General features: G+C 37.4%; 1 protein-coding gene across 1 annotated transcript; it reads right to left on the reverse strand.

Annotated features, from left to right (window-relative positions):
* Positions 1 to 23,320: 23,320 nt before the first annotated feature.
* DNTT (DNA nucleotidylexotransferase) lies at positions 23,321 to 116,805 on the reverse strand (the record flags this gene model as incomplete). The annotated part of the gene is made up of 11 exons (XM_082486148.1): positions 23,321 to 23,407; positions 47,861 to 47,944; positions 49,369 to 49,632; positions 58,737 to 58,839; positions 89,272 to 89,404; positions 90,744 to 90,867; positions 94,112 to 94,183; positions 95,463 to 95,633; positions 106,187 to 106,312; positions 112,731 to 112,905; positions 116,603 to 116,805. The coding sequence occupies 11 exons, from the start codon at positions 116,803 to 116,805 to the stop codon at positions 23,321 to 23,323; spliced, it is 1,542 nt and encodes a 513-aa protein (XP_082342274.1).
* Between the last annotated feature and the right edge of the window lie 23,219 nt (positions 116,806 to 140,024).

The following is a 140,024-nucleotide window of genomic DNA, read 5'->3' on the forward strand; positions in this document are numbered from 1 at the left end:
CTCCAATCCTAAGGCTCTAATCTTGCTATTTACAATCTGTGCTGGGACCTGCCGTCTCCTTGCATGTGTCCTGGGACAGCCCTGTGAAGTAAACGAGACTTTGTGTACGTCCATACATTTCAAGATGAAGTATCACTGCCTAATTTATGGGGTCTATTGATTTGTATTGGTGCTGAGGTTGACACCTGCCTGTTTTGTCTGCTCTTCTGAGCAATACATCATTGCAGATTATGGCTGTGTTATGTACTCACCTAGGGATTTAGCAGGGGTTTTAAGCTTCCCTACATTTCATGGCTGCTTTTTAATGCTCCATCATACATTTATTTTACCTCCAAGCTGTGGTGGGTTTACTGTGGCTGGATGCCAGGTGCCCACCAAAGCTGCTTTGTCACTCTCCCTCCTCAGATGGGCAAGGGAAAGAAAACATAACGAAAGGCTCATGGGTTGAGATAAGGACAGGGAGAGATCATTCACCAATTACCATCATGAGCAAAACAGACTCAACTTGGGGAAAATTAATTTAATTCATTACCAATCAAATCAGAGAAATGAGAAAATAAAACCTAAATCTTAAAACACCTTCCCCCCACCCCTCCCTTCTTCCCAGGCTTAACTTTACTCCTAATTTTCTCTACCTCTTTCCCCCCAGCGGTGCAGGGGGATGGGGAATGGGGCTTGTGGTCACTTCATCACACGTTCTTTCTTCTGCCCCTTCCTCCTCAGGGGGAGGACTCCTCACACTCTTCTTCCCCTGTCCCAGCATGGGATCCCACCCACAGGAGACAGTTCTCCACGAACTTCTCCAACATGGGTCCTTCCCACAGGCTACAGTTCTTCACAAATTGCTCCAGCATGAGTCCCTTCCATGGGGTGCAGTCCTTCAGGAACAAACTGCTCTGGTGTGGGTCCTCCACAGGGCCACAGGTGCTGCCAGGAGCCTGCTCCAGCACAGGCTTCCCACGGGGTCACAGCCTCCTTTGGGCATCCACCTGTTCCAGCGTGGGGTCCTCCATGTCTGCAGGTGGATATCTGCTCCACTATTCTCCTCCATGGGCTGTAGGGGGACAACCTGCTTCACCATGGTCTTCACGATGGCCTGTAGGGGAATCTCTGCTCTGGTGCCTGGGGCATCTCCTCCCCCTCCAACCTTGGTGTCTGCAGAGTTGTTGCTCTCACATATTCTCACTGCTCTCTCCAGCTGCTGCTGCTGTTGCCCGGCAACTTTTTTCCCTTTCTTAAATACGTTATCCCAGACTGTCACTGATAGGCTGGGCCTTGGCTAGCGGCAGGTCCATCTTGGAGCCAGCTGGCATGGGCTCTATCAGACATAGGGGAAGCTTCTAGCAGCTTCTCACAGAAACCATCCCTATAGCCCCTTCACTACGAAAACCTTGCCAGACAAACCCAATACACAAGCAAACATATGTTAAGCTTAAATTTCTTTTTTACATAATAACACAAGAGGAAAATATTATTTATTGATATTAAAAAAAACTCTCTTCAGGAAATAACTGCATGTTATTTCCTGGTAAAATCATGGTAGTGCCCTGTCTGGACTGCATTGCTAATACTCAGGAAATCCTTGTGAAGTCAATACAAATATTTTAAAATATTTATTAAAATACTCAAACATGCTGCAGATCGTTTTGTTTCACTACATTTCAACTTTAAATCCATTCGTATCTAGTTGAATCAGATGCCAGGAAGATATGTGGCAGGCTTTCTAAATTACCTGTCAGAATGAGGGAATGAGATATTAGAGGAAGAGCAAAAGACATGACAAGACATGACTGGGGTGTGTACTACAGTCCTTGGAAGAAGATTGAGGACAAACTACCAAAGTAATGATCTGGATTAAATATACATTAATGTCACAAAGAATTCTCCTTATCTCCTTAAATTGGGGGACAAAGGTAAAAATAGAGAAGAGCTGTTTGGAAGGAAGTTGGCTTAAACCTATTGGGAAACACAAAAGTTACAGCATAAATGGATAGACTGCTAAATGGACAGTGGACAGAATGCTAAAAATTTAAGAATGATATTTTCTTCTGCTTAATTTTAAGCATCTTACAAAACAGATTTCATAATGACTGTTTTCTTTCATCCATTCAGACAAATGCATTCTTGTGCAATGTGTTTTATATGCACACTTAGGACACAGCACGAGTAGCAAAATGTACATAAAGTATATTACTGTAGAAAAGTTACTGCAGAAACACTGAAAATGAAATGGAAGTGCAGTTAGTACTAAGTACATGTTCAAACAGAAGAATCTAAAGGGATTCTACAATTTTACTAGAGCTTTGTAGAAGACACTTGAAATTTCTACTTCATCTTGCCTAAGCAAGCTCTCATCAAAACAGACCTTATGTTAGGGTATCAGTTCCCAACAGGAGTTTTCTGTGGATTCACTAAAATCTGCTAGTTTTGAGGAAATTATGTATTGTAAAGGCTACACTATTCTTCAGGTTTTACTGTTATTTGAAATCTATAAATTTAGTTAATTTCCTTTTTGTGTTAACAAATTACAAGTAGTTTTTCTTTATACTTATTGTGGCTCGGCCTTTCTTCCTAGCTGTTTGAACATACAGGCTTTTTTTTCCTCCCTACGGCCCTAGACAAGTTGAAGTTCATCTTAGCATGTAATAGAAATGGAATTCATTGTAGTATTTTTGAAAGTAATATAGTCACCTGGATGACTTCACAAAAGAAAGCTGCAAGATTTCCATTCATAACAATGCACAGATACTGTAATGTCATGCAAAAGGTTACATGCAGACTGTCAGATGCCATTTAAACAAGTAATTTCTTCCTTGCTCTTTATGTAATGTAAGACAGTTGCTGAGTAGGTCCTCATGTTCTGAAGTACTGCAAGAGAGTAGGTTGGTCCAACTCTTTCAAAGAACTGGAGCGTGCACACTCGATGTTTGACAGTATTTGTACCTCTCTGGTATTCTCTTTCCATCCATCATTATCATCAGTTCATTGCCTCCCCTCAAATGTGAGAGAGTACATCTCTTTGTCTGTTTGCCAAGAAAAAGTCACTGTTGATGTATTCAGAGTGATTTATGAGCTAAAAAGCAAAACAGAGGCTCTGAATAACCAAACACACATCCACGCAGCAATATCATTTAATCAATTACATTATCCCCTTTTATGATACACTTGTGAATTATGTTCCTTTTGCATGTATAATTAGTAGGTAGAACAGATGGTGAAAGCTTAGTTTAAAGGCCTTAGATAAAGTTTTAAAATAACCACTGCTGCCAGGTGATCATTCACTGTAACAGGATGTATTTTTCATTAAGCCATGTTTTTGCCATGGTCTAATACACTAGATAGTAATGAGACTGTAAAAACATTACTCTCCAGGGTCTTACTCTACCAGAGTTCATTGTAATGGAATATGAACATGGAGTGGAAGATTGGGGGTGACTCTAAAGTACATTGTCATCTCTCATTTAAGCGTACTCTGAGGAATCATCACTCTGAACAATCAAGAGGATCAGCTCTGAGAAGTCACCGTTGCTTTCAGAGAAAGGAAAATGATATCCTAATATGTAAGTATTAATAGTTTAGGCATGTTCCATGCTCACATGTGGACATTTATCAGAATGGAGCAAAAGGAAAGTACTAAAAAAGGGATAAATATGCCCAGTTAATTAGGGACTGGAATAACAAAGGGCAGAGCATACTGCCAGCCCATCTTACTATAACCCTGCTCATATTTACTTCTCTCATCACTGTACAGCACATCCTACGTCTGGTGTGAAACATGAGTCCCAAGATATAACATACATTCTTAAAGCAAAACAATATTCTGGCACTTCTTTATGTGGGTTTTTTTTCCTGCTTTATACATTTTTGGTAAAACAGAACTGAATCATTTATATCCTCTTATCAGCTGTTCTTCACTAGTTTATATCACATTCATGCTCCCTGAAAGCTTTAGTTTTAGTACTTGTTTATATCAGAAAGCATTTGCAAAACAAGTTTGGTGGTAGTTTAAATTATAACAGCTTTTTCTCACTGGCTTCATTTGAAAGCAAACCTATGCTTCTGTATTTTTGCCTTTTTGTGTTTGAGTGTAATCCACTTCCAAAGCAGGTTAAAGAAAGATAAATTCTTTATAGGGAATAAGTAGGTCCAAAAATGAACCCATGTAAAATAGATGTATGGGATATTTCCTCATGTACAGAATGCCTAGGACAACTCCTGGCTATTTGGCACAGTCTAGCAGTATCACGGAGGAGGCACAGTCTCTGCACAACTTTTCTGTTCCCATAGCAGTGCAACATTGATGGGCACACATCATATCTTGCTGGAGCAGAAAAAAGGTAGTAAACCGTGATTTAGTCATTGGCTTGGTTCTAGGGCAGCATGGTGGTATGTGACCTTGGCAAAGAAGCAACCACACCCTTGGAAAGTTCAGCCATCGTTGCAGATGCTGACTACCTATGTAGTCTGATCAATGTGTGAGTCCAAGAGAATGGTGGCAGGGAGTGGGGGTATGAAATGTTTTGATTTTCAGGAAGAATTATTAGCTATCAAGCCAAAAAATGGACAAAAAATTTTTGGACGCTTACATAAATCCCAGTGGCACCTCTGCAAAAAATGATACTTCCTTTCAAATGCTTTAGAAAGCATCCAACTGATATCTTACAAAACCATGAAAACAAAGACAATACACTTGGGTGAATCCTTTTTTAAAATAAAGCCCATTATTTCTTTGCATTGATTACAGAACTGAGAAAGCAGCACATTTGGAACCATAATTCTTGCCAGCTTGCACTACTTATCGTATAAAACTGGGAAGGTTATTATAACAATTATTTAAATATTTACAAAGATATGTCTTATACATTCATACAGTTGGTAGTGGATTTGCTTTTCCTGTGTTTTGTACTATAGCAAAGAAAAACAAACAAAAACAATCTCCAAAACCGAGCAGATGCTGATTCTGTACTTTTGTTATTTTTAGGATTATACTGATGACATATTTATTTAAATGGTGCTCAATATATCTAAGCACAGACTATGAGAATCCCGCCTGGACGCGTTCCTGTGCAACCTGCTCTAAGGTGGCCCTGCTCTGGCAGGGGGTTTGGACTAGATGATCTCCAGAGGTCCCTTCCAACCCTATGATTCTATGATAAATAACTAGTCCTACTATTTATTAATTTCAGTGAAACTACATGTAGTGGTTGTTCATTAACAGCCCAGAAGCTTCATAGCCTATAATAAACCAAGATCTTTCCAGCCTGTAACTTTTCCCGTACCTCTTATACAACCTGCCTAGTGAACAGTCTAGCATATATCTTGATGCTACACCCCCAAGATGTTTCTCACAGTCATATTTCTCGTATCATAGGACAGGTGAAATGACAGATGTACCAGGTATTCTTGAAAAACAATGTTGTTTTTATAAAGGTTTTAAACACTAGCAATTGTTAAGTAAAAGATTCTTGTTGCCAGTTATCGTCTTGTTGGGCATGTTGTATATTCAAGGCACTCATGCAGCTGGTAGCTATTCTATATTGTATTATCTAAATATCATGCAAAGAAAGTTGTACGCTAATGGATGAAAAAACAATTCCTGATCTCATTACTAGAAAACTAGCTAGTTACTTTCACAAAACAATTACAAACCCTTTGAAATTGCTGAACAAAATTATCTCCAGCAATAGGAAAACTTGCTTCAGGAAGCCCATATAGAAATTGCAGGAGTAGATAAATTTCCGTCTGGGGCAAATATGCAGAGGATGAACAAAGGCTGCAGGAAATCAGAGAATTATTCAAGAATTCTTCAAGAATTCTTCAAACTTGATAGGATCCTTCCTGTTCCTTTTACCCTTACTGTGTACATAACTTATTTGTATCCTTTGTATTCCCGATTCAAGCAAGAATTAGAGCAGTGGATCATCTACATGCCAAGAAGTCAACTAAAAATACCATTTTTCAATATTATGTGGGAAACTCCAAACTTGTGGGATTTAAAATTGATAGAATTTGTGATAAACATAACAATAACTGAGCTAACAGACTTCTGGAGCAAAAAGTTCTAGACCTGCAGAACAGGTAATTCATAAATTTGGAATAATCAAACGTGGACATTTATTGGGAATAAACTGTTCTTAGAACTGTTGCATGAATTTTTGAAAACTATTTTTTAAACCATTGTTCAAAGGTTCATTCATTGTTTTTCCCAATCCCTTCACCTGCAAAAGTTATGTTCTGTTTATTCTGCAAGTCTGAACATAGAAGCCTCATGAATAAAAATGTTAAATAATATGTTAAAGATCACAACATCCTTTAATCTATCTGAGATCATTTTCATGTTTTATTCAAAACCTTGCTGTGGATCAGAGAAAGAAACAAAAGCTGGTTACCAGTCTTAATGGGGCATTCCCAGGAGTCTTACAGTCATCCATTTCTAACACTGGTAGTCGACAAGTTTTTAGCTTTCAAAGCTGTCTTTGACTGTAAAACCAATTAAAGTCTGAATATTCACCATTCCTTCAGTGAACAAGCATGTTTTTCTGTAGGAGGAGGCAAGGGAGGAACATTATAGTGGAATGTTTTAAGGGACATTGTGTCAGTTGTTTGAAGCTTCTTAGATTTTGCGTAAATCAGTAGTCATCGCGGTAGATATGGATTCAAGAGTTAAGAACACACAGTGTGGCAGAAGTCGTCTTCGCTGCTTGGGTATCTTTCTTGTCTGGGTGTCAAAAGTATTTTTGAGAGGGAAAACTAGAATCTCTTTCTCACAGAAAACTTCAGTGTAGGTTTTAATTCATGGTAATTGAGATGTCTGACACATTAGGCTCTGAGACCTCCCAGGCTTCTAGAATAATTTGTTAGCATTCTCCATGTGTGATGATCATACTAAATCCCAGATGGAGTTCCATCCTGCCTTCCATAAGTGGAGGCCAGTTACCTCTCAGAAGGCCTTTCTACAAGAACAAGACAGATACTGCACGATTGAAAAAAACAAAACAAAACAAAACAAAAAACCACTAGTGCTTGCTCAGAACTTTGATCTTTTAACCCAATAAAAACTTTAGGGAAGAAATCCCTTAACCTTACAGTAAAAGGATCAGTGAATTTGGAACTTTTTACAAGGGCAACCCTTGGCTTTTTGTTCCTGCAACAGTTGTTATGGAGCACTGATAGAAAATTCCTTTGAAACAGCAAATATGATGGATTTTAAACGGTGCAACAGAGGTTGCTCTGGGGACCAAATGCTCTACTACTGACCTTAGTAGAATTCGTTTAACAGAGAAACTGGCTCTACATTCTTTAAGTTTTAATTTGTACTTGTATCGTCAGTGACAAAGAGTAACTTTTCCTAACAAGAGAAAAGGCAGACTGACAGAACAACCCCAAAAACTTAGAGTGAACAAACTTTTTTGCAGACCTTTTGAAACATTTTTTTTTTTAATTTGGAGAGGGAGAGGGAGACAGAAAGGGTTAGCATGTAGAAATCTTCTGATACCTTTTGAGTCCTTAGATGCACCTACACTACTGTTTTAGTACAGCTCCAGAATGACTTTTTGGAGCAAATTTCCTGATTATTCCTACTCACCACACTTCTGCTTGCAGGAGATGCACTCCAGAAAGGTACCTAATACATCCCACCTATTAAGGCACGTTGAGTCAAAGGGAGCCAAGCTGGCATATAGTTTCTAGGAAAGATTCTTTCAGGAAAAATTTTCAAGTATGTAACAGAAGAGCACAAACAGGGAGTTATTAGGTTATTAGCACAATGTCAAACTTCTCAGTATGATTCTATTCAGGATTTCTTCCCACAAGGAAATAGTAATAATTTTCTTCATTATTTCAAACATTTTCAAAATAGTTGCTATCCTGACAAAGCCTTAGTAAAATTTTCCAGATAAAAAAGACAGTCCAGTCAGAACGACTGTTTTCACAGTGTGGGCTAGTGTGTCAAAGACAGGACTAAGCTTCAAGATCTTTTCCCTGCTTTGCTGCTAGGTACCTTGAACAACTGATTATGTACTGTGTGTCTCAGTTCCTTAATCTATGTAATGACAATAATTATTCCAATCTACACTGTAAAGAGGTTTTAAGTATTAGTGAGCTCTTAAATGTCATCTGTTATCTTACAATGCCCTGGAAAATAGTCCACGTGCTTAATCAGTTGAGTTTTGACAACTCAAATGTCATTTAAATTTTCAGGCATTAGTACAAATGAATAGAAGCACACAACATTATTAGGATTAGTATAGAGAAGATAAACAGGTGTGGAGAAACACAGCACATTTTGCAACCTCTCTTTCAGCTTCCTATTTTAATCTCCCCACATTTTAAAATCCCTCATTCCTTTTTCCAGACCTGTACTTCGGCTGTTTCCAGGCATGCTCTTTCATCTCATTGTGAAGTGCCTTGTGTCGCCATCACAGTATCCAGATCTCCTCCCTGCATTAGACCCACCCTCGGACCATCAGTGTATCTGGAACCAGAAAATAGTTTGTAGATCCCCGAGGTACTGTGGGGGACTATAACCAGAATCTAATCCATGAGCCGGCTGCCACTGAGTTCTAGCAATAAGGAAACCAAACAGATGTTTCACATTACACGTTATACATTCATATGGCATTCAAATTTCATTGCTTCTTTGTAAATGACAAACGTTTAAAAAAAATTAAATAAGACTGACCCCAAAATGTCTATAATTGATAGATGAGTAGAAAGAAGTAGAACATAAGCAGAGAGCAGACATGTAAGTTATAGCAGGGCTAAACCCATATCTTGTGGACGCCATCTGAATATTACAGTTTACCATACTGCAAGATCTCTCTTTATTAGAAACACGATCAATTTAACTGTTAAAGCCAGAACATTATTATCCATGCCTCATAATATAGCTCATAATGTAAATTTAACTACTGTGTATAATAAATGCACAGTTTGAATATATACATAATATTCTCACCACAGTAGCACAGTTTCTCCAAAATATCTTGGTAAACAGGAACTGATGTTCAGAGTTAACTGCTGTTCTGTTTCTTCACCAGTTGAAAATAACTTACTGTATTATTTATGTTACATTCTTAGCTTTAAAAGTTGTACAAACAAAAACTAATCAACCTGTCATCTTTCAACAGTCTATTAGAACCATGATCGTCTGAAAAAAAATTAATGTAAATTTTAAATATACTCTTGATATAAATCAAGGAAGATGGCAGCACTCATGACTAGTGTTTGCTGTTGGTGTGATACCAAGAAACAGAATACGCTGCCACTTCTTTTTAATAAAAAAGCTGTTCATAGACCTTAGAGAATCAAGTTTTATGCATACAATAAATAATGCAGCATTTTCAAGTGAAGAATGTAACTAACATGAAAGCTATAGAAAAACCTCCTCCATAACTAGAAGTAAATTGCATGATGCTTATTAATTTCTTTGATCCCATTTTAACCACCAAGTCTTGTATTTGCAATGGAGGCTTCCTAGGAGCCTTACATCTACTTTGACTTTGCAATGTGTCATTTTTATCTTAAAACAGATTAAAAAAAGATAAGGATTTTTGTGATCACATAGGAGGAGACATGGCAATCTGCACCATAACTAAATATCATCCTATACTAGAAGAGAACTCCCCCACTGTCCTGTCTGTCACGGCTCAGCAAAAAAGACAGGCTGACTGCTTGGTGAACTGAGATCTGGGGAATCACAGCCATTGCTTTTATTCCCTATAAGACTTTCATTTCCTTCACGCTTTTATTTGTATTTAGCTTTATAAGAACTTGCTCTCTTCAGGCCTGATTTACTAGAGTATTACTTTAAAAAATTTTTATTCCTCCAGCTCTTCTATGTCCATTTTCCACTGTTGTCAGGCATATAAGACAGCCCTTCATCTTGGCCTGTCAACTGCCAGCACCCCAGCTCTCTCCCAGGAGAGGGCAGCTTCATCCACATCCCCTTTGCTTCTTGGATTTCACTCCCTTGTCTGTTTCCTCAGACTTTCCTCCTTCATTTTAAAGGCTGTCAAACAAGATTTCTGACATATTGTACAGATTTACAATGATCGAGTTGTATTTTGCATCTCCACAGCAGTTACCAGCACCTACTATTCAACACACACTTCCACGTTTCCTGCCAAATATAAACACCTGTTGAAGAAGGTCCCCAGATTCACAGAGTGCAACTTAATTTAAGTAGTATAAAAAACACTGATCGTATAGCTATAGGGTTTTTTTGTTTGTTTCCTCAAGCATAAATATTGCAGTAGTAATTTATAAACTTTACTGCCGATAATTTTTTTTATACCTACTAAATTTTTGTCAAATATTTTTAACTGCCATTTTACTTTGATTTGCCATTAGGACAATCACTCAACTTAGAAGTCTCCTATTTTGTGTAAGCTTTTGATTAGTTGCCTTTTGCATCCAAAGCCTTTAAACCTGCTATGAATTATTTCAGAATTACATGACTGAGCAGATATAAAAATGTTAATTTTTTTTTTTTTTAATGCACTTCTTTGTGTTCTTTCAGTCATCACTGCACCATAGGACTCTAATGAGGAGATTTAAAGTACTATCTTTTTCCTGCACTGCCTATATTAGTCTTGTCTAGCTGTAATTTGCAGACCAGTGGTCAGTTTCTGACCTTGAGCTGCTGTGGGATTTTTAATTTCCTACAGAGCATAAGCTGGGCTCTGATGTCCCTCAGAGCATTCCATTCTTGGCCCAGCACTGTTCTTAATTTATATGCTGGCACTTAGAGGCCAAATTCTTTGGCAATGTTTGCGTGCCCCTGCATGGATGCTGATACTCAGCTATATCTTTCTTCAACACCTTCTGTCCCTCAGGCATTTTTATTGTTCTGACATCATTTGTCTGATCTCCGCTACTGGATGTGCTGTAACATTTTCCGTCTAAACTCAACAACAACAAGAAAAGCAGGTTATTCTTAGTGGCAAAGGTTGTTTAGCTGCTATTTTTCTCTTTAGTACATAGCCATTCCTGTGTCCAACATTCAGTCCAAATATGAAAACCAAAAGAGAGCTGCTAGTCCGGTGATTGATATTTAATGCTGATGTCCATTCTATTAACTTACCTTTATTTCAACAAAGAAAAATAGACCATTCTTATTTGGGTATTGATAACTTGGGCTGTGCTTTTATTTCTTACAGCAAGATAGCTGTGAACCTGTCCATATTTCCAAATTTATTTTTTGACAAATTGGAGCTTATCAAAAACACTGTTGCCTGCGTCTTCTGTGGAATTTTCTAAACCATTTATGTTTAACAGTAGAGTTTATCTCTGTTTGTACAGAGGAGACCCGAAAAACATATCTGTATCCCAATTTTTAAAAGGGAGTAGAGAATAAACCACAAGTCACAGGAAAGATTGACAGAAGGAAAAATTTAAACTAGGTCTACTAAGATGGCTCAGTTACATCACAGATAATGAGTTAAAAGTAAGTACTCTTACTAAAGCACCGGTAGTACAGCTGGGGAAACCATATGTAGCAGAGTTTAGTCCACACATTGAATATCAAGCCATAGAATATACTTCTTACAACATAGCAATATTAAAAAAAAAAATTTAACATAGTTTTTTAAGAACTGCTATGTCTACCCTTTTTTAGTGTTTATTTTTTAAAAGATTTTTCATTGTGTATTTGGTCAGTCAGCTCTATTGCAGGTCACTAAGTGTACTAACTAACACTAGTACAAACATTTGTGGGATTTGCTTCCGTTGACATCTTTAAGGATAAAAAGCTCTCTCAGATAATGGATACATGGAGTCAAGAGTATCACAGGTATTAGCAGCACCATGAAGAACAGTAGACTGATGAGTTTGATCCAAACAAATAGTTTAAACATAGTTTGTCTGCAGCATTCTTCCATTGCTATGCATGGCCTGAAAACGAATATGAACGTGCGGGAAAACTGAAGAAGAAAAACAATGACATGGAAGAACACCACCAGAGTAAAAAGCTTAAGAGTTGTTCAAAAGCAATGGAGATACTGACTATGAAAGCGTCCTAAGGGTTCTTGCAGAGAAGAATTATAGAAGCCCAAATCTCCTTCTTGAGCAAGGATTCCCAACACTTGGATTACTCCACAATGGAGTAACACCAGCATTGTGCATACCCCAGAATGGCTTTTATTCCCTGGCAAATAAACATTAGCATTTTAAGATGCTTAAATAAGCAGAACCTGCAAACTATCACTAGCACAAACATTAGTTTGACTTTAACAACAGATAATGAGAAATTCCTTCTCACAATGTGAAGAACAAAAAAAGGTTTAAACTGAAGCAAAAATCCTGACATTTTTATCGCTTTTTTGGATACATGTTCAAATATGCATTTCTGCATCCTTAACAGTTGGTTAAATATGTTAAAAGCTCTTTGTGCTTTCCATGAGCTGATAACAAATGGATGGAGAGAGGTCAAGGAAATTTCTGAAGTTGGTGCTACCCTTTTCTACGACTGCATATGGATGCAAGACTTTCATCTCTGCCTCAGCTGTTCTACTCAGTTGTAAAAGGAAGAATTTCTTTGTCTAAGCACCTAAAATCAATTGAACAAATGAATCTGAAAACAGGATACCCTAAATCAGAAAAGGAAAAAAAGCATTAGATTTTACAAGGGCTAGATTTTAGATTTTAAGCTTAGATTTTATAAGCCCTTAGAATTCTAAAACTACTGCTTATTTTCTATTTTTATATTTGTGCAGCACATTGAAAATATACAGTTATATTAATGTGTTGATGCATTATTAAAGATGCAAGTCTTCTTTATCATTCATACATATGAATAAACATGTTTCATGATCATGATTTCCATCCTATAAGCCAGAAAATACAGCCAATTCCAACAATATCACAAATTGCAGTCTCATCACCACCATGAAAATTCAAGCACAGAAACTTCTACTGTAGAGGAGCACATTCATCTATGTCCATGCTATGTTAAAGCATCTTATAACTTCAGCTGATGATTGCAGCAGCCTGTCAGTGACTGGCTTCAGCAAAGGCCATCTGGATGGGACACGGCAATAATTTCCTTCACCATCTCAAAAATACATGCAACTGAGCTCTTCCTCTTTTCAACATAAGAAAGTAGTTGAATGCTTCTAACACAATAGATTGTCAGTGTCCAATTTATTTATTCCATACAGTATCTGAACATATTGCATACCACATAAGCTCCACAGTTTACATTTACCAACAGATGTTTTTTCTTTCTGAAGCAGATGGTGTATTGAATGTACTGTGACATAATTCACATTTGCATTATCAGTCAAGAATGCTAATGCATTCCATAAACTGAGTTTTCTGTTTTGATAAGATATTTTTAATAGCATAGCATCTTTGTAAAAATCAATTTGTTTGATAATACAGTCAGGGAACCAAATTTTCTTCCTCCACTTCAGAGAAAAGTAAGTTTTATCTTACCTAAAGGTAAGATTTATCAAAAAACTAGAATTAAAAAAAGGGGCAAGAAAGATAACATTTTGTTATTACCTTTGTTTGGTCCGTGCATACTTATTCTGTTTGTGGTCGTTAAATATTCAACTTCAAAGATGAAATTACTTTTTTAAGAATTCCTAAGCTATGAGCTAATTCTAAGTAATACATTCTCAGAAAGAAAACTTAGTGCAGTAAGTTTATCAAGTCCTCACCGTTATAAATAACATGAAATAACTGCAAGTTGAACAATACCTTGCCAGATAAAATTAGTAACTTCACTGTTCTTGGGCATGAGGATAGTCCTGCTAAAAAAAAAAAAAATTCCAAATGGTTTTGGATTTCATTCTCAGTTTACATTATTTTTTCGCATTATTTGGGGATCCTGGAATTAAAATGCCACTAAGAAGTGTCTGGAATACCCTGTAAAGTAACTTTCTAAAAGGGATGTATCAAATAATATATGCAGGTCCCAACAGTATTCCGCTTTTTATACTATCCAAGGTATATTTTCACATAAATGAACTCTGCTTACTTTCTGGCTGCAATTACAGATTTGTCTTGATTCAGACTTCCTAGTGTCAGATGACTTTTTTCTTCCAGAAGTTTCATCCCACACAATGTGAGCATAATCCAGTTCTGCTGTCATAATGAGCCCAGCCCTCTTTAAAGACAACAGACCTTTTATCAGTTTAAAATCATCACAATGTGAGCTGAAACAGGTCTCCTGATTCAGAAGCCTAGAGTCTGGTTTGTGCTGAGTGAGAGCAAACATCTTCTCATACGTGTAAGTCATCCGTTGCCCAACACTATGCTGCTGTTAGGTGTCCTAATATTTGGTTTTACACAGAAGTGACTGGCATGTTTAATTAAGCACTAAGGAGTTAAGGAAGTGTTATACGATTGCAAAAGAACCCAGATCAAAGAAATGATACAGCGGTGGAAAGACCATTGGTCTGATGTGGAACTGCAATTCATAATAATACGTTCTTGATAAGCTTTGTATAAGACCAAAAGCTAAAAATATTACTTTTGCTTTTTACAATAAGAATTTGATACAATGGCAGGAATACGAATCACACATATAGAAAGTGAAGAATTTGAGGTTTAAACTTCTGTTCCCTTAAAGAACTGTGTGGCATCCTATAATTGATATATCAGCATAATCATTTGAGATGATGTTATCTCTTCTCTGTCTGCTTTTAGATAAAATATTTGCAGTGAAATTCAACTAGTACTCAACATTATATGGCTGTTAGGGTGATCTTTTTGAAGACATAAAAGGGAAAATCAACAGTTTTCCCCATCTACATAAGCAAAAAGTTTGCAGAAAAAGTAGAGAAGAATTTTGCACGAAAAAAAAAAGTAGTCACAGGTGGGTAATTGAAAATGGCGATGTAATTTTATTCTTCATCCAGCCTGAATCACGTTTAACATGGTCTTGCATACAAACTGTTGAATACCTTTCTCTGTTAATACAGATCCAGTGTCTTCTAAATTAAGTTGACGATTTTCTGGCTGTGTTATTTCAGTCAAAATCTCTCTAGACCTAATAGTTTTCAATAACTCCTAGCTCTTGCCAATACTGTAATTTAGATTTTAGTATCAATACACTAGTTAGTCTGGGGGGATTCTGGTAGAGAACAGAAGGTCTTGTTACAAGAAAGAGTTACCCATGACTGTATTCCTTTTCATATGGTAAACCTCTGCCTGTTGAAAATTATTTTTGCTGCTATTTTCTAACAAAATTATTTTTAACATTATTTACTTCTTAAAATAAACATTCTCCAGCTGACTTCTCCTGTTGCAATAACTGTCAATACCATTTGCTTCTTTTATAAGGAATTGCTGAGATTATAGAATCTGGAAGCTGGATACTTGTGAAGATACTATTCCCCTTTGCCACCAGTAAAAAATAATTACCCATAGTAGCGGTTTGTCACAACTAGCCCATTGAGATAGATATTATCATACTATGAGTTTTTATGTAATTTGTATTTCTTGAACTCTATTAATTTAATGGGATTTACTTCAGCTCTCAAGTGGGCCTCTGTTATAGTTTTACAAATATTACAATCTTATATTAAAATTTCTAACTCATAATAGCTCATCATTACTCATTTTCATTATTCCTGCCCATTTGTCTGTGGCTAATTTGTCCTAACTTATACAACAAAGTTTGATTTTGCAGGATTTATTCTGTACCCATGCTATTGGGCATGAGAAGTACCTACTTCTAGGGGGATTTACCACATCTCATTGAGGTTCTTCTGTTGATTTCTCGGGGACTGGAATATTTGTAATATTAAGTTCATCACTGACATCTCTCCTTAGTCTTTATACCTGTCCATCACTCCCTTACATTAGAAGAATGTTTATTCTATGTTCAAGCCTTTCTTCTTTTTAACATCTTTTACTTCTTGATTTACTAGTAATTTTGTATGATCATTAAACTTCAGTTCAAATGTTTCTTGGAGGCATTTCTAGTGTTTATTTGTGGTTTGTAGGCTTTAATGTATAGTCATTTAACATCTTGTGTGGTTTGTCTTAGCAGCCATCTGTCACTAAAATTCACAGTGAAGTGGCCCACTCATCTACACTTTCTTTCTCACTTGGGTTCTTTTGAAAATCTTTGCCTGTATACACACATCTATAGCAAAGTGGCTTCACCTTCGTTTCTTAAATATATGGTTCATTAGGCCCCATTTATTTGCATCTGACAGAAATTCGCGTAAAGATATTCAATATCCCACTTTCTCGTCATATGCAGTCACAGGAAACCTCTGGGTCCTTCAGGCAAGTAGATAAAGAAAGCCCCTTCAACAAGGAGAGCACTTATTCTGTAGTTGACAGTGGAGTTCCTCAGCTATACGTCCTCTTCCCCTAATGATGTCAGATCTAACTGGGGCAAGGGGCGAGACAGAATGGGAGAGAAATACCCATAGTCTCTCTTAATTCTGACATCTTGTCCAAACAGATACTCATATTTGTGGTATTTGGCTTCTTTTTTAGTGTCGGTATCATGAAGGATTCGAATTACATCATTCATCATTTGTCAAGTGCCCTGAAACAGCTACAGCCCTGCAACTAGTCTGGAAGGGTTCCCAGAACCACCACTTCCCACTCACACACCACCAATGTAAAAAATACTTTCTAGCATCCTTTAACACACTTAAAAGTGTAGTGCAGAAGGCCAAAAGGCACAGAATTATATCTCTGATACCACAGTTTAGTTTAAAACCTAGAAAACCAGCTCATATACCATAGTATAGTTTAAACCATAACACAAGGATTTCAGGATCCCCAGAAGCTGTAGATCCTAGCCATCCTGCTCAACATTGTTTCTTTGATCTTGTACGTTTCAGAGAAGTGCAAAAGCAAAATTTCCAAGCCATTGCATATTGAAGTGTGGGATTCATAGAGTACAGTTATGGAGGCCACAAGACCATATGGTCTTTCAACTCATCCTTCAGCTACCAAAAACTGAACACTTTCAGACTTTTCAGGGAGAGTTTTCAACTGCAGAAACACTCCTACTTAGTCACACAATTACATAACCTCGTCAAGATCCGTTTTTGAAGCTATATAAACTCCTCAGCCTCTCCACCCAGCTGTGAAGACAATTCCAAATCATCTCTCTTTTAGTGGTTAGAAATACACAGAGATTACTATTTTATCTTCTAAGTGGTGGGATAAGGTTTTTATTATTTGCTCTTATTTCCCCAGTGTTGCAACCACCAATTTCTGGAATATAATTTATATTTCCCCTGGCAAAGAAATCACCTAGTCTTTAAAAATGGAGACTTTTCTTGCTATTTTCAATTATATCTTAATGCATAGCTCCCTGAAGAAAAAAAGACACTGAAGCTGACGGAAAACTTAGAATAATTTGGATATAGTGTGTGTATACATAGCAACAAACACATGAAATAATGCTACTCCTGCTAGAAAGGCTTGCTTCATTTAATAGAAATGATTCTGAGTTGGATTCATATAAATGTTTTTTTCCTTAGAACTTCAAAAATAATGGCAAATGAATTGGGAAGCTTTGCCGTTTCCAAAAGTCCCTTTGAATTAATGTGCTGATTTTGGAGAGAATGCAACACAAAAGGCAATATACCATGTAGCAGTAACTTTTGCTGCACAGTAACAAAGGATCTAGAATCAAACACCTGCAACAATAAAAAAAAAGGATCTTGTTTTTCAGATAAGAGTGTTTACTTACTAAAAACCAGCAAACTAGCAGTCTTCTTACTTACCCAGAGCCTCTACCCCCATAGTCAGTCACCAGCTGCACATATGATTGATCCTCATCAACTGAGTGATAGAACATTTAACTGAAGCACTTAGGATTCTGGGATATGTAGTTCGGTAGCCCCCACAGTGCAACTCCTATAGATTGTATTTCCAGTAGTATATGAGAATACCATTTATTTAGAGGCATTAGTTGAAAAATAATGTTGGATTTTATGGGTTGCCTATAATACACATTTATCAAAGAAGTCACAAAATATATCTTTAAATTAAGTATTCTGAAGGGGTTCGAACAGCATTCATGGAGGAAAGCCTTTCCTAGTTATGATTTGACATTGTATGAGGTGATACTGGAACAGAGAATATTTGCTTCAACAAAGCACTTTAGGCCAGGGTGGCACAAAATACATTTTCACTGTATTCCACACAACCTTCAAACAAGGAAATGACCATGCAAACTGAAGGAAGCAAAGACCAGGGAGAAGATGAGGCATAAATAGAAGTTGATGAATACTGTTTGTGAGGTTTGGATTTTTAATGTTCAGTATTTAAGCTGCCATTTAGTTTGGCCACCACAGAATCACATTCTAGCTACAAATCACTCTAACATTGAATACAGGAAAGAGAAACTGAAATCAAAATGTGGAATAAATGATCCAGGTAGACAGATTTGGGATTCTAAGTATCAAGAGCAGGCACTTCTAGAGCAATCCACTTTGTAGACACCTGAATAAGATGTGAGGCTACACATGCACAGTAGAATTATAGCAGAGATATAGGACACCTGAAGACACTTCATTTCCCCATTCAAAGATCCAATTTTTTAGTTAAAAATAAATAGATCAAATCCAGAGTTAGAATTTGACAGACCTGGCGTATAATACCACCAATCACACAAAAGAAGCTGTAAACAGGCACAAGAGGATTCATCCCAAGTAAATTAGATCCTAAAGGGGAGAATACTAGCCATGACTGTGAACTGATCTTTTTTCCTAAGAACCATCATCAGCTAAAATCAGCTACATCTGGTGCAACCTGATTAAAATAAAAAGCACTTAGTATATCTACACAGCAGGGGCAAAGATTGCTTGGTCCTCTTTGTAAAATGAAACATTAAAAAAAAAAAAAAAAAGGAGGCTTGATGTCTGCACAGAGATCAGCTAATTAGCTGAATTTAGAAGTGGAAAGCTCTGAAGGTCTGACTCACCTATAACTATACACATGATATTTTTATGGATATGGCCCCTATTGGGCCCTTGAAGGCAAAGCCAGCAGCGTTGCCTCCTAGCTAGAGGATTGACAGCCATGCCAGCACAAGCTTGACCCCTACGGAAGGTTTTCAGAGCTCCCTGTCTCCATTTGTTTATGTGACTTCTTCAATTAACCTCTTAGACCTAGGACTTGATTATTTTAACTGCAGTTGCTGAAGGAAACTGCATCATAGAAAGAAACAGTTGTTCAACAAGTGAAAGGATACTTTTCATACTAAGGTGTAAGATGGCCTTACCTGAGAAATCCAAACAATTCTGGCCATAAGCTGTAGAAAACACACTTCATTTGGGGATTATAATGTAGGAGGATCTTTGGGTTTGGTTTTTGTTTTGTGTTTGGTTTGTTTGTTTATTTTTTAAAGTTCTGGACTTATTTATGTAAAATAGCAGTAGTTCTCAGATTTCCAGTAATTTCCAGAAAGTCTGTGTGCCTTCAAGTTTATAATGCCATCTGTATGAATATTTAGGTTGCCTGGATTTTCAATTTTGTAGAATTGTGTAGATACATTAAGCTCTTCCTTTAGTATATTATGCCACCTAGATTCACTGATGACATTAACTACATTATTACCCACAATCTAAACACATCTCATTGCTTTTGCCTTAAGAGATTTGTAGCAAAACATTTGTATAATTGTGCATTTGGATTTCTTTGTTTGTTTTTTAATGACTGCACTATGTTGCCTATACAATGTATGTTATACCATGTTTGTCACTGGAAGGAATTATCTGGGGTATTCAACAAATCACAAATTACTACAAACCATGAAAGAAATACGGTGGTTTTCTTTTTAAGTTTCACCTGTTTTCCCAGAGATAGAGTCATTGAAGACTTTTTAGAGAGTTAGTGTGTAGATGCTTGTAAAACCAATGATCCTTCTCCTCTTACTACTTTCCAAATTGCCTTGGCGTAGAAGTAGGGAAGGAGGGACAGACGTTTTAAAAATCAGCCTCCAGGGACTTTACAACTGAATTAGTTTGATATGATTTGTTTCTGATGAACAAGTAACCAATAACTTCTCACTTTATTTTCCTCTAGGTGCTTTAAAAAGAAAGTCTATTAATCATTCCAGCAATTTAGTAGATATTAAGTGCACTGATCTGAACTTCTCTCTTTTCTCTTCTCTTCTCTTCTCTTCTCTTCTCTTCTCTTCTCTTCTCTTCTCTTCTCTTCTCTTCTCTTCTCTTCTCTTCTCTTCTCTTCTCTTCTCTTCTCTTCTCTTCTCTTCTCTTCTCTTCTCTTCTCCTCCTCCTATTATAAATATTGGTCTGTTCTTTTTACAAGAGTTTGCCCTTTTCCTGGCTCCCAGGCCTCACCTGTCCTTCTTGAGTTCGGACGCATCACTACCATTGACTGCAACAGTTCCACCACACTGTAGGGAGTTTTCAGTACTCTCATGGATCCAGATATGCTCAACTGATAGAAGTTTTCTTTCCTTTAACCTGTTCCATCCCATTTCTCTTGTATGACTTCTGTCTTTTCTAGTTATAGTCTCAGTTGACTAGCACCGTCAATAACAACAACAATCATTACAGGGCTGAGACTGTTCAGAATTGTAGGACTAGATTTAACTGATGCAAGAAGCATCATGCTATGATACAGAGTTTGTTTACTAAAAACTGAGTTTATGCTTTTCTGGCTCTGCCATTGCATGCACAATGAATTTGACTACTGCTATCAGGGGTGATCCTGCATACAGTAACAGTGACTGGGGTACCAGCTTCTTCGTGGAGGTGTTCATAACAGAAACTATCTTCTTCATAGTCAAGCCATCCTGGTCATCTAATCTGACCTTCTGTTTAATCTAACCTCTCATTTAACAATTCTGTAATTCTTTATAATACTTGATCCAGTGATTAATCCCGTTTTTCACTCTCTGTAAAATACATTCTAAAAAAACACTCAGAAAAATTGAGGGAAAGAAAAGAATAAAGTGATATGCTGTTTTCTTCCAATCTTGAAGGAGCTGACAGAACTTGTGTTTGGTATCTTCTCCCCCACAGGTGGTATAATTATAAGTGATGCATAGGCAGGCAAGACGGGAGTTATGAAACATTCTGATTTCCACATGAAGAAATGTTTGAAATTCATATTTCCTCTGTGGCTTGAAGTATGCAGAAACAGCAGAACCGGAATGTATAATTTCTGATAAATGTTGGCCAAGTAGTAAATATATTTAGATAAGATACTGTTGTCTTCCACTAGGACTGAAAAATGTCATTGCTACTTAAACGTCAGCATCCTGATGCAAAACACAGAGAAGGTGCTTCATACATCAGCACAACAAAGCAGGAAGCAATGCCAGCACTTTCTAGTTAGAGCAATTTAGAAAGTAGCATTATATTTTCAGCTCAGTTAGCAAAACTGCACTTAAAAAGGATGGTTTTATTGGCACAGGCAAGAATAAAACTCTATGCTGTTATCACATTTTTCTACACCTCTGACTGAACTTTTAGAATAGTTTGCAATGCAGTCCTCTTAAAAGTACATTCCTCAGTTGAATGGAACGAGTAAACAAAATCAGCATACTTTTTCTTAGTATCAAAACTGTCATGTCATCTATATCTGTAAAAAAAAAGTCTTGCCTACATCTACTAATGGCATCAAATTATGTTTAAATTACAGAATTTAAATTGCTTGTACCATAAAATTAGGATTATCATGAATTATAGTATGGATTCATGGTATAGCACGCATTTCTTACAGTAAGACTAATAAAGCCATTCCTGTTCAGCTTTTGTTTCAGGTTGTTTGCTAAAGCTTAGGAAATCTCCCTACTACCTGTGAGCCAGATGAGTGTATTTATTAAATTAGATCCTTGTAGCAAAACCTGGTCCTTTGTTCAGAAATCAGGCTTAATTTTCCTAGTTACTTTTGGGCCTGATCCTGTAACATTTTACCCTGGCAAACAAATGCCTAAAACTGAATGAGAGTATTTTTCATTAATACAGTAGAGGAGATAGAAGCTGAGATGCATAAACTGTATCCTAAAAAATCTGGGCAGCAAATAGTTATAATTTAATGTGAAGTGATATTTTCAAAGTGGTTTTATAGTACTGAGTCTAACCACAATAATGAATGAATACATTTCACAAAAATACAGTTACTATCTATTTTAACAACCAGAAAGAGGTGGTCACATATGAAACTCAGCCTTAACGGGGAAAAAATGTTCAGACTTCTAAGAAAGAAAATTATTTGACCAGCCTTGGTGTTCTTAATCAGCTTTATTCTACAAATGACAAATGAATAGTCAGTACATAACTACATGTACTAAAGCACTAAATGCCCTTGTTCGTTAAAGGATAAATGTATTATAAATTCTTCATTATCATTACAGTCAGAAGACCTACCTGGAAATTTTCTGAAACTGAAATATCTCATAGGATTACTTTTATCAGAAAGTCTCTCACAGCTAAGATTCATTTCTGACCAAAAAGAGAGAGTACCAACAGCCAAACAGCTCAGATCCAATCCAATGCATATATATCTACTAATAAATAATTTCCAGCTATCTAAATTGAACACAGTTAAAAGGTCTCACCCCAGAGCAGCCACCAGCCTGGCAGTTAAAGCAGTTGTTTTCATGCAGGTTATAATTCAAATTCCTGATTGAGGACCATCACATCACCACTTGAATCTTCTTTAGTCCAAATCAGTACTCCAAATTTATAGTGTTTTTTCCTCACAATTGAAGATTGCTACTGAGTTATTCCACTCTTACTTTCGAAAATCCCTTCCTGTGAAACGTTTTTAACTACCACTGAATTCTCAGCTTGTTTATGGCTTTTGTGGAGTGGTGTCCCACCTGGAAAAATGCTAGAGCTGAAGCTTCAACTTGGTGAGACTGCCACAATAATTACCGATTATGTCATTAAGCCTTATATACAGCAGCATTTTTATATATAGATTCAGCAAAATACTTAAGAAATTCAGTTGAAGATAAGCATGCATTTCAGTAATTTTTGGACTCAGCTCAAGTATTTTGTGTTATTTAGGTATTGTCATAGCTGGCAGTATACTAACAAGCAAGTAGTATTCACAGGAATGTTAAATTCCTATCACAAGCAAAAATCTCACCAGTTTAATTTTCCCCCCAAAACAAGCTCTATCTTGTCACTTCCATGTAGAAACTTCAAAAACTAAACCAGAAAAGACCAAAAAGGTTTCAGAAGAACTCAAAATCTTCTTTTCTAGGAACATCAGCATGTATAATGGCTTCTAACTAATGTATTTTTGAATTTTTTGAGTTGTCATAGAGACACATATTATATATATCTAAATCAGACTGCAAGATAGGCAGAAAGACCATTGCTGTTAACTGATGAATGTACAGTGGCAAATCATTTTAAGCATTCCTTTCCCATGGTTCAACATAATCCAAGCCAAGATGTGCAAAGATTTCTTCCTCACTTCCAGCTTTGAGAAAGATCCTCTGTGAAAGAATTAAACAAAAAAGGAAGTCAATAAGGGTGTCAGAGGGAAATTTCAATTGATGTTTTTTGCTGTTTAAAAGGAGTTAATTTTTGACAGTTCTACCCATTGTATCCTCTACAGAATACACTGTCTTCATCAGTGTGCTGACCTTGAAATGTCAAAGCAAGTTAAAAAGTAATTCTAATGCTGCTTGATGCTTTCAGTTCTAAAGACTGGTTTACAATCTCTGTTTTGATTTACTTTTTCAAGACTGTGCATAAGTATTAGGAGTAGAACTCAAATAAGACCTACATTTCCCTTCCATGGTGGTCAGTAGCTTGACATTCTTAATAGAATCATCAATGTTTTTTAAATTAATATAGTACTGTTCTCCATAAACCCATTCAAGCTGATTCAGTGGTTACACTAATTATGTATAACCAAGCATTAAAAGCATCAATGCTTTCCAAATTTCTAATGCTTACCAAAGGCTTATCTGAAGAGAAAATATTCCATCTGGAAAAGCAAGCTGAAAATGAGGGATCAACAATTGCACCTTTTTTTTTTTTGTTTTACAGTAAAAACCAGTTTTGTTTTTTCATATCTGTACTTCTGATAATACAAGATGGTATTCTTGCACAGGAACTACCCACAAGCCTACCTCCCCTAAGATGACTGATACAGTAAAGAATATAGCCTTATGCATTTCTTTCATCACTGGAGTAGAATATTAATTAAAAAAGCTGCTAAGGTAGATGAATATTAGAACAGTGAACCTCACAATTTAGAGGAATTTGGAAGCAAGAATGAAGTCATTTCTGTTGAAAAAGAACACTTAGTATTTCAGCAATTCCTGAATCATATGAAGTTAAGTCTTAATCGGTATTCAGCTCTGAACAATCTCAAACTCCAGTGTCATGAAAACTTCAGGGTTAAGGTTTCATAATCTTCTAGATTTACTTTCTACTGTGCAAGAGGAGACACTGCCTAAAGAACTACCCATTGATGAATTCCACTTAGTCGGGAAAATCTCTGACTACCATAAAGTTTAGGCAGATTTGTACCAGCATTTCTGCTCTCTCAGCTGCCGAGTGCTGCTTCCAGGAGGGTTATGCTGTCCAGCATACCCACGGGAATGTGTCAGGAAGAGTCCATAATAAGATCAGAGCAGGCCCATGTTATGGTGGAACAACTTCTGGCACCAGAGATTCACCAGTTTTTCTTCTTTTTCCTCTGTGTTCTCCCCTTCTTGCTCTCCTTCACTCCCTGACCTGGATGGTGCTTCCCTGTCTCTTACTCCCATTGAGATCACATAACTCAAGGGACTTCGAAAGCAGCAGGCAGGCAGATTACTCGAACAGGTAGATCCTGCTTCTGGTACTGACCACTCTTTCTCCTTTCAACCCCCATTACTTATCAGTCACCAGAGAAGATCAACACTGGTAGGAAAGGCTTGGGAATGCAGCCTAGCCAAAGTCTATGGCACCAGAGCATGGGAAAGCTAGGTCACTCTGTCTAAGCTGCTGCGTCAATGGATGGAAAGCAGAAAGAACAGTGAGCCAGAAAGACTAAGCAAAACCACTGAGCCCAGGGCAGCCTCATGCTGCCCCTGAAATATGTTTGGGCATCATCAGTAAAATTCATCTCATCACCTGGTACCCACTGTCTTATCGACATTCTCCGTCTCCATTCTTTACAGTGTCCGATCCATATCCCAGTGCTGTCAGGAGCCACAATTTTGCCAAGGCATAATCAAGAATTAAACCCCTAAAGTGAAATGTAACATTAATTGTCATCTGAACTCAAACTTTATCAGGGATTCAACCAAATCAGAAACCTGTTTCCATTTCATTGTAGGGGTATTTGCAGTTTGGAGTTCTAAGTCCAACTCTACAGAAAAGCCCATCTTTCATTGACTGTTGAGCTCCAACAGCCAGAGTAGTCAAGCTGGCAGCATTCCTAACGGCTATTTTTCAATGACACAAAGTAGAATGAAAGCCAGTTTAACTGTGCTAGAAATGTTATGAAGACTAAATTGAACGGTAGAGGTTAGATGCTCCTGAGTGAAGAGAGCCAGAGGCCATCAGTGTTCCTTTGAGCTTGGGAGGACAGAAAGGACAGAATGCAAGGTTCCGATTCTGCTTTTGCAGAGTTTCCATCAAGCAAAGTAGGTAGTTAAGAGCTGTTCTGGCTGATAGTCTCTTGAATCCATCCAAAGTTACTAAGTCATTTCTCTTTCTTAGCAAATTATTGCTATACAATGAAGTAATACGAATATTTTCACTATTTTATTTGGAGATAGTTCATCTTTAATTAGGGAAATAATTAAAGCCAATGGAAATTATGGCAACATGAAGTTATATAAGTATTCTGTTTTACTAATAAAGACCAGAAAGTAACTTTTAAAATTCTATCTGTTTCTCTACTGTCCTGTATCGATACATACAGTGCGACCTTCACAAATAGTGCCTTGCCATGCTTGCTTATCACATTAACACTCTGGCATTTATATTCCCCAGATTTGCATTTACAGAACCATTGTGTATCAATTGCACTTTATCCAAACCAAACCCACTGAAATAAAGTCTTTCCCACTGAGGTGAGGGGACATTGTATTAAGCTCTACTATAAATGCATCGATTTCAGGCAGTGATACATTCCATATGGATCAGAGATTTGTTAGTAGAGTGCACAGTAAAAGTAATTAATAAGGTATATGATTTTTTTTTCACTTTTCCATCATGAATTTTGCTTATATGAGATAATTTTCTTATTCAAACATACCATATCAGAAATTTGAGGGAATAATTTTGTCCATTGCCTCAGGGATTTTATTATTTCTTTTTTAAATCAAAACAGGATAAACATGGTATGCTTTTTGCTTTGACACCTGTGTAAAGTGTAAAAACAGTCTCCTGTTTTCTAAGCTATTTTATCCTCCACCATGAAGTCCTCAGCATATGAATATTTAGACTCTGGGACAGTACCCCAGACAACTACAGAATACTACAGGAGCATGAAAAGCTGAAAACAATCCCATATCCACAATGAATCGACAGTTCAAAGCTGTGTCTGCAATAACAAAGATCACTTAGAAAGCACAGACAAATAATGTTCTTTTTTTCCAGGAAGTTCAAATGTCAGATTCTGGAATAAAAAGAACCTGTGAAAAACACTGACCGGGCAAAATTGATCCTCTTTCATATAGAGAGGACTACAAAAAATGGTGAAAAACAAGATATTGAACAGAATAAAATAAAAGGAGATAAGAGATGGAATATTGCCCATCAGGTAACAATACTGGGGATATTTCTTTCCTAGAGCATGTCCTGGGAGGACAGGATTTTAGGGCTTTTGTTTTGATTTTTTTTCTTTTACTATCATTAAGTACAAGAGAGGGCAATCCATACACGTACATTACTGCAAAGAAAAACCCAAAAAACCCAAAACAAGAACAAAAGATCTTAGACTTGTAGACAGATGTTATAGACACCCTTTAATAGAAGCTCTTCATATCTCTGGGACCCCAAATTGCATCCCATTTCTTTTGTTCTGTCACTTTATGTTTTTCTGCAAGCAAAACTCATTTCATTTGCTTGACAGGGAAAATTTCTAATATAAAGTATCTGATGCTGAATACCATTCTCAGTAGCTACAAACCATGTTTCTAAATGAATCTCTAGCTGATATCTGCCAACTGCTTTAGCAATGTAAGTGTTATTAATGTTAATCATAACCTATGATTTTGCTTCTTTGTCAATCTATGCAGAGCTTATACAGTGATGCAAATTTGATTATTACATTCACTACTGTTCTTTTCTTTTTGCTCAAGAGAAGTAATGAACTGCTTGCGTAATTGTGATTTTTTTTTCAGCTTCTTACTAATATTCAGCGTATACAAGACATGCTCAATCAACATCAATCAAACTTGCAAAAAACAATGCTCTGGAGCAGCTGGTATCACTCTGCTCTTATCCCATTTAATCAATTCTGTTATTTCAATGGATGTAAATATTACATTTGTGGTTGCAAACATGACCATTAACTACACCTAATGTAGAACAGCTGCCATCCAAATGTTTTCTTATGTGAACTGCTACCTCTTATTTTTCATTTTGGCAGTAATGATCAATAACACTTTTGATGAAAGAGCAGCAGAGAATGAAGGCACAGAGCTAGAACTGCTTGATGATATCCTAACTAGCACTGCCAAAGTTCAAACAGCTGTTACACGACTATCGTCACTTGATTTCATCTCACATTTTAATACGATGAAGCCAGCAAAACAAAACCATTACTCAATAAAGTGGAATTCTAGTTTTAGGTATATAAATCAGTATTGGCCAACAGCACGTTTCTTTTGGGGGGCAAATACTGATTTTACTGATTTTACTGTATATATGTCATTTAAATAACTGGGAAAAATTGCATGCACTGGAAAGTACCTCAGACCCCCTTTTCTCTTCTTTTTTCGGATTACCTTCATGTGTCTCTTTAACCTGTTTCTTGAATAGTTCAATGTAAGTGGGTTGACCCTACGCATCAAGATAGGAAACTTTAAAATATGGTTAGCAATTTGTACAGTAAAGATGAAAAGTAGAAGAAAAGATCCCAAGAAATTAGAGTTTAGTAGAAATTACTGTGCACAAATTCTTGATTTCCATAACACAAAAGATCTTGCTATTATATGAAAATTCAGGCCCCTGGATACGTACTGTTCGTGTATTAAGCAACCTGTAGTTTCAGTGAGCCTAGATCAGTTCTTTAGGCTATGAAACTATACTGCTTAGACACCCAGCCCACACTTGCCTCTACTGTGCCCATCCATCTTCCTTTCCGCTGTTTGGTTAGGAAGGAAAAATACTGCGGTGACAGCAACCTCCTGACACTGCACTGAACAAAACAATACTTTCTTGAGGTCACTCACTCAGGACACATCGAAGCTGGTGCTCTGCCTGCAACTGCTCTGCCAGCTTTGTGTACACACGTATCCGGAAACCAAGTCTACTCGTGCTTTCCATCAATATTAACTCAGCCTTCTTGAAAGGCACACATTTAATCAGATTCCAAGTAGACTGGTATCCTACTGTTCATTACCAAACAGCTTGGTAATAATAGTGTGTTGCAAAATACCAAATTGGGTTATGTATTATAATTGAGTAATACTATAAATAACTCTCAGTCTGTTACCATGGCATTTCATTACTATTTTCCCCATCTCAAGATGAACTTAGGAAGTTAGTTTGAATGCAACTACCCCAAAATAAAAGACAGTAGGACCACGTAGACAGTATCATTGATGAAATGGGATTTAATGGCTCTGAACCAGCAGAATCGGCTGGAAAGCAAAGTACTCCAAGTTTGTATGTACGGCGTATGTACACACACAACCCATTGTTCTGAAGGTGAGACACACGGTGCAAAGTTGATTCATTTCGTTCTTTAAATCCTTATCATGCTTGGTATTAACTGAGAAACTGGAATTAACTATGAAGTTTCCTAGTTCATTACTGGCCCAGCTCTACTTTATATATTATTTGAGCATTTATTCTTGAATAAGTCGTAGCAAAATCATGCCCTTTCAAAGACCAAAGAATTTCCTTCCATATCCCATTTTTCTTACTCTTTTCATAGTGCTGACTTTTATTTGCTCTACAGCTGTAATTCAGAAAGAAGCAGTCATAGTCCAGTGGATTTCATTATCCTTTGGAAAACTATGACATTGTGTAGGAGGCTCACTCCCTCCTTTTGCAAAAGACCCTGAAGGGCCATAATCATTAAGTTCTGTCTGGACTCCTGCTGACATACCGTTTCATCAAATAAATTGGGCGGGGAGGGACACAGACGGATGACAGGGGGACGACACACAACATGACACAGAATACTGCCAACAATATCTTAACAAATTACAAAACTGTTTGATACAACTTTGCTTCTAGACAAGTATCTGGGAATGTCTTTAACATATACATTTATTCTAATGTGTTCTTTGTATCCTGATGATGTTGCATGCTTTGAAATGGCAAACTCTTACATAGGATAGTTAGGGATTTTCTCATTTAATTTTGGTCTTTTCTCACTAATTTTTATATGCTGTTTCATGTGTGACATCTACTCACATCAGTTTAATTACCTTAATCTTTGCTTTCCTTTTTATAATTATTAAAAGGAAGATATAATGGAAATATGATCATATCTAACTTTGTAGTATTTCCAGTACACTGAATGATAAATACCAAGCAGACTAAACTCCCATCACTTTACATGTCTGGAATTATTACAGTGGCAGTAAGTATGACAATGATAAATGAACAACAGAAAAGAAGAGGACAGACTGTCATTTGTAAACTTGGAACTTAACTGTTCGTTGTGCTTAGACAGGGTCCATCCTAAAAATACATTTTGTGGGTAAAGTCAATTGTAAATGAATGATGGTAACAACAGAACTTGCTTAATCAACCATAGTAAAAGATACCATAATGCACCCTAACTTTATCTTATGTATGTATCTGTCACTTCAGTGACATCTTCACATGTCATCGCTTATGCCAAGTCAATTGAAGATTTTTAATTAAAGATACTTGGGACTAATGCAGAGATGATGCTACTTACATTGCTTGCCATAGCTTGCAAGATGTGAAAGCACTTGTCTAGATATGAAAGGCCACTGCATTCAGTGAGGCAGTGCACCGTAACACGGAAGACCTACAATTCACAGAATATGTTAAGATGGTTTATTAGATTAAAGGAGCAAAGTTATTAAACTGCTCCCACTCCCTTTTTCTTGGATTCCATTTACCCAAATAACATTTATAACCTGTAAAATATATAAGTAGCTGTTAATTAAATGAATAAGATGAGCTTACACAAAGAATTGTGAAGGCAGAAACATAAGTAACCCATCAAATAGCAAATACTTTCCACACGATTAGCAGTGGGACCTGAGCGTTACCCTATCTGTTCTCTGCCACTGGGCCATTTTTGCTTGAGCAAGAGTTGATGCACCAACGCTGGACAGAGATAACACCAGTACTGCAGAAACTTTTAGGAAGATGTTACTTTTAATAAATCAGCCTTTTATAATCTATAACTTACAATGTAGGTATATATTTCATTATTTTATGACTTTCAGATTATATTGACCTAAACTCCTGCATGCTGTGCCAAAAATATTCAGCTGACGAGGGAGTCTGATTGTTGCATCAAAAATGCCTGCACAATTGTGTGTCCACAAAACAATACAGAGAAATATTTTTGTTGTAATGTTTCCTGCAATTCTTAGACTGACTGCAGCTATCTTCTGTATTTGATGATCATATTTTATTGAGTTCAGAGCAAGATTCTGACAATAAATGGGCATAGCATTAAATTATTTCTCATCTGGGAAAATGTTAGAAATAAAAATAATTAGAAATAAAACAAAGAAGTTGGAGTAAGTGCAAACAACCATCATGTTTATGGGAGAATTTCTATGAATGCTAAAACAACCATTGCTGAATTTTTTCTGAAAAGGTAGCTGTAGTACGTAAAATTGTTTCTTGATGTATGATTATTAAATGTAATATGTGACAATAGCCGCAAGCAGCTTCTTCTAACCCACAACAGGATGAGGAGAAAAGAAATAAACAGACATTTGAAAGCTTAATCTGGCCATATTTTCATTTATTGTACAATCAGAATTGCAAGGAAAAGAGTTTTGGGACTTGCACTACAAAATTCTTTAAAAAACAGAAATAAGATCTGCCTGACAGGTAAGGGGAGAAAAAAGGAACAAAGAGGTCAGAAAGCAATCAATATGTTACCTTAACTGTTAAAATTTTGCTAAAAAATTACATTAGAAAAGCATGCGTCTTTCTGGCTTAATTTTATATGAAGAAATTCATATGATTCAATAATTCAGTTCTGCTGCACAGATTTTGTCAACTACAAGTTTAAAGTCCTTAGGCACACATCTAATGGTTTATATCAATATAATTCCAGTTGTTTCTTGTTTTCAAGAGTTAAATGTTAGTTCCTGTGGCTGACAGTACACAGATTCAATAAGAGGAGAAGAGTAAGTTCTCAGTGCAAAATTAAACACAGTTCAATGCTACAGCCTTTTTCATTTGACTACAGTGAGCTGCACAGATTTCTGGTGAACCTTAGCAAACAAGCCTTATGAAATCATGCAAGTTCACTGCTGCTTTTCACCTGGGAAGCCTGCTCTGCCTCACTAGCCTGAATATCTCCATTAGCTCACAACCAAAAGAAAACTTGAAAACACTGAGGTTACAGAAAAGTCAACCTCTGGCTAGGAAAGCATATTTTTCAAACAAAAAGTTGAGTTCCAAGGCCAACCACTGAATGCAGATGTCTAGGAATTCTTGGAAGTGACAAGTACATGGACCACTGTCAAAGAAGCTGAGTCAGGAAAGCCGAGGGAAAAGAAGACAGACAGTGAGAACATATGTTCTGTTTCAGCTACGCGCTCACATCTTCTCTCAGAAAGGTCATTCAGAAGAGAGGTAATCAGATTATACAGACTGATTGATGAAAAATTATCCAAACTCACTCCATGGCACAACTAGTTGGACATTTTATTTATTGACAATTAAGTTATTGCAAGTCCCAAAATAAACACTTTGAGTTGATTATATTCTTGATCCCCATCAACTTCAATTAGGTTTATCCTGGAATCATAAGCATGGAGAAGCTAGTAACATTCTCTAAAAATAGGCTAAAAATAAAAGAGGAGAGGAGGACGAAAGGGAGAATGTCAGTAACTGACTGGCGAAAGACAAAAAAAGAGCGTGGAGGAGAGTGTTACTGAATGATTGACTTGACATGACCTCTTAATGGTGCCTCTTGTGCTAACACTTCTTACAGTACCGAACACATTGATGAGCCTCTGCCGTTCAGCACTTTCATATGGAGAACGTGTGCAACACAAATAACAAGTCAGGGAGGTAAAACTGAAGAAAATAGTGCAAAGAAATATTCAGTGGAATATTAATTCAGGCATTTATGACTTGTTCTTTCAGGTAGATGTTAACCCAGACTAAAATCTCTAATAAAATGACTCGGAACATTTTACCTCAAACACCAGCCAGCCAAAAAGCAAGAATGAAAGGGCGCCTAGAATAGAAAGTAATGGAAAGAGAAGGTGCGGGGAAAGCAATAGGCTAGATAAACTTCTTTGGGTTTTAATAAAGCCCTGCAGCAGATTGAATAAAAAACATTAACCTGTTTTTGTTTTATCTTCATGGATTTCTGAGAAAGTGGGTTTAGGAGAGGAAGGTGTCCGCAAAGTGACTCAGCAAAAACAGCTGCGAGGGAGGGCGAGGAAGGCTGCTGCAAACTTTAAGTGTTTCAATCACTTCCTCTTCTAAACTTGTTTACTCACAAAAAGATATTTCCACCCTCCCCATTATCAAAAGCAATCACTTTCTGGAGTGGTTTCTTGCAGACAGAGCTTGTGCATTAACTGGGCCAGCGAATAGGTATGAGCCACAAGGTTTGAAGAAGCGTATGAGAAAATGCATGATAACTTGCCATAGCAGTAGAAAGGAACAAATTTCAAAGAAAAGAAGCATTTTGCTGATGTTATTACCATGTGCTTGAATCTATATTTGAACTAACTAACCTAAAGACAAGCAATATTACTTGATTAGCATGATTCATAATAGTACAAGAGCTATGAGTGAAAGCCTCAACCATATTTCTTTAAAATCTTCCCTGAATATCTGGCTCCTTGCTATCTTCTACCCTTACCATGTAGAATTTGAGTCATTGAGCATCACCCTAACCAAGACCACGGGCTGTGATTTTATTTTATATGCTATATGACAAAAAGGAATACACGTGGGAGTATATAGATATTTTTACTAGAATAACAGGAGGCCAATGCTGCCATCAACATGTAAAAATTATTGACTTCAGCAGCAGAAATTGGTGATATCAATGTTTACCCGCAGGGACCATGATCCTATTTTCTTTCAACAGCTGCACGCGTGCCTCCTCAATCCATGTATTTATGGCCATCGATAAATGGGTGCAGCCCCTGCACCAGGATTTCCATCTGTCATTCAGGTCCATCATGTTCTGCCATGCAGCATACCTTCAGTGTTGCAATGAGCTCCGTTCCCTCTTTACTGACTTGTGATGACCAAGATGAAGGCATACTTTGCAAATACTGATCAGGAACCCAGCTATTTTCTCTTCCTTCTCTATGCTACTGTTAACTTTACAAGAATGAACGTTGTACATCTTTGGTGGAAAACATAAATCTGCTCAGAGCTTCAGTGTGGCAAATAGCTTCGCAATTTTACACCAGTTACAGACCCAGAACTGTGTAAAGCAACTCTGGAGAAAGTGTTACAGAAGTTCCATAAATTCCTGCAGTACACTGAACGATATGAGGTTGAGTGCCTTCAATCTACAATGAAAGTATGGCAATACAGTGTAACATCAACCCATAAAATGGTGTCTACTTCTCTGAAATCATTAGGTGACTCATTAGGGCAGACAAAGTGCTAACAAGAACCACTGTAATCAGTAACTTTCACAGCGAGCTAAATGATTTTACGGAGAGGGAGAGGAGGGAATAGAGGAAGGGGGGGGAGGAGGGAAGACTAAGTAAAGCGATTTCCAGATAAAAATGCATACAATCCTGTCATTAAAAAAGAGATTTCAAGTAATTGTATTCAGTGATTATCTTGTGTGGTATGAATGCTGTCAGAAAGTAACATGGAAAAATGAAACTTCTCCATGGTCCTGAGAGCCGCACTGCCAGCCAGCCTGAGAGGGAGAGCAGCTTGTTCCACCATTAGCAGTGAGACAACATTCTCAGAATAAGACAGTGCTTGATGAAAAAACATGACAAGCCCTAAGGAACCATGTAGTAATTACCCATTAGTACGTTTGACTCTCAGTAGTATTTATCTTCATTATGGTCAACACACATTTTTTACGTTTTGTGGATTTCTATAATATCCGAGCATCTATCTTCTAGTACTTTCCAAAAGAATACAACTAACAGCTTTCAGGTGTTTTTCCTTCCTTGTTTTTCCCAATCTTTTCTTGCTTGGGTTTTTTTGGGAGAGGTCTCCTTTTACGACTGGGTGTTGGTGATTTTTGCTTTGCTTGTAATTAGACATTTTGCTAAATATTTACACTATGTTTATGAATGAGACTATCAACAGTACAATTTCATGATTATTATAGAACGTACATGCTGAAGTACTAATTGTGCTGAGATGTGAAGTATTTCATCAAGTTCAATAATTATATTCCACAGCACTGTGTAGACACTGTGCATTTTCCCTTTGATGGTGTCATAACGGTTTTCAGTAGCAAATAACCTGAAGTGCCTCTGACATTATATTATCTCCAAATGTAATTTTCATGTTTAACCGGTATTTTTTGTAGTAATATTCACATCACCCTGCCTGCTTTAAAATAAAAACTAATCTGTTCCTAATCCAGCGACAAATAAGATGATAAATAAATCAGAGAGAAAAAAATTACTCTTTGAAATGACATTATAACAAACCAAGATTGAAAAAGCAGTATTACAAGCATTACCCATTGACTCAATACCCTCAGGCAAAATCATGTGTAATGGTATTGATGCAAAATAGCACAGTAGAATTTATTCTAATAATTCTGGGCATGAATAATTTTTGAAGGTAATAGAAGCTGGAATCATAAATTCTCATTTCATTTTACCACTGGACATGTCCTGTGCTTTTAATCAGAAATACCATATTTGAATACTTCTTTTACAACTATTCTCTAAGTCTAGTTACAGGTTTATTCATATTAAGTTTCTGAACAATAAAAAATAGATTCACTGAGTGAAATAGAATAATCAGGCTAATGTTAGGATATTCTAGGCAGTTAACCTATTAACTATTTCATAACATGTAGAAAGCTTGAAGACATTTTGTTACTCCACCCAAAGTACTTATTCCAAGTAACTTTGATGAAAGAGAAAGAAAAAGAGCAGTGCTGAAGAGCTGACACCGTGAAAAATGAAGTATTAAAAACCATTAATATTATCTATTGAATTACCTGAATGAGCACTTTTTTATTTGCTAAAATTTAGTTTGCAAACAAGACCATGCTGTGCATAAAATGGAAATATTCTCTGTTTAAAATCACAGATGTGTAGTTACTTTGTTGCAAAATACTACATAGTTATGCATCCAATCTCCCATTAAAATTGTAATAATTAAAAACATTCCACAATAAATAAAGAGCATAATACATGACTATCCATACTACAAGAATATGTTTGGGGCACACAAAGCGAAGGGAAACTTGGAACGTCCTATCTGACAACCCAGGCAAAAATGTTAACACGTTAAATAGCACATTGTTGTAAAGAAAAACAGAACAAAACCTTATTGCCCACTGTAGTTCCGTGTCCTGTCACAAAGTCACTAAAAAGATTAACAGGGATTACTTCCTTTTCCCCTTTAGCTATATTTCTGTTTTGCTTTAAGTCTATGTTATTTACAGTAGCTTTAGCTTGTCAAATACCGTTAAGTTGGTGTATTGTGTTTTTCTCTATAAAGCTTCATATAAATGAATGAAACAAGAAAAATGCAGAATCCTGGAGTTTATGAAACACAGCTGAGTGTAATTCATATGGGGTTATTATAAACAAACCACTTCAAAAGAACATTAGTGAGATTGCAAAATCAAAGACTTGCAATTCAAGAAATCCCAGAATGTGGTTGATTGTATTTTAACCTTAATTCAGTTTTCCTATCTATATGCATAGAGACTTCTCTTTCTTCAAAGAAATACTACTTCCTTCAATTCCTGTAACATCCCCAGGCTTCTCTCACTAGGCAGGAAATATACTGTGCCACAGGGCTACCAAGTATTTGCTGACAGCACTGGCAACAATCTCGGTGCAGGCCGATGTGGGAATAATCAGTCTTAGCAAGTTCAGCTTTTAAAATCTGTATCTGTTCCAGCTCTCTCTCTTCCCTTCTTCCCTATACTAAGTTGTAGCCTTGTTCTCTCACCTCAGATTTTTAATGTAACTTCAGGCTCCACTCATGCTGTATCCAGAGCAAAGCGAGATAAACACAGTTTACTCATTATTTGGGGCAATTGAAAGCTTACCCTTTTCTTGTTGCCAGCTTAAAGCATTAGCCTGATTAATTTACTTTATTTTTTAGTCCATCAAACTTCCTCTCGGATTTCTCCCCAGTCATTCTTTTTTCCTGCCCCTTTTCAGCTCAGTCTCTTTAACCAACCCAGATTCTTTTCCACAATGCAGCTGCTAATCAAATACACCCTTTCCATTCCTCATCGCTTTGTCCGGCCATTTCCTTATCAAATCTCTACATCCACCACAGACTTCCCATTCCCACTCCCACTCCATACCCCACTTTCCTCTCTGGCTCTTGGCTCTTTCCTTTTCCAGCTTCCTCTCTACCTAGCTTCTTCTCGATCGATTTCTTTTTTCTTTTGACAGAAAATCTGAGACTATGTTAGCTGCCCTACATTCAATAGCTTACCCAAGCATACTGATTGAATAATTGAGTTAAAACATTTGAAAGTGTACTGCCTTAGAAATTAAAATGAATAAAAACGTATAATCAAAATATTTTGGATATGCACCTACTTATACATTTTGAGAGCTCTCTCTTTTCATTAGCAATACAGGTTTCACTGAACTGTTTAGAAAACACACTGAGCAAAGGAAACAACAATTAGGTACTTTCATGTTTGTGTTAGATGTACAGCTTGCTACTGCAAAGGGATTAAATTTAGGTAAACGTATACATGAACTATATGCAGACTTTGTAAAACTGAACTATCATATGCTGTATGTGAAACATTTAAACAGCTAAGAGAACACTGGGGAAAAGCACACTTTGGAAGAAAATGCATAATCATTTTTTAATTTACCAAGAGGTAAGAAAAGTAGATTATTTTCATTCTTAATTTTAAAAAAAGGGCCAGGTGCAAAAAGAACAAATCCCCCAAATCACATATGCAATTTCCACTTTCCTCTGAGAGAGAACTGGAACATAAATGAAAGTATGTGCATCTGTTTACAGCGACTCAGTGTTTAATTGCAGTAATGATTGTGTGAACAACTGATCACATTGGAAATCAATATTACAAACTTTGGATCTTTATGTTTATTTTAGCTTTAATCCAATCATTACTGCAGACATCTAAAGCGAACTCTGCAGCTGCAGCATGTTTAATTCATCAAGATGCTCTCAAGGCTGACTGTCTCACTCTTATAACTTCATAGTTTTAGAGCAGCATCTGCCAAAGACTGTGACATCCAGTTTTTAAAGAATCATAAAAAATGTCTCTTTAACTGTGCAAATAAACTTCTGAGGCATCTTTTTTTCAGTGAAAGGTAGTGTGGATTAAATGTTCTCAGGTGACACAAGAAAACTGATTTTGGGACTATAAGTATTGAATACAGAGTTAAACACGTGTGAATATTATACATATTTATGCAATAAAACGAGGGTATAGAATCATAGCCAGCTCTTCTTCCCAGTGACACATGCTTTTGAGAAGTAACGTATTGGGTAGTGACAGAAAAGAATCAATGTTTGGAAAACAAAGCTGGCTTTTTATGAGGAGATCTGTTTACAAAGTTCTGGAAGTGCAAGTAACGGCCCGACGATCTGCAATCAGTCTGGCATCCTCTGAGCTGTTACCAGACTCTAAGCCAAGCCAACATAACTTTTCCCACCAACTTGGTCACTGTCAGGTAAGACTTATTCCAAAATAAATGTTACTGGCTAAGCGGCATGCCAGCAACGCCCACTTAGACTGACGCAGAGGAAAAAATTTAATATCATGGGGGAGGCTAGAAGCTCAAATATGTTGCCAGGCATGACTGGACGGGCTACCTGCTCCATCACCGTGGTTGTCTGTCAAGCAACTACTGGGCAAAAGTTGAGTAGGACCAGAACTCAGCAAACTTACATACACCCTTGAGCCAGATCATCAAAGCATTACAGTCGTATAACAGTCACTTACTTGGGCTGTAATCACACCTTCATTTGGCTTTACAGATATGTGCAGAGACAGACAGGGTGAGCCCTGCCTGAAGAGTCAGTTAAGGATTTTCCCAAATAGAAATGCTTTCTGCAGGCAAGTGATTAAAGACTGGGCAATAGCGATCTTCACAGCGTGGAAGAAATCCCATGATAAAATTCCCCTTTCATGCTTATACTCGTTTCCCAAGGAAAACTAAATATTCTCTTTAAAAAAGTTAGGAGCATAGAGTTTCACTATTTTCATTGTAACTGTACACCATTTAATGTTTTGCAAAGCTGGGTCCTGTTATGAAGTTTTCAGAGCATCTTGTGAATTTACTATTCAGAGCAGTTACATAAACCGCCTCTCCTGCTATTCAACAACTAAATAATGATTAATGCCATTCAAATTCACACAATGGTTTTTAAATGCAAAATTGTCATCAATCATATACAGTCTTCTGCATAGAGTGTCATATTTCTCCCAATATTTCTTTAACAATAGAAAACATTAAGGCAGCTATTTCCCATCTTAAATTTTCATAGGCTATAAAACTCATAACTGCTTTATGCTCCAATGACTCTTCAAAATAATATCGAGATTGTGATCCTCCTCTTACAAAAACCCAACAACCTACAATGTTAGTGCAAGAACATTCGTATGCTAATAAATTAATCAATCTATTATACCCTAGGAACCCCAGCAAAAAAGCAATGCTAATTATTCACATCACTTCATTTTGCTGCCTTGAACTGCATAAAGCAATAATGGGACTTAAAAGGGATTTTATGGAATATTATTGTGACAATATATGGCTTTATATAAGATAAAAATCTAAATCTACGAGACAAATCCAACCCTTGGATCCCACAACTAGCTTGAGGATCTCTGCTCAGTAGTGGTGTGATAAAGGTGCAGGAAAGTGATAATTTCTACACGGCCATGATCCAGCCATGAAGCTGTTCCACATGCCATCCCTAGAAATCTCCCACCACGAAACAGGAAGAGAGAGAATTACCTCCAGCAGCTTAATGCATCGAGCCCATCCCATCTCTCATTCAGCCTAACTCCCACATGCTCGCTTATGTGCTCAAAAGATAATAATTTGAGGAAATGTATCAGTCAGAACTTCTGGTGTGGAGCAGTTGAAAGTAGTTCCAGTTTTACGCAGAGTCTTCTATGAAACAGGAAACGATTACAGCTCAGATGCTGAATACAGCAGCCTTCTCCCAGGCTCTTTGGCTCTGAGTAACTGCTGAACAGCAAATGGCATCAAGAACAGTGAACAGACTTTGAATGAAAGGAAAGAGCAATAGGGAATCGCACCACAGCTGAGACTATGTGAAGTACAGTGGGGAAGTATTAAACATCCTTATTTGCTGTATCTACAAGGAATACTTTCCAAATACCAAAATATAAAAACCAACAAAAAGCAGCTTATTTTCTGACAAGGTGAGTTCTGAAATATTTGATAATGGTACTGGTTTTAAATTAATTCAGATAAGGGATTTTAGTTAGGGAGTAATCGTAAAAAATGATAAATTCTGCATTTTAAAAACTCAGATTTTTCCATGGTATAAGTGGTAGGGCTGGGCTTTGCATAGCACAGTAGATCTTTCAGAAGCATCTTCTGGACTTGTTTGGGGCATCCTTGCATACAGAGAAACACGATATATGGATGCTGCTGGCTGAGAATCACTGGAATGCAACTTCCTGGGATTCCCAGAGAAAAGGCAGTTCTAGGGAACAATATTTCTACTTAACGCATGTGTAGTCACACAAACATAATAACCCATTGCCTTGGGAATAGATCTATTCAGCAAAACATTAATGAATATTGTTTTGTTGGAGTTTTCCTATTCACTTAAACCTGTGTGTTCCATAAAAATGATGCAATTATCAAAATATTGCCCTGAAAAAAAAATAATCCAGTAGAATCGAGCTTGCCGGGCACTTTTAAAACTCTAAGCCTGTTTGAGCCCCTGCCAGCTTGCCCATCTTCTCAACATCTTGCTTGACAGGCTACTGGGAGCCTGAGTTCAGATAAGTCATTTTAATTACGTCAGAGCCAGCGTCCCCAGGGTGTCCAGAAGCCTGGATCAGGCAGCCAAGCCAAGCGCCGCAGCGCTTGCAGCCCCAAGAGCTGTCTGAGGTTTGGAACAGTCTGATATGTGGAGTGTTTCCAAAGCTGAGATTCAAAAAGCACTTCCCTTTGCAGAAAGTCTCAACATTTTGACTTTCCCTCTGATTAAGAGAACAAGCAAATTTAGAATGATCAAAATTCTTCATTAAACATTTGTTCTTTCTCCCAGTTATAGGGAAAGGCGAAACACTGAGTGATCAAAATCCTTCATTAAACTGAACTGGTTTTTGCCACAGTGATTAACTACTTATCCTTACTGTACCTTTGCATTGTGGGAATTGGGTTTTACTGTTGCAAAGCAAGATCAAAAAAGGTTAAATGACTTGCTTAAAGCTACAGAGAAAATTTGGCTACAGTTGCAAGCTAATAGTCAAACCTCTGGACCATTCTCCTTCCTCAGGTCATATTACAATGATGTATGCGATCTCTTCAGCTCACACAATTGTCACTTCATTCCAAATGTCAAAATGCTTTATTCCTGCTCGTGTTGCCTTTTCACAAGCCAAGTCAGGATTAAAAGAGGAATCAGAAAACATTCGGAGAACATGAAAACCTAAAAATTATTTGAATATGCCCTCTGATGTCACATGTCTGAACAGGTACCTGACCCTTTGGCTGGCTGTAATCACGTTGATCTACCAGCCTGACATGATGCCCGGTTACAAAGTGATACAAGAAAAGACGTATGTACTAGGCAAGAACAGACTTACTGCAGAGTAAGAAAAGGCACAAACAGAGCAGGTCATCTCCAGACGTTATTTGCAGTCTGCCTACAAATGCCTTCCACACATGTTAACAGCTGTTCTCGATTTCTCTGTTGAGCCAAAATACCAGCACTATGTGCAAAATTACTCACAAAAATTTCAGAGTAATTTGGCTGTGCACGTAAGACATATCTAAGTTCAGAGCTTGGGTGGTGCACAACCATGAAAAATGAAACTGATAAACCATCACGTTATTTTCAGCCCACTCGTTCAACCTTTCCTTTAAAAGCTAACAGTTATCTAGGCTGCGTTGCCTCAACAGGAATGGAAGGTTTTGGGGCGACTGTCTTCACAATCATCAATGTAAACACTTCAGATACCAGTGACAGGCATAGTGTCTTAATAACCACATATGTGAGGTTTTTTGGAAGCTGAAGAAGGACCTTTTATATCCAGTGACCACACATAGAGAACCAGAGAGGGCAGAGAGAACTTCAACCAGCCAGACTGCAGCAAATCTCCACCTGTTTTCACAAAGATTGGGTGTCTGAACTGGATCTTCAAATGGATGAGCCATGTGGAAGAACAGGATCACAACAGTCTGGTATTTATGAACTGCAAGATGCAACCTCAAATAACATCCAGGGAGACAGAGTCAGGGAAAAAAAAAAAAAAGGAATCCAACATATTTCTGTTCCTGTGGAATTATAAGAGTAACAAGCAACAAAAGGTTTTGTGGCAATGTCAAAGAGCGGCTAACAGCAAATGTCAGAATAACAGATGTTAAAATAAAATCAGCTTAAACTGAAAACACAGCTTTTCTTGATGAAATTTTTGGAAAGTGATTTTAATTTTAGTGCATACAGTCTGGAATCTAAGATATATTTAAAACTGGTTAAATTTAATTTAAGCAGAAAGACATAGCTGATGTCTTTTGGAGTTACCACAGCTCTCTAGGTAACCCCCAAGGGCCTACTGGATCCTTTTGATACTGGGGTAAGGAAAGTAGCTTCTCAAATTGACATTTTACACCACGAAGTTGTAGCAACCATTTTACAGTCACTCCCTGGATTCTGAAGTGGTGTTAACAGTACCCAGGAGAAAGTAGGCAGCAACACTGGAGTCTACAAAACTTTTGGAGTCTACAAAACTGAATGAAATGGTGGCAAATTAAGAAGAAATGGAGGCTCGGATGAGATTAGTCATAGAGACGAAGTAAAGGCATGAAGAGTACCGGCAGATAAGATGACATTATACTTATGGTGGAGCAAACTTCAAAGTTAAAGATGAAGCTAAGTTTATAAGCTGACTGGACTCTAGCATTTCATATCCCAGAGAACGAGAAAGTTTTTCTTCAAGTAATATTCTTACTGAAGAAAAGCAGACACTTGAGTCTGAGAGCCGTTTCATGGGAGAACAGTTGTTCCCCATTGAGTCTTACCCAGCCTCTTGGTGAAGAGCGCAAAGATCCAATATCAGAGAGTCCAGTTTCAGACACTCTCCACAACGCCCTTCTGTATGACAAGGATACTCTACTATAGCTAACAACACCGCAGTTTGGTAAAGGAGCAACCAACAACCTTTGCGGTTCCCGAATCTTATTCCAGGTTGCTGACACTGTAAAAGGGGAGAAGCAGTTATATTTCAAGGACAGCTACTCCTTTAAGAATAGAAAGCCTGTGGTTTGCCACTTCAAAAATCACTCTAAAAATAATAAAACATTAAAGTGAACGTAAATCACCCATTTATTGCACTCTCATACAATGACAGTTATTCAGCTTAAAGACAGGTGTTTAAAAATAAAACAGGGTTTTAGAGCTGTATCTTCTTTAGCTAGAACCACTAGATCTCTCTCCATTTCACCCAGTTAAAAAGCTGTCAGGATGTTGTCAAAACTTGCTAATGACTGCCCTAGTACCACAATCTTCTAATCATCGCAAAGAAAGTGCCCTTCAATTCTCAGCATGTGGCAAATTGTATATATACATGCAGACTAAAAACTGCAGTTCAGACAGTGAACTGATCACGACGTTACATAAATACATAACACGGGTCACTGCTTACACTCTTATTAGCTCCTGATTAAGTCCAGACACAATGCATGTTGTAACCAAAACTTCTTTATAGTTGGTTAAGGGTTAAACGACTCCCAATCCAACACGGAGGGGTGTAAAAACAATCACTGATGCCATGGTCTCCAGCTTAAAGAACTTAATTTTTCTAAGGGAGAGCTTATTGTTCAGCTGACCTGACTTATGATTCACACAGAGAAATTAATTTCTTTTTGCAAAAGCAGTTCTACTTTCCTTAGAGAGCATATTATTCATTCATGAATCAGGAAGGTTGTACAGTGAGAATTTTATTGGCCTGGTTCATAAATGTGTCATGCCATTTGTAACCAGTGCAACAACAATAATAATACCGCAAGACTTGGGAAATATAAAATTTGTCTGTTTTTCTGATGGCTGAACAACAAACCCCTTCATTCCATAAGTGTGGGAATCATTGTAAGGTTTGATCTTCAGCCGATGTAAATCACAGAAACGTCATACTTCGAGTTGGTACGTACAAGTGCTGATTTCCATAGCTTTTGGACACAGTTCTAAAGAGTCACAGAATTGGATACCCACTGATCTTATTATGAAAAAGAGGCTGACAGATAATTGGTAGTAAATTTTTAATTTTTGTTATCACAACTTTCCTGCCAAAGGAAGATCTACGAAATGCCATTCTTATTACAGAACTGACAAAGTCATTGGCTTGATAGTTGCACACCGTCTTCCAAAACCCACAAATATATGAAAAACATTCATACTAGGAAAAAAAAAAAAAAAAAAAAAGAAATCAAGGCTGAGGAATAATTTCACAGTGTAACTTTGTAACGAGTCCCTGGAGGAAATATCTGTTCCTTTTGTTCCCATCTGCAAAGCTATGTAATTGATTCCTAACTGCTGTGTTAATGCTCCCTATTCCTGTCAGAATCCCTTTGGAAATACATTAAAGTAACAAGGACTCTCCCCTTGAATGCTGGAATCTGGGATTCTCTGACACGCATCACATTTCAGGCAGTGGGCCACAGTGGAAGCACCAGCGCTAAAGGGCTCATAAATATTAACGTAGAAGACTAAAGTATATCAAATTATATATTTGCAATGTAGAGCAAACCAGGAAACTGTTGTCTTACAACGAAAGACACGCTCTTACAGGCACTGTTATTTTCCATGAAAAAAATAAAATCAAAGTATATTTGTTATGGCGTGGTTAATTAACTTCTTATACCAGCTTGCAAAGTGTCTTGTACCACTTGCAAAGGCAAGAGTTTTCAAAGAAAGGATTAGGTATTCAACGGGATCGAGAATTAGTTTGACTCTCCCTCACTTTTCTATCCCTTTTGCTGTGTACACACACGGAGTTATAAGAGAAGAATGACTCAGAACGGAGTCGGCCCAAGCTGCTGAATTATACCCCAGGGACTGCGACGGTCTTGTGCACAGAAGTCTGTCTGCCTGGACAGAGCCAGTGACATCAGGTAACACCTCTTCAGTAAACATGGAGAGAAATACAGAAAAGATGTGATTCGCTTTTTACGTATGGTGCCTAATTAACCTTAATTAAGGTTGTGTTGAGGGGTCTTGAGCAACTTGCCCAAGGATATCTGCTTCCTCATTGTTTTTACCTTTGAGAAAGCTGCCCTTTGAGGAAGGAAGATTTCCTACCACAAAGAAAAATGTCCTTATGAAATACATATGTTCACGTTCGAATCTAAATTTAAGAGACGGTACAGATAAAACATACATGTTTTTAGTGTTCCGTCCCGGTCAAATGTTTTTTAAATAAAAGCGCTAGAATTACAGTAAAGAAGATTCTCTAGTCTTCATAATTAAATTAAGGAAAAAAAACCCTGAACATTTCACGATTTGGGTATATGTTCCCTGATGCAGCACTAAAGTTTACTAATTATTTTCATCACCTATTTTAAGCTGAGTAACCTGATGACCATAAAAAATTGATCAAACTTGGCAGCCACACAAGCTACTGCAGACTTCTCTGCCACTATGGGTCATCATCTCAACTTTCACAGCTACAGACACCATTGCTGTATGATGCACATTCTTGACTTTATTACACACTGGGTGGCAGTATGGAAGGCTTTTTGTTCAAAATGTCCTTTATCGGAATAACTTGGTACAAAATTGCAAAGTTAAAACTAAGAAAAAAATTATTTTAATTTAACACATTAGATTACAAATAGTAGAATCCGTAGAAGCGGGGCAGGGGGGTGTCTCCCTGCTTCTTGTTAGAATGGCACTACTTGATAAAAGGCCCTGTTTTAAGTAGATTATAGCTTTGGTGCTGCCTGGTCCAAAACTTTCCATATTGCATATCTGCCTTAGAATTTTCTTTCTTTGTGGAAAATTTCAGCGAATGTAATTTGGCTATTTCTGAGAATGCAGCAGAGACAAGAACAGTATTCCGCTGTGTCAACAGGCTGTCATGACTTCTTGTTTTGAAATCTGTAGTACGGCTGTGTTTTGCAGCAGAAAATAAAATGTGGAAGTAAACTGGCTGTGTCTGGGATTAAATGAGAAAAGGGAGACTTAGATATTATTGGGGGGGAAACATTTGAAAGCAAACAGAGTACCCAGCAGAAAGGGACATTTAATCCATTCATGCCATTCATGTGATATATGGAAGTCCTAGATTAAGGACTTAATGGTCAAGACAGTTGAAATTTGCCTGGATTTTTTTTTCTTGCCCTTGTCATAGAATTTCTGCAACATAATAAGTAATGAGGAAAAAAAATTTAAATCTTTCTTCTCAGTTCTCCCACTAATATATTTTCTTTGTTTTCAGGCAGCGCAGTGAGGAAATGTAAGTTGACGTGTAGGAGGTCTGGAAATTCAGTTACAGCTACAGCTGATGGCTTTGGGAAACACGTCATGCACATACAAAATTCTACACATTTTTCAAAGTCCTGAGGCAGATACTCAACAGGATAAAATTCAGGCCAAACTGCAATGGATTTTTAGGGACTTAAATCTTTCTCTGCCTCAGTTCTTTACTTGAAAATTTGGGAAGACAAGAGCATCTTTCTTCCCAGAGGGCATTGTGAAGATATACTCGTTATTTATCTGTGAAACATCCTGGCTAGTCCAGTGAGATTCACATGGAAACTCAAATTTTCTCTCCCAGAAGGATCTGTATGGCATGTCAGATATAAAGCCTAAATACAATAAAGAAAAAATAATACTGACTGATGATGTTCATGAATGAACAGCATCTGTTTTGTATCACTGAATGCATCACGGTTCTGGGTAAAATAAACAGATTTAATGATATGTACTTGTACACCAGGCAGGCAAATTTTGCTGCACACAAAAAATAACACTGGCATTTCTTAAATTCTTTGTACTTCCGTAGTGCAGTTATCTGTTACACCCAAAATCTATTTAACAGAGCACATACTAACTTGCAGATAATAACATTTTCTATATTATGTTGAGGCGAAGAGTTTATATTTTGAATACTGACATCATCCCTGAGTTCATGAAGAAACATCCCCTGTAGACATTTGATATCATATTTATCTATTATGCAATTTTTTATTTTCTTCTGAAGCATCTAGTATTGACAATTGTTGGAGACAGGATATTTGACTAAATGCATCATTAGCCTGATCATTTCCCCAGATTTGTATGTGAACTGAGGATGCTATAGCATCTGAGCCTGAGAAGCACTTACAGAGGCAGCTGAAATAGAGTGAGGGCTTAAATCACTGTTGCATCTCACAAACAATGAGATGATGCTGCGTGTAAGGAGAGATGCTAAAAGCAGTCTCCGTTCTACAAGGAATATATAGGAGAGTTTAATGTAAAATCTCGACATGATACTTTTGCCTTCCCCTGTAACAACATCAATAAACATCTTCAATATTGATTTTTGCTCATTATTAAAATGGCCTAATACAAATACAGACATAAAGCCAGATAAATGCAGAGATATGTATAACTGCAGCCAAGAACATTTAGACCAGAAATACTACTGATTCCTACCAAGACTAGCAAACCTGACTAAACAGAACTCCACATAAACTTCTGAACACAGGGCTTTAAAAGCAGGATGATCCCTGATCTCCACTTAGTATCATGCTCCACACAAACTTCCTCGGGCCTTCTAGTTGAGCCTGTACCACTCAATATCCCTTCTTCCTTTGAAACGTCAAGCACAATCCCTGTTGAAATTGTGCCTGTGACACAGAAATGACCTTTCATTCTGAAATGGGACAGTAAAATATTTTTTTCCAATACCTGCAGATGAGTTATTCAGTTTTGCGAAGGCTGCATAATTCCTTCATAACACCATTGTCTACTGTATGTTTCTTGTTAAATTCCAGAAATTACCTCAGCAATGCAAAAAAAGGTTTCTGGATTTACTTGTTCAGATTTAACCAGGGTCTGTCAGTGAAACTAAGCCTTGTGAAGGGGGGACTGTTTTACCACATAACAGCTAGAGAATCAAGCTAGAATAGTCTATGTACTTGAATAGCAAAAATAAACTGAAAGTGCATACTCGGAAATAAAACCATGATAGCTTTACTTCTGAGAATAAACAATACCTTTCTCCTGTCATATAAGGCATGGTTATCCAATATCATCTTCCTTTCATGAGTAGCATACCTCCTCAAATCACGTCCGAATTGCTGTAAAAGATATAGCAAATATGAGCAATTCTGACAAATCAAAATTGTTATCCTTTGTATAAGAGCTCCAACAGCAAACCAAATAATAAACAAACATGTAAAAATTACCTCTATTAAAAGACAATAGGCTGAAAAAAATGGATCATCTGAAAGGACAATGTTTTGATAGGCAATGGTCCATCATTTAAGTTGGTTAGTCTGAGAATACTTGGGTACTGTACGAGAAAGTAAGCTTATATACAGCCTACAGTGGACTCACACAGTCTGTAGGTGAATTATCTCAACAGGGAGTAGGAACTGAGCGAGGCAGAGAAAGATGGAGTCGTTGCCTACTCAATCGAAGGGCCTCACAAAGTGCATTTTTAGTGTAGACACCCACCTACAGAGTTGAGAGATGGGCTTTTAAGTAGCCAAACACTTCCAGGATGCTGAACTCTGCAGGACTTAATCCAAGATCCAAATAAATACATTTTATTATCACAAAACAGAAAAGTGACTGAAGTAACTCATCAGCTCAGCAGGAGAATACATCAACTGCAGCATTTTGCCTGGTCTAAAACATCCTGCTTCCAATTAACCTGATAGAACAGAGTGGCAATGCACCTGTACTGCTTCTAGCACATCAAAAAGATCATTCAGAGCAGGCTCAGGAGATCTTCGTTATACCATGTAATCACTCCCTAAGAAAATGAACATCAGAAGGCAAGCATGTAGAACAGATTAAAAAATAATTCTGTCTGGAAAGAGATTAATCATTTGAGTTTTGAGTTTGCATTCAGATATAACTTCTTATTTTTAAAATACTGTACTATTTTATGCTATACTCACTACAGTGTCTATTGTGAAAGTAGCTATCATTTCATTCTCTTAACTTATTAAAATACCAATAAAACATATTTTATTCTAGCTCAATGTGTAAATTTTAAAATTTTCCATTTTTTAAAATTTAAAACACTCCATTAAAATACAACCAAAAGAAAACATTTTATCTAATCCAAAAAGAAAGATGTCAAATTGTTTTCAATTTCCTACGACACAAATTAATTTCCAATTCAGAACATCTCTTCCTCAAATGTTTAATTTCCTGTAAAATTCTGTGACACTTTTGAAATCATGTCTCTACTCAGTAACCTTTTAAATTTCTTGTTAACACTATGATGTAAAAAGACAGCGCAACTGACTGAAAATACAACTTTTCAGTCCATGAACCTAAGCTTCGAGGAAAACAGATGTTAACTCCTCTAGAGAGACATCCATAAACGTCAGTGATGAGTTCATCTGCTCCAACTTATGATCATGGGTTGATGGCAGCATGAAATGTGACGTGTGGTGAGAAGGAATGTTTTTTAAAAATCCATGAACTCTGACTGGTCCTGCAACAGTAAAAATAGGTCAGCAATGCTAAGAAAATTGTGGTTACTTACCCTGGAGCCTGTCCAGCCCAACAGAGCATATGCATATTGCTCAAAGGGGGTTATGACCAGATCAACACGGATTGCCTTCCAGTCTTTGACTTGTGCCGTATCAAGGTTTCTTGACGTGGTGTAACTGCTGCTGTCTACTCTTGGCTGATATAATTTTAAAATTGCAAAACACTTCTGAAAATTATCCATGGCATCAACTTTTCTGCTTGGTAGCTGTTGTTTTACAAATGTTGATTCAATGATATCACAATAGAGGAGTAAGCCCTAAAGAGAAGACATTGCTTACATTGAATTGCTGGACTGGTTTTACTGTAATTCCAGAGTTTCTAGACAGTCGTTTTAAAAAATTCACGTAAAATTCAGTTTCAGTAAACACAGAACTGTGCAGGGCCAAATCTGGGCTAAGCAGAGAAAAGAAATGGCTGCAACATTTGGAAAAATATTACCAGATCCTTTGAGGGATATCTGCAGGGGTAGTCACCTGATAGTGGCGACATCCTGCCCTGTACTAAGGAAACAATATTTGCAGTTCTTCCCCTCCATCCTTTCCTCCTAAGCCTTTTCTGGTTGATGTCAACAGAAATTTCCGAGTAGGGATTGATGCTTTCCCACGTGGCAGACATCTAGAAAAACAGATTAGTCCAGAGCACAGTCTTGCTCACAGACTCCAAACGGAGCATTTGGACTGTGTCTGTTGTGTAAGGTTTTCTTGTGACAAGGTCTGCAGGCTCCAGAGACCTGGAACAGCCCTGCCCATGCCTTTTGTTTGAAGGGAGTGCACCAAAAACCTATTGATCCTCAAGAGCCAGATTTTATTAAAGCATAAACAAGACTTTCTTTTTATAATAAAGAACATTCAGAGTGAGAAAAATGGAAGTAACAGAGCGTTGAAATTTAATTCCTTCTAATCCAGCACAGTAGGAAGGGCTCGGTGGAAAGAGGCAGTGCTTTCTTCCAGGCTTGCTCTGTAGCCAGCAATCTTTCAATGGCTTCCGGGGCTGCAGTAAACTCTGCACTAATGCTTCGAGGCTCTTAGAAAAAGCATCTTTCTGTCATTCCTCAGGCCTATCTTTATGCCCGTTGGTTGCATTTCTAGGCAGCTTTCAAAGCTACTGATTTCCTGGACATCTCAGACTTACCCAGCACTCCCAAAGCTTCTTAGACCTCTGCATTTTCAGCTGCTCTCAGGTAAAGTGCAATCTCCCCTTACCAGCCAGAAAACCTCTCATCACCCAAAGCACAGCACCTGGGACAAGACAACGAGCACCACCCCTCTCTCTCCTGCCCAGCACATCCTTTTTAAAGGATACAAAACATCAAATACACAGTAACAAAGAAATAAAGCGGATACTGGCCATCACGCCACTTCCTTCAGTCATCCCTGAGTCTTCAGAATAGCAATGGAGCTTGATGCGTAATAATATAGCAATGCTCAGTGTCACTGAAGCCATCTCTAGCAGGAGGGCTCAGCTGGCAAAAAGATTCTGATTTCTGAGAGCGGTTCCACATGATGAAAACGCTTTGATGAGTGTCTAAGGCCTGGTACACTCAGCCTTAATTTAGCTTTTCTAGATTCATAAAATATAGGAGACCACTGTGACTGCCTCCTCTGAGCTCCTGATTTCACAGAAAGTAGAGTCTTCTGAGATTTGCCTTTGCAGAAGACATTTAACTTTGTTATAAAGCTTAGCAACAATAGTGCGTAAACCTCTTTCTTCATAGTCTATCAGGTGTTTAATTGTTATTATTAGAAGGAAAACTACTAAGCTGAACTTTCTAACTTCATGTTCTGACTAGATAATCTCATTAGTTTTCATCTTCAAGATCAACAAGACTACAACTGTCACATGTCTCTTCATATCTGCTTTTACATTTCTTTAAACCTACGCATTGATCAAACCCACTTCCCAGGTTTCTCACTGATGAGATGAATAGACTCAGTTTCTTAAAATTTCCATCATCAGGATTTCTTTAGGTCCTTAGATCAATTTTATGTCTCTCTTCTAAAGTCCCTCAAATGTTTGTGCATTCGCCTTCCTCTGGACCAGGAATTCTTATACTAGTCTCACCATAAAAAAGCATAGTCAAGAATGCCTCCTGACTTTTAGTTAACATTTGCCTTAATTTATGGTAAAGAATCATATTAGTTTTGTGTTGTTTTTTTTTTTTTTAAATCGCAATACTGAACTGAGAGTATACAGAAGTGATTTATTTGATGGCTGTCGATGTTTAACTACAATGGTCTCCAGGTCAGACCTCTTATGAACACAGTGACAATGAACTGCTTTTTGGAAGAATATCTCCATATTCAGCGCCAGGTTTTGATTATTTCTTTTATATAGTGCAAGTGTGATGACTTTACATGATAATATGTTAAATACCTTAGAGAATACTTTACAGCAATAAATTTACTTTTATCACTCAGAGCTATAATTCTAACCCCAAAAAAAGCATAACAAAAACACTTAACAAGGTATGATTTCCATGAAGAGACACCGATAGGTATTATTATATTTTCAGGCTCCAGGTTTTTTTGATGATAGTTCCAAATTAACGACCCCATTATTTTACTGGGAATCAGTCACAGGCTATTTTATGGGTCATTGGGCCAACCTTTTTCATGACAACTATTTGACTTGCATTGACATTCTTTCACTTTGGAATTTTTCCTGATCTTGAAGATTTATTATAAACCAATATGAGAAAACTCCTTATGTAGCTCATTCTCTTGGATTGCTAGTCTCCGAGTCTGCTGATTTGAAAATGCTTAATTTTAGCAGGTGCTCTCTCGCATCCATCTTTAAAACAGATAGTAATTTTTTCTTAATTTTACCCCAACGTCACAAGGCACTGATGCTTGCTATTTCCAAATATAGACTCAAAACAGCTGTTGGATGTTAATGCATAACTGCTTATTATCTCACTCTTTTTGATGAATCTATGCCTGCCTTCAGGTTATTTTTGTTGCTTTTAATGCTAAAAAATGCTCTTAATCTCATTGATCACTGACCATTAATTGATTACTTCAAGCTTTTATTAAGCACTGACATTCTCCCCGTTCTCTATAAAAATCTTCTAGTTACTTCATCAGTGCTTTCTCATCTTTTGCTTCATTTTCCTTTTTGCTCTTTGAGATCTGGGGCATTGCATAGCATATCCCAGGCAGAATCCTAACTGGATTAAGTTTTGGTAAAGTCTCAATTTATTGTTCCAAGTACCTACATTTCCAGCACCTGTATGCCATTTGTAAAGTGCGTGCTCAGATCACCAGTTTTGCACATTTGCCACAGCCTATATCAGTGTTTGTGTCGTCTGTGTTCAAATGAAGTTCAAATCTCCTCAGTTTTGGTGCAAGAAATTAGGAATTAAAGCCCATCTTTAGATGGACTACAAAAGGCATGGAATTCCTACTGTAGGTGGGAAGTCTTAGTAGGATTTTTGTTTCTGACCACTTAAGAAATCCAGCAAGACACCACAGCCTGCAGTGGCTTCTCTCTTGACGGGCAAGCAGACAAGCACGTAGGGAGCATTTTGTCTCAGTGAGATCTGGGGACAGTTGCACATGGCCACCAAAACCCCATACTTGGATTTTTAGCCTGTAAGCTCTTGAGGAGGTAAGATTATGTATTGCCTGAGTGTCTGTAATAGATCAAATGACCTTGACATAAAATGCTCAGGCCTTTTAAGATGTTAATTTTCAACTTTTAGTCATACGTTGGATCTTCTTCTTCATCAATATTTTCAATCTAACCCTTAGCTCTGTTATCATCTTATAGATAGAATCATAGAATCGCTGAGGTTGGAAGGGACCGTTAAGATCATCAAGTCCAGCCATTAACCTACCCTGACAAAACCACTTCTAAACCATGTCCCCAAGTACCACATCTACCCTTTTTTTGAAACACCCCCAGGGATGGCGAATCCATCACATCCCTGGGCAGCCTATTCCAATGTTTAATAACCCTTTCAGTGAAAAAATGTTTCCTAATATCCAATCTAAACCTCCCCTGACATAACTTGAACCCATTTCCTCTCGTCCTATCAGTTGTCACCAGATGATCTCTTCTGCATCAGCTTTATTAATTTTTGGAGTATTTTTTTCCAGCTTGCTACTCATTACAGGAATATACAGTTGTAAAGGAAAACAGGGTAAATTTGACGTGTCAGTCTTTGCTGTATTACCCACATTAAAAACGAAGAAGTTCCCTTTACCTAAAGTCATCCTGGACACCATGCTTACTCGAGGTCCTCCCTTTGAGATCTCTCAGCTGCTTGAAGAGTACAAATTCTGCCTGATAAACCACAGTGTTTAAAGATGGGTCCCTTCTCTCTTTTGTCTCTCATGCTATTTTCATATTTAGGAAGTTCAAGGGAACACTCCCTGGGGTCTCTGAGATGTAACATCAAGCAATCATGAAGAAGTTACAACAAATCATTATCAGAGCCTTCCTACTGCTGTTTTCTCTTACTGACTAGGCTGTGTCTTCTACGTGAATACCTCTTAAGTATTTGCAGGTGGCCACAGTTAGCAAGCGTGACTAGGAAGATTTTAGGACTACCTATCTCTGGGTTATTCTGTAGTATTTTTTCACAGTTTGTTGGCTGAGCAATTTCTGAAGCTAACAGGAAGAGCATGAGAGAATGTAGACCACTGTAAATATCTGCTTCAACTTAAAAAAAAATGCAATTAGGCAACAATTACACAAGTGCTGAGTTCAACAAGCAGTTGAAACCTGATTCAAAGCCAGGATACCACCTTTAAATACGAGCCAAAGCCTAGGTCATATCAATTGGGATAATATTTCCAATTAAGCTAATTTGATTACGCACTGAACATTACTATCACCCCAAAAAGTAAAGCTTAAATGGCACTTCTGTACATTTTTAAAAAGTATTGCCTGAAGGGGCAGTCAGCCATGAAGATTGTGTGAAGTTTTGGCTACTGCTAGCTGCAGAACAGCAGCCTTCTCATTACTTTATGTCAGGGAATCTGCAGTTCTTTGCAAATTTCAGCTTGATCTATACACCATAAAGTGCTGTAGACCTTGTTTACACAATCAAGTTTTAAAATGTGAGCATTTTCATTTCTCAAATTTACAACACCATCAAAACCAAATGTATTTTTTTAGGGCAGTTATGTTAATAGCCACAACAGTTTTCCCTTTTTAGAATGATTATGCACTCTTACTTAAATAGATTGAATGCTGGCACATCAATAGCATTGATATTGGAGTAAATCCATGATGAAACTGAGGATAAGTGTGAATTTTTAGAAAAATATGTAATCAATGCCTGAAAAATCAATCCAAATACGGTCATTAGCATTCTTTGTCATTTTTAATTAAATGAAAACCTATCCTATTTTTAATATTACAAGCTATCATTATTCATAATTTTTGGTAGCTGGATTAATTCTGTTAAAGCTAAGTAGGACCATTTTATACGTCCTGAAATTGTAATCCAGTATGTTCTTCTGAAATGTATGTATGTTGTTGCTCTTAATTTCCTTCTAAGATGATTTAATAAAATGAATCTGGATTTTTTTTTCAGTGAAATACCTATAGCTAATCTAAAATGGGATGTAGGCATGTTAGTTCAGAAACATCTCTACCTAGATGAGACAGATGGAATTCTATAAAGTGTAACAGCTCAAGGAACTGATACCTGGAAGCAGTCAGGCCTGTTAGGGTGAGGAATCATTAGCAAATGGCATCAAAAGCTTGATCAGCGATACAAAAATTTGTAGCTGCTGCATAATCACACAGCTGCCTTGGTTCCTTTTTCATCTTGAAGTTCCCTGTACGTCAGAATGGTCTAATTCTGGGCATGTCTTGAACAGCCTTCAACAGTCTTGACAGCAATAGACAGACCAGCACCAGAGTCCAGGAACGAAGATGTTTCCCTGTCTCTATGCCATGAGCATTTGTACGCGTGAGCAAGATAAATTAATAGATAGATAGACAGATACATGGATACATAGAGACATAGAGACATATACATACATACTTACCCACATACAGATATACAATACACACCGGAAAGATCAGATGTCATAAGAAATGCTACTGCTGCCCCATTCTCTGCCTAAAGCGATTTAAGCCAAGTTCTGTCATGTCCGGCTGAGACCGTATGCATTCACAAAGGAGCTCTGCATCCTTATGGGCAGAGTGCTCATCTGAAAAAAAGAAGGTCTTTATTCCACCCTCTTGACCTTTTTTGTATCTTGTCTTAGAAACAGCTGAAATCCAGCTGTCACTTAATAATGGATGTGCTGCTGTTCTGTGAACCCTGTTCACAAAAAATGTTTCCAGCAATGAAACAGTGAGGCAAGTTACTTGCTCCTCACCATCCACCTTAATGGGACATCAAGCCTTTCCCTTTCTGACATGTTCACCTCAGCAAGGGGAAATAATAGAGTCTAAACCAGACCACAAATATACCAAACTAAATAAGCACAGGCAGGCATCTACATTTCTCATTTTCCTAAAAGCCAAAAGAAAAATGCAACATTACACTTACATAGACACAAAGGGAAAAATGAAGAGTGCAGAAATGCCCATAGTAACCGTATCTTTCCCTTTGTTGAAAGCACATCTGTAACAACAGGTATAGTGCTAAATATAGCTATATAGGTTTTTAGCAAAAAATGAAAATGTTTTTACACAGTATGTGAATGAATGAAGCTGCATCGACACAGATGGCTCAGCCCGTTTGCCCATGAACTTCCAAGCTCTAACCCACAGAAGTAATTTCTTACTTTCCTTATGAAGCTTTTGGGAACTATTAAAACCATAACCTGTGTACTGCATTGCAGCTTTTCTGTTCTGCCACTCTACTTTGAAGCTCAATGGAGACTTTATGTTCTCTGTTCCTCGGCCCATTTATCCCTGGTGATGCTCCATCAAAGAGCATGATGGTGTTGATTTAACCACTTGGTTTTCAATGGCTTTCAATGGAAGGATCTTGTTACATTAAACTTTTCGGCTAAGAAAAGGGCTCTTTTAAACTATTTAAATAAGGCTGAGGTCCGTAGTTTAGAAGTTATACATTGCAGAATCCTTCACTAAAAGCTGCCGAAAGGAAGTCAACATCGTGACCTCGGTGATGTTCTTTGATGAAGTTGGGCTTTGAAGCAGTAGCACAAAAGTGGAAAGCTGTGAAGCAGACGACAGGTGTACTGTCAAAAAATATAAAAGTGCTTTAGGTTTGGGCTTTTTTTATGCCTCCCTTCCCCCTTAGAAATCAAAGGTAATAAAAAAGCAAGAGGAGTATAATTCCTCACTTTCTTTTTTGCATTTTGATTTTGCTGGCAGCTTATTTTTTAGTAGTGCCAGTAAAAGCCTGTATATTACAACTGCCACAGCAGAGAGGCAGTATAGCTAGTAGTATAAGCCATAAAAATTCTGGAGAACAAACAGAGCACAGAAGATATTTGTCCATGGCTTTCAACAATTCCCAGCTTGTTTGGGTTTAGTTTCTAGGGCCATTGTGCATCTCCCCTTCTGACAATTTGTTCATGCTGGGATTCCTGGAGGAATTCTAATCTTTTCATCAAACCCTTGGCCACCCTTGACCTCCCATACTCTCCCTGCACTCACTTCTGCCAAATCTTATCCTTAAAAAAAATCAGCAAGAACAATCTATTTTCTATTTCTTTCCTTTCAATTCCATTTAATGAAAGCAGCTCAGAGTGACCTGAAAAGCTTCAGCAGTTGCCCGACTTCTCAGATCACAGCCATTGCTCTCGTTAATGTAAGTGGAGTGTGATGGAATGGGAGACGGAATGAAAGGCTGCACTCAGGGCAGCCTCGAGCCTCAGCCTGTCGTCACTTTCCCTTTCTGCTGTGTGATAATAAACAGGATTTTTGGAGGACCCACACATTGCTTCAAGTCTGCTGAAGAAGGTAAAAGGACAGCTTCCAAGAAGGAATGCAACTTTTCTCAGAATAAAGGGAGTAGAATGACTGAGAAAGAAACTTTACATAAATAATAAAAGGATAAAAATAGAGTAGCTCCTCAGCACTCATTAATTGCCACAGCTTCATTGCTTTTCATTGGAGTATGATAAATTATACCTGCTAGCAATCTACTTCAATGCATACACTTTCCGTACAGAATTAGGATGGAAATCACAGAAATCTAAAAATTAATAACAATCTGTTAACATTTCAAAGACCAAAAGTCAACTGAAGGAAGGGGAATTCAGCTAAGGGTGTATTTTACCAGGAAAAACAAGTTCGAAGCCCCTCCATTAAAGCCAGTTGAAAGGTTTTGACCACCTGGTAACAGCTAACTTTATACAGCCAGATAAGATTTTGTCTGGTTGAATGTTTTTAATGTTTTTCACGTGTTAATCCGTTATACATTAATTAAAGTACACAGTTCAAGAATCAATTCAAAAGCATTCTCTCCAGGCTATCTGCATTGAAAGCTGACTACTTAGTGGAGCATTTGGTGAGTCACCTCAGACAGGGTGTTGGCCTTTCACTTGTTGAAATGTACTCAATTGCTTTGAATGTAATAATATTGAAATTGGTAGTAAAAGTTGAAAAATATCTTAGCTAGAAAGGTAGAAAAAGAAACAAAAGCTTATTATTCCCAACATACTCTCTTTCTGATCCAGGAGTATTTTGAGGAACCTGCACCTGTTATAATTCAGACTCTTCCAACTTTAAACCTGCTTGAAAGTGAAGAAAGCTGAAGAGAAAAAAAACAAACAAACAAAAAAAAAAAAAAAAAAAAAAAAAACAAACCAAGCCCTTAGATGCACAATTCCTCTGTGAAATGTGTGCATCCTTCCAAACCCAGACATCATGGAAGACTATGTCAATTTTGACAATGTTCCTACAGAACCCAGGAAAAATGCTAATCTGTGGGCTGAAAGGAAGCCAGAATCCCAGGGCTTTGGTACCTGAGCTTTCAGACTTGCTCACCTCACACCATAAGGTCACCCAAATCTACTACACTTAAAGCCTGAGCCCCCTGAAGTAGTTCCCTTTGGGAGAACCCACTCCCATCTCAACGAGGAATTAAACAAATACAGTTTTGTTTCAAAGTACAAGAACAGTTTTGCCGTGTCACTCAAAAGTCCACCTCACCTGATTTCGTACCTCTGACTAGCTGCATATTCTTAGGGTAAGATATAACAGACTGTGTGTAGAGTACTTCTGATATAACCTTCAACTTCAGCATTCAGAGCTGGAGAATGCACCTACATCATTGTGATTAATAACCAAATAGAGCAGTATCCAATTTCAAAATATTGCAGTCATCTGTAAAAAGGAGTCAACATTCTTTAAGCACTATGTAAGCTTAATTCAGTGCTGTTAGAACGTGTCTTTTTTGGCCAAATGTTATTAAGTTCATACCTGCTTTTTCCATAAGTCAACAACTTTATGCAGAAGTTCATCATCTTCTCTTGGTCCTGGATTGGTGATCAAAAAATCTATATCGTGTCCCATCTTCTTACCCCTAGAAACAATAACAAGGAGACGAAAAGAGTTAAGTTCCTGTTGAATTTCACATCATTTTCGAAGAGAATATTTTTTCTGCATTATAAAAAGTGTTTGCAGCATAAAGTGATAGCAATGTTTCTTGAAACATAATCAAAATGGAATCTTCTATTTCTTTTATTTGGTCTGTCGGTGTTCTTTGTTAAGCAATAATTTGAGCTCTTTGATGTATTTTCTCTGTTGTTCAACTAGATACTGCAGATCCGTTTGGTCATGTTAAATCTCTCTTTCTTTCGCTTAAGTCCCAGAAAAGAAGGTTTCAGATAAAAAACCATAATCAAAATACCATAGTACATATTATGAATCCAGTGAAGTAACAGCAGATAAACTTGCCAGTCTGACTACTGCAGGCTTAAATACCCTTCTTTAGCTTTTGATGGACACTTTAATGAACAAAACTGTGATTATGAATAGTTTTATTGTTTCCTTTAACGGGAGATGTAAAATCTCTGAGTATCTTACATTTCTTCTCTTTTAAAATAGAACAGTGCTTTTTAAAGAGATTGAGTTTCATTTTTTTTCAAGAACAGTTCAGCCTTAATGTGATTAAAGCTTGTTTATTACACTCACTAAGGATTTCACAATTAAATCCATAGGCACAAAGTTTAATTGTAAATGTTCTTAATGAAAAATTATGTCATAACCTCTTGTTTTTCTTCATTAAGTCTAAGCATTCAGCTTGCCTTTCATCCACGTACCAAATGTGTTAAACCTAAGTCAGATTAAGATGTAGCTATCATTGGAAAACAGGCAAAAGCACGCTGTCGGAATGTTTCCCTGCAGAATTATAAAATGCGTGAGAACATCTTAAAAATTATCTGAGACTGCAATTCATCTGAGGATTACAGAGCCAATACAGGGTTTTCGTCTTGGTCTAAATAGTGCGCCAGGCACTGTATACACACCTATTTATTGGCTGTAATCAGGCCAGCCTAAGGAGAAAGGAGCAGAGGAGATATTGCTGCAACTAGGTGCAGTACGCAGGAGGTGAAGGAAGCGCTTGAAATCTGGACTAGTGACACGTAAGTGTAGCACACCTTCAAATCCTTTTCCTGTGTTCGAGTCTACTCTTGCTGATGTTCACAAGGGTACGTGATGTTATAGCTCAGGTGTGTTTCAGTTCAACACTGTGTCCAGCGCTCAGAGAATTTGTGAATTGTTGCTTGTTGTACAAGCAGTGAAAATTGGAACTGCGAAAACCAAAAGGTTTGCTATTTTATATTTAATGAAATAGATCATTCTCTTAAAATAGTGCCTAAACCTGAATCTGATTTCTTAAACTTGGAATTTGCAGGAACAGAACTGATTGGCAGACACATAACTGCCATTTGTGTGACAGGAAATCATCTAACTGATGGATAGTTGAACAGTGTTAGCAGCAAGATGTAAGGAAATGAAAAACTAGGTTTTACATTTGACAAGCAGTCTAACTCACTATAATGCAACTATTGTGCCGTGTCTGCAGCAAAGTCAAAACTGCTTAAACAGGTGGAAATGATTTCAAAAGAAGTTTCAAACAAAGCATCAGTCTAGGCTTAAAAACTGAACAGCAATTCAAACTCAAGAAGTTAAAAAACATTTAGTATTCCATGTAACGCTTTCTGAGTTATTTAGTAGGATGACATTCATTATCTCTTAAATTACCATAAGAATCCAAAGCTCTTACATAGCACTTTTTACTTACAGGTCTCAAAATGTTTTTTCAAAGGGAAGGAATTTACTATTCCTATCTTAGAGATGCAGAAAGTGGCATAAGAAAACTTGTCTAAAATTACTAAAAAATATAAAAACCAAAGGAAGAAAGTGGAAGCTAATGGAATCAGGTGCTGATTCCCAATTCTTTCTCTGGTACTCAACACATACATACTATAGATTAACCACATCTACAAAATCCTGCATCAATCCAGCCATAAAATCCCAAGAAATCCAAGATGTTTCCCTGGCCATCTATTTCCCAAGACAGAGAGCATTTATTTAAATGCTTTTTATTTGTGAATGTAGAGTGTTTGAATCTTATACAAAAGCACATGATATAAAATCACTGTTAGTTGGAGCTATATTTCAGCTTCTCTTTGAACTAATTCACGTTGTAGTAATTTCTGACTGAATTTGTCAGGCTGTTACTGGAACATTTAGTCTAATTTCCACTAGTACTCTTTACCAAATTCTGTATTTCATCCTAGAAAAATTTATTACCTTCTTTAAAATAGAAAAACAATTTAGTAAATTAAAAAGCTGTATAATATATACTGCTCACAGCTTGTAAATCATGCAAGATGCAGTAAAGCACACATGGACACATAGATTCAAACCATCCTTCTATTGAAGCTGACGGGAACGTGGCTGTTGATTTCAGCACAGTAGAACTTTTCACACACACATATATATGTACATGTATTTATATATCTGTTTGTGTATACATACAAACATACAACCATGAGTATTCATAAAATGATGTGAAGGGAACATAGGATGGGATAGTGCCAAGGTGCTCTGTCCCCAGCTCAGGAAGTACGCAAACATATGTATTTGTTTATCAACAATTAACTCTATATGCCCATTATCAGTCCATTGAAGCTGACGCTAACTGTATACCTAAACACTAGACATGAGATAGGAATTGACTATATACAAGTTAAACATCATGGTCTTCAAACTGCGTATGAAAACCCAGAATTCGTCACCTGATTAAGTGCCTCAGAGATGAAACCTCAGTCTCTTGTTCATTCCTGAAGCTCACCAAGAGGAACGCTGCAGGCTGTAGTCTTTTTCAAACCCCATCGCGTTCAAGGGAGCAAGTTCCTTACACAGGGCTACAGATGGGCTCCACCATGACCCAGAGACTGAAGGGGGTTAACTAAGCATCTATTCACTTAAAAGGAAAACAAACACCTTGTTTGAAAAACAAATGCCAAATCGATGCTATCAGTGCCTGGTTTTGTCTTGCATTTGGTAGCCTCGTGATTGGGGCAGTCATTCTTCATCCTTTTATTGCCTAATTTTTCTCAGTTTGGAATATTGGCAAAGTTCCCGCTTCACAGGAGACATCTTCTCAGTCTCCTCGCTTTCTGCCTTCCGCTGGGGTACAGTTACAGGACCAGAATTCGGAGATAGCCTTTGGGTCCACACCAGTGTCCACAGGTTATTTACTTACTTGTTATTAGCTATTGGATTAAAACCACTCATCTAGGAAGGCGGACACTGATGTTTTCACAGCCAAGTTATTTGTCAGTACGCTAAATCACACTCTCTCTTCCTGGCTCTACAATCTCCCACTTTATACTGCAGGGTGGCATAAATCCACCCAGGCTAGTTATTTTAGCACACTAATGGATGGTGGGAGGTGTAGTGATTTGATACTGGCAGGCCACTGCCTACAGACTCTAGTCACAAGACTTTTATATAAAATTTGAGTACTATTTTAAAAATAAAAACAGCTGCAATGACATTTAGAAAACATAATATACATCCTCTTAACATTTATGAGCATTACTCAGGGCCTACCTATTTTCTAGGCCTCCTATGAGATAAGAGTGATAGTCTGTCTAGTTTCTAGATTCCACCTGGACATAAGCAGGATCTGGGAAATTATTTGCTTATACCTGGAAATGCTGGGGCTGTTATGAAGCAAAAGCATAGGTGCCCCTGGGAGCAGAGCAATCGGGGCCATGACTGGGGAGTTCAGGTTTCTGAGGCTTTGAACAGGAAAGGACATGGATTCGAGTTTGGGATTTGCTATTCAGATCCGCTTACATCTTTTTTTCTTTTCTTTAAATCTAAACCTAAATCCTTGTTGTGCTGGAGCCATAAGAAAACCGGCACCTTGCAGAACTGAGATTGCAGCTTAGGTTTTGTCCTAATCATTTATTCAAGCCTGAAGACTATAAAAGACAGAGCACTGTTAATTAACTGTGTTCAGTTCTTGGCTCACTAAACTTGTACAAAGTTGGTAGTCAATTAATTATCTTTAAGGTTGTTGGAATTTTCTTTTCTGCTGTTATTGTTTTAACATAAAATCTAGATTTCAAGTCATCAAACATAACTGTCATTATGAATAAAACTTAAATATGTGAATGTATGGCAAAGGATAATCATATTGTCTTACTCTACAAAGGCAACATCTGCACGATTAGACATTTTAGAGCAGTACGTCTGCAGAGTATTATGAAATCTCAGGATATTTTATAATGGCTAAGACAAATCAATGACAGTTCTGATAAACTGACTTTAGTTGGGGAAAGATGGACTGACATTTCTCTGCTACTCACAAAACTTCACTAATGATGGAGCTTAAACCACTTTTTTGCAGCAATGAGTTATGTGTCAAAACCCTGAAAACCGTTTAGCAATCTTTGTGTTTATACTGAGTTCAAATGGATACAGAAGATGATACTGTATTTCCACGCGTGTGCTTGCATTAGCTAAAATTGTGAGCTTTTCTTAACCTTGCAAGCCCTTGAAGGGTGTGAAATACAAAGTGAACATCAACAGCCTATGTTTATAAGAGTAACTGCATCTCCTGCTCACGCTATTCCTAGGAAATATAAGCGTCAAAGTAAAATCACAGACAGCACAATACCTTTGGATGGGTCTGTCATAAAAATCATTTATTCTTACCTTTACTATTAACATTGTGTTGTGCATAGGAATATCTCAGTGGCAACACTTCTCAGTGTTGCCAAAATATGCTGGGCGTTGCCTGCTAACCAGGGAAAGGTGTTTCTGCTTTGGAATGTTGCAGTCTAAATCCTAGATTTGTTAACCAACACCTCCTCTATCAACTCCCTTCAATTGTGAGGACCCTTCTCCAAGAGCAACCCCTTTCTTCAGCTATGGTCAGATGTATCCCAGTCTGCCATTACTTACAGTACATACATGCAGCCCTGTATTTTCCAGCTAAGCTTGCTCTACTGTAGTTTTTCTTCACTGGCTTCTTCTTTCTCCAGTTTTCTTTCAGGTCTTTATGATTTTGCCCTACAATACGATTCCTCCCTTTTTTTCACAATATGGATAATTTATAAATAAAAATACTTTATGCTCTACTGCAGTGACATTCTCACTCTTTGTTTAGCTTTCAGAGACCAGGGGAATGATAAGGAGGACTACACAGATCTATGGGGTGTGGGTTTTTTTTTCCCCTGGAACTCTTTCCTAGCTTGATTTTACAGGCTCTGAATTAGATTTTTTTTCTTCTTGGGTGCACCTCACTTACTCTTCCTCACTGGCAGTTCTTTAAAATGTACCTGTTCGTTTTCAAGTTCCTAGAATCATATCCTGATAGGCATAAAAGTTTTGTCCCATTTGACAATCCAACTGTTACCCTGCTGTGGAATAAACCAAAATGAATGGGATAAATCCTTGGACAAAAGGCTTCTGTGAAGTCCTTCAAATCATTAAAGATATTAACTGAATGACCTACCTACAGTACTAGGTGATCATAAAAATGACTTCTGACTTTAAAACCTTGAACACAGTACTAGATTGGTCTTTGGGTTTTTTAGGTTATTTGGTAATGGTTCACTGTGATGTTTTGCTTTATATCCTGCATTTTTGTGTTTTCAGAGGTTCACACTTCATTCAAAGGGGGATTATAATTGTTTTTACAAATCCTTCTCAAGCAAAACTCTGACTTCACTTCTGTGTGGGAACAATTCTCAGGTTGAATGATTTACTTTGGATCTGTCCTTGTTAGCTAAATAACAAATGATTTGCCTGACTTCTGATTAGAAATGAAAAGTAAACTTTGCTTTGTTGGCTTGAAATTTTGGACCAGGAATCCAATTTAGTACCAGGCTTTCCAGGGCAGTCTAAAATACTCTTTCTTCACAGCTGCCATATTCTGCGATTCAATAGACTCTCAAAATCATCTTAGGAAGGGCACCTAAACACTGGTTTTGGGGAAGGCGGCACTGAATATTCAGAAGAAGAAAAAGGCTTTCAGTAGCTACTCAGAAAGATAATCAGAGAATACTGTGGCCCACTGACTGCACTCACAGAGACTGGACTGGAGACAAGATGGCCAACTTGTATCTCTGTTTCTCAAAAAACAGATGGAAAATTTCCAAATAATTTGTTCTGGGGGTTTTGCTTTGGTTTTTTTTTTGTTGTTGTTGTTGTTGTTGTTTTTCATTTTGTGACAGTCACAGCATAGGCAAGTCTTCATTTCTTAAGCAAATCCCATCTATTCCTTATTCAGACAAAATGAATGCTCATTGGCATAATGATAGCATTATAAGCGTTGAATGAGGTTGCATGTGTGCTAAACCCTTCAGTGTTTACACACGCATACTGAACTTTACACAAGAACTTTGCCACTGATACCAGAGGCATAAAACACTTGCATGAAGCAAAGCATATATATTTAAGAACCTGGAAGACTAACAACTAACAGGTGCTCATTTCCAACATCTGATCAACTATATTAAATACTAAAGAATCATAGAATGGTTTAGGTTGGAAAGGACCTTGAAGATCATCGAGTTCCAACCCCCCTGCCATAGGCAGGGACACCTCCCACTAGACCAGGTTGCCCAAGGCCACGTCCAGCCTGGCCTCGAACACCTCCAGGGACGGGGCCTCAACAACCTCTCTGGGCAACCTGTTCTGGTGCCTTACCACCCTCAAAGTGAAAAACTTCTTCCTAATGTTTAATCTGAGCCTGCCCTCTTCCAGTTTAAAGCCATTCCCCCTCGTCCTATCGCTACATACCCTAGTAAAAAGCCCTTCCCCAGCTCTCCTGTAGGCGAAGAAGCATAAATTTACATGGGGTTCCTGGAATAAAGCAAATTCATAGCAAAGAGTTAATTACATAATAAATCTTCAAATTATACGCTCATTTGACTGCCACGAAATATAACATAATGAAGTGGGAACAAATAACAGAGAACAGAAACAGGTTTGGCATAGAAATTTCAGGCTTGTTTCTATTTGACCACACCTTTTATTCCTGTTAAAATTGTGAGAAAATATTGATCGTGGAGGAAGGCATATGAACTCTTAAACGCTGGATATCGCTGGATATTGGCTTAGTTTGATGAAACTGGATTGTATTTGCTAAAAGAGTACGTTTATGATAATATTAATATTCAAATTCAGCAGATTGAAAAGGTTTTAAAAAATGTTAATGGATGATTTACCCATATAATTTGCAACCTTCACATTGAATAAGAAAAAACACATAGCTGTGAAAGAGCTTCCTGAGAATGACTGCTATCAGGAAAAATAGCGAAAAAAATCAGGCCACCATGAATTGCTATGCAAATAATATTCACCATAAAACTGGTAAGATTTTTAAACTCTCACTTTCCTGACCTTTTTATTGCATAGCTGCATTTTGATACAGAAAGCTAGGAAAATTAGTAAAAGCACTCTCAGAACAGAACTGCATGGAGCGGGCCTTCGATAGCATGTGGAGAGCATGCACAAAACATCAGAGGATATAAATTTTCCTTTCTTACAAAGAGCTCAGATTAAAAGCAACCCAGCTGAAATTCATTTGTATAGCAAGCTGGATACTAGCTAAATTGCTGAAAGACAATATGAAAAAAATGGCAAGTCCTTTATTTGTGGAAAGAAATATGGGAATTCATTACATGTTAAATTAAGTGTCATCTTCTCTGCAGTCTTCTTTTGGGAAATGCAGGGAGGACAGCTTCTAGACAGACGACCCCAAGTGATTTGAAAATATGTGAGTCCATTTGAATATTTCCTTGAATATAGATGAGCAATATGTGTAAACATCTAGGAAGACCAGATGCAATTGCTGAAGTGATGATTGTGTGGCAATAGAAAAAGTAATAAATGTTGCAGAAGATTACACATAGCTGAAGGAATGGACAAATTGTGATATAGCACAATGAACTTTTGTTTAAGCGGCAAAGAAAAAGCTTGGATAAGTAGAAGAATCACTCCTTTTAGGTATAACAAACGAATAATTTATAATTACCATGAAATGCACGTTCCTGAGGGAAAACTTTAGTAGCCTCAGTGTGCATGCATAGTCAAACATATAATTACAGCTGTAGTCAAACATGCACACATAGTTCAAAGGCTTTTTTCTGGCTATTCTGATATTGATGCGACAGTTTTACTCTAGGGAGGTATCCTCTATGCTAGGTCTGATTTAACTCCCACTGTACTGGCAATGTAGAACTACTATTTGACATCACTTGGGTTTGACCAAATAGAAGTGGCATGGTAAGTCTGTCTCTTACAACCACTGTCCCGACTAAGGTACCTCTGCTACCTGTCTCCCACCAGCATGTACCTTCTCAGAAGAGGAACAGAAAGTTTTATTCCAAATCCTATGTAGTCTGCATGCTTATGGATTTGCTTTTTAAGCAGTCTTTGCCGAGACCTTGAACAAGAGATGGACAATTTCTTACAGCCAAATATTAAAATAATTCTGAGTTCCTGTCACTCAAACCATGAGGAACGCTTTCTTGTATAAAACCCATTATATAAAGAAAAAATATCTTTAAGCTGGAAGTACTGATGTGTGACAGTGCTACAACTATTACACAGAAGGTAAAATCTGGGACCTTTTAACAGCCAAAGGAGAAAAATTCCATTGATTGCAAAGTAGTCACAGATTTCATTCAGCTAAGAATAGTTCTTGGCTGTAATAGTACAGCTTTTCAAAACCTTGTTCCGTAATGTTCCATAATCAGGTATAAGTTACTAGCAGTTTAACAAAATATAAGTAAACCAATAAGCAAAATTCTCAGAATATTTTGCCTGAGTGAATTTACTGAATTCAGAATTTAATCAGAAATTAATTATTTCATCATACTTTCTTCTGACCTTTTTCGAGGTCTGAAATCCGGACCTAGAGTAAGCGGCTTTATTGACTCAAAAGGACATTGACCTTTGCTGGGTATGTAATTAGTACACTATCAGGAAAGAACAAGGCGCTTTCCAAGGAAATGAACAGGACCATATCTGTGGCCAGGGTTTCCGCAACAGCGATTTCATGCTGAAGGATTTTGTTGAATGGAGGAAATTACGTTTGCAACATTCTCATTTCATTTGCAACAAGAACTGGGTAATAGCTAAAAAAGAGTTAGAAAATTGTCTTGTTTGTGACAGAAAGGGTCTTCCAAATTACAATAAAATGCTGTAACATTTATTTGAAGTTATTTCCTCAGAAACTCTCAATTACATATTCTGATCAATACTGTACATGGTATTAACGGCAGCTTAATACTATACCTGTCCACTGCTGTCATAAATGACCCACTAAACCCTGTACACCACGCATAAGCTGCTCTTCAAATCACTGTCACCTTTAGCTCAGCAGTTTTCCTTAATATTCAAGTCAGTTCCACATTTTCAAAACAACATTTAGATTCCACAGTGTCAATGGGATGGTGGTTCACATACATATAGAGTAGGTAGCAAGAAAATAAACGCTCACTGAACTGCAAAAGCAGCTCAACCAAAGTTAACAATCCAAAAACACTGACACAGAGAAAGCGGGGACAGCAGAACGCAAAAAGTAATTGTTTGCAAGACTGGCTTGCACCGTGCAATGATTACTTTGTCAGCAAAGGGAGAGTGGAAGAGGGAATGTTCAGCCAGAATAAACTAGGGGCACTCAAACATGCCAAACTCTACCTCCAGCTTCACTTGCTCTCTAGGTGCATGATCTTTATACTTCCACCTTAAACATGACAAAGACTTAAAACTCATGAGGATGCCAGAGGCAAGGTACCATTACAAATAGATAGAAAGCTCATCTATACCATTTATCGAAGGAAGACATACGCAACTTCCCAAAGGTTGTAGTTCTTGGAATCGTAGATCACTCTGATTCCAGAATTGAAACTTAGGGAAGTCTTCCATTGCAGGACCGGGGTGTTAAATAGGAAGAGCACTGTGCAGATTATCAGGTTATTTTATGCAATGGCTAATTACAAATCCTATGTCATAATTTTGACCATGGTTATTAAAAAATTAATAACAAGAAGGATCCTCCCTGCCTTACATTGCGAGTATCTATGGCAGGTGCCATTTCTTATTTCACCCCAAGTGAATGAATCGCAATACAGTCCACATAGGCAGTCAGTTCCTGCTCTTCAAAAATAAAGTATATGCCTGAAGTAATGAGGAAAACAATAAAGCAAGATCTGCTCAGGGCTCTGTGGAAGATAGATATGGGTATGGGAATACCTGGCTTCTTGGGATAATTTCTGGTCTCCTGGTTTGATATTTGAATTAGATCCTAGCTGCCTTTGAAGGTAGTTTGACACTAGTGGTTCCCAGCCAGTGTCAAAATTCATTCTCTTTTCTTTCTAATGCTATATAGGTGGTAAAGTACTATAAAACACCTGCTGAGATGAGAAGTGTCAGTGTGGGAAAATACTTGCACAAACTTTTTTTTAGTTGGACTCTGATTTTAGTGCCTGGCATTGCAGTCACCCTAGGTTTGAACAAGCTGGTTAAATATTTCTGGAAATCTAAACCCAAAGTAACTGAAATTTTGTATTCCATATCAAAGGAAATTTGGGAATTCCTGTCCCTTGAGGATTAATTCTTCTCTGACTGTATATCACAGCGCTATTTTGGGGCATAATTAATATCTGTGAGATGGTTTAATAGGATGCTGATTAATGTCTGAAATAGCAATAATCAAACTAAATTAACCGAAATAAATTCTGCCACCAGCAAAGACAATTAAAATTAAAACTGAATTCATGATATATTTAACTGAAAAGATACCATACAGTTATGAGAGATACTGTGACTCATTTTAAGGTAATTTGTGTGTAAAAAAGATAATTGCTGTTGTAGCTTTGTCTGCAGAATAACTTCTCTCATTGATTTAAGAATAAAACAATTTTAGATTAGATTGTCTCCGAACTGAAAACATAGTGAAAACTGAGCCAGTGTTCTCATGGGCAGCTCTAAATCCGGCTTCTACAAAGGTTTCAATTATCAAAGACAGCATATAGCAGCTAAGTAATTCAAAATAAACCCAGCTGAACTACATAAGTATTTGGCAAAGATTCACAAGTGTCTTGTCTGGAAGAGCTGCTTGAGGGTGGACACTTCATTAAAATGCTACTTTTCTTGCCCAGTGTAACACTAATTCTAATTCACTGGGGGCAAAACTCATTTTCCATAGCTGTGGAAGATATTTATTTTGTTTTTGAAGTTAATCCAACTCTGCAATGAAGTAGCAATGGAAAAATCCCTTTCCCTTTAGGAGCAGCAACTTTACTTATACGGCATAAGGGAATATATCTTTAATACCGGATACAAAAAACAAGAACTTCTGGTTTCTTGTTTATTCAGCAGGATATCATTGCTGTGGTGCATCAGTAGCTACTGTTCAAGGAGAATTTTAGGGAAACACCTAACTATGCAGAGAATGCACTATTAAAAGATCTTTCTTGTATCACGTAAGGATAAAGAAGCATCACCTGCTGCAGCAGCAGAGATCACATCTCTGGATACTTCAGGTTATGCTCTGAGGGTGAAAATCACTGAAGTGAGGAAAACCAGCACGAAACCTGTGCAATACCACTTAAATCTTACTTAAAACCTAATTTCACCCTCACTGACTACATTGCCTCAAGAAAGTACTGCAATGCATGCTGTTCACCTAGTCTCTCATTAAATGCCCTTTCAAAGACCAAGCGTATGTCATGCTATGCTTGACTGTGTGTGTCTTTTACTTTTATGACCCAAAAGAAACCCAGACACTGCTTCTCAGAGTACAAGACACATGGGTAGTCCTCTTCATGTTGTGCTGTTGTCTTTTTCAAGCTTTTCTTTAAAAGATATTTGATATTACTTTAATGCAATAAGAAGAAAAGATAAATCAGAAAGTGGTTATTCAACTGAAGAACTTAAATGACCAGCAGTACCGCTAAACTTAAAGTTATCCACTCATCCTATAAAGCTCTATCAGATTATCTGCATTAAAATTATATAACGGGTTAAGAGAAATTATAATGCAAAACCTTGGAAAGATTCCTTTCCCTACCTTATGAAAGGAACGAATGGTGAATGGCAGGTTTATGTATTGGCTCCTCTGGACTTTTAGCCAAATGATTATTTCAAAGCACATTCAGTTTAAAATAAATCTGCATAAGGATTCTTTTATACATGGATATCAAAGAAAAACATTATGCTATGGAACATTATGAAAAAATTAATGGAAATCAAAATTTGAAGATATAACAACAAAAAATTACCAGAAAACTTTATTCCACAAATCCCTGCCACGGTGTCCCCGCCCCTGGCAGGGCAGCTGGAACGAGGTGATCTTTGAGGTGCCTTCCAACTCTAACCATTCTATGATTCCATGAAACAAAAGCCTTACAGACAATCTGATTTGACCTATTTTCAGATGCATTATCTTGAGGAGGACCACCTATTACTCTCATGCTGACATTAATTCCCTTCAATCCTAACTCAACTTCAGAGCTGTTGAAAAACAAACAAACAAAAAACTTTGTGAAAATGTTACAAAATTAAATTTCAACTAGATTTATTACACACTATTAAATTTTTTTATAAAACTAGTCCTCTACCAGCCCAGTTTCTACTGGGACAACAAAACAGGACAATGGCCATGTAAGAATTTAGTCACCTACTTAATTAGATCGTACAGTTATCTCTATGTATTATAATAATTGTACTGCCTAGCTGGCATTATTGTCTTCTAGCTTTCCATGACATAAATGACTGAATGTGGCTGTCATCAATTATACCCTGATGTTGAATATTTATCCGGTTTTGGCTTGCACACAAGAAGACTCTTTGTTACTAAGAGCTCTAGGCTCTCTGAATTCTATATTTGAAGTAAATTCACTATTCCACTGACGAAAACAAAACTATGCTTAAGCTTTGAATCACTGAGAGTGCTGTCTCAATTTCGTGTAAATAATGCAACTGTACCTGGAAGCTGTCCATATAATTTCAAGCTTTTAAAGGTTATGAAATGTACCATACCAATCTGTCATAGTTTTATTTAAAGTCATGAAACACATTGCTGGAGTTTTGCTTTTGCTGTCTTGGCAAATCCTTTAAATTACACTCTGTTCCAATCAAGCATTTCAAATGACATCATAGAAACTTCCTGCATACATAAATTTTGCTGAGTGCCAATCAATGGCGAAGCAAAACCTCTTTAATAGTGTTTGAAAAAGAAATATACTCCAATGAGTATTGATGTAGATTTGGGATCTCGTATATTCAGCTGAAATATCATCTGCATACTCAGATGATACTTTAGTCTTAAAACATCTACCTAGTTTTGCATGTGTAAACTCTACTGTCAGCATATTCTATGAAAACATGGAGCAAAATTTCTCACTCTTAAGAAACAGTCTGTATGACCGTGGTAAAGTATCTTTGGTTACCAAAAATTGTAAAATTTTAATTATTCTGAAATCTGCAGGGAAAAAAAAGAAAGAATTCCAAAATGTAGTAAGTACTGAAGAATCAGGCTTGACTGGAGATAAGGTACGCTTTTATTATTTATAAGACCAAGCATCTCAGACTAGACCTGCTCAGACATCTTGAAATACCTGGTCTCTTTTGGCCTCAACAAGACTAGAATTATGCAAACTGAGAGCCAAGGAAATTCAACTACATGTCTCTGTGAAGAATACAGCAGGCAGATCAGTGCACTCAAAAATGTCAGATGTTTCAGTGAACTCTCAGAAAGTACAATGAACTTTGGAAAAAAAAAAAAAAAAAGAAAAAAATGTAAAAAAAATGACCTCTCCCTCTATTCAACAAGAAATCAATAGAGATGATGAAAGAAGAAGGTTAGGGTTTTAAGGACTTCTGACTTCTTTGGAGGTAGCTGGTAACCAGCACTTTTCAGGACAAGCTACCACAAACTGGGAGAGAGCTGGACCCTTCTGGATCTGGATTAATCATTATCTGTAGATACTGTTCTGATTCAAGACAAATTCAGGTGCTGCATCCACCTCCTGCTTCTGTTCTGCAAGACAGTGAAGTTTGCCATCGCAAGGTATTTCGATGGGTTAATCTAGAGCTGGCAGTAGATTCTACATCATACTCCAAATGCCTAAAGGTGGAATTGAATGGTCGAAATACATTGACGTTCTGGATTTGTAAATCAGAAAGATTTCCACATTTTTGTTTCCATCTCAGCTGCTACATAATCTACTCAGGTGCCAGATTTCAAACAGCATTAGTTGCAAACCAATACCTCAACTAAGCGAGTTCTATATTGCTAGAACAATAACCTAGTGATCTCTTCAACATCGTTAATAATGCAGCAGGGAAAACAGAAAGGTCAGCTGCATTCCAATTATTCACTGAAATAAGCAGACAACAGTCTGCATTATTAATTATGAAAGCTGTATATTAAAAAAATGCTTTTATGAAGCTATTTGTCACACTTACATTTTTTTTAAACTAGAAAAAATGATTTTGCAACTAAGGCAGTTTTCATTTACTAGTTTAGATTGTTATCGTCCAAGAGGGAATTGTTTGGTTCAGAATTATATTTCTATTCTACTTACTCAGAATCTCATTAATATATATAAGCTAATATTTAAGATATTATATTTTATTTTGAAAGAAGAAAGAAAAACGTATTTTTCTATACCAGCACTATAACAAAATTAACCAATAGTTTTATAGCAACATTTTTTGCTGTATCAAAGCTTTCTGGTGGTAGATTGAAAATGTGCATTCAATGCCAGCCCATTTTAATTCTCTCTAGCTAACTGTCTTGAGACTTTCAAGTGGATTATTCCTTTGCTATATTCCTTTGTCAGAGAAACTTCCATCAAAATGTTCTTTTTCACGCATGTCTACTTTGGCATTTCCAAAAATCAAAACATTCACTTCAAACAATTTAAAAGACAATATTAATGTTCGTGCAAGGAAGGAAACGTGCATTTTCAGAATGTCTGAATTATATTAGATGTTCAGCCTGGGTTTCACTTACTTGGCAGTGATGGGACAATCTGTAAAATCAACCCACCATAAAAATAAAGGTTTCTATTTGCTTCCTGCTCAGCTGTACTGGAAGTTATATAAACATGACAGTTTTTCTATTAAAATTCCTTGAACTGAGAAATACATTGGTTGCAACCACTGAGGAAAAAAAAAAAAAAAAAAAAACAAACCACCAAAAAAAGACACACGTTCCCCTCAAATTGTAACATAAAATAGGATTAAGACTTCTGCTTGAGCTAGTGGTGTGATGACTGAGGAGCACAAGTAATTGTTCATGCATTTGGATTAGTCACAAGTACATGAGAAGCTGATTTATGAAGTTGAACTTTCTGGCATTTTGTGGCAAAATGTATAATTCTACTTTAGTTGTGATTAATATATTTTATTAATCTATTCCAGCTAATGGAATATAGTATCTGCTGATTTCAAATTAAACAGTTGTGTTGTTGGTAGCATACTGCTGCAGGATGGCGAGTTTGAGTCTCGATAGACGCTAAGCTTTTACTAAATACTTCTGAAAAAAATACGCAGAGTTTAAACTTCAAGTATGTGTACAGATTGTTTAGTTTTAATGACATTGCTCACTCAAATGTTTAGAGTGACCTGTTAAGTCTTTCCAGGATTGGGGTGACATACGGGTTTTCCATAACTACACTTGCATAGCCCTCCTGCAGGTAAGGTAGTTGAGAATTTTACAGAAATATTTTACTATTAAAATGAACATATTTTACACCAACTACACCTGTTTTCCGATCAGTTTTCAAACAAAAACTGAAATTCAAAACTTGTCTACTTGGGCTACATCGTTTTTTTGCCAAGGTAGCTGTGTTGTGTGAAATCACAGTTAGCCAGCAGTTCCCGTTCCCTGGAGCTGAAACAGTTACAGCCTTTCAGCCAATATAGGTTATTCCATTTGAGAAAATCATTTAAACTATACTGCCAAAGGAACACTGCATCTCCACAGAGAAAGACTGCCAATATATTCTACAAGATTAAGCATACCAGAAAAGCCTTTTAAATTCTAGACAAGCCTGTCACTAAATCTACCTTCCACCTTGAGTGAATCTCTCCATAGTGAAATCTTTACAAAATTCCCATGCTGTGCTTCAAGACATGGTCCTCCATCAGTCTAAGGAGCTCATGAAGTTGGCTTAGTTGATTTAATCCTAAATTGAAAAGCTCTCTGATTATTATTAACCAACTTCCTTAATTCCCAAACCATGGCAAGGAGATTGCTTTGAGAAAGTAACTTTTGAGTGTTTTTCCTGTGTCTTTTTTTTCTGATTCAGAAAAAGGTAAAGCTCTAGTCATATATTTTCAGAGTCTCTCAAAGAACCAGTCACGTCATATTTCTGTAAACTCTTGTTCTGACTTCTTTCTGGATATAATCTTGGCTTTTTCAACCTGCATTGTTGTGTGGCCTAAGGTAATGGGACATAGAATCGTAGAATGGTTTAGGTTGGAAAGGACCTTGAAGATCATTGAGTTCCAACCCCCCTGCCATAGGCAGGGACATCTCCCACTAGACCAGGTCACCCAAGGCCACGTCCAGTCTGGCCTTCAACACCTCCAGGGATGGGGCCTCAACAACTTCTCTGGGCAACCTGTTCCAGTGCCTTACCACCCTCAAAGTGAAAAACTTCTTCCTAATGTTTAATCTAAACCTGCCCTCGTTTCCCCTCGTTCTATTGCTACATGCCCTAGTAAAAGCCCTTCCCCAGCTCTCCTGTAGGCCCCCTTTAGGTACTGGAAGGCCACAATAAGATCTCCCCGGAGCCTTCTCTTCTCCAGGCTGAACAGCCCCAACTCTTTCAGCCTCTCCTCATAGGAGAGGTGCTCCAGCCCTCAGATCATCCTCGTGGCTCTCCTCTGGACATGCTCTAGCAGGTCCATGTCCTTCTTATGTTGGGGACTCCAGAGCTGGATGCAGTACTCCAGGTGTGGTCTCACGACAGTGGAGTAGAGGGGCAGAATCACCTCCTTTGACCTGCTGGCCACACTTCTTTTGATGCAGCCCAGGATACGATTGGCCTTCTGGGCTGTGATCGCACATTGCTGGCTCATGTTGAGCTTCTTGTCAATCAGCACCCCCAGGCCCTTCTCCTCAGGGCTGCTCTCCAGCCATTCCCCACAGAATCTGTATTTGTGCTTGGGATTGCCCTGACCCAGATGTAAGACCTTGCACTTGGCCTAGTCGAACTGCATGAGGTTGGCTTGGGCTCACCTCTCCAGCCTGTCCAGGTCCCTCTGGATGGCATCCCTCCCCTCCAGTGTGTCTACCTCGCCAAAGAGCTTGGTATCAGCAGGGAACTTGCTGAGGGTGCACTCAACCTCACTGTCCATGTCGCCGACAAAGATGTTGAACAGTACAGGTCCCAGTACCGATCCCTGAGAACGCCACTCGTCACTGCTCTCCACTTGGAGATCGAGCCATTGACTGCAACTCTTTGAGACATCCTAAGGGCATTTTAACTGTAGCTACATATTTTTATTTCTTTAGGTGACCTTTTAGCTAGAATGTACCAATAGGTTTTTCACACTTTATTTATGATATTTGAATGGTGCAGATATGATCTACATTTACTAAATCTGGATGTAGTACTATTTATGGTCGTGATACAAACACACAATGTCAACATCAAGACATTTCATAAGCAGTAATGTTCAATGAGGATACTATTACTAACCTGGAGGAAGTAGCTGCAACTGGACACAGTAACCTCTGCAACAAGATCAAATAACCAGGAACGTTTGCTGTGCTTACCCACTGGAACTGTGTCTATGTGTAAGATATGCCAAGATAAAAGGCAAATTTTCTGCAGTCTTTGATCATTAACATAAAATACAGAGTGTAAGGTTATTAGTTTATGAACTCATATTAGTTCATAAACTTACATGCGAGAAGAGGGAATCAATTGTTTGTTGGGGTTTTTTTTTGTTATTGTTCTCCAGGATAACCCCTAGTAGTACCATAGAAGAGGTATCACAGCTGATGATTATAACTGAGTCTATCTTACCAGGTTTTGTTGCTCTCTATTTAATGCTGATCTTCCATTCTTCAAAAAGATTGCCTCAAACATTTCCATCAAACTCTCCCTCAGCATAGCAATAATCTGTAATAAACTCCACCATTCCTAAACTAAAAGCAACTAAAAGGACTATTTCTGGCTATATCTTGTAATTCAGGCATTTCCTACATGATTTATTTTTAACCTTTTTAATCTTTTCCTTGTTATCTGACATGTAGAAAATGTCCTGTCTGGCTCGCATCCTAACAAAAAAAAAAAATTTAGCCAGCAGTTACCTCCTCATTATCGTGTCCCCACACCACTGGCATGATCACGTCACACTTAATTAAAATGTTGTGGCTATTCTTGCTCACAGGCATCTGCAAAACGTACCTTCTGGTTGCTCTAAGCATAAGACAAGGTCACCGATGCTTGCAGCTTTTCTCAGGATTATCTGCCAGGAAAATGTTGTTCTTCGCTTGTGCTGTCAACTGTCTTTACAGCAACTCGCTAGCCTATAATAAACGTTGACTTCTGCTAAAGAGTAAATCAGCAATGAGTAAACCGCTATAAATATCCTGTTTTCAAACCAGCTTTCTAGGAATAAAACCATGGTAAAAGTAATCCAGTTCAGTACATATTACAATTAGAACTGTTTTTTAATCTCTTGGCTCTAAACAACAGGCATCTGATCCTGCAAGGCCTGAACTGTCTGGCATCCGACCCTGCAAAATCTCTTTTACAAACAGTGAACCGCAGAATAATATTGTTCGTCTTAGTAACTGCTCACTAATAGAGAGGAAAATCTTCAGAACAACTTCATCTTCGGTGTAGACACCTTGAAACACTTATCATGGAATCACGGAGTTTTCAGAGTTGGAAGGGACCCCTAGAGATCATCTAGCCCAACTCCCCTGCTAAAGCAGGATTGCCCAGAGCACATTACTCAGGACTGCATCCAGGCGGATCTTGAAAATCTCCAGAGAAGGGGACTCCACAACCCCCCTGGGCAGCCTGTGCCAGTGCTCTGTCACCCTCACCGTAAAGAAGTGTTTCCGTGTATTTGAACGGAACTTCCTGTGTTCTAACTTGTGCCCATTACCCCTCGTCCTGTCACTGGGAACCATTGAAAGGAGCCTGGCTCCAGCCTCCTTCAACCCACCCTTATGCGTAAAAACTTACTAACAAACAAAATTATCTTGCTATATGAATAGTAAGAAATACACTTGATAACATTTGAGGCAGCAGCAAACTCTCAGAGGAAGCAACACACATTCAAGGAGGACTGCAAACAAGACAAAATGTAAGGAATGATTTCTACATCTGCCCTGAGTTGCCTACGGACAGGCATCGGAGTTCATAGGCAAAGAGATGCTTAAGTACAATTGTCTGAAACAAAATAAGAAACGGACATTTTTTTCTCATGCACCTGTGTGTGTCTGATGGAAAGTTGGCTAAGCATCATTAGCATTATTCTTTCTCAACACATTAATTAAAACTCTTAATCACAATCAGGCTCTATCCTTGGCCCATTAATGCTACCTTACAGCTGACTTTACTGCTCAGAACTTAGTTGAGGACTGCAGGCAGAATTTTGTAGCAATTTACCTTTACACAGAGTTTTGATCCGATTTGCCTTTAGACAAGAGTACCACTTTCTTCTGCAGGTGTCTCAGCGTTACAAAGACTATTACAACCTGTCTCTCTTCCCTCTATTCCCACCTTGAGTTGCTTGGATTTTGTAAGGCATCCTTTATTCAGCAGGTGAACCCCAATGAAACTATTTTATATATAAAATCTAAGAAACAGAACTATCTGACAAACTATGCACCCATATCTCATCAAGGCCATGTACATCTTTGATAGGACCTCTTGTTCTTTATGTTTTTCTTTTATCTTACCACCTTATCTGAAATATCCCATCTCTTTCTTTTTATCTTGCTACTTCATCTTTCCCTGAATATATTCCACTATCTTAATAGTCCTCCTTGTACCTAATGCTCTATAACTTTTAGAGGGTTTTTACTTACCAGTTTTATGTACTATCATGAATATATTTTACTCTATAGCTATTTATTTGTGAGGCAGCTTGTAAAACCTTTAGAGCTCACCCATTTACAGCAAATACTTTTCAAGTAATATATTTTAAATATCCTACTTCATCACACTTCCTGGCCTGAGTACTAAAATCTCTGGCTGAGCATTTCAGAAATCAATGCACGATATTAGCTGTCCTCATGCCAAACATTTATGAGATACCCTGATTATTGTGACTTTTCAGAGCAGCACTTGAAAATATGATGCTTCCCCAGAATATCCATATAAAAGGCCAAAAACCCCAACCATTAAAAAAAAAAAAAAATCACTAATAACTGAAAAAATACTTCCTGTTGCTTGATTTTGCTACAAATTGTGAGTGATAATTATAGTTGATAGTTTATTCTGTCTCTATAATCACTCTATCTATTATTTACAATGAGGATTTAGCAGAGTTGGTCAGGAAAATGAGAGAAAGCAGAAAGATTTGTGTGGACAGTTAAATATAAACGAGAAAGAAATGTTTTAATCCAAGTTGTCATTTCAACTTCTTGGCCAAAACCTGAATCAAAATATTTCAGTAATCTTAAAAAGGCATTGTAACACAGACATTTCTATGCCTCTGACTACCTCTTCCATGATGCACATGTCTTTAGGGGAAATGACACACTATAGTACGAAACTTCTATAGCTGAGGCTTGTCATGAAAGAGAAATTCTAAAAAACACATTTCACTAAAGAAATATAAATCACTTGAATTATAGCCTCTACCAGGCAACAGAATGACATTTATGTCCACTTCTTTAATGAAGAACTGAAAATTCTCACAGAAAATAAACAATGCTTATAAACATTTTGGCACATATTTTCCAACTAATCATAAATATAAATGTATGATCTTTTTCGTTCACTATCTTAGTTTCTGTATACTGACAATGTGACTATTGCAAACCAAAGCATATCAATGGTATTATAGAACAGCTCTATACCCATTAATACACAAATTCTCCTGTCTCCAGTATTTAAAAAAAAAACACAACCCAAACATTAGTGAAACACCACTAAAATAAAATTCCCAAGAGAACTAATCAAATCTTCATTGAATTGAGACTTTCTTACACAAAGTGAAGCATGTGATAAAATTCAAAACTTACTGAAAATTAGATATTATTATTCTCTTTATCATATTCCTATTATAATATATCTAATATCAGTAGCATGAAAAAGAATGAGTCTGCAAACTGCATGAGCCCTATTTTATGCACTTCAAATTAACTGCAGCACATATGATTCTGCTACAGAATAGTTCTAAGGTTATCATCATTGATCTTGCCTGAGGTTTTCTTCTAAAGAATTACTTGTCATTCTCGCTACAAATTTTGAAAGTGAAGCTCATTCAATCTGTGAATACATTTCTGTACGTGTTAATGTTCGGTACCAATTATTTGTACAGCTGCCTTTTAATCAGAACAGCTTTTATTCCCCCATGACATATCATACTAATCTACTACCAAATTACCAAAACATTCAAAGAGCAATAGTTCACCCTTAGTGTAGGAAGCAGATTTTCCAGCTTATAAAATACACTGACAAATCAATTTTAGTACATGCTCTGTATCATGCAACCTGCCCCCTTGTCCCGGCATCCGACTGTATGTTATGTTAATGCCTGGGGCCATTGGACTTGATGTGATTTTTTTGGATGAAATGGTACCCTATTCAGACTGTATCAGCACCAATGCCTGTGTCCTGTGCAAAAGCCCTTTTGTGAGCTTTTTTAATATGTGTTCTATGTTCACTGAAAAATGTTGTATTTGTATATCAGAAGAATCACATACTTAGGAGGATCACATTCAAGGAAAGACAGAGCATTTCCCCATCCAAAAAAAAAAGAAAAAAAAAAAGAGAAGTGTTTTCAATACAAGTCATACCAGAAGTTACTAATTTACACGTTTAATTTTCATAGTGTTAAGAGAAATCAGTACTGCATATGTTGATTGTTCTAAATTGCGGAATGAGTAATTTTTAGATAACCTAACTTAATAAAAATCAGAACAATTTTTATTTCTAAACTAGGAATATTTCTAATATTCCTATTTCTAAATAGGAATAGTCAGTAGAATATAGGTTATTAAGTGTATTTCTTAGATATATTTGGACTATAAATAGTCGCATCATATCCCCCTTTTATAACTTTTCAAAACGTTCACTTTGGCAAACTTGTCGTGAAAATTGTGTAAATAATGCAAAATCTGTTTTAACATTTTGGAATTCTAATGGTATATTACCTTAAAGAGTGCCAAGCCGCTAGAGTTTGGAACTGGGAGCACTGTTATTCGTACTGACAGCTGTCACTGCTTCTTTCCACTTAGGTGAGTCTAATGAGCCAGCTGTCATGATCGACTGGTATTTGTTTCAGAGCTAAGACTTTACACTGGGAGAAAGCAAGTTACTTCTGGGCAGGTTTATAATCTGACACTCATACAAGCAACTAAAACAGCAAAACTGAAGTCAGTGCTGAAATCTTCTCTAGCTAATGACACCACCGTTCTCTCGCACTGGGATAACCAAAGCCACTGGAAAAGACACGTCTATGGTCCAAATCATCCTCAACCCAGCTCTTCTACATAACAGACACCCCAGATTGCTTTTGTTGCATCCCATGCTGAGCAGTAAGCCCAGAAGCCTCTTTTCCCCACGCCTGCTCCCGTACCCAGGGAAGGTTTTATCACAGTAGGCCGTCTCTGTTATATAGCGAAGGTTTTGAGAAACTGTCATCCAAAAATGAGAACAAACATCAAACAGAATTATGGAAACATCAAAGATGCCTTTGAATGAACTATAGTAGATTTCTAACAATTTCTATTAATTTTTGTATAAGTAGTAGGCATATTACATTGTAAACACTAAAAGAATCCATGAAAATATTAAATAAAAACTTATTACATTGATACAGGATGAACAGATTTAAAAAACATGGAACACCCATCTACTGTTTAGAGGTTAGATTGTTTGCAAGATGTCAGAATAAGTTTATGAAGGAATTCTGCATTTTTAGCTCGCTATTTTTCCTCACTGTTTCCTAAAATATTTTCAACATGTAACTTCTTAGAAAATAATTTTCTTTTCTCAGTCATGCATCTTTCTTAAAAATTTAAACAGATCTTTTTGAGTTCATCTTTGTTACATTCCATTCACTTACAAAACAAAGATGATGTGATTTCTTTTGGTCTCATCTCTGCACATTATTCACCAACATTGCACAAAGCAACTGTTGTTCTTTTGACATTGCATCTCAATAAATGGATTAAATGAGCTGTGAATATCAGCATTTAACCAATAAAAAGAGATCTTTATTTATTTAAAATGTATCAGATCTGCTTCATCTAAAAGGCTAATTGAAAAGACTATTCAGGTCAGCTGTGATATTAGGAGAAAACTGAATCACATTTAATGCTACTTAAAGGATGTGAACAGGGTAAAAGAAAAATTAAGCTATGGGCATTAAAATTTAATTTGACTTAGTGAAGCCATTAACATTTTGGTTTTATGCGGTGGCAAGCATTCTAAAAATATTTCCATATAATTCAGAAACCCAGAATTGTCAAATGTCTGACCCTTATGTACCAAAAATGATTGAAAGTGACCTTAAAGTGCAAATCAGAAAATAAGCAAAAGGAGAAAAATCCTTTGAATACCATGATGAGGTGTCATTATGTTCTTTCTTTATATATATTGAAAGTCTTTGTGTATGTGTGTATTATTACTGTACACACACAGAGATACACACAAAAATTATCTGTTCACAGCAAGTTTCTCTCTTACACTGACTCACTTTTATTTTATTGTTGGTGCTTTTAAACTTTTGCATCATACTACATCTATCAGTTTGATTCTCTGTAACAGAGGATTTCTGCCTCTGATAATGGCCAAATATATCTACATAGTTATCAGCCTCAGCTCAACCAGAAGCTTTCTCTTATACAGTTTTTTTTAGAATAACTTCTTACAGGAAAAGGCAGCTTACTTACTTACAATTTGTGGTCAAAAACAGTTAGTCCTGTGACTTGTATTCTTGTTATTTCACTAGAAATAGTTGCATCCTTACTATGAATTCTTTCATATTTTCTATTAATTGCACATTTTGGTTTTCATTTTAACATTGAATATGAGATTTGGATATCAAATGAACAAAACACTACTTTTATGTGAACTGTAAAGAAAGAATCTATTTTTAAGACAATACCTTATCTTACTCCTAGCAATATGATAATGATATGCTGCTTTACCTCTACAAGTTTGCCTTTGTAATTTGAAAATGCTACCGCCAATATTTCTTAGACTCTGCATAACAACAAATATTGTAATGGCACAAAGCAGTCATTAATGCAGTAATTTTACAGATTTTAGCCAGTTTCATATAGAAACTTTGTCCAGAATTAAAAAGGTAATAAATCTGATCATGTATCAATACATAAGTAAAATTTCAGATTGACTGCCTGACGAGGAAATGCATTACCCCTAGTTTGGGCTTTTTTAAAAAATAAAAGTTTTTTAAAAAATAAAAGATTATACAGAAGGCTTTTTTGTAATATTCCTAAAATAATATAATCTGGGGTTTCATATCTTGCTGCGTGCACGTTGTTTGCACTGCTCTGGCTTACTTACTAGTAGTCGTCATCAGTGATGATAGGAAACGGAAAATGCTAAACACTGCTAAAGTTGTTACAAATGCATTCCAGGAGGTGTAGGTTATCATGGAAACCATAAGGCTAATCCAGGGAGTTTCTGGCTCTACATATACAGTGCAAAACCTCTGGGTTCACAGAAATCAGTGGCATTGCCATCTTCACTCTGAACGCAGCCCCCGAAGTAACTGAAGAGAGAAGAGAGGTACATAACAGCATCCTTCTTATGAGCTGATAAACCTGTGAAAGCAGTGAAGGTTTGAGTAGAACATGTAAGAAATCTTGGATCAACAATACAGTTTTTGAAAGGTTTTGAAAGAGTACGCTGTGCTGAGTACTTGACTGTCTCATGGATTCTTACAAAGTTGTTCTTGACTGTGACTCCCAGATACCTTATTCATCAGCTTCTACTTCATGATTCATCATGGCTAATAATAGATTAAACAAGCGGAAAAATAATCAAAGCTCTAATGAAAAAAGGAAGTGTCTGAATATTACTCCAATAGATTATCTTCTAAATTGGCTTGACTAGCCATTAATTTGGATAAAAATTATTTTCTTTCTCAACATATTTTTTAATGAGTTATGGCAAATACCTAATACTAATACAAATACCTATACCTAATATGAAAAGGTCAAATCGAGCTTTTTATGAGGATTTATCAAGGAATTCCCTCTTTGGCCACATGACTAGCTCAGTTAAATAAACCACAAAGTCTTGAGTATATACCAAGAGCTCATGAAGTACGATGTTCATCATACATTCTACCTCACATTCTCTCATTTATAAGCATGTGTCAATACAGTCAGAAAATTATGATTCCAGATGCTTTATAGAAGTCTCATTTCTGAAATGAAGGTGCCACAACAACATTAGTTATTCATCAGTGTGTGAGCCTGTAAAATAATCGCCAGAAGTGTTTCTTTGTCCAGCTATTTAATTTCACTTTATTTCTGAGATTGAAAGGAGGGGTACCTTTAAACAATTTTCTTGATACACAGCAGGAAAGACCAGAGTCCTGTGCCATGTCGTTCTTTATGCATTCCTTTGCCTTGTATGAAATGTCACTGCACACAGGAAAGAAACTTTTGCATTGTAATATAGAAAAGCATGGCGGTGCTGCCTGACAAACACACTGACCCCGTCCTTTGCTCTCTTCATTGCTTTTCTATTAGCAATCCTTATCTTCAAATGTTACAGAGCCTCAAATCCTGATTTCTAAAATATAATATAAAATTCAGACAAGGAGACAGCGATCTATAATTAGGCTCAGGTTAGAACAGAATTCAATAATGAGAGAGTCCGAGACAAAACTTCCCCGACAACTGATACAGGACAGGGGAATTAGCCTTCCACCCAGACAAATAGTAAATGATAGGCAAGAATTATTCTGCTTGATGCATTGCCAAAGACCCTTGCACACCTTCTTAAGAACTGCAATATGAACTTATCTAAAACAGTCAGTCCTTAGTCCACCTCACTCTACCTTAAGACAAAGGCAGAAGAAGTTAACAAAAGTGTGTCTAAGTAAATCTCATTTAAGAAAGTCAGAACTGAAATTGCGATACCAATAGGATGCCAAGGTAATTTCAAAAATATAAGTTAATATATCATCAAGAGGCGCTATGTGGTTATATCATAGCTGTACAATCCTCCTGCTGCAGAGGTAACCACAATTATTTGAATATGCTGCGTGGAACACAGGAAAACTGAAACCTAATTTGTAAATTGTGAATCACATGGCAAAGGACACAGAAAGGCTAACAGAAAGCCATACTGGAACTGTGGTTAATGAACATGATGATTGACTCTTATTATTTTATTTAATTCTTATTCCAAATCTTTTTCTGAACTTCTCCAGTCAAACTTGGTCTTTGTGAGTGTGTGTATTGAAAATAACTAGTACTGTGACTGAAGCCATAAGATACCTATACTATAGAATGCTTTCTCCAAGCATTTTTGCTCTTAGGAAGCCCTCGGTCTAGATCACCTTTTGTGGAAAAAGCAAATATCAGCAGCTAGATCAAGTTAGCAAAAACCCAGGACCTTGAAAAATGTGCTGATAATGATTCGGCCCATGACATCACTATCAAGTCATTTTCTAACATGGACCTGTGGGAGAAAGGGCAAAAAACACTCCAGTTTCACTGTCATGAAACCTTGTGTGAAGTTCTTTGTCTACTTGTCATTACTAACAACCCTGCAACATTGTTAATATTATTATTAAATAGCATTAACACATTGCTAATAGGAATCACATCTTCTGTAACATGCACTAATATATACAAAATGAGATAATGCTATTACTACTGAAAACCCCTAAATTCTCTTCATAGTACAAAATTACATTTTTAATAAGCAGGAAAAAAATTATCATGTCCTCAGTTTAACTCTTATTTAAAAGTGATAGCATACATTAGCCTAAACTACACTCCTGCCTTAGATATACTCGGGACAAACACAGTAGTAATCAGGAATATCACGTGCTAAAATCAAGTTTCTTCTCTCCCCCTGTCAGGAAATCTCTTTAACTCAGTACTGGAAGGGAAACTTCATCCTCAGCGGCTTTTGTAACCTGTAATATGAGGTGCTATTCCCCACCTCAGAATTTGTCTCATTAACTTTAAGAAGAAAACAGTCTTAAATCTCAGCAATTCAAAATAAGAGAGGCTGAGCACTGAAAATAATTCCATGCCAATTCCTGATTCAAATAGACTGCATGGTAAATTCAGTCTTTCTGATAACATTGTCCACGGTATGCTTTATATTGCATTATCAGCATCTTCAATACTTCCTTCGCTACAGTCAAGCTGATAGACCTCACTAGATAGACAACGAAATGCATTCCACACTGTGTGTGTGCGATTTAGTTATTTCATAAATATAATTGTTCTACTTCTGTATTTCCATGCATTTCAGTGTTGTAATTTCTGTTTCAAAATGACCCAGATAAGTGTCAGAAAAAGATTTTAAAAAAAGAAAAAAAATTCTCCCAACCTCTGATATGAAACTATACCAACTGAAACTCAGGGAATATGTTTTACAGGTGCTTAGCTAAGTGTTTCTGTTTCTCATCCAGACTTCATTAATCTATTCAATTCTGCTCCCAAATGATTGCAAATTAGGGAGATACTGAAGGGTTGCTATCACAACCCTTTATTTCGGTTACTTTTAAGTCTTTGTATACCTTTATGGATTCAGATAGCTGAAAAGAGAGTTGCCTTCAACCAAACATAGTACTATTGCCCCTTCCAACCAAAGACACAAGGAAAGCACTTCTGATTAAAGATGTTTTATGAGTTATTGCTTCATGAAGACAGGCAAAAAGATGAAAGACTTGGAAAGAAAAGGCATCAAGGAAGCAGCAGACACTGAAGTCTGCTTCAGTAATATGACCCTTGAAGAGGTAAAAGAAAGAATCTGGGGACTAAGCTGAAACTGCAGAACGTTAGAGCAAAAGAGGAAATAAATTGTACACAACAGGTTATAGAAACAGGTCTTGGTATGTTCTCAGTAAGATTGCATCAGCTTTTCCAATTTTCATGCCTTACTCTAACACCTTGTCGGTCTGGGATTTTGATTAAACCACATAGCTCCAAAGTAGTAATTTGATTTTCACTTCCTGTCTATGGCCTTTTTTTCTCCCTGAATCTTCCACCATTCTGAATTAGAAATACACAAACAGTAGTCTCCAGTACTACATAATCTGCAAATGGATACCTACTGGCTTAATCCTGCTTTCTTGACACAAGCAGTGTATCAGTGTCCTCACAGTCTCCAGACTATCAGCCAAACCTGTGCTCAACAAATCCTTGTCTCTTCTCTTCAAGACTCCATCATTTTCACTGTCCATTGTCCATCCTTCTCTTTGTTTTCCTGTTGCTCTCTAACATACAGCTGCCAGCCAACTCTGTTCCTGCACTTGTGCTTACAATTTGACTTCTGAGGGATAGATGCCCTGATGCTTTTGTACTTTAGATAGTGGCTTCTCTTGTGTTTGCTCTTAATCCTTTGAACTGCTCCTTCATCTACACCCGAAACATGGTTCATCTACCACCATCCATGATTATGGCTGCTATAAACACCAATTAGCATTAAGACTACTACAAGAAGAAATACAGAAGACTAAAGGTGAAAGCTAAATCAAACCAAAAAAAGCCCATGAACAAATTTGCTGGGCTTTCAAAAAAGATATTATTTACTTGAATTTTAAACTAGGCTTCCTAATTTTGATTAAAAGAACTACTGCAAGATCTGATTTCATGAAATTCCGGGAATCTAATGGAAAAGGTCTGGTAACTCATTAAATATATCCAGCCATGTGTTTGTTTGATAGCTTTGGAAAAAAGACGTACCTTTCCTGCAGTTCATCTCTACCCTATTGAATCTCCATGACTGTAGATCACTAACGGCAGTTCTGTTCCTTGTAATTCATCCAGTTCTCCCGCATGGTAAGTAAGGTTTATGAGACTCCTGACTTTCAAATCTCCAGTCAAATCTGGAGGAACAGCATCAACTGCTTATTTTTTCCAAGTTATGAAACAAATATACAAAACAAGACAAATCTGGGTCCTGGGGAATTAATATATTATTCAGAGTAATCACTATTTTTTCTCTTATGTTAGTAGTGTACAAGGTTTAGTATGAGGGAATCAAGTCAAGTTGTTTGATTAATAAAATTTGGGTACTTCTTTTATTAAAATATTTACACAATGATGAAAGAAATAATTTGTTTAAACTTAATTAAATCAAGTTTTCTACAATTCCTACACTGCAGCATTTGTTCCATGGGCTGGTAAAATATAATTTAGGATTGACATTTTGAAACTTAATGTTTTAATATATTCTCTGTATATTTAAAGGCACATAATTAATATACAGGATTTATGAGCATGACGTACTACAAGTAGCGACGTAACGTGGGACTGAGTTCAGAGGAAGAAACCCGGTGCTCCTGAAGACTATTCCCAGTCTCAATAATTTGCTGTGTGGCTTTAAGAAAGCCCTGAAGTAAGTGCTGAAAGAATTAATTGTTTATGTCCCGAGAAACAGTTTTGGGTTTGATTTTACAGAGCAAGACCAAAAGGTTTTGGAACAAAATATCATCCAGGAAGATATTCTGAGATCACACTATCTATAGAGAGGTTAGTGTATATTCAGTTTAGTCAGTGCTTTATATTCAGTTTAGTCAGTATTTACTGCAAAGCATACCTCTAACACTACAAACTCTGCCTTAGAACATTTCGATCTCATGTGAGCAAGTTCTCTTAAAAAAACCCCAAACAAACAACAAACACTAAGATTGCCTTAAAGCTATCATATCTTTCTTTCAAGCATGGCCTTACAATAGTCTCAGCCTTGGGAATTCAGACCAACTAAAAGAGAAAAAATAATATGCTCAAGTACTGTATGTGATCTAAACACCATTTTTCCAGCAAGCTATTCTTAGATTTTGTTCTGACAAACCAACCATCTATAGTAATAAAATACAAGAACCTGGGAATGTCGTAGGATTGCTCTCCCATTTGAAAAAAAAAAAAACAAACAAACAAAAAGAAACAAAACCAAAACACAAAAAAAAACCCAAAACCATTGAAAACAAACTGTGATAATTTCCCACTACACTTTTCTGATTTTTCCAAGGCACAAACATCATTTTGTGGGTACCTAAATAATACAGCCAAGCGACCTCAGTTGTTTTCACTCACCTCCTGAAACCACCAGTTATGGTAACTAAAGCATCTGGTAGAAACGTACACACAGTATTCTTGACAATCAAGCTTACTGCATCCGCTTCTGCCTTAGATACACAGCTAACAAGGTCCTCATAGTAGAGAAGCCCTGGAAATCAAAGGCAAAAGAGTGCTGGTCACTCTGTGGCATTATCCAAATCCACATAGCATTAGGTAAGCCCCGTGTGAAATAGCCGTTTCTCACCAAGAATTTAAACCACACAACTCGCACCATGGGCAAGGGAATCCTATCTAATGGCAAGAATTAAGAAATGCTCGATCTCGACCCTGAAACTACAGATTTGTTTCAGGACATGTTGGGGGAAGAAATACATTTTGATCCAGCCTCTTCAGGAGTCTTTTCCTCCCTCCCCACCATTCCTGGAGTCAGCCTCCTGCCTCGGGTGTGGGAGATCACAGGCGAGAGACAGTCTTCCTTCCCCATCTTTGGCCTTACAGTTTATATATATTGTTGTCATTATAATTTGTTAAAAATTGTAACAGTAGTTATAATTTAAAATAGCATAGCAGTCAGGATAATTGCCTCACTTGCCGAGAGCCTGAATAATTGTAAATTACTCTGACTTCCCTACCAGTTCCCATCAATGGCATTTCTGGACATACTGCTTTAAAAGGTGCTTTTCCTGAAATGATGGGGTTCCACCCAAGTACAGGGTTTAGAGGTAAGTGAAATATCCCAGCTATCTTTATGTCTGATCACAGAGCTTGTATCAAAAGAGCCCAGTCCTGCAGCTTGCTTCACGTTTGGATATGATATGTGAAAGAAAAAAGGACAAAGGAGCATGAATGTGGACAAGCTGATGCAAGGGATTCTGAGGTGATATCAAACACATGGGTTTAATGCAAGAATAAAGTTACATTATTTTAATGTCATGTTATATAATCTTTTCCTAATGTAACTTATTCCTTTGTTTAAATTAGTTCCTTTATTTAGGGAAACAGCAAACATGAAAAAATATTCCAAGGGGAAGCAATATTAAAGCGTTAAACGTGGTCAAAGGAATAAAGTTAAGACGTGCTAGGATTATGCAAGCAATTTTACAAGTACTTTATTACAAATCTTGATGTATCACTAAAGTAGGTCTGCCTTGAAGGAGACAGGTCTCCTCTGAAAAGTAGTTCTGGGTTTTCCCAATGTAATTTTTCCACAGCCTGTGCAATAATGACCCATTAATAGTTTGAGGCATAAGAGCAGATTTCATTGGGTATGCAATTTTTAAATATATGCATATGAGTATGTTTTGAATGACACCACTTTTAATTAGGAGATCTGTTAGTGCAAATATTATTTTAACTTAATAATTTAATAATCAAAAGACACCGCAGCAAGAAAATGGATGTATAAATGAACCTTGCCTCTTCTCCTGATTCTGTTACCAAGTTCTTAGAGCACCAAGATACAAGTTTTTATGAGAGTTTCAGCTTACCTGCTTTCTGCATTTTTGACAGCTTCAAGGTCTTGTCAGCTTTTACCTCTTCCAGAGTTCGTAAACCCATTCTGTACCATTTTTCAGATGTCTTCACTCCCACTCCGAAGACTGAAGTAAATTGCTAAGGTTAGTAGAACACACATATCAATGTTGTTTTCTAAAGGAGCAGGGAATTAACAATAAGCAGGTATCAATGAGGTTTCACAGTGAAAATACTGGGCTGAGTTTATTCGACATCGAAGATAAATAATAGTATAATACAAACATATAGATTCAGCTTGCTTTCTTCACATAGTCATGCTGAACAGACAACTGTTTTTATACGTGGACGGTTCTCATTAAAGTGAAATCTAAACAATAATATGGTAGTAGCCCCAGCATCTTTCGTTACCTAAATGTACGCTTTCAACTAAGTTTGAAACAAGGATAGCAGTCTTTATTTTTACTGCATTTCTTAATATAAATGCAAACAATAATGTTAAGTAGCTGGATTCCCTTACGTTGACTTCATAGAATAACAGATGTCTCAAGACTATCTTCATAATTTGACCAACATTATGATTTTGTCTTATATGCACTACCAGCTCTCAGTTGTACACGTGATATTGGCGTTGCAGCACTCCCATGAGATGGGGTCAGTGGGAACCCTGTGGCTCTTTAAATTCTGCACCAAGGGCAATGGGTCTCAACAGTGCATGGAAACAGATGGTGAGTACATAAAGATAACTAATCTATTCTTCTACTGCATTCTATGAAACCCATATGTTTGGAGGTTATGCCAAATACTGTTTTTCAAAACAGGATTCAATTTCAAGTAGAAATGGCAATTTTCATTTGTTTGCATATAACAGTCTTACAATTCTTCAGTCCTCGTGTGAGCCAAGCTAAATTCCTATACGGCTTTTTTGGAGCACAGATTTCACTATTTTGCCCACTGGAGAAAAAAAAACAGCCCAAATCTACCAGCCTCTGAAATTTTAGTATGGTTATGTTCCACTTATTCCAAAGTCATTTTGTACAGTAACTTATTCCCCAAGAAAGGATATAAAGCAAAATGTCACAGTTGTAAGCGTTATTCAGTGGATCAATATCTCAGATGAACAGTGATATGAAAGCAAGAGGGAAAAACTTTCATGCTTGCCCAAAAGCACGTTCTTTATGTTCAGTTTGTCAATACTGAAGCTCTCAACAGTTTCTTTGTACTTTTATAGAATTCAATGAGTAGCTGTGTAAGACACGAATAACTGATGTTTTCCATTGAATTTACAACCTATGAATTCCAACCATGCTAGCTTTATTTTGTGTTTTTCTAATGAGATCAATTCCCTAGAAATAATTAAGATAAAGTAAAGAGAATAATTAAAATCTTGGATAATATTAAATAGGAATTATCCCACATTTTGTATATGATGGATGAAATTACCTATTCTTTGTCCGAATCATGGGTGTTTATGAAAGAATGTGACTTTTTAAATATTTAGATTGTTATCTTTTAATATTTTTGCTAGTGCTAAAAGACTTTCAAAAGGGTCTGTTACTGGGTTAAGAACTATTTCAAGAGACTTAATTAATATTGGGATAAAGAACTAAAGAAAATGGATTTTATGCCGCTGCCTAAATTTTTAGGAAAAATATTCACATTTTCTTCTTTCCATTATAAGATCCATTATTATTCAGCATATTTATAGATTTCAATTTAGAGACACTGCCAAGAGTGCAGTGTGAGTAGCAGGTAGCCCATTTCTTCAATTGTGTGTGCAGGCATTACTCTATTCCAGCTGGTGAAAGTGAATTACATGAACTTGTCCTCTGCAGCGTCCACTTCCATAAGGAGGCAAACCAACCATGTCATTCAAGTACCTTACATCTAAACCACAGACTGTATAATTTATTTCAGTCGTTTGGTAACTGTGGTCCTGGAACCAGCAGTGATCTTCTAAGTCACGATGAGTGATTTCCAGCAGTTACTGGAAACATGTTAAACAGTATAACTTAGGAATTCATTAATATTATAGGGTTCTTCATGGCTTTCTTAGATACACATAAAAAATTGTACGAAAAAACTGGTTACAGCCCATTTAGCCAAAATGTTGAGACTGTTCAGCTGACAAAAGAACCACATAAATTTGTCGTAATTTGGCATGTGAAACAAGGCATAAAGCATATTTGAGGTAATCTGTCCCCTGACAGGTTTCATTCTAATCTCCAAGAAATTTTCTTAAACCCTGAAACATAATATATTAATATATTATGTCATATATTATAATATAATATATTATAATTACATTATTATAAATATATATTATATAATATATAGAATATAATTATATTATAACTATAATATAATTATAATATATATTGGGGATATGGTGTAGGGGAGAACTTTGTAGAGTAGGGTAGATGGTTGGATCGATGATCCCAAGGGTCTCTTCCAACCTAGACAATTCTATGATTCTATGATAAGACTTAATGGCTAATCCTCAATCTCTATTAGCATTAATAAGCCAGTCTGTTTCCTGAATCCTGCTATACACGTGAATCTACACCTCTTTTCTGAGTACTGCTATAGAGGGCATCAACAACTATCACTGAACATCCTTTCATACTTGTAATACGGGTCAGAGAGAATGGAAGAGCCTTTCAATAGCTGAAGCAACAGTGAGTAATGCGGGGGAGAATTAAACAGTCCCATTCTTTTTACTCTCTGACTTAAATTTTTCTGAAGACACAAGCAGGATATATTTAGAGATTAAAACTGCAGATAAAATTGAAAATACAATTTTCTAGTATGTATTTTTCCAGTGGAGAATTCACTGAATATTTAAGAAATGTGAACTGCAGTATTTATGTGGTTTTGATTCACTATAACTATGAGGAAGTGTGACCATGATTCTGAACCTACAATCTGCTTAACAAAGCAGATTCCGCCTCACACAATAGAGAATTAAAATAAATCTGAGTCTTCTTCGTCATCTGGTGTTTTCTTAATGCCAGAATAAGATGGTGTAGTGTTATAATGATAATCAACTGATAAAAACAAAGAGACAAACAAAAAAACAAAACCCAAACATTAGGTTAAACTTGCAGCGAAGAATATGCATCACATTATTTTTCAGGAAAAAAGAGAATGTTTGGTTCAAGCTTAATAGTTACTATGTATGCATCACATTAATTAGAAAGGTAACTGATTTCACCATTATTCCTTACTCTATCACCATTTCTCTCTCTCTCTCTTTCTCTTTATTCAAGACCTTTCTTTGTACTTGACATTGTTTGTTCCTTTATAATAAAATTTATGGTTATGTCTAAGCTCTGCTGAAGGGAGGGAAATTTTAAACAGCAGCAACAAATCTCAAGAGATTTACCTTAAATGATTTGTATCGTTCATCATTTAACACTTCTTTAGCTCTAGAACTGTCTCCTTCTTCAATAATCTCCTAAACAAAGAAAAACATTACTTTTAAAAAAATCAAGTTTATGATAAAACGTAGTAAAATCATCTAAAAGAAAGTCTTATCAACCTGTGCAAACATGAAGAGCATCCTTAGCAGGAATATTGTTTTATTCCATTAGGATCAAATTCTACAATCCTTTTTAAGATGGAAAATTACTGAAGGATGGAAAAACTGGAACCACAGAATAAATTTCACAGTACTTATTTACTCATAAATTTACTCAAGAATGAAGTAGAAACTGGGACCTTGGAATATATTTCACAGTACTTATTTACTCATAAATTCACAGCCAGAAAGCAGTTATTTATCATAAGATATCAATGAGTTGTCCTGAAAATTAGATTTCATTATTTGGTTGAGTTTACTTCTCTTAAAAGTAAGGGCATTGTAAGAACAAATATATATTTTCTTGAATGTATAGTTCCTGCAGTCTTTCTGATAAAAACTAAAAGAAAACCCCAAAACAATAAAAAAAAAACAAAACCAAAACTCAAAGAAAATCCCACCAATACAATCCCAACAAATCATTCTATTTTCTGTGGGATCATAATTGAATTTCCAGTCCCCAGGTAGTAGGTACAAAGAGCACCTCAGAGGCTACATTCTTAACTGGTGGAGTGAGGCAAACGAGGAGCCAGAGTGAATCACAACACTCAGCAATGACCTCTGCAGACAGCTGAGACCCCCTGACCGGCTGCCTGCCGGAATAACAGCACCTGACATGTGGGGTCCTGAAAAGGCTAAGAATTAAAGAAAAATGCAGGGAATACTCAGAGCTCCAGGAAGAATGTAAAGTTCATCCATCACCTAGATAAAAGGCTGTGCTATAACTCATAGCAAGGCAGGATTTAACGTTAAAGTACTAAAATATTTACCAGTTTTGCAAAAATAGTATTGCTAATAAAGCATTCAGGTGAGCAAAGTGATGTTGCCAAGGGCAGGAGTCACGTGAACAAAACTATTAACAATTAACCTGTCACATCCAAATCAGAGTGAGCCTTTAAAGATTATATACAGAGGTGATACTCCATTACTTGTTAATTTGTACTTACTCCAAAGGGCGGGTGTTCCATGACAGAACCTTGTTATGAGAAAAGGTTTCCAGAAATCATTGCATTCTTAGTAACAAGGATAATACAATGTTATTACAGGAAACACAGAAGGCTGTGTAAACACGCACAGATGTCAATGCTGCACTCTGTGACCTCTAAAAGTAGATCTGTAAAAGAATCAATTGGGAGTTAATTCAGAGGTGCGTTACCTCAATGACATCTCTGACTCTGTCTCCCATGCAGGGCAACCCTTGTATATCTTTCATTCTGGTTACTGGAAATGGAAGACATTTCAGCACAGAAGCCGCTCTCAGAAATTCCAGGCAGAGTATTTCATTCTCTTTGAACTCATAATTTTCAGCCATTATCTCAAAGGCATCCTGGGAAGGGGAAAAGGGAAGAGTGTCAAAAAAAGTTAAAGGTTAATAAAAGCTTAAACTATTCAGTATGATCCTTCAAAAGGTTACTATGTATGCTAATTCAAGAATGATTTCTTTATACTAGGCTGAAAAGACAGAGTTCATAAAAAAAAAAAAAATCAGCATAATTTTCTATCCACTTGAAATTTTCCAGGTATCATAAAAATTGTATTTTAGAGGCAAATGTAGGAAAAGATTCTTACCTGTAACAAATCCAAACTTTAAAATCTTTTGTGTAATAAACTTTCCATATTCTATGCAGATCTAATAAATCAATGTGAAGTAGCACCATAATATTTAGAATTGTGCCCAAATGTAAGTAATCCAGCAGGTCAGTACACAATAGCTTCATTTTCAGACACAACCAAATAGGAGTCTGTGGCAATACTGGAAAACATCAACTTCTTTTTGAACTTGCAACCATGCTTCTATTTAGTAATTTAAGGAACAAACTAACTTTTCCTCATTTTTCAGATGTATGACCTATACAAACAGAAACACATCCTTATGGTTCTTCAGCTATCCATGACTTGGTTTATTCAACATTGCACTCAAAACTACCTGGAGTTTGCTGGTACAATTCTTTTTGCCCCCCCCCCCCCCCCCCCCCCCTTTTTTTTTTTTTAAACTATCCATATGTCATTTATGCAGCTTTGGAGTTCTCCCTTCCTCTCAGAATTTATATAAGTCTTAATAGCAGCAATTTTTAGAAATGAAATGCAAGGAACAGATTGCACAGTGGTGACAAAGAGAGGCAGGTTTTTTTGTTTCCCACTGTAGAATACTATGTTTTGGGAGAGAACAAATGCTGCAAAAAAAAATTTGTGAATAACCTAAGATAAGAATTTATGAAGGCTTGCAGCTGATTTGGAGCTGGAAATCCGAGTTCTTAATGAAACCTTGCACAAAACCTCAATAATTTACAAGACTGCAAAATTAAGTGGTTTCTTCAGAGAGCTTTAAGAGTGTACCATTTCCAGAAGAGACTTCCACTGTTCAAAATATTACATCCCACACCTGGCTGGGAGGGATGCTCTGGTGCACCATCCAAACGGCACAGGGCAGGATAGGTACAGACCATAAACAACCCCAGCTTGCAAAGCTCCCGCGCTGCACTGTCCCCTGCACTCCTGCCGGAGGTCCCCCGTCTTACCTGCAGTTATCACTTCACTAAGGTATAGTCCAAGTGTCTGTTCAGAAATGGCTTTGGAATAAGGATAAGTAACACTCTGTGACACAGATATCTACAGCAAATAGCTTACTGGAACAATGAGGGCAGGGAATAGTAGGAAGGAATAAGATTAAACAGCTTTCTCCTGCCCTCAGTGTTTATGGGATCACTGTTCATATTTAGGGCCAGATTTCATTATATCTGTAACCGAATGTATCATTATATAGTTTAAAGAAAAATAATTTTAGATTTTGCTTTGATTTTTATCTTAGCATTAATGTGCTTTATGCTGGAAGATCAAGGCAAGTAAAAACCAGCAGGCTTTGCACATCCTAACTGCTACATGGGTAATATGTACCGGTGAACTGGAGTCAGTTCCAAGCCCACAAACTGACGTGACAGCAAGCCCAGTGAAGTTGTCCCTTTACTACATCCGTGGAAGTGAGAACGGCATCTGCCACTCCGCATTGAAGGAATACAGCCCGATTTAAACAAGAAGATTTTACTTGAGGTACAATCATTTAGAACGTTAAAATAAAACGGCTTCTCAAAATTAAATGTACCTTTCACAATGAAAATATAATATTTACATATTATATTTAATCCTTTGATCAGTTCTAGAAAAATAGACCATGTGTTGTGTCGTTCAGATTATAAACATTATAGTCTCATTGAAGCAGAATGAAGGTTTTAATCAGTCTTCAAGAAAATGTTGTCTCTACTGACCTTAGCATTTGTAAAACTTTCTCCTTAACAAATCAAAAATTTGAGATCTTAATTGCTTTGACAGTATCTCTTTAGAAGAAATAGGTACCTTAGCTGAACAAAACCACTTTGCTTTCTTTTTTTTTTTTCTCCTGTGCTACCATGTTAAAATATATAAAAATAGTTAATTACGGCTTGCGACAGAGAATTTGCTTTGTTCTATATCACCAGTATAACATCACTGCTTGATCTCTCTGAGAATCAGTCACCTGTTGTCCATCTCACTGGAAGAACTCTCCCCTTAGCTGCATATTTATTTCACAGCTACCCCAATTACCCTGATTAGTAAGTGTTATGAAAATGGAATTCACAACATTTCATGAAAGACCTCGTGAGATAGAGAGCTGTTTAACAAGATGCTTGATCTGGAAGTTTCTACCACTATTTACATTAGACTAGCCCTTGGGTATAAGGAATCAAAGAGAGAGGGGAGAACACTCCCTTGAGGGAAGAAAAAAAAATAATCTATTACAAAAATAGTGCACAAACTCTTAGGTTCCTTACAGCTGCCTTGAAAGCTCTTGCAGTGGCTAATTGCCAGATTTATTCAGCTGCCATTCTTTTTTCTTTTTTTTTTTTTTTTTTCATATTTAAGATCTTTATTTCCTTGACAGATTATGTTGTATTTAATTACATACTTTTTGGTTAAAGACAGGTGCACATTACAGCTTCTATTTAGAAAGAAAACTAATGCAGAAAAAAGGGAAACTACCAATTTGAGGTCACAAGTAACATGGATTCATCTCAGTTTGCATATGGAAGAAAAAACACAGCATACACAGTACTGCAAAGCAAATGGGGAAATGTATTTCACAAGTGGGGTGATAGGAGTCAGATGTTTCCTCTTCTGCGGGTTGGTTTTGGATGTTCTCCCAAGTTCTTATTCTTTTTATTCTTGATCAGAATCAAAGATTCTTTCCTACTATGCAAAGACTCTAATTCTTGCTTCGAGTGCAGTTTACAGTTCCACTCACAAAATCATGATTAATTTTGCTTTCTTTTTCTCTCTTTACAATCTGTGCACATGAATACTCAAGAAGCCGTGTTTGGCAAGACATTTCTTAGTCCGGTTAACACTAGCAGGATTAATCAGGGGACAGAACCAATAAAAGATATAGTTGCTAATTTCTTCTTAAAATAGTCCATACAGACAAAACGTAGAAAAAAAACCCAATTCTTCTCAGTACCTGCTCAGCAGTATGCAGAAATGACAGAGACCAGCAAAGTCATCTGCTTGATTAGGAGGCTCAAAATGTCTACGGATGTTTTTTCTCTCACTCCCAACAGGCAGCCTCTCACCTGCACATTTAAAAAGGTGTATTCTACACTGAATTATCAGCCATCACAATAAATGTGTCTGCATATACCAGTACCACTGCTGTTTTAGAAAGGAGGGCAGTTTTCAGAAAAGCTGTGTCACCACCACCATTGAAAAAGACAATCGCATGTAGCGTTTTACTCAGAGGCTGTTGACAGTCAATGAGAAAATATAATCAAAGCATTTTCATCATTCTAGTTTGCATTTTTTCAGTGTTTTCCTGCCTTTGCTAAGCTCATTAAGCTGTTTTAAATAAACAATTAAATAGTATTGAATATTCATTATTCCCTGTACAAAACATTGCTTGCAAATGCTGCAATTAATTACAGATCTGCCTTTTTACATGAAACTGCTTTTGACATTCTTTTTGATAAAATCTTTCTGCTTTAAAAATAGAAAGCAACTGATCTCCAAGTGGAGTTGCTGTCTATTGAATATTACAGTCCACATAGAAAAATATTCCAGAGGGGAAAAGCACATGAAACTCCTATATTAGCTCAGAAAAAGCTCGCAATCTATTACATCTCTGGTGAAATCTGCTTATGGTGAAATCTGCTTATGGTGATATAAAAAGGAAAGTTACTGACCCCTCATTTATTCTAAACATTTGTATTTCTTGCATTAAGCACCTCGGCATCTTTTTATCAACCAGATCAATACTCAGATTGCCCGTTTAAGAAGTTTAACAGGAAACCAAATTTCCAGAGATTTCCAGCATGTGGGATTTTCATAATCTCCGGGCTATTCTGCAGGGATCACTCTAATTAAATGTGAAAGATATCTGGGCTACTTTTCAGCTCTTCATTTATTGCAAATTTTCCATCTGTATCAGAAATTGTGGAATCTATGTCGGTGAGATTTGGGGTATGGAAAAATTTGGAGATGGAAAGGACTTCCATATCCCAGTGGGTCAGATACAAAAGTGCACAAAGACTTTGTTGAATTATGTTACAAATAAGGAAGACGATGGGTGTACTGACAGAAATATTGCAGCTCTTTTAATATCTGGTATTTAAGACCCAATAAAATAAAATATCATTAACAAAGCAAAGTTAGCAGTAAGCATCTTGCACATGTAAAAATGCACACTACAGTATTATATTACAAGTGCTAAAAATCACAAGACTGAAGTCAACACAAAGAGCGAGATTCTCAACTGATATGCAAGAACGATTCTCGGAAAAAAATAATCAATACCGCTATGCTGGTTTACGTCTGCTGAACAGTCAACCCAATAACTTTCAACATGAATATCAGAGTACAAGTCCACCCACATTCAGAAAAGCAAAGGAAGCTAACGATCCCATGCTATGCTTCATACGACCCTGCTCCTTTCAACGACAATGCCAAAGCAGTTCCATTGCTACTTAAAAGAGAGTCTTTAATAACTTCAGTTTAAGACTCTGCGAGGAGAGACATCACCAATATTATACTGCCAAGAATATATTTTAAAAAATAATCCGTTTTGTAAAGAAAGCATTACAGCTTAATGGTCAGGGCACTTGTCTTATTCCCATGCCTAAACCCACTGTTCCTCCGCTGTGTGGCCTTGGAAAGCTGCTTCAGACCTCCCTGCCATTGTTTCCCTTGCCATCTTTCATTTGCTGTCTATTAGGGCTGTGAATTCTCCAGGGCTTGAATTGTCTTTTACTATGTGTTTGTACAGCATCGCTTATAAAAAAGGTCTCTATCTTACTTAAGCCTGCAAATGCTACTGCAGCACGAATAAAAAAAAATAATAACATACCATTGTACAGGTGAGCTTAATCCACTGAAGAGCTAAATAGCATAGTGTGCTAAACAAACAAACAAAAATCCTACATGATACCTGGTTGAAGGACTATTATACTCAGAACAGCAATTTGAGTTAAATTGCTTTTCCTCTCAATCCCTGTTTCCTACTTGAAGTTTATTTAGTAAGCCGAAGATCCAAAGGGTGGGTCCTAGTTCTCATCACATTGCTCTTGCCAGTGTTTGGTGACCGTGCAAAACTGACCAAAGTGATTTTAAAGAGATTTGGAATGAACCGTCCATTCAAATAATTTTCTTCTCACTTTCCCCAGTGTAAATCCTAATTTCGTGTGTCAACAGGAAGAGACATAGAGCATGTGAATATATTTTGTATACACCGAGAGAGAAAATAAACACTTTCAGGTGCTTATTTCAAGGAGAATTAAGCAATTTGAGCCAACCCATAGTGTTGACTATAGCAATTTCCAAATAAATAAAATTATTCGGGTTTGTTCAGTCTGATTTTTTTTTATTTCATTTTTGGTATTTGAACTGAAAAGCCCAATAACTTGCCCAGGTTCAAAGATTTTAGCACGCCATCTTACATCAGCTGGAGAAACAAAGGAGCTGAGCAAATGAGAATAATAGTAATAGCATGATGTGCACGATCTCAGGGTCCTTGTATTCACACTGTTATTAGAAATAAATATCTGTTAGCTCCAGCTGCTCCTCATATATTAACCAATAACCACAGGTTCATTTTTCTTACAACAGAAGAGTAGTACTCGAGAAGTTGCCATATCTTTCCACAAAATGGGAAAGAAAACAAGACAATTGTGAGAAAAGGTTTGCTGACAGAGCACAAAAATGCAGTTAGCCTGTCAATCACATAACACTGCCCTAGATAAAAACATGCAGTGCAATAGGAAACATAAAATGCTAAATGTATATTAAACATATTAATATGGTCAAAGAAACCAGTATAGACTTCATGTATAGATACAAATTCGGGTTGCCATAAAATTCCAGGTGTATTCATATTCTGTCTGTATCTTAGGGACCGCCCTCCCACTTACTTTCAAAATGAGAAATGATATTTCCTCCTTAGACCAAACCACGAGTTCATTTCAGATAGGTATACACTTCACATTTACAAATTTGCAATTTTTATGTACTGTCTGGAGAATTTTTACTGAAGTAAGCTATGTCCGTAAGACAGTACATTATTAAGGGTATGCATTCAGTTAGTGGTTTTCTACCTATAGAGCTCCCAAGTTCATTATAAAATTAAAGTTGAGGTTCTCCTGAGGTCTGCTTTGAAAATGGAATAATAACAAATGTTTGAACCTCTGGCATAGCTGATACATGTTTCTATAGGTAAAAAAGACGACAAAATTAAAAAAGAATTTTTTTTTTTTTTCTAACAGAGTGGAAAGGAAACCAGGCATCTCTCCCATGTTAAACATCCACATTCTCATTACCATGAGTAACAGCCAAAGCAGAGTAACATTCAGTAGCATTAGCAATAAGCCTCAGAATCACAGAACCATTTGCCTCTGACTTAATTAGTTTCTTCTGTAAGAATTAAATTGTATTTTCCTCACAGAAGAATGTCTTTCTGAATTTCATTGCAGTCTGGTATTAATATTCAAATCCAACAACCCCTCTCGGGCACAGCAGAATGACTCCATTTATTTTACCACATGAAAACACAATGCAGCCCCCAAGTGTATATTTTCAGTGGGAGAGGGGGAGGATGGCTAGCTATTTACAAATGAGCCAGAGAACAATATTGTAATAATATATTCCATAATAACATTAATGTTTAAGACAAACATAGAGGAAAAACGCTAAGGTACAGCCTCTGGTTTTTGTTTTGCATCTTTACCCATCTGAACAGCTACAGCTCACCTGTGGAGTCAGGGCTATGCGTTCAGTGCATTCCCGAGTCATCCAAATCAGAAAAGCCCATGGCAGTGGTTCCCAACCTCTGTACCATGAGGTCCCAGTACGTGACGCACAGTGACACAAAGAGTGCATGAGGCCCCGCAAGTCTGAAGCGGTTGCACTTCTCCCCCATGAACTGCCACACAATGCCGCTGTCTCCTCCTTGGCTGCAAGTTGACCTACTTAATCTATTCTTCACACAACAGGCCTTGCTACTACCCAACAGCTTATACAAAAAATAATGTGGGTAGGATTTGCCCTATACTGAACAGAGTCATGAAACCTTCACATCTGCAGTCTTTGCCAACCCTTCTGTAGCTTCTTACATGATGTAAAACTGGTTTGTTGCACCTTCCGGTAAGTTATTTTCTGGCTATTGCAATAGAAAGGAAACACGGGAAGTTGAACACAGAAATGGCATCCAGTGTGTTAAACCACCCATTGTCCTCGTGAGCCCTCATCTACTCTCTCTGGCATTTGCTTTTAATGAATGGTCTTTCAGGGTAAAAATATATACAAAAGAGGACTCAAGATTAAAACCGATCACTAATTACCAATTTCTCCAGAAACCAAGTCTCCAAAAGTGTCTCTTTCAAGAAATCAGCCCATTCAAAGCTTCGTTGTATGCACATGACTGCCTATTAGTGACTGTTTTCCTGCTCTTCTGAAAAGACTAAAAGATGTCAAACACAACTACTGTTCTTTCTCCAACATAACTACTGCTCTTTTGAAAAGAGAATTTGATAGAGGGTATCAGGGCAAAGCCCAGTAAAAGGAAGAATCCATGAGTTCATCCAAGAACACATAAGATAATAGCTTTGTGCCCCAGTTATAGGCAAGATCAAAAAACATCATTTTCAAGCTAACCAAACAAAACAGAAAATCTGTAAGAAAAAGGAAAAACCCTAGTTCGCAGAATGAAGTTGTTGTTATAACAAAATACTATCATCAACACATAATTCAAGATGGTTTGGACCTAATTTTCAGGATGTATGGCATTGAGCCAGGGAAAATCTGTCATTTAATGGTTGGCTGCCCGCAGCACGCACAAGTGAATTATACCAATGCTTCAGTGCATTTGCTAAGTGCTCGCACTGAAAAATCTGTTGGAACACTTTTATTCGAGAACAGGAATTGCAGGTTTAATACAAGACTGACAACACAACAGCAAAACTGAAAATCAGGCGCCTGCGACACGAGGCAGACTGACTGGCAGGCCTCCAGGGAACGGGCCAGCTCTTGCAGTCCATAAACACCCAAGCCTTCAGCTGACCCGGCGAGCTTGGTTGGTGAGGAAAAAGAGCAACAGCCCTAAGGAGGTACATTACAGCTGTCAAGATGCAGATGCTGGACAGACTCAAACGCATTATCAACTTGTCCAGTACCACCTCCAGAATAAAATACAGCGTGAACTCAGAACTGGTACTCACAAGGTATGAGGATGAAAAACTGCCGCCTTTGTCACTACGAAACCTCATTTCTACCCTGACTCAGAAATGTTCGATATATAGGGTAACAGAAGGGAGTCTCAGTGCTTCAGTCATCGAACTGCCCTGCTTCCAATGCGTTCAGCTAAATTCACTTACCAAATACAAGCTGTACTTTGACATTAAGACTGCTGCAACGATAAACCTGGAAGTAATTTAGGGGCTGCCTCTCTGTGAAGCACAGGTGTAACAAACCCCTCAATAAATGTGTTGCTGCTACCATAGTTTTCAGTTGTACTGAAATTTGGAGTAAGTTCAGGTAATTCAACTGCTAGAAGACAAACTATATATTCACTAGAATTACAGAGCTCAGTCTTTGAAAATGGAAAAATACTGTATGAATTTAAAAATAGAGATATTAAATGTTTCAAAAATTGAAAATATTTTTAAAAGGTATCCTTAAAAAGGGAACTTCCTCATTTTAGACCTTTTTGTGCTCAAAATGTTAACGATCATTAAAAATCAACAACTTTGTGCCTTCTAGGAGTAGCCATTGTACTTTGCCATTATGCATCACAATTACTTTTGACTTTTTACCTTCAGAATTACTGACAAAACGTCCTACTACAGGAAACTCGAAGAGCCGGACTCCCATGTTCCATTGTTTTCAGGAAGTGAAAGGCACTTCCTTCCTATTTCTCCAAGAAAGCCAGTATTTTACAGATTCTTTGGGTCGTACTATATTTGGTCTGGCATCTTCCCCTACAGCAGTGTGTATTTGATATTTGTAACCAGTGAAAAAGACTGACTGCTTTCAAGAGGTTAAATGGTAACATTCACAGCCTTGTTTTTGTAGCAGGAGTTGGGGCACAGTAATCGTTTCAAAAGAGCAGTTTTGAGAACGTTGGAATCATTGGGGTCAGAAGGGATCTCTGGAGGTCTCTAGTCCAACCTCAGGCTGAAAGCAGGGTCAAAACTCAATTCTTATCAGGTTGCTCAAAAAGGAAATTGTTTTTAAATAAGAAAACAGTTTAAACTACTTGAGTACCATAAACAGTATTATATAATTGGTATAACTGCTGATTATTTCAAAGCATCACTACAAGGCGAAATTTAGGTTGTTTAAACTGTGCATTCCCAGATCACAACATTTTGGAGTTGCTCTTAGGTTTATCTATAGTATTGTAGTATTTACCCTGTAAATGTTTTTTATTCTCAAATTACTGGTCTCTGTTGTTATTCTTTTTATATGGATCTTACAAATAATATTTACTTGAAAGATTTGAGCGTATTTATAGGCACACACACAAACATAAAAAATTATAAATAATAAAACTTTAGGAAGATGAGAATGTTTCATCTTATAGTGGAAACGCATGAATGTGACTGTGCCAGATTTATTCAGACTATACTACATTAGTCTCTGTGTCAAGTGTTTCCTATTGAATAGTTGTCACTGAGTATCGAGAGCCAGCCAAGTGGAGCCATTAGGCACAATAACCTAAGAGGAATTTAGACCAGGTGACTCAGGCTCTTCATACCCAGGCTTCGTACTCAGGCTCTTCATACAACTGTGTAATGCTATGAGCCTTAAATAGGATATATGACAGTCTCTAAGACTTCTATTTAACTAGACAATTTAAGGTGTTTTTTCATCACGTTAAAGTAATTACATTGATCGTGCAATCTGTTTTCCTAACTAAGCAATTGTGAAAATCTGAAGCTTACAATTACACTTTGAAGAACCAAATACCCAGGCAAAAGAGAAAGCAGCACAGCAATTGTGAAGTATCTTGGACTGACCTAAACCAAACTTTTGCTTATCATTACTTCTAACTTGTCAAATAAGACTGTGGTGAAAGGCTAAAAGACTTTTTCAGAATATTATTCTATCACTTGTTTTAAAAATTCATGTGTTTACAACCTATTAGTGTATTTAAAGATCCATTGCGTTAAGCTTTCAGCAATACTTAAAGAATGCAATTAAGCTTGCAGTCAATTTTAATTTAAGTATGGCAGATTTATAACTTTTAAAAATTGTTATCATCATGCTGCCTGTTTAACTTGTGAATTTGGCACAGAAAATATTGATGCAAGTACTGTATTATTTATTTTACTTATGCTAGTTTTATTTCATGGATAGAATAAGTATTACCGTGAATTTCTCATTGTAGTTATTTAAAGTTGTCTTCCTTTGGCATGAATACTGAGATACTTTGCTTGCAATAAATGATGGCACTTCTGGTTCAGGTGTATTCAAAGGAGGAGACTGATGTTGTTCCTAACAAGAAAAGAAAAAGGGAGAAGGGTTGGTGACACACCTGTCAAATAGCTTAAAATAACAAAAATACATTCCATAGGCCCAAAATATGTACCTTTAAGGAGAAGGTAAGAGAATAATAATGCTCCTACCATCTTCCTAGGAAAAACATTTAATTTCACATTGGCTGCACTGACAATAGCAGTTTATCTAGCGATTATTGGTTTTGGGGTTTTTTTTGTTTGTTTGTTTTTTGTTTCTTCATTTTCTGCAGTAAGTTCTTGCAGGGAGTTTTCAATGCCACTGTCATTTAAAAAAAAAAAAAAACAAAAAAAAACACTCCACATGGCAAGTCTCTCTACTACTACTCTTATTATTGCAGTAAGATTGAAAAACTACAAAGCTTTAAGAGCGGATAAACTTAAAAGAATAGAGAGTTTTCCCAGAAAACACTAGATGATTCAATAGAAGATCAGAGATGTTAGACCAAGGAGGGGAGAAGAGAAAAAAAAAAAAAAAAAAAAAAAGAGAGATATGCTCAAATAACTGACTTTTTTGATCTGTAGCTAAATTCAGTGGTGGAAGAAAAATGTTTATATGACTTTAAAATAAACTTTCCCCCCTTCTTCCAGGTAAAATGAAAGAAAAACTTTTTTGGTTTAGATTTAATTCATTAGGTTAAATGGTCTATTTTGAGGTCATTATAAAGCAAAGGAAACATTTACAAACAGCCATAGAAGAGTCATCTTCAACCTTTCAGCCAGTGTTCACCTGTTCACCTTATGATGTGGTTTCTCACTCAGCCCCTTCCACACATGCAGATCCAATTCAGACATCATTTTCAGGTGTTCATTGGAGCAGGGAAAAGGAGCCAGGTGCCAAATCTTAAACGGGAGTTTCCCCAAGCACCAGGTTCCTTCACTTTTCACCTAACTTTGCTCCATGCAAAATCAACCAAGATCAACAAAAAAGGCCGTAGGCAAGTAGGGTGGGAAGGGAATTGTCCTGAAAGGGAGGATACAGAGTCATGTCCCATTGGCAAAAGACTCCTGAGCATGAATCCTCAGCACGCCAGTGTCCTTTCCAGTGAGCAACTGCAAAGAGACAATCTAGCACCAGCTTTTCTGCTGCTTTTATATGCTCAGTCCTTTAATTCCTTTGCTTTCATTAAAAGTGCCCAAATCTGAAATACTTTGGAAACACCCAAGTTTTTCTCAGCATTTCAGTGTATTTTTTGCTATTTGTCATTTTGTCTGAAAACATTTGGCAGATCTGTCAAAAACGTATTGCGCTATTCAAAAGCCAGGGAAACGGTTCAACAACAACAAAATATATCACAAAGATACATGGAGGAAATCTTCACCCCAATAATGGAATGAGGAGCCGTTTCTCCCCTGTATCCAAAGATATGCAGACATAAAGCTAGCATCTGCACTAGGCAAGCCTATAAATATGTGTACATACCTTCACATACACCCCCCCCCCATATAATTTCATGCTAAATTGCCTTTGTGTTTGATACAGAGTAGTTAAATAACAGTATTCACACACACACAAAAGGCATTTGCTTGCACAGCTGAAGGAGCAGTGAATTATATGGCAGTTTTCATAGTATACACTGAAAGGAAGGAAGCTATTTTATGTGTAAGACCACTCTTGGGAATAACCAAAAGGGTTTTCAGCCAGGATCAACAGCACAACTCATCCGCTTTCGCACACGTTCATGAATTATACTTTAAAATTGATTTTAAATCATATAAACTATGATTGATTACAGCTAATATACTGCTTGAAAAGATAGTGCCAACTGCAAAGACTGTGAACAAACGGAATGTTACTGAATAGAATATATAATAAGCTATTATCTTCATTAGGACATAGACACACAAAGAACAAGAGCCCTACATGTAGCGTTACCTGGCATTGTGGATGACAGCAAAATTAACGCAGAAACTCTATGTGTTTAACAGGGTGATAGACTGGCACATAAACATCCTGGTCCTGCCTTAGCAAGATCAGTAATAGTTATGCTTTTAATTAACAGGACTTGATTATATATAAACAACAGAAGAAACTTCGGCTAGAAGTCAACAGCAAAAACATCTAGCAAACAGTAATTACCATAGTCTGATTTTTAGGGAATATTATGATGCCTGCATGAGAACTACAGAGATGATCTCCTATCATCAGCAAAACATAAGAACAGGATTGATATGGCTTTTTGGTGGGAAGACCAGATGGGATAAAATCATTTGTACAGATTATGGGACAAACCTAAGGTTTCATCCAGTAGCAATTACAGTATAGAACAAGCAATCCTGGAAACTCATACTACCTCAAAATAATTTGTGTTACTGGGAATAAACAACTACAGATACGAGAAGAGTGTAAGCATTGAAACGAAATCCTTTTTTTTTTTTTTTGCAGATGACTCCACTGCATTAAAATGAAATTATGGTACACTGCACAGTAGCAGCCACTGAAAAATATCCAAATGTGTTGGCTACTTAATTGCCAGAGCTACTCAGAGTTTGTACCCCACATCCAGGCTGCAGCAACAGTGAATGTCACTGCGGCTCCTTCACAGTGACACTTTCCACATGGCATAAGCAGGAAAAAAATCAGCCTGTAGCACTAGCATCAGTTTGTGCCGCAGAGAATCTTAGTTGCAGAATTAGTCTTATAAGGGACTGCTTTGCTCTTTGTCAAACTGTTGGTTTGTTTGTTTGTTTTTTTTTTAATGCACAAACAAAGAAGTTAAATGGCATAGGGAAATAAGAAAGAGAGAGAGAAAATGAAGCAGCAGTGAGTAAAGCACGCAGATACCAGAGACTGTGTCGGGCCACATTATTCAACAGCCAGCAGCTTTGTAAAGTCCAGACAGCATTGATCAAATAATAAGTTCTGCTGATATCCAGCATTTTATGAAGAGAAGGCAGCCAGTTTAGAAGTTTCATTTTATTTTCTGGGAAACCCTAACTGTCAGTATGAAGGATTTCTTCCATTAGTTAGAGCCTCTCTCTCTCTTTCACGAGGCAACCGAGTGAGACGCTCCGAAAAATGTTAAATATAAGTTGCCTGTTACGTGATATGGCAAGGGATCAAAAGATGCAGTACTTCTCTCCTAATGTGGAGGGAAATCCTTTGTTCAAGGAAATAAATCTCTTTTCCTTCCTAAAAAAAAAAAAACAACTAACAACTTTTGGGTTGACTGAGGAAAAGGCAGAAGAGACTCAGTCAGAGCACAGTTCCTAAGGCTGCTGAGGTTGCCAACCCACTTATGGTTATCTTCCTTTCTTTTTACCCCTCTGTCAGCTTCCCCTCTATCTCTTTCTTTTCCATTACCCAGGAAACAGCACTACTTTCCAGCATGTGGGGACGCCCTCACATACCTGTTAATGCCCATGACCTGCTATTGTCCAGAATACTCATCTGCTTGTGGTGGGAAAGGTGTCTCCAGACAAAGGCATCCCTTTGCAGGAAAAACATTGTGATTTCCCTTTAAAGCGGGTGTTTGGCTACCACATTCCATAGCCTATTAAATTGAAGGATGTCTATTAACTATAAAAGTCAACTGTTACTGAATGAATCGATAAGAATTCAGACCATCTTAGATCTGGTCACCCAGCATTTTGTACTCTATAAATCACTAACATCAGAGCATCTCTCAGATCATTCACAACTACAGAAAGATGTACTTTAGTAATTGTAATTAAAACGTTAGCTAATGATCTGTAACTCTGACTTTATTCCCCTTGTTTTGCATGGAGAAGGACATATCCTTTTGGTAATGCATTAAAACAAATGTCCTGAATGAAGAACAACCTTCCAAATAGGCTACTGTAAGATCTGAAAGATGAAATCTTACTGCTATTGATATTAATGGGAATTTAACCACTAGCCTACATGTAGCTGAGATTTCACCCAAAACATTCCCCCACTGCAATCCATTCCTTTTACCTCAAAGTCTTCACGATGTAGCCTGAGTTCAAGGCTTGTTAATTCACTTTCATTTCACAAGACTGACATAATGGACCAAATTTGTCTTTATTGAAACTTCAATTAAATTACATTATGTACAAGTTCAGTCTAGTACTTAAAAAGAAAATTAACCTTTACTTCAATTCTTCCTCATTTCTCAAGGCAGAAAAAAATATAATCATGGTGACAATGCAACAATAAAATTATTTTTAAGTTTGCTGAACTTCTAGAATTCTTTTTTTACTCCTTTCTTGTTTGCTTTACAAAAAAGTTTATTACTTTAGAGCCACTATATAATTAAGACTGGTCTTAACTGTGAGTTTTAAAGTTAATGGTACAGCTGTCACTGGCTTGCTTATTGCACTCTACATTTTTAGCATGAAATTTTTATGTTTCAATAAAAACAGAAGCTCTTACTTGCAGAGACAATCTCAAAGTATAATAATGATCTCCTGACAGCGCTGCTCCTTTTTTCAAAAGTTTCTGCTCCAGCAGTATTCCAAAAGGACTTTTATATATAAAAGAAAACTAAGGCAGTTCAACTTGCAGTGGCCTTCTCATTGATTAAAAAAAAAAAAAAAAAAAAAAAAAGGCAAGCTTCCCCATCGTTGGAGACATGTTAGAGAAAGACAAGGGCATTTCTTGCTTTGAAAAGAGAAAAAAACACTATGAAAAGATAGATCCAGATATCTCAGAAGATATAGGTCTTCACACACTGCTGAAATTAAGAATGTACATAAAGACTAATCCGGTTTACTTTTAATCCTGATGTGAAACTCTCAAAGTTCACAGGATTTTGCTCACATTTTGGATTTATTTCTTGTTTAGAGAACTTCTTTGCATTCCCAGTATTTATATTTTTACGACCTGCTTGCCTGTGAGATTTCATAACGCAGTAGTTACAAGTTTGTTGGTTGGTTTTTTTTTTTTTTGTTTTGCATTAATTTCTTTGGTCTATTCTCCCTCCAGCAGATTCACTGACAAGATTATAAATATACTGCAAAAATACTTCATTGGAAGGATTGCAAATATAAACACATATTCTGTCATGGAAGTATACTGAGTCTGAAAGCGACAGCTCCATCTGGTGTATACACTCCTCCCCCTCTCCCCCAAAGTGTTATTAAACAGTAATTCTTATATGTAAAATCCTGGAAAAGAGTTTCTGGCAAGGAAAGATGACTGAAAAAATGAATCAGGAGCTACAGTTTTTCTTGGGGAAGGGTAGCGTTTATGAATCATCCTTCATAATCTAAACATCAGGATGAAGCACAGTGCAATATTGCTGTTAAATTCAGGCATCCGCTGCATCGCAGGAATGTACACACTGCACATCCTGCTGTGGTCCCAGTGTTTACCGGTTTCCCCATTATCGTTTTACAGCAGGGTCACAGTTCACACAGAACCCAGTCCGGACCCTCAGAAATCCGCAGGAATCCCTCACTTCAGAGAGCTTTAGATCAGACTTGTAATTCTCTTGACATGTGAACTAATTTCTTCACCAGAGAACGTTAAATCCGCCATTATGAGGCTCGAGCATGTAGAACAAGGGAAGGGGCTCACCCTGCCGCAGCGCAGGGGCTATTCACGGCCCAGCGGCACGTGCTGTCGTCGCGCCGTGCGCAGCGCGCCCCAGCATCCCTACCACACCCTCATCATCCACCCTCTGTACTGGGGGTGTGGAACACCGCCACTTCACACTGCGCTCCAATTTGAGAAATTAGCACATCATTTTGTCAGATATAGATCAGAAGAAAATATATCATCCATTGGTGAATGGTGTTCGACCTTGAAGCAAATAATCAGCCTGCCATTCACAAGATCCTCCGAATTACAGCTCCCATTGAGAGATAATACAGTATAATAAACCCTTCTTTTCTTAGCACAGTTTTACTTGATGGCGACAAGTTTGTAATTGCATGACCACAGACTGCAGCAGCCTCCGTTTCACAGGTCCTTCGAGCACCCAGTGATCACTTCCAAACAGCAAAGGTTGTAATATTTTTGTATTGTTTCAAAGAGGCAAAGTATTCCGTCAGGAGCCCATTAAAACACACCGCTCTCAGTGGGACATTTACCATGATGTTGAAGTATTTGTGGAAATACCACAAGTACCACAACAACAGCAAGTGCTTCACTGATGGATATATCCCATTTAACAGCGCCCCCCCCCCCCCTTTTATTTTTTTTTTTTGTTGTTGTTTAAACAGGAATGATGTATATTACCAGTTTGTAACATGTGATGGCATAGTAACTTAGCATTAACAGACACTGATATAAAAGGCATGGAAGGTCTTTTTAATTTGTTAAAACTGTGTGAATTCCTTATGTAAACTTTAGGAGAAAAAGGTTTTAAATTCAAAAATTATATCACAACACAAGTATATACATTTTTAGGTAAAAAAAAAATAAATAAAATAATAATCAATCACTGTATTCACTCTGAAGTATCTCTTACCCTGAGACGATACTTCATTTCTGGATCAACTGGTCTTCCAGCTTCCATGCAGGCTGTGAACCAGGAGATATCCAGTAGCTCAAACCTGGAGCTGTCGCCCACAGCCTGTCCTTTCAGCCAGTCCAGCACCTCCAGGTAAGAATTGTTCTCAGCCACAATATGAGTGACAGAGTCGCTGTCAAGAAGTACACAAAAAGAAGTTTTCTTTTTTTCCTGAATGCGACTGTACACGGATACAGAGCCGCTATTTCCATATTTACTTACCGTGCACTTCCTGAAAATTGTAGTATACGTTGTACGTTAGGATGTGGGAAGCAGTTTCATATCACAATATATCTATTCCAGTCACTGAATCTGCTTTGAGGAAAGACTTTAGCCTGGCACCTCCTGTAAGTGCAGCATTTCCTTTCAGCATCATTTGCCTTCCTTAAGACACTATCCTATTGCACATTTTTTTGCAACTCTGAAAATATTTGGCTTACAATTCTTTAAATTTTTATGATTAGTAATATCTTTTTGTAAATTTAACTTTTCTGCACTTACATTAAGCTCTTCACATATGGCATTGTCAAATGTTCATGACTTAAATCTTATGAATTATGCACTCCATCTAAAGACCACTTCCTTGATACTAAGAGGCCAGTCCCTTACAAAACCGGTACCCTAGTTTAGTGAATACAAAATTTACAGATTGAGTTATTGGTCGATAGATTATATGGCATACATTGCTTAAAAATACAGTACCACAAAGGTTATTACACTAAATTTGGGTTGATGTACTAGAACAACATTGGAAAGAATCCAATGGTAGTTCATGATTAAAAAAAAAAAAACAAACCAACAGTTCTGCACCTTCCACAGGAAAATAGTGGACAGGTACAAAGTTATGTTTAAACAAAAGAAATCACATACATACTTAGGATGCTCTGTAAATTTCTACCTGGCCTGCTGATATTCCTCAGCAAGTTTAGAAAACTACTAACTTGGCAGGAAATTTGGAGTGATTCCTAGCGTTGCCCCTCTACACACACCCCAGGAGTGTACTGTCACCCACAAAGACTGTAAAAGATAAAGGAGGAAACTCTTCATTTTCATTAAACTGGTAGGACCTCAGTATCTCTGAAATATATGCCAAAAATCAACTGATATCAGGCAACAGACTCCTAAACTGCTTGGGGGAAAGGCACAGAGTTCATTATTTGACTTAGTTTTTATAAAAATAAGCCTAGAATTGGACTGGAGCATCTCTCTTATGAGGAAAGGCTGAGAGACCTGGGACAGTTTAGCCTAGAGAGGACCGAGAGGGGATCTCATCAATGCTTCGCAATATCTAAAGGGTAAGTGTCAAGAGGATGGGCCCAGACTCCTTTCAGTGGTTCCCAGCAACAGGACAAGGGGCAACAGGAACAAACTGGAACACAAGAAATGCCATCTGAACATGAGGAAAAGATGCTTTACTTTGCGGGTGGCAGAGCACTGGAACCGGCTGCCCAGAGAGGTTGTGGAGTCTTCTTCTCTGGAGATATTCAAAACCCACCTGGACACTATCCTGTGCAAACTGCTCTAGCTGAACCTGCTTTGGCGGGGGGCTGGACTAGATGATCTCCAAAGGTCCCTTTCAACCCCTACCATTCTGTGATTCTGATGGCAGATGCTTCCATTTACAAGCCTCCACAACCTCCTGCTAGCCCATGCTGGTGACAGCCTTGTGCATATATAGTAAATTTCAAACAGACCTGACAGATTGCTTTGTACTCCTTCTGTAACACCTGGAGAAGTTAAGCCTTCAACCTGTCCAAGTAGACAGGGCACCACTGGTAGAGAGAGCTGGTTAGTATGGACTTTAAAAATGACGCGTGCTAACTCTTAAAGGCAGACTGCACAACCTTTCAAAGCAAAGTACTTTCTAGGAGACCAACAAAACCCCTTGGCTTAACCCTGTGACCCCGATTCATACCAATAATCACGGACAATTTAATTATCAAATCACAATGACAAATACTGGAGTCATGCCATAGAAAACTGTTATCACATAACTCTCCAATGCATTGAAAGTGCTATATTTTGGAAAGATAAGTGTTTTGAGTTTACTATATTTCAGAAACATGAAAAATGTCATGGTATAGCACAACTTTTTCCTCTCCATATTGTGCAACTTGTAGAGAAGGGCCCATTGAAAAAAAAATAAATCCCAATTTATTTTAATCTAAAAGATTACAAATCTAGGTTAGGTGAATCTCCATGAAATACTATTAGTTTTATTATTATCTAACCCTGCTAGGTTCTACTTTAATTAAACTGTCACATCTCTCCTTGAGTAAAAAAAAATTCAGTTAGAGACATAGAACTTCTGCTTCCTGTGGTTTATTTCACTTTATATAAAATTTTCATGTGCAATGTATCTGCACCACACTGCAGATCTGGGAACTTTGCCATCACTGTGCTTGCAGCAGCAGTTTAGCTGCTGTGCACCAGTTTCCTCTGGTACCTGTACAGCTGTGCTTTTTTCTTGGCACAGAACATAACAAATTTAGCATTTCCTCTGGCATTTTCAAAAACAAAAATCAACAGTTAAATACTTCTGGTTTATCCAGTAGCAGCTAAACTGAAATTAAGCATAACACCTGCCTTGTGCACAATTTACAGACAGTCTGAAATACTGGCAATAAATACCCGCGTGTCAAAGCGGCCCAGACAAAGCCTCTACTGAGTCCTCAATGGATTTTTAATGTAGGATTCAGAACAGCCCAGTCCATTTTTTTTTCCCCGAGAATTCAATTAGTTTTGTATCAGACACTAATTGCCTACTTCTGTTCAATACCTGCTTGAATCTTGCTTTACAAATTATTTCATCCTCCCTTCTTTCTCAGGCTTTCAAAGTTGATGGGATTGAAAAGTCTGTGGAAACGAGCTTTGATAGGGAAGACCCAGTTGCATACTATCTGCGTACAGATACAGAGAAGTGATCGATACTTGGGTTTCTTCCAGCTTCTCAGTAAACCTACATAATGATGAAGCTTTTGGAAAACTGCATAATGATATAACTAGCACTCATGAAAAACACTATTTGGAGGAAGGCCTCCTTCAGAATGAGTTGGCTTATTGAAACACCACCAGAGAAACCTGCAGCTGGAGTGTATTTTCACCTTGAAATGCCACATCTGTGGTATTTTATTCCGACTTTTTTTTCTCTGGTGCTCTTCCAGATTTTACCAAAAAGCATAAACCAGTAAATTTGAGGCTCACATCAGTGCATTACTCACAGCAAGATTAAATATTAGAATACCAGAGATGTTCTAGAAAAATGCCCCCCCCCCCCTCAACCCATCACATTTTCCATTCCTGTATATTTAACTTTTTTTCTCATTTCAGGAACTGTCCATTAAGTTTAAATTAATTTTAACCTGACTTCAAGGGAGGAATAAACAATGGCTGATTTAGATCAGCTAAAGACATGATTCATTGATTCCAGTGAGATTATATAAATGCATAGAAACATATCCCATGAAAAACATTTGCAAGTGCACACCTTACAGTTTTCATTTTCCATGTGAGAAGCAGCACACTGAAAAATAGACACATTAAAACTGACAGACTTAAGATAAATTAGAACCACATATTTTAGAGTTTAAAAATTAGAAGTTTTGCTAATGTTTGTGTTCTGCCTGCACTCTGCCCAGAAGACAATAGGAATGAACTATGCTTTAGGAACACACACTGAAATCCTGAAGCATCTTTACAGTAGGAAGAGCAAAGTATATCCACCAAATACATAGGCAAAACCCACAGTCACTTGTATGACTGCATTTACCAAATTAGAATGCTCCAAGCCTAACTACATGTTATTTCTACACATATAAACTTTTCCCTACCTTAGTTCACTTTCTACTCTGAAACCTTTTCTTCTTGCCAGCTCCATCAAAAACATCCTTCTGGTCATCCCCATCTTCCTCTGCATAATAAAAATGACAAACTTATTGAACTTTATTTCATAACCGCAGGAAAGGTTTGAGGAATGCATCCCTTTCTGCCTCTTCCTCTGGGAGGATACAACTGGAGCTCTGATCCTATCCATGATGCAAGGTAGAAGCGCTTTCACTTGGGTAAAAGGGAGATAAGATGCTTCCTGCCAGGCAGCAGCTGTATTTAATGTCACCACCCATTGAAGTAATTTTCTTCTGTTTCCCCTCAGAAATCAAAAACAGGTGCTACACAAGCAGAAATATCACTTGCTTTCTACCAGCTGGGACTTCTTGAACAGAACTACTCCAGACAGGTGCAATTATGCTTTCATCCCTTAAAACAGCCATTACCTGTAAAGACTTTATCCAAGTAATATTGATCATAGCAAAATTATCTCAAAAGATCAACCAGTTCTTCAGCCGGTTTAATGGCCCGTTACATCAATTTCTGCTTTCAAATCTTTTCCAAATCTCACTTTTCCAAATTGGAGGGCACATTAATTTTCAATTTATTAAAATAAATAAATAAATAAAATTATTCCTGTTGTTATCTAAGAACTGTGTCCTAGAATACAACTAACTAACAGAATAGCAGTACAGTATATCGTAGAATAGCCTGTATGCTTACTACTTGGGTGTGATTAATTTGGTTAAAAAAGGATAGTTTTCTTTAAGAGAGCAAACAAAAAATAAGCTTTTGAAACTAACTTCACAATAAAATAAATCCTTTGCTGTTTTGCTACTAAGGCAATGAAGGACAAAGAGAAAGCATTAGCAAATATACCTTTGGCATGCACTGCCAACAATTGCTTTCTACTATTTGCCCTGAAATACTGCTATTTGTGGCAGGTACAGTAGGAAAAAGGTAACTACCTTCCCGCTTTTAAGCGCCCAGTGACCTCCAAACATCTACAGAGGAAATTACAGAGGCTATGTACCGTCTTCTCCTAGTGGATGGGGTATTGGTCATTAGAGAATTACGATAAAATTTGTTGCGGACATAGTGTTGGATCCAGTTAGGTACCACCCTGAATTTCCATCAGAGCAAAGTGAGTGCAAACAACCAGGCTTACAGCCCGTGCATCTATTTCAGCACAAATCTCCTTCAGTGGTAAATATCCCCACTTCCACATCAAGTTGGATTTTTATTTTTAGTGTAGTAGAGAATTTGGATTTTAGCAGTCCTTCAGAATGCATCAGAAATGTTATAGCTTGCAATTCTTATTGCTCACGTTCAGGAGAAACAGCAAGGTGGAAAAATCCTGCCTAGTCAGATCTATCAATTTTATTTTCAATCATTTTATCACGGACAGATATACAGCCTGAGTTATGGAAAAGTGAGTCAAAACCTGTTTCCTGCAATTATGGCCACGAGTTAAAAAATAATTACAAAAGTATCACTGACAGTTTCCCAGCCCTACAGCTCTTGCTGATTCAACTGTATTATCACAGATATAAAGAAACAGTTTTCATCAGAATAGAAACTAACCATCAAAAATTAATATAGAGCTTTCGACTCCGGGGTCTTCCTGAGGCCATGAAGAAAATATATACATAGTTCAGTATATAGACTAGACTCCATTCATTTCTTCCCTTGCCTAAGGATAATCCAGAAGCCAAAATATCTATTCCTCTTTCTGATTCATAACATTAAAATTGTCAAAATAAATCATTTCAAGGTTATTTTGAAATTATATGAGATATTTTCATAGGAACTAGAAAATGGACAAGCAGACTTTAAGAGGCTTAAGCAAAAGAATAGCAGCAAGGAAAAAAATAAAATTAATAGTGATGGGTCTGGCATTAAGGCTGAGCAATCTGTTTTGGTTGCTCCGTGTCTGTTTTCCAGACTACTAATCAACCATTGAACACTGGCCGTCTCCCTGTTTACAGCCTTCCCAGGCTTGGTTAAATGCTTTACTTTATCTCAAGCCCTACAAGGAATAATGTATTTGAGAACACATTCTTTACATATGTTAAACAAAGTCTTATTTTATGTTATAATTAATTCAGTGCTTTCAAACATGTAAATATAATTTCCCCCAGTGTAACATCAAGATGCTCAGTGCCAGTAAAATCCTTCTGGCATGAAAAACATAAGTTATTATTCCTTCGTGTTACTGTAATAACTCTTGAGCCAGATTTCCGAGGGTATTTAGGTGCCAAAAAAACTGCAAACAGAGGCCTAGTGGGATTTTCAAAATATCTAAGCAACCGAGGCACCCGGCTCCTTTGGAAATCAATTTCTGGCTTTGAACCTAATGCAAAGAGATTTTCTCCGTCTAATAAACACAGTATAATAACATGAAAAGGTCTCTTCCAATGATGCAATTTTATTAAACATACCTTCTAAAATTAACAGGATTTCCATATCCCAGATGAGTGAATAACCAACTCTCCTACAACATTACATTATAATATTTTTGATAATAACACAGAAAGTAGAAATATGCATTAGGGAGAGAGCAAATATGGCAGAGAAAAAGCATGTCTTACTTATGGCAAAGGAGTTACTTGTTATCTGAGTTATGACACCACATATAATATACATTATTCTCTGCTGCATATTATTAGGGGCCTAAAACCACAGAAACTTGTGGAAATTTTTCCATCTCAGTACAGGCTCCTGGAGTTCAGAGTAGTCCACATCCCTGGAGGGAAATCTAGAACAAATTTCCATGTTCTGATGTTATCATAGAATGGTTTGAGTTGGAAGGGACCATCTAGTTCCAAACCCCCTGCCGTGGGCAGGGACACCTTCTGCTAGACCAGGTTGCTCAAAGCCCCATCCAGCCTGGCCTTGAACACCTCCAGGGATGGGGCCTCTACAGCTTCCCTGGGCAACCTGTCCCAGTGTTGGTGGGCATTTAAGTAAACATCTTTCATCACCTGTGATCTCTGTGCCAACAACAGCATCCCAAGCAGTCCTCAAGCAGTGCCTAGTACAGACCTCAGCCTGAAGCCCAAAGTACTGAACTGGCTTCAAAGGGGGTTCCCTCAGGAGGAAAAGTGCGGGAACACACAATTTCTGGAAAGCACAGTTCAGCTCCTCCGAATTTCAGTATTCGCACATGCTTTCACTCCATCTTCTTGATTATTGTCAGATAGTCTTTTAGTGCCCTGCTTTCACGAGAACTGCATTGTAAATATTTTATAAAATGTTACTTGCCCATTCCATATAGCTTTCCTGTGAAGAGTGAAGAGTGGTGAAAGGTGCTTTTAATCCACAGCTGCAGCATGCTAACCTTCAGAGGAAGCATCTCTCAAGCACCATCAATAAAACCTAGAGAAGTGATTGTTTGGATACCGTTTCATTGATTTCACATAGGCTTAACAGCATTTTCACACCGTATTGTTTCACAAGGATTAATTTTTCTTATCTTTTTCATTTTAAAGTCTTTCGGTAATACTGCATTGTCCAATGAACAATTTAACAGAAATTTTAAAATCCTTCTGGTACTTTTTTGTGTCCTGATATTGCCATGAATTTGCTTCTGTTTAAATTCTGTCCTTCTTGACTGCTAAGCATTCTCTTTACTGTTGATACCTGTTCTACCAATCTCTCAACACCTAAAAATAATATGGCAGGTGTTTGTCTTCATTTTATTAAAAATCTTGTGGAATCCAGTTATATTTTTAAATGAAGCTATTAGACAGAACTTTTCTGCATTTGTACCACTCACACTTCATGAAAGCACAAACTTGAAGAATGTACACATACCAAAATATAAAATATTTAAGAACTTTTTTTGGTGAAGTTTTATCTATTACAAACAAGTACAAGCTTTGTTTTCATCTTTTCATTTATTTGTTTTACTTCAGTCTTCTGCTTCACTTGTCACCAGGGAGCTATATGGACTCATGAAGGCCTTGAGTTTCTGGCCTTAATTCCACATTATGTGGGAAGCTTTCATTACTGTTTAGTAGGTAATCAACTGGCTAAACAATATCTTCCAATTCTACTGGATGAAAGGGGTCAGTACCTGGAATTCCTGGACACAGCTGCCTGCACCAGCAAACCTTATTTCAACATATGTTGCATGAATCTGTTTCTTCAGTCCCTGTTTTTTTTCACAGAATCACAGAATCATCAGAGTTGGAAGGGACCTCTAGAGATCATCTAGTCCAACTCCCCTGCTAAAGCAGGATTGCCCAGAGCACATTACTCAGGACTGCATCCAGGCGGGTCTTGAAAATCTCCAGAGAAGGGGACTCCACAACCTCCCTGGGCAGCCTGTGCCAGTGCTCTGTCACCCTCACCGTAAAGAAGTGTTTCCGTGTATTTGAACGGAACTTCCTGTGTTCTAACTTGTGCCCATTACCCCTCGTCCTGTCACTTGGAACCATTGAAAAGCGCCTGGCTCCATCCTCCTTCAACCCACCCTTTAGATACTTGTACACCATAATAAGGTCCCCCCTCAGCCTTCTCTTCTCCAGGCTAAAGAGCCCCAGCTCTCTCAGCCTTTCCTCATAAGGCAGATGATCCAAGCCCTTAATCATCTTAGTTGCCCTTCGCTGGACTCGCTTCAGCAGTTCCCTGTCCCTCTTGAACTGGGGAGCCCAAAACTGGACACAGTATTCCAGTTGTGGCCTCACCAGTGCAGAGTAGAGGGGGAGAATGACCTCCCTCGACCTACTGGCCACACTCTTCCCTATGCAGCCCAGGATTCCATTGGCCTTTTTGGCGACAAGGGCACATTGCTGGGCCATGGATAATTTACTGTCTACCACAATCCCCAGATCCTTCTCCTCCAAGCTACTTCCCAGCAGGTCCGCCCCTAACCTGTACTGGTGCCTAGCATTCTTCCTCCCCAGGTGCAGGACCTTGCACTTGCTTTTGTTGAACCTCATTAGGTTCTTCTCTGCCCAGCTCTCCAGCCTGTCCAGGTCACGCTGGATGGCAGCACGGCCCATACACTAATATATAATTTCCATACACTAATATATAATTTCTTTCAAAATAAGCATGGTAAACCAATCTGGCTAGCCTACAAAATAAAGAAACAGAACGCCATGCTATTACATTTCATTCCAGTGTTTTGAATAAATGTACTATTATTAAAGATAAGGAAATGTTGATAAGTATATTCTGGAAATTTTCAGATACATTTAAAAATCAATTCTCCCTCATCCCCTTTGGTGTTTATATTCTTTGAACTACTAGAACATTTTCAGGGAGCAACTTTGACGTATACATGCTTGAGTTATTCACATCAAAGATGATAAACTCCATAAAATACCCAGATGACCAAGAATTTTGAAAAATTGATGAATTGATAGCACGCTTTGAATGTGCTTACTTGGCTGTATCATGGTATTTGACAGGTAAGACAAAGTGGGCTTAGAGAGGACACGAAATCTTGTAGCTGCCGTCTTCAAATGTACAACATTTCTGATGTATGTAGCTGCTTATTATCTTTTCCTTCCCCCCCTTCCCCCCCCCCCAAATTTGAGACGAAAGCCTGAATAAGAAGAATGTATTTAGCAACATCTCTCAAAAACTGCCGATGTAGAAACCATACCAAGAGCTGACAGCTTCTGTAACTGATTGTATACACAGCTATCAGGGTTTGTTCTTCTAAGCCCTTTCTGGGGAAACGAGGGAAGAGCAGTATCACAGGGCTGAATAATTAAATAGAGCAATAGGGTTCCCCCTTACAGCATGGGGAAAAGTAATTGGTGACAAATCCTGGCAGGAGCTACTTCCTACCCACATCAATATGCCTATATTCCCTGGAAACTATTATTTTCACTTTTCTTTCAGTCTCTCTGTTCAGTAACAAGGCTTACAACTGCTCTCTTTGGTTACTCTGCTAATGGTAGCTGCTGCTCCTTGTTGTGATTGTTATTGGACTATTCTTTGATTTTTTGTGCTGGCGCATCAATGGTTTTCTTTATACTGTAGTCTCATGAGAGCCTTGTGAACCTCTCAGCAGCAAGCGGAGGCATATCTGCATAATCCCATCAATATACATGGTCAGGCAGGTCCTTTGACAGTTATGCATCTCTTCCAAACACAGTTTACTAAGGTAAAGGTCTCTGGATATTGAGTACCATTTATTTAGACTCTCGCGTTCATCTCATTGCCAGACATTCCCGTTAATTATTGAATACTAAACAACCTTTCAGAGATGAGGAGCTACACAAATGGTGTTGCATAGCATTTATTTAGGCACTTGAAAAGATTATTTTTCTCAGTGGTGACCAAATAACATTCCTGTGGACATTTCAGAAACCTCTTGTATAAAAAGATAACACTAAAAGTGAATACACTGTTATATAAGGGTTTTTATCCTGCCACCTTCATTCTCTCATAAAGCATCCTTGCTTCCTCCCTCGCTCCTCCAGTAGGATACTAATATAACAGCTAACCAGCTCATGTATCTTCTTTTAATTAGTTGTTACGATAGTTAGTAGATGGTAGAATTGATGCATCTTGCAGTAACACTGCAAATGCAGTTCTACATCTATTTACATACAGAATATACAAACAGCAGTCCGTGTGAGATTTGTGCCTTCTACACTTACAGATAGTAAAGCATGATGCATTTAATAAAGATAGATGCACTCAAGCCAAAATAATAAAAAATGGGGAAAGGCTATTGCCACGTTTCTCATAAAGCTTTCAACTATACACTCGAACTATACAGGAAAGCTGCTTTGGCTTGCAGTTCCCACATCATCAAGCTGAGGAGATAATCAGACCAGGTAATATAAAAGAGAGGAATAAATAAGCATGAGTACCATAGCTAATGTTGTTGCAGAGGGAAGAAAAACTTATGAATAATATTATGCAGTATGTCCCCTTGTCCTCTCAAAAGTTTATGCGAATCACACCAAGATAAGAAAGTTTATCTCACGTTCTGGCTATTGAGCCAAAGCAACAGGTAATGGCTAACAGTGTGGTGAGTCCTGACAGAGCTCTTTCTGCACACTCCACTGAAATAAGCTGTAGAAAAAAGTCACAGCCAGCATCAGAGAAGCTGAAAGAATTGCCGATGAGGATTACACATACCTTTGTGTTATCTCCAGACAGAAAACAAAACTGATGTTCATCTGAGTGACGTGTTGTGAATTTTGCAGGTGAAGGAAAAATCAATTAGAAGCCTTTTTTTATTCTAGAAATTTGAGCTGAAGAAAGCTAGAAAGCAGAGAGGAATGGGGCAGAATTCTCACCTTTTTGATTTATTGAGGTTCTGAGTTCCACTAATGCAGAACTAATTACAGCAGAAGTAACCTAGTGGGTGATTCATAGCAGGAAAGAGTTAGCTTTATCCAGCTGGATTTTTTAATCCAGCACAACTCTTGACATAGTTTCCACAAAAGCATTCTTTCCATTTCTTACTGACTTCACCTATAATTTGGCAGCTGCCTAGCGCATCACAAAATTCTTAAACATTTTTAATTTTACAGTGTGGATTTGATGGCTCTACCTTTCACTACAGTGAAAGCTAATTTTTTTCAACCACATAAAAATTTACTTCTCAAAGCCCCTGGCAATTCCTAGTCCAGGCGATCTCAAAATTTGCTCCCTTGTTTCATCTTGCAGGAAATTCAATATCACTAAGTCAAATCAAAGCTGCAATAGCCCCTACAAGCCTTGTCCCAGTGTAGCATTGCATACTTACTTAGCTGTGAGCATATGTTGATCGATCTTTATAAGAAAACCATGCCGTCCCTAGATATTTTGAGAAGACAGCCTTTAGAGCCATCTTTCTGACTCCTTAAATCACCCATGTAAATGTCATGCCATTACTTTATGAAGCACACCTGCTTATTAGGAAATTCCATCACAAGTTTTGACATATTTTTATACCAGTCAAAGAGACAGTATAATTCCACCTAATTGAATTACTTGTATTATGAGCTTTACTTCTCTCCCGTGTTTACTGCTGCAAAGAGGATTCAGTTTTAAGAAATGAAAGATAATTTTCTCCTATGTGACAAGTCAGACTCAACGTACTACCACATAACTATGAATGGAGCTGATAATTCAATAGTTAAGTGACAAATCAGAAGACCACACTGTACTGAAGAACTTTGTGTCATTAAACTTCAATGTCTTTTTTCCATTAGGGTTTCCTATACCCTTCTGGTTTTCTATTCCTATGCTAAACTAATTATTATCATATATTATGAAGCATGACAGCAGGAAGGATATAAAGCAGGTAAATCTATTTGTGAATGCTGTTCTGTTACAACAATTTACTCAAAATTTCACTAAAAATACATGCTGTTTATAATTTAAAGGCATTTTAACTTAGTCACTTCGCACTTCATGACGTTAATAAGAACAATTCAATATCAAAGTTTTCTTTTGCTGTTGGCAGATCATTATGAGGTTTACAATGCACTAGAATTGAAAATGTCGTGAATACAAGCATGATACACAGAGAAATTTAGCCTCTGTTTTGTTCGACTATGTCGAAATATGTGGAATTACAGAGACATGAAATCAGGCCAAATTAGAGGAGAGAAAGGCCTAAATCCTGAGACTATGCCAATGGTTATGGAGACAGGTACCAGTAGATGCCAAAGTTATCATATAGCCAAGAACAATTAAGTTGACACTATTACTACATACACGTTTTCAAAACCCAGCTGGCTCATTTCCAGCTAGTCTAGGCTGTTCTTCCACAAGCTTGATTCAAGTACCATAGAAGCGTTACCAATCTGTCACCCAGCTTGCACCGTCCAAAGCAAATGAGTCAAGCAGGAGGACCTCCTGTAGATTTTGGTACTTAGGCCAGACCACTGATTTACTTACAGAAAGCACTGAGGAAAATACTGCTTTTTCTCTCTTACAGTCTTACCCACCGGTCTGTGCTGTGCAGACCCATTACACAGAACACCTGAATATCTCAACATAACATGCACAGCAATTGCACAATAACCTTCAAAGAATGAGGAAGACATGGGCATAAAAACATACAGAGACTACAGCTTTGACAGCTGTAAGTGAATGCGTATCGAAATCGTGTCAAGAAGAAAAGGTGTGCAGAGGAAGATACCTCAATAGTAATGAACTACCAAGATTAAAACAACGATGTAAGATGCACTCATGCTTTTAAATGTATGGGAAAGCAGTCCAAGATGTCTCTTGTAAGAAAAAGCTTATTTAAGCAAAATGGGACACAATATAGAAATTATATACACAGATTTGACTAAAGAATTGTAAGTTGTGTATATAAGTGTCATAATCGCTGAACCATGCAGTTAACATTGATAAAATTATATTTTGCTAACACTATGGTTTTGTAGTGACAAAAAATTTGGTCAGTCAGTGCATTATCCTGTGTAGGCATCTAATAAAGTACAAAATGTGTTATACGGCACAACCTGCAGAGGGAAAAATCCATGTATGTTTTCATACATCAATAAATCCAGGAAATTCTCTGTCACGAGGAGTTATATGTAGTGTATAGTTCCCTTTACGCAGACTCAATGGCTTCCTGGTTACTTACTTCACTGCCATACCGGTTATGGGAGTTAAAATGTCTTCTTGATCCTTTCCTGCACATTGTACAGGTGTTGAAAACTCAAGGGGGAGGGGGGAAGGGGGGGACGGATAGGACCAACTGTGAATGATCGTGCTCAGCCTAGAGGGCTGGAAGAAAAGGTTCAGACCGACTTTGCAACAGCCCTTACTGTTCTGGATGCATACGGCATCGTGAAAGGAAACTGAATGTAAATATTTCTTGATAAATACCGATAGAAGGAGGTTAGAGGGACTACCTAAATCGGATTCTAACAGCAGATGCTTCCAAGAGGGAATAAAAAATTTCACACTTGAGGGAGAGAATATTAGAGGAAACAATATTCTTCGCTTTGCTGCAGTGATGGCTCTGTCCAGGAGAAGTTTCTGAGTAGGAAGGATTTGATGATGGCAAGGATGCAGGCATATATCAGGGCCATATGATACAGGCCATTAACAAATACCTTAAAGAGGTATTCTCTGGTAGACATTGTCAAATAAAAGTTGAAAGGTATCAAAAATATCTTTAGAACATTTGCATTTAATTGTAAATTATGTATGTATACATATACACTATATATATACACACGTAATTTCTTATCTCTTTAGTTCCATATAAAATTATTTTGCCAAAGTATTGAAGTTACAGTTCTAACAGTTAGATGAAGTAATTGTCAGGCAAATGCTCTTGAACTTTAGCAACCATTTACACATATTCTCTTCACTACTCACTGGTCAAAACCAACAGACAAGAAAACACAAACGCCACCAGCCTTTGTGGTGAGATACAAAGCCGTGGCGCATACTCCCTGCCGTTCCACAGCAAACCACCGCAGGACCACCTCATGCTACCTCCACAGCTGCGCTACCCACAAGCACGCCACAGCACAAATACCAGCGTAAACAAATGGCAGTACAACAGAGAAGGGTGAATGCAAGGGCCAGAATTTTTTTGCTTTAGAGGACTAAGTGGGAAAGAAAAAGTAACTGACAGTACTTCTTCAGTCATACTCAGTCCTACTATATGTGTTTGGAATCATAAGACGTTCCCAAGGCTATTTTACATTGCTTGGCACAGCAATTTAGCAGATTCATTGAGTAAAAACAATTAAGAAAATAATGGAGCATTATACTCGTAAAATTAAACTACGTTAAATATGTAGCATATATAAAAGACAGAGTTACAATTTGTTCCCACCTTGTCACTCACAACCCAATATTGGACATTTGACATGAAAACTTACAACTCAGCCTCTCTGTAAAATCTCTGAGCCAAGTCGACTGCTGCACCTGACTCTGTAGAACACCAAGGAAAACTTGAAAAACCTTGCTCTTGCAAAGCCTGAGCAATCTGAGGTTAGACGAATCAGCTGAGAAGGCACTTTTAATAATACGATGGTAGAGCTAGTTGCTTTCTGACTTACTTTTTAGAAAAGGCTATACAGCCTCCTCAATCATCTCCAGAGCAAGCAAGAAAGATTTTAGCAATACGTTAAAACAGTGATTGCTCAGGTTTCCTTTTCTTGTTCAATTTGAGAATATTTTCTCATTACAGCAATGAGTGAAGGTCTGTCCTGTTGCTTTCTTTCCTGAGAAGCCACATTTTATAGGCATCCATTTAAATGGATACATTAAAAACGCTCAACCTTGTTAAGATTGCTTTGGTACTATAAATAAACTGGATACACCTGAACAGTTATATATCACTTTTCACACTAATTCATGCTGAATATGCCTGAAAAGTAGTCGATATTCTCCCCATTCCTCACCTTTCAAAACAGACATATATGTAAATTGAAGTGGCACACTCAGTACTCTTCAGATTTTTTACTTTTTAAGCTCCAAACTCGTTCACCTTCCATTTAATCACTGCTTTTTAATCTTTTTCAGCTGTGAGAACAGGTAACAGTTTTCCAGTGCAGCCCTAGGACTCAAATACAGCAAGCTTAAGCCACACGTGATTAAGAAAGCCTATGTTGCAAATTATTAAGCAGCAATCCTGTTACCCCCGGGTATAAGTATCTGGCGCACAATCTTTGGAAGTACTGTCTTAACTCTGTGCCTGAAACATAAACCGCAGCCCATCTGTGTACAAACCTTGAACCCTGAACCACTTTTATTCCCACTCTAAATATAGGGGAATGACCAAAGCAGCGTCAACCTGAAATCAAGGGCGATGGCTTCTGCAGGATCTGATAAAGCAAGGTTAGGATTGTACTGAGGCCAAATTTAGTTCTCTTAACGTGATTTTACCTCCTGGGCCATGATATTTTGGATAATAAATATTGCTTTTCCATGTTAATAGAACAGGATGTTTTGGATAAATGTTACAGCTACAGCTGAAAGACAAAAAAGGAAATGAAAAAGGGTTGAGGTAGGTTCAGAAATCAATATTACAGTTTAAGTTTGGTTTGTACATGCCCAGAAGAGGTATTCAAAATGGGTACAAGCATGGGTAGTAAGAATAAAGTTGGATTTAGGGTCACTAAGAAAGCCTAAATTTGGGATAAGGGCTAGGGTCCAGATCAACGAGGTCAGATAATGTGTACTGAGATATCAGTATCAAAGAGGCCACCAGGCTAGATTTAGTCTGGGCCAGCAGCCTCCACTTGTATCACCATATGGGTGATACAATATATCCATATCAACAGTCAGGTTAGGGTAATTATCAGGTTTTGGGAAAACAGAGCTCATTTGCCTGTGTTTTGGACTAAATCTAGAAATGAGAAAATTGATCGAGCGCTGACACGAGCAAGGGTCTGAAACCTGTGCTTGGATTTTGGCTAAAAGGAATCATCCTTCAACATTAATGAACATGTTAAATCAGAGTTTTAAATTGTTGAGAGTTCAGTAGAGTTGAGACTATTGGACTAGCAATTCTGGGCACGCCGGCAATATTAGAGTAGCAGGGGTCAGGATTGCCGGGACTATTTATCCACATTGCCAAATGGGTTTACGGCTAATTAATTCCTGTGTAAGTAAAGAAACTTTCCTGTTTGTATAAGTGTGTTAGGTGTGGAGAGGTAACAGCTGTGTTTGGGCTAACAGTGTCTGACAGACTGGAGTCAGACCTGACTCAGAAGAAGCCACCTGGCTTGGTTTTGTGGTCATACAAACAATAGTTTCCCTCTGCAGAACTCTCATCTGAGTTTTTGCACCTCTTCTCTATTTAATCTAACTCTAACGCTTTTCTTCATCCTCTAAAGTGACTCTATTGGGCCCCAAATGAAATATAGTTCTTGGGCAAACTAGTGCATTTATGTTGGCAAGTACTTTATATCGAATGCAGAGGATCACACATGGTGTAGGAATGAAAGCAGGTAAAGAAAGTGTTTTCCGTTCATTTACTAAACAATTTTTGAAAGAAATATTTTTTTGATTGGAAAAGGCAGAATGTTTTCCATGAAATTAAATGAAAATGTTTCTGTGTGACTGAAAGGGTTCATTCAACCGAAAATTACACCCCTTGTTTTAATTATCCAAAAATATCCACATTCAGTTTAGGTTGAACAATGTGTTTCATTTGATGTGAATCCAGGCAACATAAAACAACTTCAGAATACTTGTTTTCCTAATTCTTTATTTTATTTTCAGATTTAGAGCTCTTTTTATTTTAAAAAAGTAAAAAAAAATCACGAACCTTAAAACGAAGCATTTAATCTATTTCCAATTTTTTCCTCTCCCAGAATTCTTTTCCAGATTTATGAACTGTATGCTTTGGTTCAATCACAGTCATAGGATAAAGCAAGATAAAGCAAGAATTTATTTACATACATCATAGTTTCTTTTATGCAAAAGGTCACACTCTATAATGACTGTTAGTCACTTGCAACCTTAACACCTATGAATTTATGAATCTCTATTTGAAGCCTTCAGGAAAAAGACGACTAAGATAAGTATCGTGATTTCTACACCGAGTAGTTTCCATTTTCATTCCTGGTTTAAGACCAGCTTCTGGATTACTTCTGCTTCAGCTAGTATAGCTGTAACTCGAATAGATGGCAAAACCACTTGTGTTTCAATAGGGGATTCATTTACGATTTTCAGAAGTCTAAATAAGTAAACAAGAGTTCACTAAGAGCTAGGGAAGAGTGGTGCCCTTTACTCTGCAACTGGTGCAGAAAAAACGTGCTTTGTACCTGCATACTGGTGTGTACACACGTGTATGCACATTTCACTTCTACCAATGTTAAAAACATTTTTTCTGTATTGGATAGGTGAAATGCTTGAAGTTGAAAACACGATTCAGTTGGTACTATTTCATTGGAGACAGTGGTTCTATATCACCAAAGATTCAGGACAACTTTTTCCTGAGGGATTCAGAGATTGAGGGGGTATGTTAATCCGGCGCACATTTTCTTTCTATCCAACTATTTATTACTATACTATCCAGCCAAGAAGATGATACCATAATGTCTTGCATAATGGCTGAACGTGTTCCACGCGTTTTTAAGACATGCCACTCAACTAAATTCCAGTCTGATTACTTGTATGACCCTTATCTGCATCACAGAAATGTTGTTACTATCCATATATGTTTAATTTGTTTCTTCATGGCATTTGTTCTAGATGTAAATTCGTCTGGAATTAATCTCATACTTTTTAATTGAACCTTGTAAGCCAAATCATTCTGTATTCTGGAAATAAATCAAGAAAAATACTTTTTTTTTTTTTTTTTAAGCCAGATTCCAGTGTTAGATCTAGCAATATTTATCCAGCAAATGTTTGAACAGTAAACTGAAACGGAAGGAGAATTGTTCAGTGAATGATTTGGATCATTTACTTCAGCACAAATGGATGATGTTCCTATATGAGGAAAATTCTGTGCTAAGAACAGCTCAGCTAAGTTCCCACATTTTTGTGGGAAATCACAATCACTGGATCTGGTGGGAAAAGGGAAGGAATGTCAAATACGTGAATAGTTCACCTGAGAAAGGAGTGGGAACTACTGCCCCCGACTCAGAACACACTCCCCGTTTCCCCTAAACACAAACGCACTGGCAAAAAAATAAGTAATCCTTTAAAAAAATCCAACAATGGTCTTTGGCTCATTGTCAAGACAGAAATTTCTTTCAAGGTTTTGGCCATTTTCAGAGATGGTCTGATGGAGATTAAAGTATCATTTCCAATACACTGTTGACACACTTCTTTGAACTTGACTTATCGAAGCATGAAAACGGACATGGAATGTCTGTGTTCAATACCACTTATTCCTATTCTCTAACTCAGAAATCACTGTTTAATCAATCCAAAAGCAGAGAGAAAATCCATTAGGCTTACAATCAATGGCTGTATATCATCTTCAAATAAAGCCTTCATTTAAGACCTCATTTCAAACTGAACAAACATTAAGTCCTGAAATGGTATCATCAGCAAACACCTATTCACCAGAAAGTGTATCAAAGCCAGAATTTGATATATCATAATATAGTTTCTATTTACCAGGTGATATACGCACATTGGGATTATCAGCCCTGGCAGACAAATGAGAAGGTGAAACTGAGCACTTTAATACTTTTCTCCCGTTCATATGCTGGTCACAATAAAAAGCAGATTTTTGGAAATATCTTCTCGAGTTACCACAATATTTTGCTTATGAAGGTACAGTGAGAGGCTGTTGCACACCTGTACAGAGCTCTGACATAGTATTTGTTGCATTTCCACTGCTGACAAATAGGGGAACGTTAGGAATTCTGTCTAACTTTAGTAATTATGACTTGCTTAGCTTGTGTGAATAGCATTTAAGAACATGAAGATTCCCAAATAAAAGGCAAAGTATAACATTTTCTTTTGAAAGTGCGCCATTACTTTACTACTGTCTTCCACATAGAATTTGCCAGGGTAAACTAACAGTCAACAACCATGTTAAGCCCCCTTGATACCAAGCGTCAGTTAGCAAAAAAAATACAATCCTATATCTTGTCATTAATCTGCATTGGGTTTTGTTCACAGATCTCAAAACAAGCCAATGAGCTGCCAACTATCTGACAGCTGCAAATGTCTCCTGCCTGAACATATACTGTGGGCTAGATTCCTATCTCACTCACAGCAGTAACAATAAGAAGTCTCTTAGTAAACAACATCAACATAAAAGAAGTGCTTTAACTATCTGTGGTAAAACTACAGCTACAACCTGTGTTTAGGGCATAAATATGGGAAAGAAAATGAAACAGTAATTTTGTATGTGTCAATGTTCCCAGGTTTAGACTTAATAAATTAGCCATCCAGTCAAATAAATGAAGAAACTATCACACTCCTTTCCAAGTGACCAAAACCCACCATTCCATTTTTGAAAACCAATTATAATGGTTCTGGTTCAGTAAGGCATTTACTATTTGATTTTACATATACTTGGGGCAACTTAATTATTTTGAGTCTAAAGATGTCATGAAGTCTTCTTTAAGGAAACTGATTTTCATTGTGAACAAGAGTTGAAGACATTACCTATGTTCAGCTGCCTTGCATTAAAGCTCCTGCTTTCCGTCTCTATTCCTGAACTCTAACGATTCAATGTAGTTGTTAAGCACTCCCCCTTATGGTCTGTTACAACATGGCACTATAATGCTTTGTACGTCTCTTGATTAAATGCTAGCATCTTATATTTGCATTGTACATATATCATCAGAGTTAAGCTAAGCCTATAGCATTGCAACTCATGTTAGAAACTGTTTCGTTAAATAATAAATAATGAATAAATAATCTGTGATAACAGATATTTGCAACTGCAGATTGTCTGCAACTGCAGATGGTTGTTCATTGTTTTGCTTTGAAATGTGTTTTGGATCACCGTTATTAAATTTCAGAATAAATATATAGAACAATTATATTGCAAAATAATTGATTAAATTTTACACTCAGTGGAAGAATGGCCTAACCCCTTGGGAAGATCACAAGAATGCTGCCAGAGTGTGCAGGGATGAAACAAGGAAAGCCAAGGCCGCCTTGGAACTAAACCTGGCAAGGGATGTCAAGCTCAACAGGAAGGGCTTCTTCAGGTATATTGGAGGCAAAAGGATGACCAGAGAAGCTGTGGGCCCACTGTTGAATGAGACAGGAGCCATGGTGACGGAGGATGCGGAGAAGGCAGAGTTATTGAATGCCTTCTTTGCGTCAGTCTTTACTACCCGGCCGAGCCCTCAGGAGTCCCAGGCCTTGGCGAAAGTAACAGGGAAAGAGGAAGACTTCCCCTGGGTTGAGGAGGATCAAGTGAGGGACCAGTTAGGTCAATTAGATATTCAGAAGTCCATGGTCCCTGATGGGTTGCACCCGAGAGTGCTGAGGGAGCTGGCAGAGGTCATTGCTAGGCCACTCTCCACCATCTTTGAAAGGTCCTGGAGAACAGGTGAGGTGCCTGAGGACTGGAGGAAAGCCAATGTCACTCCGGTCTTCAAAAAGGGCAAGAAGGAGGACCCGGGGAACTACAGGCCGGTCAGCCTCCCCTCCATCCCTGGAAAGATGATGGAACAGCTTGTTCTGGGCGTCATCTCAAGGCACGTGGAGGAAGAGAAGGCTATCAGAAGTACTCAGCATGGATTCACCAAGGGGAAATCATGCCTGACTAATCTGACAGCCTTCTATGATGGTGTGACTGGATGGATAGATGAGGGAAGAGCGGTAGATGTGGTCTACCTTGACTTCAGCAAGGCATTCGACACAGTCTCCCACAGCATCCTCATAGGGAAGCTTAGGAAGAATGGGTTAGATGAATGGACAGTAAGGTGGATAGAAAACTGGTTGCAAGACAGAGCTCAGAGGGTTGTGGTTAGGGGCGCAGAGTCTAGTTGGAGGTCAGTGACGAGTGGTGTTCCCCAGGGGTCAGTACTGGGTCCAGTCCTGTTCAATATATTCATCAACGACTTGGATGAGGGGATAGAGTGCACCCTCAGCAAGTTTGCTGATGATACAAAGCTGGGAGGGGTGGCTGACACACCAGAAGGCTGTGCTGCCATACAGAGAGACCTGGACAGGCTGGAGAGTTGGGCAGAGAGGAATGTTCAACATAAAATGCCTTTCACTACTCAAAAAGTCTTCTCCTGTTCCTATTTTCGCACACGGTGTCTCACATGCTATAATCAACAGTGATATCTTATTCCTCAACACAGTTTGTGCTACTGTACGTTCCCTGTTCTACTATGTGCTCATCATGTTTATGCACAGTTACTATCAATCCCCTTCACTTCTGTGTAGTTCCAATTCATCTTCTCAAAATGTACGGAAAAACATTCATTAACAGTGATGTGATTTCACCACCTTGGCGCTGTGTCAGTCCAGCAAAGTGCTTCGCTCTCTTTCAGTCTTCAGAATTCAGTTGGTAACTTCACAAAAAGGCAAGCGCTAACTCATCCCAGAAGATCCTGTAATGTTAAGCAAAGCACATTAAGGATTAAGGTCCTCTCTGGAAGTAAACAGCACTTAATTTGATTCAAGTTCTTCTCCCTGAACTTTAACTGTAGTTCTGGGGTCATTTTGATAAAGCAGTTTGCTAAGAGGCATTCTTCCTGATAGTGCTTTTATCTTTGCTTACTCAGTTTATAAAAATGAGTGGGTTTATCTGTCATGGATTTACAATTTATATCTCTAAAAAAAATAATCAGATTAACAATTTTCTGCAGCATATTTTGTGAGAGTGAATGTAAAAAAAAAGACATAGAACATTTATTAGAACACTCAAAGTGTGCGAACAGCCCAACAGATACAATCCACTGGGGAATTAGGCAAAAACCTACTAAAATGCCCTCACCAAAAATTAAGCCTCAGTACTGACATTCCCATATAACACTTGATAAATACTTCCCAGTACTATTTTTATCTCCTCTGGGAGTATAAGAGAGAATCTAAAGGTCAATTCTGTACAAGCACGTTAAAGGACACAGAAGAATCGAACAGTGGGGGGTCAGCTCCAATCAAGAAGCTCACTTGATTTTGCTTTCCAAGTTTCCAAACAAAGCCATACCCACAAAACAAATTCTTCTATTAAGTAAAAGTTTACAATGAAGCCTTAAAGAAGGTGGCTACCTTCTGAAGCAGGGAGAGTTACTCCTGTCAACTTTTCTCCTAAATCCTTCTACTGTTATGAAGCTCTCAAATGTCACTGAGAAATTTTATATGAAATGCTACATTTCAACTTTGCTCTTTCTGAGACTGTATTTGGAGAGACACTACTTTTGTAGGATGGTGCTCTAGAATTCTCCTATATGCAGTTGCACAGAAATATTTTTAAGAGTTTCTAAAACTGAAGTTAATAGTAGAAACTAATTGCAAAAGTTTTTTTTAGTAGTTGTAAGTAGTACATGCAAGCATGTTTGTGTTAGAGGATTAAATGCCAGAAATACAAAGGCTCTGTCTTTCAGACGGGGTGAGCAAACACAGCAGCTTTTCCATGATAGAATCACCTTATTTTTGAGACGTTTCTAATCTTTCAAGGGGGGGACAACCCCCCACTCACACAGGCAGTTTGCAATCTGAAGGCAGACAAATTGACGAAACTCAAAAAAAAAGGAAGCAGAAAGGCAGTCCCTATTAGTATATTGCCTCACATCAAACACAGGGATCTTTTTTTTTTTTTCAGCCAACTTTCTATCTGTCACAGGGTGAAAGCCAGACAAATTTGGCCACCACACGCCTCTTAGGATGGTCCTCACCCTCTCAGAGGTTCATGACCACACTTGTGTAGAACTGATGTATTTCAGCCTACTTTTGTTTCAGAGAGCCTCTTGACAAGCGAGTATGTGCGCGCTCAAGTTTCCTGGGATACAGATAGGAAATCTGAAGGAAACTAATCTAAGAAAACCCCCACAAAAATATTGCATTTGTTTTTCTGGCCTTGCTCTCCTGCTGTTCTGCTCTTATAGAGAGTGTTGACTCAGAGGGTTTTACATGCTGTGAGAGACACAGCAAGAGGTAAGAGAGCTGAGTGCAATTCATCTGTTGTGAGAATAAGAAAGAAAATGAAAAAAAAAAATTTATAGTATCATGAACTTTCTGAGTTCAGTCCATCCAGAGCAGAACCTCTATTGACTCCTCTATGCAAAGTAGTTCTCAGTACTGAAGTCTTCCAACACCTCAGTTTAAGTATCGCTTGGATGTGCGTTTATTTGTCAGGCCTTGCTAGATAAATTTATAGAGAAAAAGAGTGAGAAAGATCCCCAGTAAGGAATGAAAATATTTAACGAGTAAGTGATTGTGTGGTTTTCCAGACGTAATCTCATAACTCCTTGGTAGTTATTGCCCCTTATATGTTATTGAGCTTTCTTAAAAAACAGAAACAAAAACATGGCTCTCAAAGCTGGTGTAAGCAATTTGCAAACTGTCAGTAAAAATCCAAAAGCTGGGCTGGCAAGGTAAGCGACAGTGAAGGCACCATCTCAGTGATGTGATAGGGACACCGAACTAGAATGCTTCCAGCACATGCTGTGATGGAGTGGTAACTCTAAATGATAAAACCATTTCTGTGCCTGCAAATCAAACTAAACTAAGGTCAGCCAGCCAAGGCAACAGGAAAGAGAGACGAACTACAGTTAAGAGCAATTTTACAATGATATTAAATAATCTGTAATCAGTTATAAGCTATGGGCCATTCCATTTCATTTTGCTGATGCAGGTATATCAGGGCCAATGTAGGCTCCCATAGCTTTTGCGCTCACGTGTGCCAGTCACATATAGAGCGCATTAAGTGCTTTGGTTATGAACTGGGGCAGAGCTGCCCAAGAGGTGAGAATTACCAGAGAGATGCAAAATTGCAAACAGAAATAATAGATCATGCTGTGGACAGTGGAAAAGATATGGCAAGTGAGGCATAGGATGTTATGAGGGATGTGTGGGTTGCAGAGGACTAAAGTCCTCACTGCTTCATCTGATTTGTAACTTCTGACCTCAGAGGATAATCACATCATAGTCAAATCTCACTGTTCTGAAGGTCAGTGGTGAGGTTTTTATCAGCCTGACATTTGTTGTTGGCAATTCTTTTTTTATGTTTAAGTTCTCATTTCATTTCTTTTTAATAACAAAGGAGTGAGGACATGAAGGTTATGCATAAACAACTCCCACTGACTTTTCATGAAATACTTAAATCAAAATAGACTTCAATTTATCAGGAATGTAGGTAACATTATCAAGGTCTCGTCGCATCATACATCCAATCAACTTTTGCAAACAGGCATGGAATTCTACGGTGGGTTGCTTTTGAGGTGTGTTCAAAAGCAGAAAACAAGCATATGAAAATAATTATACCAGACTGCAAAATTCTTATGTGTTCATTTCTTCTCTTTCTCACTTCATATGGTTTATGGTTCACTCCTTTAGAAGTGAAGTTAACTTCCACTAGTTCTAGAGAAGAGAACATTAGAACATTTCTAGACAAGTGAAGCATTCACCACTGAAGGAAAACAGGAAGCTTCTATTTCCACTACTGTTCAGTTTATTGTCCTGCAAAGCCCAGTAACGCAGTGCACGGGAAATCAAAAGCAAGGGAAAATCTGACTAAACCCATAATTCACATACTCAGTATCACCTGAAGAGTAGCTCATCGTCCTTTACGTTATCTGATGAAGCAGCAGTGTACTTAAATACATCAACATTACATAAATCAGTTATACTGGACACCGAAGAAGGCATTTTGCAACAAAAATTCTTGTTGTAAATGAAGTTTAGCCAGTGTGTTTATTTCCCATGTGTCTTCAAAGTATATTCATCATTTGAGATGTATCATTCCCATGACAATGAGATCACAAGGAATCATGGTATAATGATGTTAGATCAGGCAGACAGAATGTCAGCAGTGTCAAGCTGGCAAATATATCATTTAACCAGAGATCAAGAGAGAAAATCTGAAGGTCAGAAATACAATATTTATAATACTGTCAGTAGACGGATGCATACTGAACACCTCATATCTCGATCCTTAAAAAGCTTATCAGAGGAATGTTTACAACACACAAGAGCAGCTGTTACTGGAGTTTTCTCCATTAGGTTGTAATATGCATGGATATTGAGCCCAGCATTCCCTAGTATATTCCCTAGAAACAGCAAAAATCTTCAGATATACTTTAATGGTACTGTTTGTCATGCAAGACACACACATGCAGCAGTCAGCTACTACCCTCGTTCCCACTAATTCCAGTGGTACCACAAAACTGCCCTTTGGTACATCCCACACGATTATTCACCTTCTACCTAATTACATTCAGAAGCCCCAGCATTTTTCCAATAGGCAACACATAATTCCTTGGAAATAACCTAACATTATTAGCATGGATTCCGCCGTTGGAAGAGAGGAGAGAAGAATAAACTGAAACAACTCTATAGTATCATCAATTCTTACTGCAACAAGCGACTTTGGTGGGTGTGCAAAGAAAATACCTGTGAGAATAGTCATGACTTTCCTTGAGTATCTCTATGACAATAAATCTGGAGATGCTAAAGCTATGGAAGAAAGGTTGACAAAAGCAAAAGCGAGTTCACAAGAAAAATGGAAAGAGAATGGACATAACCATACTAAATTCTGATTGTATTTAGCATATAACAATAGAAGACTCTTCCTGATTTGGTGTGGGGAAGAATTTGTCACTGAATGTTTGTTCCTTCCATACCTTTCTTGTTTTCATAAGATCATTTTACCTAGATGTAATTTCACTTAATACCGTGCTGATAGAGAGGTTTTATGACATTATCAGTACCCAAATGATAAACAAAACCAAACTAATAAAAAAAGAGCTAGAATAAAAAGTTATGAAATTATTGACTTTGTGTGACTCAAATGAGAAAAATTAAAAAGTGCTTTTTGTATTTTTTTTTCATTTAAGAATTATCATCATAAACAAAATATCTCTTGAAATATCCTTTTGACATCCCCCCAAATACTACAGTCAGAATAAAAAAATACCACCAAACCTACAGATCTCTCAGCTCTTAAGGTCTTTCTTATTTATTGAGATTTTATCATGTTCTCTCTCTGTTGACTGTCAAATAAACGCTGCTCATAAAGTTTTATCTATGTCAGCAGGCTAAGGACACAAGACATGTAAAAGCTCTATTTATGAGTCCAAAAACCTTGAGAAACATTCTTTATTTATACAGCTTGTCTCCCCATCACCTCCTCTCTCATTTTCTTTACTTTTTATTCCCTGTCACTTCTACACCTCCTCCCTTTGTCAATCTCTTCAATTTCTCTATCCATCTTCTAAGCTCCCCTTCCCCTTTTGAATTACTCCTTTCCCCTGTCTTTATTTAACAAGCTCAGAAGTTCATTTTTCCAACTTCATTTTCAGGGCTATGTTGACTGGAAGTAGGGAGGTCCAAACAACATCTGGATGCTGGCAGCGAACACATGCTCCACCCAATTCCTCTTATCTATAAAAGTGAATAACATGCTTCCCAGAACTCTTTGGGCTCCCCCAAACCATCGCTCTTTCCTTCCTTCCAGGTGCTCTCTTTATGACAATAAGCAATAAACACCTTGTCCAAACAACTCTATATCTCAGATTTTGTTCCCAGATCTTCCCTCCTTCATATGACAATTGACTACAGTTTCCCTCAGACCTTCTGCTGTCCCATAGAAAGGTCCCAGAATTTGCAGTGTCCTGTTCCCCCATTCAGTTATTTTCCCTGTCCAGTTTTATCTCAATTGTTCTAAGTAAATATAAGGACTAAAGCTATGACCTTTCTGAATTCATCTGGTAGATGTTTTTGAATGAAACCTGCATGTCAGTAGCACGGAAACACTATATCATAATACTATACTACAGTGCTATAACACTATAATATATAGTATATATCCACTATATCCTATATACTATGTATACACTATAATACTGATGACACTATAACAATGGTACATTAATGCTTCACTATTGTTTTGAT

The sequence above is a fragment of the Vanellus vanellus genome, assembly GCF_965231255.1.
Source record: "Vanellus vanellus genome assembly, chromosome: 7".
Classification (NCBI taxonomy): Eukaryota; Metazoa; Chordata; class Aves; order Charadriiformes; family Charadriidae; genus Vanellus; species Vanellus vanellus.